The sequence below is a fragment of the Cottoperca gobio genome, chromosome 7 (assembly GCF_900634415.1).
Source record: "Cottoperca gobio chromosome 7, fCotGob3.1, whole genome shotgun sequence".
Lineage (NCBI taxonomy): Eukaryota > Metazoa > Chordata > Actinopteri > Perciformes > Bovichtidae > Cottoperca > Cottoperca gobio.
The window spans coordinates 17912411-18024506 of record NC_041361.1 but is presented as its reverse complement, the minus strand read 5'-3'; the positions used below and the strand labels follow the sequence as shown (position 1 = coordinate 18024506).

The following is a 112096-nucleotide window of genomic DNA, read 5'->3' as shown; positions in this document are numbered from 1 at the left end:
ACATCAACTTGAACTATTTATACATTGGAAATACTTCAATGGAGGTGGTTATTTTGGATTTGTTTCATTCTGGTGTTCACAACATGGTTTGCAACTTTGGCCAAACACTACACAAACAGAGCCATACAGAGGAGCACCTGTTGTAATTTGGTAGTGTCTGACAGGTGATGATGATAGGAGTAATATGAGACGGGGAAACTTGGACCCGCTGCCCCTCTTGCCCATGTTAACCACATGGTCAGCTGCTGATAATCTCTCAGTTTCATGTTGAGGAACAGAAAAGACATTGTCAGCTTTTGCATTTGTTTATAAAATGTCTTATCTAAAAAAAATATATTTCACAAAATGTCCTGTTAAAAATTATCTGGCATTTGTATTTCTAACTGACCATCTGTCAATTCCTCACTTGATCTCTTTCAGTAGAACCCTAGAACCGTTGACATTTAGGATCACATTCCCTAAAAATAGATGGCTTGTTAAGTGTCTTCGAGATGCACAACGTCTTAGATTGAACGGAGAAGCAGAAGTGTGTTACACAAGTGAATGGCAAAGTCTGTGCAATGACGTCGACAAGGATTTTTAGTTCCTAACAACTAAAATTACAAAAGATGTATTGTTCTTCTTACCTTTTCTGGTATCTAGCAATGCAGCAAGTCTTGGTTTTATCTGTGGAGGTTTCTAAATACCTGCCCCGACCCTGATACAATGGAGTTCAATGGGATTTAGTTTGTGGTGCTCAAAGCAGTAAAAAGTACTTATTTTTTTAACAGTAATAGAAATTGAAGAAATGTTTCCTAAACACTGTTCACAGCATGTTGTGTGGATTTGTCAGATTACCAAACACATTGCTTCTGGAGAAAACATCTTGCTGTTGAGCTTTTCAAATATACATGTTCTATGCTTTGAGGAGAACAAATGGAAATCCATTCACCTCCATCCTGGGGAAGTGGATGAGTTTCAGAGATGGTTATTTAAAAACCAGGACAAATTAAGCAAAAACCTTCTATGCAGCCCAACCGATACTGAATATTTGAGGATGTTCTGTTAACTATATACATCAGTCTTGTTATCAGTTGAAAAATATATACGAATTTGATGAATTCCATCCCTTAGCAGTTGCCATGGATAACAGATGGTTATCCAGGGCATCATATTTATGAGGGCATCTCCACCTGCGTACAAGGCCCCTTGGTACATTGGATATTACTGTTCTACTTGTTAGCCGCACTAACAGCATGGGGTGGCAATGTTGGTTGGTCTGCCACTTTTGTTCAGAATGAAATGTCTCAATAACTATTGGATGGATTGCCATGGAATTTGGTGCAGATATTTGTGGTTCCATGAGGATCGATCCTACTGACCCCTGACTAATCTTCTAGCGCCATCAGCTGGTCAAAAATGTTCACTTATCTGAAGAAAACAACTCGATGATGTCCAAATACCTGCAAACATGACATACTGAGTGTTAATTAGCAAATGTTAGCATGCTAACAGGCTAAACTATGACATTTTTACCTGGTTATCACCAGGATGGTAGCATTGTCAAATGTGTAGTTCAAAGCCCTGACGCAACAACAGTATAACACCACTTGGACACCTTTGTAAATCACTTCCAAATTCAAAAATCAAAAATGTTTTACCTGTTACCTATCTTCTTCATGCCTCGCGGCACATAACCTTCACAGGGCATTTCCACCTTTCCCGGTCAACTGCTATGGTCTGCACCTTGTTCCATTATTTCCAGCCCTCTTCTCTTTCTTTCTTAACTGTACACCTACTTGTTTTACTTCTGGCCCAGGTCCAGGTCATTGCTATGTTGCAGTATCTGTCTGATCATCTTCCATCTATGCCGGTTCACTCCTCCCCCAGCGGCTTCATGGCCGCTATTTCCATTAACTCTTCATAACCGACATGATGTTGTCATCAAAGTTGGAGAATTCTTCGTAAATATTTGTTATGGAACACATCAACTGCTTTGTTTTCTCCCTTATTCAGATTCCATGTCTCCCACTCATATAACAAGACCAGCGTTTTATAGAGTCTCAGCTTCTCTTTGAGGTGTGGACCTCCAGGTCATCTTTAGTCTGACGAATGCACCCCTGGCTTTTGAGAGGCTCTTCATTCCACCTCCCTCGTTACAAACTGTGGCTCTTATGTAAGTGAACTCTTCTACGACTTCAATGTCTTGTCATTTAGTCTTCATCACTTTTGTCTATTCTATGTTTATCTTTATCCAGTCTTGAGGTTTTATCTTGAATTGGTAGAAGAGAGTAGCGCTACGTCATCCGCAAAGCTTACACCTAATAACATTCTTGCCCTAGCCAACTGTTCTTCTCATAACCCAATCATAACAATGAAGAACCATGAAGTTCAGGTATAGCGTTGCCTGCCATTCATTGACCTGTACAAGGATTTTCCGCAGTATGAACACCTGCTCTGTTGTCCTTTTTGCAACTTCTTTGACTTTTCCTAGTGTTCGTTCATTGACTGCAATCTCTTTAATCATGTCATCAAACTAGCATTCTTCGTTGTCAGTTATTGGGTTTTCTGGTTCTTCACTATGAAGCACTTCCTTAAAGTGCTTTGCACTTCCTCTCTTCCACTGACAAGGACCTCCTATTCTTGTCTAGTACTCCTTCTCCACATACTTCGCAGCCTGTAGCTGCCTCTTGACTCTTCCCTTTGGTCTACAGGGCCCATGATTCCTTGTTGATCCATGGTTTCTTCTTCATCGTGGTCTGCCCATGATTTCCTCTGCAGATTCTGTGTACGCCATCTCCATCACCTGACAGTCTCCCTGTAATTCCTCATCTTCTTCTACTGCTGTCCCTTCATCTTCCAGCACCTGAGATGTCTTCATTTTTCAGCTTAGGCGTATCATACTTGATTCTAATACTTTTATTTTCCTTTGGCTACTTTCTCATGCTCAGCTTGACTGTTGTGCATACAAGATACTAGTAACTTCTGATGTCTGCAGACCTGTACACTTTTATTATATTTCACTGAAGTCCTGAATAGTTTATTATTATTATTATTATTATTATTATTATTATTATTATTATTATTATTATTATTATTATTATTATTATTATTATTATTATTATTATTATAGTGTATCTGATTCCTGGTTGTCCCATCTGGAGATACCCACTTACAATGTGCATATTCTTATGTGGGAATAGTGTTCCTGTTATGACTAGCTGGTTACATTGCATTACATTACAGTTCATTTAGCTGACGCTTTTGTCCAAAGCGACTTACAATGAGTGCAAACCATCATGAGGATACAACTCTGAACAGCAAGAATCTTACAAGTACATTAGCTAAAAATAGGTGTAATCATTTAGGTGCAGTACAATAGCTTCAAATAAGCCAAACCACATTGTTGTCGCACATTTCATACAGCCTTTTCCCGTTATCATTCTGCTTTCCCAGCCCGCGCCTGTCCAACACCCTCTCATAGCCTGTCATGTCTTCAGTGACAATCAGCATGTCTTGTGCGTTTCTACCATCTAGTATATCTGACAGTCTCATGTAGAACTTGTTCTTCCCTTGTTCGTCTGCATCTTCTGTGTTGGGAATATTACCTGTCTGTTCTCACCCAAACAGCAACTGTAGCAATTGTGTCATTGCATTTGCAGTGGATAGAAAGGTGTGTCGTGATTAACGCATGTGCACCCATCTAAAATCCCACTAAAGCATGTGCAGAGCTACTTGTGCAGCTATCGGGGAGTTATATAATCCAAGTTCCCTCACACAGTCTTTGTCTACACGCTGGGCCTGTCAGGGAGTTCTGTGTGCATATAGACTACTTAAAATAGAGTTGGACACATATGTGTTTCCCCCATTACGTCTAGGCGTGTCTCTTGTGGGCATAGCAGGTTCTGGTTACACGTGAGAGGCAGAAGGAGCCTAATATTGCAAAGACCAGGCACAGGGCTTCACTCCTTCCTACTGCTGTGGCCCAATAGCTGACCAACCTTTCCCGGTCCTCAGAGAGTGTTTCACTGGAAGAGCGTCACCATGCCTAAAGTCTTAATGCCAGGTGAGTATGGGCAGAATGACTCTGGGTTTGAGCGTTCACGCTCATCTATAGAAAGAGTGGATATCATTTTAAAAAGGTTATTTTATATTGACACATGACTATAAAGATGAACCGAGGGAAGCCTTCACCAAAAGTGTATTCACTTTTATTTTTGTCATGCTTTTCAATGCAATGTTTGGGCCAACACATGGAAAACAAATCAAAAACTTGACCTTTTTGTCAAATTCCTCTCTCGTGTCTTCTTGTCGATATGTATGGAAAGAATAGAAGTGAGAATTCCCATAACTTTGCAAATATGCTTTGAATGCATATTACAGGGGTCACACCTCTTGCCATGTGTATATCAACAGCTGTTAAGGTAATAAATTCCCAGGTGTTTGCCTGTGTTACATTGACACTTTAATGGAGTGCACTGACCGCTTTAATGACATATTCATTGAGGTTAAAATGCATATATGAAGTCCATACCGACTAATATGTAGTTATCACAAAGTGTCATTGTCTTCTAAGAATTAATAAATGTTCAATGAAAATGTTATTTACCTTTGTGACTTTTGTGATTCCAATGTCGAAATACCTTCCTTGAGCTCAATTCTCTCATAAAACTCAGTGCAGAATCTAGTGTGTAATTCAGTATCAGCTGTGAAAATGTCAAGAGTGGATGTTTGATGGATGTGATTTAAATGTTCTTTCATTTAGTTTATCCCCAGTATAAAAAGCTCTATCATTATATATATATATATATATATATATATATATATATATATATATATATATATATATACTATTAAAAATGCTGTTGTAATGGTTGCTATTTATAGGCTTACCATACTGCCTACATGATACCGTTAAGAGTTTTTTAAGAGGTAAAAAATAGAAATGCAATGATCTAACCAGCTGCTATCTGAAGAGCTTGGAGGACTAACTAATAGGGAGTGAGAATGTGTTTGAGATAGTTTCCACATGTTGTGATACTATGAAAGATTTCACATCAGTGTTGTCGTGCAGTCAATGCTGACAGGTTTTACAAACTCCCACGCGTGTAGAACGAATAACAAATGTATTAATGATCAATTCAGATGAGTCTTAAATATTATTATTAAAGAGCCAGTTTACCCACATCCATAATTAGCTATGCAGACCGTCTTGATTTCATTTACTTTAATGATTTTTGTGCTGAACCTAGACGTTCCTTAGATAATCAACTTAATTAACTACTTTCTACTAAAGGATTAGTCCCCAAAAATATGCAAAGCCTGTGGACAAGTTTTTTTTTTTTGTAGTTCTCTTAATTCAATATTATTGGTGCTTTGAGACACGGCCACACTTGCTTAATTTCCCTCTAACCTGGACCGTCCTACCCTGACTGGGACTTTTTGCTTCCTCAGCAGAGGGAGGCCCTTTCTGAGTTTGGGGAAGATGTAAAGCATTTCAAACGCATAGTTTACAGTATGGATGTGAGACAGTCACATCACCCAATATTATTTCTCCAAAGAGCATTTGAATGCAACCTGGTTATATAGATCTTGGTAAACGAACTAGACGTTCATACCATACCATATGAAATGGAAAGTAATGGAATATAGTGAAAAAGGACACCATTTATTAATTTACAAACACAGCATCATCAATCAAGACTGAACTGGATGTGAATATTTATGTTAATAAATGACTCTTCCAGCGTAGGAATGCCTATCAGTTAGCAAAGCGGCACACAAACAAGACCTAATTGACCTTCAGACTTGTTCGAACTCATCAAAGGAATGCCAGGGAGACAGAGGAAACGCCTCTTTACATGAGACGTTTCGTAATGGTAGCGGTGCAGTCATGGAATCACATCACTATCCTGCATATTTGATCCAAACGAGTTGCTCCAGTGGAAGCGCTGACATCACAAAATCATGAATGGTTCTTGAAGATGCAATTACCCATTCTTTGTCCAGCTGCTGTTTTTTTTTTTTTTAATTAACTGTGAATTCAATTTAACAAATCATGTGTCCTCCCCATTATTCATCCTCACACTGTGTGTCACCTTAATCCCACTTATCCATTCATCATAAAGTCAGCTCATTTCCTTGCTCATATCCTCTAATCTATATTCTATGTTGTTAATAACTGATAAATATTACAGTGCAGGTACAGTCTCTGTTCCTTAAAATGTGTTTCATAACTACAGCAGTTACATTTTGTTATGCATATACGGTAACACACAGTAAAGGGTTTGGTTTGTATCACCTTTCTAACCAATGCTTTTCTAACACTCTCTTTTTTGGGTTTTATTCCGGGTGGTGCTACTTTCTTGCTTGGCGTAATCAGGTCAACAGAGTAAGTATGGAGGGTGAGACGCAGAACCCCAAATCACTTTAGTCATATGTACCATACTGGAGTTGTTGTCTTAGAGTAGGAAGCCTTGGCTCTTGACTAGTAAGTGCATGTAACAAGTATAGTTTGATCTCCAGAATAAATAGGCATCAAGTACTCAAGCTGCGTATTGTCATTGTGTTTCTTATGAAATGTGAATGCTTGTTGAAGAACTGTTGTTAAAAGCTTGGTTCATAACTCCAGTCCTTTTGGACATTGATCCTCTTTTCCTGTCATTCTTTCAACATATTGATAAATTCCAATCAAAATCATCTCACTTACATCCTGACTGATGAGAATAATAATAACATGGTAAATATACAGTGAGAGACGATAAGAAAACTGTGTCTGGAGTTAAAAACACACGTTTTAAAAGGCTTTACCATCTTATATCCATATGTAGACAGTGTAAACAGGGCCATTGTAGGTGAAAAAATATGTTTTACGTTGCCGGGAGAGAGGGGTAATATTCAAAATAAAATAACTCTTTTTGAGAATAATGTCATACATTTACGAAAACACAAAAAAAAAATGTTTGGGTCAAGGAACCCCATCACTCCAGTCGCCGGGAATTTCACACGATAGTTAAGAAGTGCAACTGTATGGAGCGTGGCGATATCCTTGCATCAGTCGTAAATTTGAAAATATTTTTGTTTTTTTCCTCATAAATGTACCACTTTAATCTGGGAAATTCAGATTCTTTCTCTGAATATTACCCCCTCTACCAACTCTGTCATTTATATTTGACCTACAATGGCCCTAACACGTCGTTGTACATATGAGTTCAGTCGACAATGTGTGTCAGTGCCTCATCACTGTTGTTCCTCTATGTGCATGGGACCAAACTGGAGGTCGAGGTTGCAGAATTGTAGTGGCTGAGTCAATATTTGGTCATATATACAACGCATGTGCTGGACGCTGTACACATCAGCTTAGGTAATGTATGCGCCTTTTTTTTACATCATAGATGTAGGATGTCAAGTGCACCATTCATTTGTCATGAATCTGCATCATTCTGCGGTCATATTCATGCAGCATAGATTAGCGGTCAAGAAGTTCTGTTTGTGCCTCTGAGCCACAGCCTGTTTGGTTTAGCACTGCATGGTGTAATGGGAGCCGAATGCAGTTCTGTTATTACCCGAACAAACTTTAGCTGTGCTTTACAGAGACCGATGATAAGATGCGGGCCTTCGCGGAACAGGTCTTTGCGTCAGAGACCAAAAACGAGGACGTCCGCGATGAGATCTCTATGTTCGATGTGGATGACGACTGTCCCATCATGAACCTTGAGATGGCCCACCATCTGCACACTGAGGATGATGTTGAGAAACGGTGAGACGGGAGATTTTGTATTGTCAGTGCTTGTGGCGCAACAAAATCATCATTACATGGTGAGAAAACAAAACATTTTAAATGGAAACTTTGCCAATTTTAAACCGGCTATGTATCTTTGCAATGTGGGTGGTATGTGAAAATGAACAATGTGCGCATTCCCTCGCCTCACTCACCCACCAGGCAAAAGTCAGCCGGATGACTCAAAATGACACGTTTCACATTGCAACAATACTTATATTTACAATCTTGAGGGCAATTGTTTAGCTTTCACAACAAACATTTCAGAAACTTTGACGATGGATGAAGCCAACACTAAACCTCACCTCTCCTTATCCACAGCAAGAGGCGCCAGCGGTGCCACACCATGTCTGTGCCTGTGGGCGGTACCCATCACGCTGCTTCCTCTGTTGTGTCAGTGGAGGTGGACACGCCCCTCTACCTGGAAGTGCCTGACTTCCAGAGAGTGGCCGTCATCGGAGACTACGCCTCCGGAGTACGCTTCATTCTATTTTTAGAAAATACCACCCACCTTTAGACACCTGGATAAAGCTTTGATGTAAAACCATCATAATAAGTAGCATTAAACTCTTAAAAAAACTAAACGTTTTTTGTTTAGTTTAACTTAAATAAGTTCCTTCATTTTTGAATATTTGTAATTATTATTCTCCTCATTACGTTCCGCAAAAGCGTTCCACACTCCAGCTTTAACGAGTATAAACATGGTTGACATGGTTGCAGACTTTAAATTTCACTGACTAAATGTATCTGTGTGTCAGTGCCCTCGCAGCCTCCCTCTCACTAACAGAGGCCCATGAATGGAGCTCATCTGAGAGCAGGCCGGGGTTTAGGTTTCATGATGGTGGGTTTGACATTTACAGGCAGAGACACACTTTGGAGGAGCTAATTGTCATTTCTGCTTATCCTACTCAAAACTTCACATTTGTTAAGATATGTCAATGACCGTTCATGGAATGCAGCATATCTGCACAACTGTAATATCTGTAACATCTCATATCTATCAGGTGACCACGGATGACTATGAGCTGTCCTGTAAGGGTCTGTACCGGGCCTTGACCATCAGGGAGAAGTACATGAGGCTGGCCCTCCAGCGCTACCCACGGACGGCCTCCGAGTTCCTGTGTGAGATCGAGGGAGAGACCTTCAATATTGAAGATCAGGTGCAGCCAAGTGAGGAGAAAAGGCTCAATAGGGTGGTGGACCTGGGCTTTAAATAAACGAACGAGATGTTTTCTATAGCATTGGGTATCCCTAATGTGATAAATGTCGTGGAGTAAAAAGTACAATATGTCCCTCTGAATTGTAGTAGAGTAGAAGTAGAAGGTGGCATGAAAAGAAAAGACTCAAGCAGGGCTATAGTACTTGAGTCTAGTCTCGCACTCAAGTCTTGGACTTGTGTCTTGTTGGACTCGGAATTGTTTTGGTCTCGGGGAAACGCGTTACATGAATGTGTATTATGGGCCAGTAATCTCCTTTTGATGTCGCTATATCTGGTAATTATACCTTCGTTACAACTAGTCTTTTATCTACTATTTTGCCTGCAGTAACCGAAATGAGCTATTATCCAGGCATGGATGGATGGATGGATGGATGGAGGGAGGGAGGGAGGGATGGGTGGGTGGGTGGTTGGATGGATGGATGGATGGATGGATGGATGGATGGATGGATGGATGGATGGATAGATAGATAGATAGATGGATAGATAGATAGATAGATAGATAGATAGATAGATAGATAGATAGATAGATAGATAGATAGATAGATAGATAGATACTTTATTTAGTACCTCAAAATTGTACTTGTACTTTAGTACTTAGTTACATTCCACCTTTGCATCCATCAGTCTTCATAGCTCCTCCAAAGAAAGGGGAAGACCCCTTCGATACCAAGAGCCTGCCAAAGAATCTTGGATATGTCGCTCGTATGAAGGATGGTGTCATCTTTGTGTACAACGACGCTGCAGCTGCTGACAAGCATCAGCCCAAAGACCTGCCCTGCCCTGACTACGACACCTTCATCGACGACATGAACTTCCTCATTGCTCTCATTGCACTGGGCCCAACGTGAGTCCTTTGAAATGTGTTGGTTGCTCAGTTTAACATCTTTAGAATTGAAATATTTCAGTTATCTCTTTTGACCCGTATCCAATTTCTGTACAACCCAGATATTTTGAAATGATGTCATGTAGATGACCCACAGGCTTGACTGACTGTTAAGTCATTTGCTACAACTACAAGTTCTCAGTGTATGGTCCTGGGGATCCACACAGGGGATCCACACAGGGGATCCACACAGGGGATCCACACAGGGGATCCACACAGGGGATCCACACAGGGGATCCACACAGGGGATCCACACAGGGGAGCAAGAAAGGTCCACAACAAAATGACATACGACAACAGTATTAAAAAAATGGGGGGTGATGTTCCGAGAAGAAACTAGATATTTCCGAGATGGAAATCGAACATTTATGGGAAAGAAACTTGGATTTTCTCTAATAATAATAAAATCCTAAATTTGCAAGAAAAAAACCCTCAAATTCTTTGAGATTACAGTCTCACATTTAAGAGAAAAGAAAATTAGTAAATAGTGTTTTTTGTCAAAGAAACACATCGCTTCACTTTGCAAGGTTGGATTCCTTCTTTTACCTACAGTGGCCCACTAGGCCATCATTATAACACTTACAAATATGTACATTTACTATTTGACAGCCGTACGTGTTAATATGCTTCTCCTTGTTTTTCAGTAAGACTTACACTCACCGCCGTCTGAAGTTCCTCATGTCCAAGTTCAATGTGCATGAGATGCTGAATGAGATGGAGGAGATGAAGGAGCTGAAGCTGAACCCCCACAGGGACTTCTACAACTGCAGGAAGGTAGCCATGAAAAGCATTCAGCATGGACACTGCTTCTAATTTAGCCTTAAAACAAAAAAGCTGCAAAAAACTAACTCTAAGTCAACCTCAAAATTCTTTCAATTTAACGTGGAGGGGTGATGGATACATTTTAAACATTTTAAGTTAGGTCTTGTCATATCTATTTTAAACATATTCACATGTACATAAATGATGAGATTCTTTACTCACTTACAGCTACCATGCACCTGTCGTGTGTCTTTAGCTCCCTCTTGTGACCAAGCCAAGTTATTGCACTACATAAACCTCCAGTGATCCACTCTCCATCATCTCTCTGCCATTCCAGGTGGACACCCACATCCACGCTGCTGCCTGCATGAACCAGAAGCACCTGCTGCGCTTCATCAAGAGGTCTTACCGCGTGGACGCTGATCGCGTCGTGCATAAACTTCAAGGGAAAGAGGTCACCATGAAGGAGCTCTTCGAGTCCCTGCACCTGCATCCTTATGACCTCACTGTGGACTCCCTGGATGTGCACGCTGTACGTTACTCACCTGTTGGAACACAAACTTTAGATGTGAACAGACAGAATAATTTAAATGCATAGCTACTAATTGTTACATGAGACATTGCCATTACATTACTGTTCTCAGCATCCAAGTATTTAATAGTATTGGTTTTCTTATTGTAAGTACACCCAATGGTGGACAGTAACTAAGTACATTTTGCTTAAGTATTGTACTTGAGTACAATTTTGAGGTACTTGTACTTTACTTGAGTATTCCAATTTATGCTACTTTATAATTCTACTCCGCTAAAAATCAGACGCAAATACTATATTATTTACTGCACTACATTTGTTTGATAACTTCAGTTACTTTGAAAATTCAGTTTCAGATTAATAAAACAATATTTATTGTTTTCTATTACAAGTTAAAATAAACTTTATTGATCCACCACTGAGTACACTTAGTCAAAGGTTAAAAAATATTGTATTTTTGTCATTATTTGTTCAAATTGTAGGATTGTATATATACTGGTAGACAATGCAATACATTCCGTATATAACATCAATGGCCACAATTCAAACATCTAAAGCACATGGTTAAAACTTTATTTCTGTTTTTATTCATTTGGATAATCTTTTTTCAAAAACTGCCATTATTACAACGTTTGTATTGAGCATAAATCAATCCTATTGTCCCATCCCCTCAGTCAACATGCTAGGATCTAAATCTCTTTTCTTGTTTCTCTGAAGGGAAGACAAACCTTCCAGCGTTTCGATAAGTTCAACGCCAAGTACAACCCTGTGGGAGCCAGTGAGCTGCGTGACCTGTACATGAAGACAGAGAACCACATCAGTGGAGAATACTTTGCCACCATCATCAAGGTCAGTTTCTACATAAGAATAAGATAAGAAACATTACAGAAACATTACAGAAAAACACTTCTGGAAATAAAGGACAATGAAAGATCTATATGTGTGTAACCCAACTGACATCCAGTTGGCACAAGCGGTATCTGTTTATTCATCTGCCAAAGGTATCTTCTATTATGTGCCAAACTTCATGTGATCTGAGCCCGATTTTACCTTTTTGTAAACCAGGAAGTAGCCAGTGACCTGGAGGATGCCAAGTACCAGTATGCTGAGCCTCGTCTGTCCATCTATGGCTGCAACACCAGCGAGTGGAGCAAGCTGTCCAGCTGGTTCGTCAAGCACAGAGTCTTCTCCCCACACCTCAAGTGGATGATTCAAATACCCAGGATCTAGTAAGTTTCCAATCTCGATTCTTTCTTCATCGACCCAACTGTGAGACAGATGAATTATTTATCCTGTTCAGAAAAATCTATTTTTACTCTCCTGTAAGTTTGAAAGAAAGGCTCAAAAGGTGTGAAAGACGACTAGAATTCATATGTAAATTAATGTTGTTGTCCCTCTTTTATCTTAGTGACATCTTCAGAGGCAAGAACTTTGTGCCCCACTTTGGCAAGATGTTGGAGAACATTTTCCTTCCCGTGTTCCAGGCTACCATCGACCCACACTCCAACCCAGAGCTCAGCATCTTCCTCCAGCACGTGAGTCAGAAACAGTTACAAAAAGCATTCATGAGTACTGATGAGGGATGATCATAACAGCTCGGACGCAGCAACATATCAAATCGTATTTTGATTAAAGGACAGATTTCCCTGCCATGAATTAGGGACTGTATTACAGTTACTTGGATGGGAAGGGGTGCGGAATCTTATATTTTATTTTTCTTAAAAACTAGAGGCCCTCTCCAGGATTATCAAAATGTTATTTGAACCTTTCACTTACAAAAAAAAAGGCTTTACCCCAAAAAAGATGGGGGACCTCATATCTTCACACCACCCCATATGGCACAATGCACCTCAATGACACATGTAAACCATCATTTTGATTTCTCTTTTTTTTTCATAATCCATAAAATATATAAATAAGATTGAAATATGGGGTAAGGAAAAAATATGTGGCCTACCCTCCCTTCAGCAAGAAAAGGAATTACAATCCCCTAACCTTTCTGACCCCACCTTCTCCCCTAAGGGATCTAGTCAAATTTCAATAATGTTTTTTTGAATTACATAAAAATTGTAAAGAATAAATGTGTGTTTACTAAATAAACAACACCCAAAATAAATCTAAATCTAAGAATAGGAACATAACATACGACAATCTAGGATACACTGATTTGAACTTCCTTATTTTCTTAAACCTCATCGAGCTCTGTTTGCCTCCTGGTGTAGGTGACAGGTTTCGACAGTGTGGACGATGAGTCCAAGCACAGCGGTCACATGTTCTGCACTAAGAGCCCCAAACCAGAGGAGTGGGACATCGCCAAGAACCCCTCCTACACCTACTACATCTACTACATGTATGCCAACATCACTGTGCTCAACCAGCTCCGCAGGTCAGTAACTTTGTCTCTGTAAAAACCTTTTCGACTTTTTTGATTATGTAATGTTTTATGAGAGTTTTCAACCATTTTGTGTTAAACAATGGAAGCCCTGAGAGGCATGTGAGAACATTTTCTAAGTCTGATCCAAACTGTTTTCTGTCCTGTGTCTCAAGAACAGGTGAAACAAAAAGGTTTTGCCAGGATAATCTTCCTTAGTAAATACTTACAGTAAGTCGATAGTATAATACTTGTGTATCTTCTGCGTTCCAGGGAGAGGGGGATGAACACATTCACGTTCAGGCCTCACTGCGGGGAGGCCGGGGCCATCACCCATCTGCTGGCTGCCTTCATGACTGCTGACAACATCTCTCACGGCCTCAACCTCAAGAAGGTCTGTCCTCTCTTCACTCACTGTGAAGTAGCACTTTAATTCAGCAGCGCTCATGTCTGATGATACAGCACTAACCAACATACTGTAGCTGCCCTGAGCATCTCATACATACTTCAAACTAAAAACCCAAGTTAAAATGGCAGATGCAGTCAACGTAATATATGCAAGAAAGGGTTTCTTCATTTAGTTAAAAACCTTTGAATGCATCAAGCTAAATTTGGAAAGATTAGCAGGTGATAAATGCACTCTGTGCGGTATTTTAAGTTTTAATGTTTTACTTCGATGACAACTTTTTTGTACTGGTCCAATAATCTTCCTTCACATCTTTCGTAATCTCTGCACAGTTAAATAGTACAAAAGACCTGCTTCTCTTTATTGGAGGAATTAAAAGTAATTAACAAAGACTCTTTTATTCTTGATATAATCTCTTATCTGAGAGTTAGATGGATATATGGTATATTGCTATGCTAATGTGTAAAGTGTATTAATTGCTAATCGGGTTATTGCAACAATCTTCAACTGATTTCTATGTTATGCCAAGTGCTGTTTCAGATCCGAGACTGTCTGTAATGTCATAAATTGACTGAACCTGATCTTGTAAACTGATCATATATCTATCAACCTTCCACCCGCAGAGTCCTGTGCTGCAGTACCTGTACTTCCTGACCCAGATCCCCATCGCCATGTCCCCTCTCAGCAACAACAGCCTGTTCCTGGAATACGCCAAGAACCCGCTGCTGGAGTTCCACAAGAAAGGCCTGATCGTTTCTCTGTCCACCGACGACCCCATGCAGTTCCACTACACCAAGGTCTGAGCACATGGAGAGAGTAGACAATGGTGCATGCTGTGCTGCGTATAATGAGTATTGTATTACATCTACAGATGAATGCATTTTAGTTTTTGTACGTTGTATAGGCAAAGTAATTTACAGCGCACTCAAACGGAAATAGATTGGAATATACATTGAATTAACATGCATAACAATGTACAATATACAAACACAGTTACTGCTGGAAAAAGCTGCCTTCCACAGTTCATGGCAAATGCATGTACTATATCTGGTGGAAGCTGTGTCTACAGGTCTCTTTTGAGCTTCAGGAACTGGAAGTAGGAGTGATCTAAATATCAGAGTGTAAGTGTTGGCCTATCCTATGTCCACAGGAACCCCTGATGGAAGAGTACGCCATTGCAGCCCAGGTCTTCAAGCTCAGTACCTGCGACATGTGTGAGATCTCCAGGAACAGTGTCCTGCAGAGCGCCTTGTCTGATGAGGTAACAGACCTGATGGAGAGCTTTAAAGGAATACTTCACCCCTAAAATGATGTACATCAATTACTCACCCCGTGTTACCTTGAAATGTTAAAGAAATACAAGAAGTAAATGGTGGCCGTGTTTAACATCAGCAAAACTATATCAAAACGTCAAAACTCACACACAACTCGTGTAGTATAATAATAAGTCTCATTTAACGTATGCTCACTGCTTACCAAACACATGTATTTTCGTTAAACCCTTACAAATGATCATTTTGTGGGTGAAGTATTCCTTTAGCTGTGGTGATGATTTGTTGACATTTTAACATATTCGATAAAAAGCCTGTAAGATGTGCCTTTCTTTTTATATCGGTGACATCGTGCAGGCTGCACACCATGCAGGCTGCTCTTAAATCGAAGAGATTACAAACAGAAGGGATTTTATACTCGCACCAAAACACGCTTGTGGTTTTCTTCTGTGTTCCAGGAGAAGAGCCACTTCCTGGGTAACGACTACCTGAAGGAGGGTCCGGAGGGCAACGACATCCGTAAGACCAACGTGGCCCAGATCCGTATGGCATATCGTTATGAGACCCTGTGCTATGAGCTCAACCTCATCAAGGAGGGTGTGAAGTCTGAGTAAACACTCTCAAACTCATTATCTATTGTGATGGAGAAGCGTTTCTATATTTGTTTTTTACAGTAACTCTTAAACAATTGAATCTTAAAGAAACTGACCTTCTAACACACTGATATCTTCCCTTTATATCATCTGCACACACAGTATGTGTATACCATGTGGCGAAACATCATGAATGAAAGAAAATAAAAAGTGTCTTTGTGTGGTAGCTGCCCCATTGCTGCATTTCCCAATTGAATCAGCATTACATTGCAACATTATTTACTTGACAGCAGGATCTTGTCTTGTGTTGATTTTGTGACTTTGCAGAGCTCCTGCTGCCTTCATCAGCTCTAAATGAGACATGTTATTCACTCTTGTTCGGCGCATTGTTTCTTTTGCATTGTGTACCAAAAGTAGTTTTCTAATGGCTGTTGTTCCCTTTAGAAGTTTACCTATATAGACATTTAGCTGTATCACCAGCATGAAGGGGGAAATGTATATTAGTCATGATGTTATTAGTCTGAGTTGTTGCATAATGCATCACTTTTTCAAGCCTCAATGGTATCTGCCATTTTCCATGAAGACACACCCCTCATATTACATCAAAACTGGAACAACTGGAACATCAAAAGTCAACATTTACATATCTTAACTGGATTGAGTTGAGTTAATCTTGTTCCATTGATTTAACTCTGGGATGTCTTTGAAAGTCTAAAGAACAAAATGACAGGTTAGTCATTAGTCACTAATACTACCTTTAGCTCATAGTTATGTGGTCCACGGCATGAAATTACTCTGAAATAACAACTGCCTGCTCCACTTTATAGATTCTTTAAGTGAGTTTGAAAATTGTGGTTATAAATATTATCTGCTGCAAAATAGACATTTACTAGTCTTCGACATTAGTTGGAGTTAGGCAAACTGAATGAACACATCACTTATACAATGTGTTTTCACAGCAGTTCCAACGGCTGTCCATCACATTCCCATACCACAACAACACATCTCGTTACTTTATAAATAAAAGCAAAGTCCCCAGTCATATTTATTATCGTGTGGAGACGTGCAGGTGCAGCTCATAAACACAGTGTCTATATTTCCCAGGACACATGAAGACAACAGTATTTATTCATCGTTGACAGCTGTAGGAGTTGATGTGATGACGTCTTGCCTCTTGTCTTCCAAACTTTCTCACAGTCACAGCTGCGTCAAGCTCGACAGATACACCTAGAGAGAAAACCGGAAGTCAAATGACTTGTCTAGAAAATTAGAGTAGCTAAATTAAAAATAAGACAGCTCTATGCAATTAGTCAACGATTAACTGTATCTAAAAAATAGAATGTACATTCAATTGTAGGAAATAAGTAGGTTTGCAGCCAAATTGGATTTCATACATGTTCTTCTTCTTCTTTTCTTTTTGACTTAACATGGCAATTTTGACGTTTCCAAACTTCACTGACAGTTAATTAGCCAATATATAATAATCACATATTAAGACACTACACCATAATAACATACCATCTGCAGTTTTTAATGAAAACACATTTGCCTTTAAAATCCATAACAAGATAGCACTGAAATTATGTTATCAGAATATATAAATAAACACAAAAATTGAGCTTTTTAACGCGAAGTTACGACATTTATTGTGCAATTTCACATCGGAAGTTAATAAGTTGATTTGATTTGATTTGATTTGAATAAAACATCGGAAAACTTAAAGCATTTTTGCGGTTGTCAATTAAGGATTTTATTTCAGAAGTTGTAACCGGAAGTCACGTATGTTCTGGCTGACTTGACACCAACTGCCTTGAGAGGGAGGGCGAGGAGTGCTTTACTTTTCTCTAGTCTATGGACCCTTTCTTTGTTGTTATGTCTAGTTATTAGTTTAGCAGAGAGAGTTTTGTGCCTCATTAAAGTATATTTTATCATAAGTTAACAGTACCTGGCTGTGGACTCGTACTCCTGGATTTATTGAGACTGCTTACCTCTCCGGTTTGAACGATGCGAGCGAGTGTAACGTTACTCGGATTTTATTTGTGTTTTTCATTTTATCGAAAGGAAGATGAGGAAAGTACATGAGTTTTGCTCATTATTTTAAAGTACAAGAGGTAAGTCACGAGACATGTAGTGTATGCATCTTCCCATGTGGTGTTATGGTGTTAGTATTGATATCTTATCACACAACTCTTCTGACAACGTTAAAGTCTGTCTCTTCTACCGCGAGTTAGCAATACATGAGTTAATGCTGCAATCAGTAATTTAACATTACCAAGTTGCTGTCCATAACAAAGTGTAATTTAGCTCAACTGTTTCCAATACTTGCGCTATTCTCCATATAGTTAAAAGTCGTAGTTATATTTTAGTTTAACTGAGTACAAAGCATATTTTTGTATCAATAATTCCTGTTGGTCAGTTCGGCTTGCCTCCAATAGTTTGAACGGGTCTTTTTACAGCATTACAGAGGTAAGGAAAACCTATATCCTGTATCGCCTGTTCCAACTGAAGAAGTTTAACCTGGTGGTAAGGCTGTGCACGAGTTAATTATTTTTGGCCTTTTGTTAAAGCCGAATTACAGAGTAGGACTAAATGAGTCAGGGGAGTGATTTAATTAAATTTCTATGAACTGAGGAGTTGCAATAAAGAAGAACATATTTCCATTTCAATAGTTTTGAAAGGAGTTTTGCAAGACGTTTTCTTCATAGAACAGAACGTTTTTTTTCTCCTTCTGCATCTAACCTCAAATCATTGATTATCCACACACGTTATACAGCAATACTAGGAATTAAGCAAATAATTCAGTTCTCAGAGTGAGCTAAGGCCATTGAACCTTAATGCAGAGTATAGCAATCTTCTGCCGGTCACATTTATGAAAAGCAGTTGAGTTAATGAATAACTGAAATAATCTGATATGTAAATTCCAATAATCCCCCCCAAAAAAGAGGATAAAATCAACACCAGGAACACCGCTAATGAATTGTTTTGCATTCATTTTGTGCTAAAGATCTTCAGTTGGGTGACACAAAGTTAGTGTAACTTTTTTGATATTATAGTTGTCTTGGTCTGAGTTTATGCACGAATTTGGAGGCATTGTCAGCGCAATGGTATCCACAACAAATGATTGTACTTGTCATGTTAAAGTAGTCTACCACTCTTTCACCAGCTCTGTTGAAATTAAAGGGTGTGTTGCACACAAACTGTTCTGTTGGCTGGTGATGGATCAGTTATTTTCAGGCACTTAATCTTGGTGTGTCCTTTCTCGCAGGCATTTAGCAAACCCACATTTTCTTTTATTATACCTTTAACTGTCACTGTTGACGGTGAACCACAGGCGTACAACACCTCACCTAAAACATGTTGTGTCATGTCGCACATCTTTGGGAGGGCGTTTTGTGGTGGTTTTGAAGGTGCAATTAGGTTAGATTTAGCTGCAATGTGATGACGGGGTACTTCAGCTTCATGGATCCCCTGTCTGGTTTCTACATGGATGAGTCAACGAGTTTCACTTGAAAATACAAGAATACCTTGATGCATAGCTGCCTAATAAACGTCAGTGAAGTTCATTTTGACCCTGTGGCTTTGTCATTTGATAGCACTTCATGGTGTGCCTCACTGCAATAACATATGATTTTACCATGGAAAAGGAGGAGCTGACAGCTTTAGACATGTTTGCCAATGTTACTGTAACCAGCTAGTAGCTGGTCTGGATTTACTGTGTTTCAAAGACTATGTTTGATTACTATCACAGGGTTTGAGTATAGATTATCCAAACAAATCAGCGGTTTCAACTGGGTGCAATCTCCCTGCACCATAATTATGGACAGTCTGCTGATCCTTCTTCCTGCAGCTCAGGAAGTGCAACTCGTGTCTTCCTGTACAACGTACGGCACACAGACAAATAATGCAAGTGGGTCAGTTTGGGAGTCGCATTGTCACTGCGTGGTCTGGCAATGATCGAGCAGCATTCCAATGCATACATACATTTGATTTAGGTCAAACCAAACAAAGGCATCACTTGCAAGACTGACATGACCGACTGTCTCTAGTTAAATTTATTCCCCGAGCCCCCTCTTGTACGGCTCTGCAGGAATGCAGCTCGTAGCGTTATTATGATCATGAGCTGTGCAGTGGAATTTTACCATGTCTCCCCTTCTCCACATTTCTCTCAGCCTCGGTCCTAACGTGCAACGTGTCCAAATGGTTTGGTTCCAGCAAGCCAGGAGCTGCTGAACAAGAGTGTACAGTAACCGCATTGATGTCGACTCAGGGAATTTGAGTCGGGGGTAGATGCCGCTGCAGAACTTTACATGAAGCCTCAGTGTTTGATATTATTTGGTGAGAGGGAGCAAGACCATAGATTATCGCTCTGTACCTAATCTAATCCTAGCACAAAGGCATCATTTAATTAGAGTCTGTTTTTATCTTGCGTCTGATAAGTAGCTACACCATTTGAGGAGCTTTTATTTTACTGCGTAGATAGGTGTGGTTAAAGTGTTCCATCAGTCACCTAATTGTCAGTTGGCTCTTTATGTAGGCCTTGAGAGTCACGTGTTTTCTTGCCTCTAAATCTCTTTGAAATCACCTAAAATGCACATTCTCCCCACTCATCTGAAAGACAGCTTTGCAAGAATACTAAATTAGATTTAATGCTTTGCTGTATCATTGGCATTTCTTATTTGGCCAGCTATGTGGATAAGGACGACAACTACAGAGAATACAGAATTCCCCTGGGGCTAGAGGAGGGTTGGGGAGGCTCAAGACACACAGCAGCGGAAATCTTCAGTAACCTTGTTGTCTGGTCACTGTGCTTATTCTCACTGGATTTATTTTTGGAAACCATCCTTGACAGGAGCCTGTCCTTCCTGATCTTGTCTGTCCCTTCCTACAAGTTTGTAGACTGCTTCAGATGTGTGCTGTTTAAAAAGTAACTGTCCTCCTGTGTTGCCTCTGTATCCCTCTTGACCCTGCGGTGTGCTGTCTGGACTTGTTTTTAAGTGGAGTGATTGAAGAGTAATTTTGTGTCTTCTTGTCTTCTTTTTTAGGTTGTTTACAAAAGGAGACAAGGAGGGAAGTGACACTCTGCTAGCACAAGAAGACGCATAAAGACAAAGGATCCGTTTTAATCTAAACCTTGTGGCGCTCTGGCTTTAATTGATCATTTCTGAATTATTTGACCGTAGATTACGTGGCATTGCCTGTCTGTCTTTGTAAGGAAATCCCTGATGCATTCTTTTGCCCCCTCTCAACATGCTGGCTCTGAGGCTGGAGCAGAGCAGGCGAGGGGGTGGTGAAGTTGATCGCCTGCAGAAAGGGGCCACAGTGGCTTGGCAGGGCCGACAGTCAGGGAGGCCCCCTTCTCACGAGCAGGGCAATATCAGGCAGAAGATCTCCCAGTGGGAAGGTCGCAGTCAGCAGGACAGCAGCCGGGATGCCGAGGTGAAAGCACATCCTCCGACTGTATCCCGAACTCTGTCTGAAGATGTCCTGGGCAACGGATGTCCCAATGTGGGATCAAGAGGTGAGCTTCACGCAAAACCAAGCCTCTCCAAATCTAAGAGTTTGGGCTTAGATTTTCGGGAATCCCCAGCACAAGCTGGACATGCTGTGGTTGGTAGGAAGTCGGAGCCTCTGCAGAAATGTTCAACCACAACCCCAGGAAATAAACCACTTGCAGCACAAATGTTTGTGTCTCCCAAAGTGGAGGCTAACACTACTAACTCTACCGCTAAACGAATCTTCACTGCCAATGGCGACCAAAAAACAGATCGCATCTTGGATGTCGAAGTAGTTTCTAAACTTCTACCTCTTTCAACTGATAACCAAGAAGCCAACATGCCTGCTGGAAACTTCTACACTTCACGGGGTTTCTGGCGTAAGCTCGAGGGGGACAGACTGCTCTGGGAGAAAGGCAGGGCGTCTTCAGGTGAACCTCAACCTCCTCCCAAACCTGTGCGGACATTCCAGTATCGGGGAGGCAACAACAACAACACGGGGAACACAGCGCGATGGGGCAGCAGATCCCCTCATAACAACCACTCCAACGTGAGGAGTAGGAGGGTAGCCCACCCACCTAGCTTTCCGCCTCCTCCATGTCCCGTATCAAAGACCAATGGGCTCTCAAGGCATAAAAAGAACAGGTGAGGCACTAAGAGCAGAGCACAAATAACTCCTCAAAACTTGGGGATGGAATTTCTTGCTGTGCTTTATTTGATCTGAATCATATTTTTTGAAGAAAACTGTTGTTGGAATAAGAAAATGCACGTAAAACATTCTGGCTAAAACAGAGATTTTATTGAATATCAGCAGTGTTTTTAGGGCAGTTTTGTAATTGTTGGCAGGGGTCCAGGTGTGATGTCACATGATATCTGGCAGCATTGTTCTCTATTGTCTGGTTGTGGCCTAGTTCCTCAGCAGCCACGGTCCAGGGTCATCATCTGCAGGCTGCTCGCTCACAAACCCTCGCTCACTCGCGCTCTCTAATTGCCCCCCTTAAGGCCAAGCAAAACAAGAGATGACTTGTAACCCAATTACTTTAGGACTTATTAGGTGACAGGACTTCTAATTATGAAGTTCTCTGTAACTGTGATATGCTGGTGTTGTCTGTCATTACTATTTAAACGCTGTCCAGGATATAATAATAATATCCTCTTCAAATGGGGTGGGCAAAATAATACAACCACATGCCAGTATAATGCTGTACAATTCAAGAGCACCACAAACTACATCCTCCAAAAAGAGCATACAGTTAAATGAACAACTCTATAAAAATGAACAAAACCTTCACAAAGGTGGGGTTTATTTTGGGACTGTTGTATTGGACCGATCTAGTTTTAGCGTAGTGTACCTAATAAACGGGCACTGAGTAAACTGAGTATTTTAATGAGGTCTGCTTCCCAATTAATGAGCCTCATGTTGTGTGTCTGAATATGAGTGCAAGAAGAAAACTGATAAACACACAGTTCTCAAAGTATAATTGGGCAAACCCAAGACTAAAGTTACAATTTCAAAAATGATCTTGTATTTTGGATAATGTTGCATTACACCTCACAAGTCTTCACTTATACGAACAGATGAAAGCATTAATCACAGACTTAAGGCTGAAAAAAAAGACAAGACAAAAATGTAATAAAGTGAAGTGATATTTGTTTTTCGTTGTTCATTAGTTATTGAACTCAGTGCCCAGTCGATCTAAATCATATTACTAATGTAGAGTAGGGGCCACTTTACTGTAACCTTTAATTAAGAAAACTATCACAACATGCCCAAAACAATTTTTACCCACCCATTCTGGCAACACTGCACCTAATGATGGAAACTAAATATACTCCTTATGGGATGAGCCCTCAAACCTTGGGGGGGCCTGCAAACCCTTACAGCTATAAGCCAGAGAAATGGCCAGTGGGACAGCCTCTGGCGAGACAATGGTTGCTTGTGGGTAGTGGCCCAGGACACAAACAGCTGATCCTCTTTCCTGAAACCACTGATTTACTCGCATACACATGCAGCGCCCGCACCGGGCATAATGTGTTAAGCCTCTGTTCCTCAACTGAGGAGAATGGCAGGTGGGTGAAAAGCCGAAAGCTCCACTGTGGGACATCTGTAGGCGAAACAAAAACTAGATTGGGCCGCAGGCAGGCTTTGGTGAGCCCTGGGGCAAACTGCAAGCAGGAAGGGAAGATGGTAAAAGCCTGAAAGTCACTCACACACTTTGCCATGGACAAAGCTAAGAGAAACACTATTTTAAGTGAAATAAACTTCAATCCCCACCGCCTCTATAGGCTTAAATGGGTGATGAGAGAGGTCGCCCAACACAACCGACAGATCCCACAGAGGAACCAGGGGCCTGGAAACAGGGAGTTTGCAGCGTGCATCTCTTATAAAGCGACAAACTAAAGCCGCTAAATATACTTTAATTGTGGAAAAGACCATACCCGTATCTACTAATTCTTGCAGAAAACACAGGAGGTCAACCACCGAACACTGAAAAGAAATGGTGTTCCTCGTGTTGCACCATTCCTCAGAAATATGCCACTTATCACTGTAAAGAGAGCGAGTGGAGGAGGCCATTGCACTCTAAATGATGTCAATGACCTGCGGCAGTAGGCCTGCAGTGTTCAGGTTCCACCTTTCACAGGCTAAACCCAGAGCACTATGTAGTCTGAATGAGGGTGGTAGAGCTCCCCGCTGCCCTGGGACAGAAAATCCCTGCGTATGCCGAGAGGCCATGGCTCCTCCGCTAGAAGCTGTATTATTTCCGCTACCCAATGCTTGGACAATTAGCGACAAGCCCTGATCCCTCACCCGGGCTAGAGTGGGGGAGATCAGGCTCAGGGACTGCATTGAGCAGCACGTTTGGCCATGAGGGTGCCAGAGCATCCACACCCAGAGGTGCATTCATGTCTGACAGCAAAGGGATCTACGGCTGCCCGGCTGTATTTCTGTCAAATTTGCTCCACCACCTGTGGGTGGAGAGTCCACTCTTCTACTTTGGTTTCTACTTGACTCTTGGTCCAGTTTATATTGAACCCAAGATCGCTGAGGTGATTTATTATCGTAGCAGAATCTCTGACTGCCTGCTCCCGCGAGTGGGAGCATATCAGATGGTTGTCTGTGTACGAGAATATTCTGATGCCGCTGTTCCTTAACGGAAACAGAGCCACCTCCACGCACTTGCTGAATAACCTCGGGGCTAATTAACTGTAGCAAAAAAACAAACGAGATAAGCTCAGATGAGGGAGCTTCTAGTTTCTTTAAGGGAAGAAAGCATAAATAGTTTGTGAGGGGTCGGTCGACTGTGGTAATATGAGGGGGCGTGGCCCCAAGCACAGTTAGACCTGTCTGTCACTGACGGACGCGGTGTCATTGGAGCTTCCTTAGTTGGTCACGCCAAACAAAGATCCTAATTGTGGTACATTGTTGCCGTTATACAAATTTGTAATATTTAGCTATCAATAAGTTGTCTCTCACCTACAGTCAGCCTGCCGTGTCTACCCACAGTTAGCATAGTTCTACAGGGCTCCTTGTTTATCTACTGTCATTCCTTCTTGTGCATTGTGAAATTCCTCAGCGGGGCTAGGTATTACATCACACTGAAACATGACTCATGTAATAGTCTCTGTTTCAGCACACTAGAATAAAGTACATGTATAAAGCAAATGTAACCACATAAAACGTGCACTGAACTAGCCAGATCTAGATGATAGTAAATCAGCTCTAACTAAAGGAAGTTGTATCTACATTTTAAAAGGTTTTTTTAGTGGAGGACATTTGCAATGTGACTACAACAGCTGACATTGTCATATTGCCAACTGCTATCTCTGTCTAAATCCTGTCATATTCTTTTTCCTTGTTTTGCTTTTTAAACAACTTTTGTCCCATATGCTCAGTCATTTCCTATCATGACAGTTTATCACACTCTCTCTGTCTTGCTGACATTTGATATGAACATGAGAAATGTTGTGGTGGGACGCTGACTGAACATAACACACAAGAGTGAACAATAGTATGGTGACTATCTTTAGGACAGCAGCCAGACCCCTCTTTTTCACTGCCTTCCCTTCCTTTCCCTCCCTGCCTCAGGAAATCCTTTGAGTACGAGGATGCGGCGCGACTGACGGCGAAGCGAGGCACGCTGGGAGGCGAGGATAGACACTCAAGCATTTACCACGCCTACTCTGACGACAATATTTATGAGGACATCGTTTGTAAGTCAAACTCTTTGATCATATTTTGATCATTACTGTGACTGTCTGGCTGTCATGTATTTAAAACCACTTAACTGGTTTTGTTTAAAAAAAGACAGACAGGAAGTCATAAAGACTGTTTGGTGCCTGTCATTGGTTGAATTCACAGATCAGATACTTAAATGTTCCATTCAGATCTAATTATATTACCATAACAGACCCTGTTAAAGAGTGTTGCTGTACAGGGACAAGTGAAATAAGTGAAATAATCAGGAAAAATGCCTACAAAAGGGGCTTTTTTCCTTACCCTGGTTTCCCACAGATTGATTGTGTATTGGAAGTGTTGTGCCATTTTGAGAGTTGTGTTCAAGATGGAAAAAGACAGCACAACGGTACAATAAAGTGATTTCATTAAATCAGGACAGGTAGTAAAAAAACCCATTGCTTTTTAGACTTCTGCACCTGCATACACCCTTACAGTTAAATAACCTCCAATGGTAGAAATAAGACGCTTGATTGGTACTGCAGTGACATTTAAAAAAATAAAAATAAAATAAAATCTGTAATTAGAGGAGCAACAATTGGCCCCCATAGTTTATTTGATCAAAATATGTTGATAGCAGTTGATTAATTTTCTGTTGATCATTTAATCTATAACTACCAAACTATTATTGTTTTAGTGAAGCAAATAAATCCCCCAAAGTCTGGTTGCACCTTCTCACATGTGCTCCTCTTTATTATATCTGATATTAAACTGAATATCTTTTGGTTGGAATAAAACAAGCAATTTTAATACATCACCATGGTCCAAAAATTGTACACGGTGTCTTTCACATTTTATGGACAAAATGATTAATCAAGAAGATAATTGACAAATGAATTGATAATGAAAATAATCTTTAGTCACAGCCCTTCCTGTATCCATTCATTGATGTTGTCAGGGATATTATTGGGAATATTATTCTTTTGCTTTTATACTAAGTATCCTTTTGAAAGCCAACATTAGGTGTGGTGAAACTTTTCCCTCCATGAAACATCCAGTCAGCCGATCTTATCTTTCCCATGTCTCTGTCTTTCCTTAGGTGAAGTGACCAGAGATGACCCCTATAAGGATGTCAAGCTAGCTCCCATGTGTCTCCCCATTGCAAGGCCTCACGGCCCAAAGGTAATGCAAGATATTACCAAGTATTTTTCATTAGGTTTAATGGGTGTATCAAATGAGCCCAAATGAGATTCCAAGAGAGGAAGGAGGAAGTATTGTCTTTTAATGCCATGTAATTATGATGACTCCACACCTTATGTCTTCCAGCTGCCTCCTAAACCTCAAACGTTGCAAGGTTACACTGGCAAGGTGGAGAGGAAGAGGTTCCAAACGACAACTGCATGCAAATCCTCAACACTTGCAGATACTCCCAAACCAGCTACACCCCGGCGTTCAAGCACTCAAAAAATACACAGGACGCCTCAGGTAATGATACATTATGTCATGAGTTGTTATATTTGGATACAATGGTTGACTGCAGGGTAGAAAATTAAATCTTTTTCACTGGCCAATTTTGCCTGCAATGTTTGAAATGTGGATGCATTCACCTACACAAACACTCCATGTTTGCCCTGTTAATTCTGATTTATGGGGCAAATTTCTTGAATTTGTTGCCCTTCGCCTCACATTATTTCTGACACTGAGATGTGTTGTTTGGTTTTTATAACCCTATGGTAGACTAACAAAGTGGTATGTATCTAATCTGTTGAACACTGAATCATACGTCATGTTGGAAAGAACAGAGAGGGTGTGACTTGTTGAGCAGGAAATAGAGGACGCTGAAAGAAATAGATAATATTAGAGCAACACATATGCATACTTCACGAGAATACAGACAGAGCACATTTGACTCATGGCAGTGGGAAGAGCTTGGACATGGAGGAACTTTAACAATAAGGTACAGTAATATACGGGTCAAATAATGTTTGGGTAGGAGGGATTCCTCGACCCAAAATGAGTTTGTTTAAGGTGCTCTTTGGATAAGGATACATGAAGATACAAGATCACTAGATAACTCCAAGGAATTCATTTAGTAAAAGCCTTTATTGTAATTGCATTACAATAAAGGCATTTTAATTGTTCAAGACAAGAGTGCTTCTGAGTTTTCTTGTGAATAAAACAGAGGTATTGACGTATATCTGTAAAGGTGATGACATCAAAAGGGTTACAGCTTTAAAATCCACATGTCATGTGTGCCGTGTGCACCTGCAGGTTTGACAAACTAAATAACAAACTGTTTAGAATACACTCCCCGAATACTAATAATAAAACTTAGCATTTAGTTATGTTATGCTATGCTGTCTTTTGGATCACATCTTTGACAAAGAAGTTAAAACAAGGAAACAAAAAACTTCTGCTAAATAACGGTAACATTGTTACAAGATAAGTTTCAGCTTCCTGTATGTTTGTGTGTTGAGCCATCTCTGTGTATTAATGCAGGACCAAAACACTCAACGGTGTTCTTTCAGGGCATTAACAGAAGAATGCAGGAATGTAATGTTAAAAAAATGCTAAAAATCTATAATATAATTTTGTACTTACCGGCTGTTGTATCAGGATTCCCTGTAATCATGATTCTATAATGGCAGTGAAATTATGGGGCTGACAAGTAGCTGTGTGTGTTCTACTACGCAGTACGTCAACAAGATTGAGACCATCTTTGACGACAAACGAGGAAGGAAGAGAGTAAAGAACCAGGGAGCCTCAGTGCGAGGTAAAACACACACTCACACACACACACACACACACTCATAGACTGTCACAGATGCCCAAATGTCACTCACATCAACACTTCAATAAGATTAAGTTGAGCCTCTTGGTGGAAATACCCAGCTTTTGATGGTACACACAAAGCCAGCTGCAGCAAGCGAAGCCGCTGATTATGAAACAAAGGCCGACTGTCTGCATCTGATTATGGCTTCGCTTCGCAAGTTTTTTCCATTCCTCTGCTTCTCACTAATCTCTCCCTCTTCTAATTCATATCAACAGAGGAGACCAGTGGGACAGAGAGTGACCCCGAGGACGACACCAAAGGTATCAACAGAGAGTCAATAAGTCTGTAAAGTTCCTCTAAGTACTTCTTCTTGTATGAAGTAAGAAATCTTAGTTTTGTCAGCCATTATTTATTATTGACACTCCCAAGTATAAAAATAGTGCCGCATAAAAAAGAAAGAAAGAAATATTCATAGCATCTCTAAAGAATTGATTAGCTCCAGGAAAGTTATCGCTCTTCAGTGCTAGTTAATGCCGGCCATGTTACATATTTCTGTCCAATCAAGTGACATACAACCACAATGGGCCCATAATGCACCTGATTATACTTGATGGGGACATCGAGGAAAGTGCTGAAACTATTAGACATTTATCAATCAAAAAATGCCAAGAGCTGGCTGGTGTCAGCCTCCAGAATGTGAGGATCTGCTGTTCCTCTGTTTTATAGTGGGAACAGAGGTGCTTTGAGCTTTAGCATGTTGACATGCTCACAATATGATTGCAGCTGCAACGATTAGTCGATTGACAGAAAAATAAAAGCCAATTATTTTGCAGGTATTTGGCCATAACCCAAAGTATTGGACAGAATGAAACTTTGACCGGATGATGACTCTAGATTCTCCAAAGTTATTTTATTACATCCTCTGCGGGACATCTGTCTGTACCAGATGTTATGTAAATCCATTTAATACAATATTTATTTATTTTCAATTTAATAAAACAAAAGCACATCCAGGCAACATCCTCTTTGCAAGAGACAAGTAGGCTTAAAGAGAAGTTGTTTTAACTTTGAGAAAGTCAAGTGATGCCACTGCTGTAGGATATATGACTATTGTTTTGGCCACTGTGTAATCGGGGTTAACTTCACAATCATACCATATATTGATATATAAGATGTCTCATATTGCTCTAGTATGCTTGCTAGGATATGTTTCAGGACAAACATTTAGCATATTAGTGTCACTGTGTGGTGTCCAGCAGGCTCCAGGAGGTCAGTTTACATCCAGTCTACACTGAAACGTCGACCAGGCTACCGCACCCTAGAGAGAGACCTGATCCAGCTGCAGCAGCAGCAGCTTTTCCAGATCTTTGTGGTGGTGTCGCTGAGAAAAGGCTCCCCAGGAAACAGCTACTCTCCTGAAATCACCCAACAGTTCCCCAAACTGGTTAGTAGGAGCTCTGAATATAACCCCAGCCTTATTTTAGGTAAGGACATAACTGTGTATATAGTATATATATATATATATATATATATATATAGATATAGATATAGATATCGAATATATAGATATAGATATTATATAGATATATATATAGTTATAGATATATCTATAGACTATATAGGGAGATGTATAGTATATAAATAGATAGATAGATGTTAGATATTTATATATATATATATATATGAGATATCTATAGATATCTATATATTTATTCTTTCTCTATATCTATTATATAGGTTATTTTTATATTATATTAGTTTTATATATTCTCTATATAGATATGTTTTATATATATATTCGTTTTTTATATTATTATATCTATATATATATATATCTTCTAGATAGATAGATAGATAATCGATGCTAGATAGATAAAGAGTATCTATATAGTGACTTTAAAATATTGTCATGTTAAATGTTTGTCTAAGTGGTTAAGTACTTGAGACAAGTAAACCTTGCATACGTTATTCTTAATATTTCATACTTAATTAAGTTCTATTAAATAATATTGTAATGCAATTAAATTACCTCTGATTTCACCGGGGTCCCCCTGGAACCCTGGAAGTAATTTGGAGAACCGCTGCTGTAACTGGAGTCCCTCTGTTTCAGTTTGAGAAGTCATCCCGGCTCTCCAGAGAGGCGGAGGATCAGCTGAAGGTCATTCCCAAGTTCTGCTTCCCCGACGCACAGGACTGGAAGCCCTCAGCACACACTCCAAGGTCAGCACATGCACTACAGGCTTATTTTAATAGCATGCTGCATGTATACAGAAGTAACTGCCTCCCAAAGGATATGAAAATACCACAATGGTAACAGGACACTGTATGCTGTTTATGCGTTCATCATTTCCTTTATGTCTGTATTTTCTGTTGACACTATACACACACCTTTCATGTGCACTAAATGTTGTCTGACTTTTCTTTCCTGTACACTATTTAGCTGTGCTCTATCACCATAATTATCAGTTGTATTATGTTTAATGCCTCCCTTTCCTCTTATCTTATTTATATCCTCAGCTGTAATCCATAAATTGCTGCTGCAACAACTTAAATTCCCCACAGTGATAATTAACATTTCAACTGATCTAATTAAATCTCTGAGTGCTAAGGGGCATTGGGCATTCTTCCTTTCTTTTATTTTTTTACTGCTGGGTATGGTTCATTGTTGTTCTGTGGGTTATGATATCAACTTACACTGCCTCCCTGTCTTTGAAACACTTATCTGTTGTAGTGCAGACAAACAAAAGACACAACGACCCGTCCATTTACCTAGTTTCGGTATAATTCATGAATAAATGCTGGAAAAAAAGACAGACATTTTTACAATCATGGTTATGTGGGTTTTTTTAGGCAGTAAGAAGTCACATGAAATAATTTAAATACCATCTGTTGTATATTAATGTTGTTGTTTATAATGTTGTTTACAGTGAGACCTTCTCCTTTGTCCTGACCGGAGAGGATGGCAGCCGCTGGTTTTGTTACTGCCGTAAGATCTTGGTAAGTGTGGATGTGTTAACATTTGCATCTGAATCATTGACTGTGTGTGTGTGTGTGTGTGTGTGTGTGTGTGTGTGTGTGTGTGTGTGTGTGTGCTATGATATGGCAGCCTGCCACATGCTTACTCAACATCTCTGAGGACATGTGAATCAGTACATGTGATTCACAGACAATAAACCACTTCTGAGTCAATGACAGAGTACAAGAAGGATTTCATCATTTCCCCTTCCTTCTGCCCCACAGGGAGAGCTGACTTTTTAAGACATTTTTCAAAACCCTTTGTTAGGTTGAGATGAAGTGGTGTCGCTGCCTCTTCTATTTTGTTTCTGTTTATTTATGATTGTCAACATACTGCGGTTGTCTTGTTGAGCGCTCTTTAACTATGTGTTGTGTGCTTATTCTATCTTTAGTGTGTAGACAGACCTAACATGAAATCTTATATTTGTTTTGTTGGTAGATAAGCTCACCACCACTATCATAAACGTTTAGACTTTAGACTGTTGATTTGTTTTTCTAATCTACAAAGTTCTCATTCATCATACTATTAAACTCATTATATGGGGAAATATGCTCTTGATAAGAACCTGATTGTACTTTGTTTATGTAAAAAGCAACATTATGTAGTAATCGCTAGCTTTGTAAGTTCACGTACACACCGCTGATGTGAATATGGACAGCTGTAACGTTACACATGCATTTGTATTGATTACATTTCTGAATGATCAAAACGAGTCGACAACTTTGCTAACGCAGCCAAACATCACGCTAGTGCAGTAAGACAAAGCAAGCTGATACTTAGTCCGGAGAAGTTTGCTGAACCCGGCTCTGTTCTGGCACAACACCGGCATCGCTCCCCGCCAACATCCCCCTCAGCGGTTAACTGAGCCAACAGCTAACTAGCTGAAGGCAGCTACTGTTAGAAGCAGTTAGTATTCATTTAGCAACAAGTAAAGCTTTCTGTCCATCAGGGAATTGTAAAGCAGCCGGACGACAGCAGAGGGAAAACCAGAAAACACTTTCTCTGTAAAATATGATCCAGTTTCAACACAATCAACTTAGTGCCGTAAAGTTTACGCACTTCCCTCGGGAGATTATACGGTCAGCTCACTAAATTATTATATAGTTTTACGGGACGCAAAGTGGGATTGAGAGCCCATTCACCCAGTTACAAGTCAGTGTAGCATCTAAATGACTTTGAGGTAAAATAGTTGCATAATGCTGCTTTAATATTGTATATTATATATTGTAATATATGTTTGGCATAGTTATCTCTGTTGTTACCCGTTTAATGATATATGAACCTGCATTTGTCTTTAAGCCCATTGGAAAAGGAAAGAGGCTTCCTGAGGTGCACTGTATTGTCAGCAAACTGGGCTGTTTCAACCTCTTTGCAAAGGTAAGGCCACGACACAAGAAGCCTTTGTTAGGAGATGAAAGGGAGTTGTCTTGCGTTCAATGGGAGTCCTTTTTAAAGTGTGTGAAAGCTACTGCCTTGAAACTCCTTGTATGTGTGAGGACGGAATGAGGCTACTCTTTATGATAATCCTGAGCAATCCCTGGGTGTGTTTTTCAAAAAAGAAATTGTATGCATATAGCGGTGTCACACCCATGTACCAGTTAGCCTTGTTACGAAAACATCATTCTTTGCGCAGAGCTGCTTATTGTGTCTTTAATCAACACTTCTTTCAGGACACACAGTGAAGTGTCTGTCTCTGTCTGTCCAGATTTTGGAGGAGGTGGAGAAGCGCAGGGAGATTTCCCCAGCGCTGGTTTACCCATTTATGCGTAGCGTGATGGAGGCCCCTTTTCCAGCCCCTGGACGCACAGTCACCATCAAAAGCTTTCTCCCTGGATCAGGGAATGAGGTAACCCTGGAACCAAAAGAGGAAATGTTGATTGGTAGTTTTTGTTCCTCCTAACCACTCCTTTCCGCTGACTGCTCCTTCTGTTTCTCCATACTGGGGTTTTACTGGAGGTAATACAATGAGTATTGATAAGTAGATCATTACAACCCCACTTTAAAACATCCAAACTATCCCTTTATGCCAATTTAATTTTCCACTCCTGTGGTTTTGAACTCAATCCTTCACCTTGATGTATCTAAATAGTCTGTTTTTGTTTAACGCACAGTGTCGGCAGCTAAACGTGATGTCACTGTATTTACACTGTGCTCTTGTTGCTCTGCCAGGTACTGACTTTGTGTCGACCAGTGGACTCCAGACTGGAGCACGTGGACTTCAGCTGCCTGCTGCAGTGTCTCAGTGTCGGGAATCTCCTGCAGGTGTTTGCCTCCCTTCTGCTTGAGAGGAGGGTCATCTTCATCGCGGACAATCTCAGGTACTGCTGTGGTAACACAAAACACTGCAGGACACACACACACACACACACACGATAGACTTTGAGTGTCAATGCTTGATTACATCACACAGGACCAGCGCCCCTGTCATTAATCTGTGTGTACCTTGGCCTCAGTGCTAAGCTATGGCAAAGTCCCAACGGCAAGTCAAGTCAGGTTTATTTGTACAGCCCAATATCACTTGCAGTGTCTCAGCGGGCTGTACAGGGCTACACAATAACAAAGTGCTGACCCATGCTAAGATTATTCAGCAGGACTTTTCTCATTTGAAAAATAAACTTAACTTTATATATTATAAAGATTATATAAATACATGAAATGTGAATTATGTAAACAATTCCTTTTTGCATATCTGCCATCAAATATGGTGATATTGATAACAAGCCAATATCAAGCTGCCAATATCAGCAGTGTAAAACACTGTTTAGATTAAGAATGAAAAGCTTGCGATGGAGTCAGCAGCAGTTTCTGTGCTACAGAGCGGTTTTAGGCTGACGAAAAGTTTAGAAATAGAATTAGCCAGCAATTAATTGGATATTAATTGTTTACGGATTTTGGAGAGGAAATGTAGAGGATAAATAGTTTTAAAGTTATTAGAAATAGCAGGATTAATACATGTGCATGTACACATGGTGCTGTTCGCTTTTACACTCGGTCACTTTGATAGTGTGGTGGAAAAGAATTATAATGGTGTGACGTGCTATTTTCAGGGAGCTATGATTGATATCTTTGGGTCATATGATCTGTGTGAGAACTGAATAGTGTTTTTGTGTTTAATCTGTTCTCTCCTCCCTTGTTCTCTTTAGCGTGTTGTCTCGGTGTAGCCATGCAGTGCTAGCGCTGCTGTACCCCTTCACCTGGCAGCACACATTTGTGCCTGTGCTACCGGCCAGCATGCTGGACATCAGCTGCTCCCCCACCCCATTCCTCATCGGGGTGCTGGCACCCTGCCTGCCAGAGCTGCTGGAGCTGCCCATCGAGGAGGTCAGTTAGAATTCTGTTATAATCATTGTCCAATACAGTTTAAATAGACTGGTCTGCCTATATAGCGGTTGTAGTGCCATCTCTCGGCTGTGTACTTACTGCGTATTGTGAATGAAGCGCCACTGTAGCTTCCACTGTGTGTGAGTAGTAGTGGAAAAACACCCTGAAGACACTGTAGCTCAGACTCACCCCACCTTCTTATAACTCTTGTTGCGAAATAGTGAACTCTCGCAGTCAGTAACTGTCATTCTTTCTTCTCGCTGTCTTTGCAGGTGCTCATTGTGGATCTGTGTGCTGACAAGTTTGTGATTCAGGTGTGTACACATAGCAGTGTATAAAGGGAATGATGGGTGTGGTCCCAGTGGGGAGAGATGGCTTTGCCTGCACTTGTCCCTTGTTTGCATGCCGATTGTTTTGAGGGTGACAGAGAGAAAACGATGTTACAGCCACACAAGCGCTGCAGAGATAAAACTATAAAGGATGTAATCCCAGAACACAATCGGGAAGGCTGTTTAGCAGCAAATTCAGATCTGCGTGGTTGTCAGTCAAACGGAATCAGTCTAGTCAATTAATGACAAACGCGTTTGTTTTGTTTGGTTGTGTTAATATTTGTCTGTCTTAATTTGACATTTAATTTAAATGAATCTTTGTTCAGCCGTTCTTTCTGTATAAACTACGAGCCGATGCGACATGCAGCGATTGACTTGCCACTTGTTATACAGAACTCAAATTTCAATATCGCTGGTAGCTTCCCTCCTCAGCATGCAACATGAGGTACATCATTGTTTGAAAGGTCTGAATAAATAAATATAGATGAATAGCATTAGGATTATTTGACAGTCTGTAGAAATGGTATTTAGACGTTGATACTTTTTTTTTTTCTTTTCTTTTTGCATATTGGATTTTTATGACTCATTGTCCAAATAATTACAGATTGCCTTTTGTGCTTAACAGCATTTGGTCTTTTGTTTTGTTGTACTCCATATTTAAAATCCATCTTTGTGCATCACAAAACATAATTAATAACAAAAATATACAGCTGTCAATTCATCCGAACAGATTGGCTAAACGGGATCAATACATGGGAAATCCCTTCTAGTAAGTCAGAAGTTCATACAGTATTTTCTTTATTATTATTATTATTATTATTATTATTATTATTATTATTATTATTATTATTATTATTATTATTAACCAAAACATGGAATAAGGCACCAAAAAACAATAAACACAAAATGAAATCAAACGCACGCATTCAAACACAAACATCAGCCGTCCTAACAACCTAAATAACAGCTAAACTTAAAAAAATAAATGGAAGAAAAAAGCTTGTAGCTTATTTTTGATTGTATTTTGTGACCGTGTGCGAGTCAGTTTAGATGTATGTTTGTAAAGGGCATTGTGTGACTGCTGTTGACCTCTCCTGTGATGTGTAACAGCTGGGCGATGAAGACTGCATCCTGCCCAGTAAACTGCAGGCAGCGCTGCAGCAGATCCTGGAGGAGAGGGAAGACATCCTGAGACAGGAGGACGGAGAAGGTCGTGGAGGTTGGTATAAACTGATATTACATGTTCAAAAACGGGTCCGTCAGGTATTTCAGTGTGCCGTCAGTAGAGCCCTTACAGTTGCTATATCCACGTCAATTTGTGCACCACCATAAAGACATTTAAATATTAAGACATAACGTGAGCAAAAGCCTTAAACATGTCTCAGAATTTGAAGAAGTTTTTAGTATTTTATGAAACAATCCGTTTTATTGTGAAACTACAGTACAATTCTTCTGTTTGAGTGTTGTTAACCCTTTGGTCTCCATTCAAAATGTGGCCCATCCAGGTAAGCAGGCTGACCTGAGCTCTCTGGTGTCGGAGGGTTTCGTGCGGTTGTTCGTGGAGCTGGTGGGCCACTACCCTCTCCACATGGTCGAGTCCTCCAACGGAAGCAGGGAGGTCCAGCGCGACAGCTTCCGCAAGTCTCACCCTTCCCGTGGAGTCCGCCAGTTCCTGCAGCTCTTCATGGATACGCAGATGTTTGCCGGCTTCATTCAGGACAAAGAGCTGCGCAAGGGAGGAGGAAGAGGTAATTGCGTTGACGTAGCCGTGCCAAAAGCTACAAGGGTTCTTTTAACCCATTTGTATCCAAAGACTATTTAGTATGTGGCGGAGGCTCCACATAGTATAAGGAAAAATGCACATTTCATCTGATTGGTCTAAAGTTTTAGGCAAGTATCTAACAATACAACTTTGATTTTTTTTAGATCGCATGAAAAATCACATCAATAGTCAAATTCAGGATTTTTGAAAACCGCTAACAATGCGTTTTATTAAATGTCATTATAAAATAAAAATGTTACACTACATGTATGTTCATATCTTTGATGTTCAACTTGTTATGAGGTCATAGATACTAAATACTTGATTATGCTCATTGTATTCTGAGATGCAGCAATTTCCTTATCACATTATATTTATCTGTGGAACATGGGACTCCTGTTTATCCTGAAATATATAATTCAATATTTAACAAAGACATTAGTCCCATGTGCCCAAAACTCACTTTCCAGACAAACAGTTTTGAACATTTCTTCAAAAAGTGTTTTTCTACGTGACTTTATGAAACCGCTAATTATATTGTCTCATCGGGACTAGTTTCTCGGTTTCCAATAAGGTGCACTGATATGAGTTCAACAAAAGACAAATAATTCAAAGTTTAGGGTTGGAGGGCTTGTTGTTTGCACCCTCAGAAGGAAATGTCATCCGAAAAAGATTTGACATTAAAGTTGGAGTAAAGAAGTCAGATTCCACATAATAATCTGATGATCTTATTAAATGAATAAATCGTAGTGTTGAATTAAATCGTACTGAACCAGACCTGTGACTTCAATTAAATGAGTCACAGCAGGCACTGACTTTAAAGCAGGGCATTTGAAAAACAGGGTTAAGAGAATTCTGTGTGCAAGCAAATCCCAGAACACTAAACCGTGTTACATTTGAAGAGAATCTAAACGTTGTTCATTTTAAGTTGAATATCTAATCCTGTGCTCGTACCGTCCTGGTGGCTCAACATTTCCAACTTCCTCCCAGGTCTCTTCGAGGTCAGAGTGGCCGAGTATCTGGATTCTAACCCTGAGCCGGAGCCAAGTGGTGTGAACAAATTTCTTAAAGGACTGGGTAAGTGTTGCTCTATCGTCACATGTTCACTTTCAATGGTTTCGACAGCTGACTGTTGTTCCTTCTTTTCTTTTTTTTAGGAAACAAGATGAAGCTCCTACAAATGAAATGATGACACGCCAACAGCCTGGCTTTTGAATGAAAGACTTTGTAATTACAAACAGAACACTTGTTGCTGCTGGACTTACTGAGGAAATGAATGTGGATGAGAGTCTTGTGTCTGGATGTGAATGGGATGGTGAGAGTATGAGAGGTTTATCTTACAGCCATGTAAACATGTCTGAGAGCAGTGCACTTTTTATTGGACGAAAACTGGAAAGGCGATTTCTTATCATTGTTTTATGAAACCTTGAGGACGAGGCACTATGTCTCAGGAAACCTACACAAAACATTCCAGCTACTTAACCTCAGTTATCAACTTGAACATGTGTGGTTGTAACTATGTTCTCTTTAACTGGAAACGTGTTTTCTTGCAATACATTTATCTACCCATAGATTCAACTCTACTGCACAACGTGTGCATTTTACAGTCAATGCAACTTCAATGTGTAAATTGCGATCTTGTAAATTCTTTACAACTGAGAATAATCTGTATGGTTCCAACCTGATGCATGTTTTTATACATTTTAATGTAACATTTCCATCAGCACAAACTGTACACAAACCTTTTGTTTACTTTGTTTCAATTTGTTTGCAATTCAGATCGAGTAGGTTTATTAACTCTGATCAGAACATTTCAAAGTGTTAAGGCTCCAGGTGAAACCTCCTCAATCAAAATATGTATTTACGTCTATACCTTGACTTTCTCCTTGCTAACTGTAGTTGTAAATATTTTTTTACATTTTGCACAATGTTGAGAACCAGTGTACAGCATTTGGAATATTTTTGTATTAAAGCATGATGTGTCCTACTTTAAATAAATGGAATCCCAAGGACAGCGGGCAGAGTGATTTATAATGCAAATGCCTTAAACTTGGTTGTACAGTAATCCAGCTTAACTAAATTAACGCTCATGATTAAGCATAATTGTGGGAAGCCATGTATATGTTGGACCTCACTGCAATTTTAGAAAAAATCATGTATGCTTCAGATCCCTCCTCGCTCCTCGGAGCAGAAATAATAGCGTTGAGACGGTCTTCAAAATGTATGTCATTAAAATGACATTTCCCCAACCTACTATAATAGCACTTTTATACATACTATACTATGACCTTTTTTCAACATGACAATGTTTTCGACATGCTATTCCATGACATGACTTTTACTATTTGTAACTACCATACTTATTTTTTGACATATTATACCTATGACTTTTTCTTCAAGATATCATACCATGACTTATTTATGGCACACTATAAACTATAAACTGTTTTTATGGAATACTAAACCAAATGTTTTATGACTTTTTGGACATATGTTTTGGCACACTAAAGTGACTCTTTCGACAACTATGAACATTTGTGACATTTTTTTAACCTACTAAACTGACTTTTATTTAACTTTTGTTTTTACGACCTACTTTACTATGACTATTTTTCAACGCGCTATCCTAGTTTTTTTTCGGCAAACGATATATGACTGACTTTTCAACATACTATACTATGACTTTTTAATGCCACACTACTATTTTTATAATATATTAAACTGACTTTTTACAACATACTATCCTATAATTTTCTATATATGTTTTTCCAATATACTAATTTAAAATGCTTTGGCATTTTTTGGACTTGACATTTTTATGGCACACTATACTATGACTTATAGTCAGTGTGACTATTCTTTCACAACTACACACATCTTCCTCATCACACAGAGAAATAAATACACATTTTTCTCCTTAGACATTTTCTTTAGTTTGGGATTGTTGTGTTTAATGGAATGCATTTCATAATTCAATTAAAATTCATTTATATAGCACCAAATCATAACAGATGTTATCTCAAGGCACTTTTCATATGGAGCTAGACCGTTCTCTTTATAAGACCAAATAATACCCACCACGAGCAGAAATGTTATAAGAATTTCATAATAACTTACTGACTACCAACTAAGATAGATGACATTATTTATTATGCTATAAAACTTTATTTTAAGTGTTATTCACTAACCCTATGAATAATTTCTTACATTTACCAGCACATTATTAATCATTACCTCATTTATTATGTTCAATTCATACGATACAAAAAAGTAGTCACCATAATTTAGTTAGAAAATATTGTTTGCAGAAAGCAATCAACCCTCATTGTCTGAATGACACAGCCTGCAATAAACAGGGTGAACAGACTCTGGCAGAACAGGTTCATAACCTGAAACCTTTTAGCCCCAATGCTGAGCCTCTCAGGCACAACTTCCCCTCTGGCTGCATACATCTCGCACTTCCTTTAATGAGAACCCAAAACATGGCCTCAACTGCACCAGCTAAAACCAAAATACAAACATGTATGATGGAGCTTGTTTGAATGCATTCAGCACGAGAGGCAGATTGTAAGGTCAATAGAATCAATAATCTTCTGAATGAGCCATTTAATAGCATACACGTGTATCCAAGCAACATCATGCAAGTATGTCACCACCGTGACCACATGGAGGCGCTGTCTCCTTGTGCGTCCACACCTCTCTCCAGTTGAGTTTCCAATCCAGTGCGCTGGAACTTCTCTGCTTCAGTGCATCAACATGAGCATCTCAGATATAATATGTTTGGTATTTACATATCATTACACCTAGATTATGAATATATGTTGTATTTTGTGCAAGTGATGGAAGTTATAGGAAGGGAGGGAAATTATTACTCTTGTGAACTGCTTATCTATTCCATATAGTCTGACTTTAGGTGTTTAACACTATAAACCAGTTCAGTTTTAAATTGTATAGTATGAACTTGAGCTACCACAGGAAACACTGCACAGAATCACAAATCAGTATTATAAACTAAAGCTTGTCAGGCTCAGGAAAAGTCTGGTGAATGTGGATTAATGTGGATTAATATATAAAGATTAAGATTTACAATTTCCAGTAGGAACCGATGGGCTTGGGGCTGCGGGGCTACAGAAAGTCTGGAGATATTGGAAAGTATTGAAAGACACAGCAATAGCAGAGGTGTAATTAATAAAACTACTGTATTCTATTTAGTTGAGCTAGTTTCAGGGCCATGGTATTGTGCATGCTGGCTCACTGGCATGGTTTACAAGGGCACTTGATGGAGCGGAGCCAACTTTAATAAAATATGCTTTACTTGTGCTTTTTCTGCTATGACAATTCAAAATGTCTGCTGTGATTAAAGGCCTATTGTTGGTTTGGGTGGAAAATGTTGTCATAATGCCGACCAAATTAAGAAAATTGAGCTGGAGTACAATTTCAATGTTGATCTTCTAAACTGTCTGCAGTAAATTATTTGTTTTATAGCCTGTTATGTCTCAGATTCTTTGGTGCTCACAGAATGTGAACAGTTCACATTTATGAGGCAGAAAAAGACAAAACTCCCTGTGAACATTTTACTTACACTGTTACATTCAGTAGCCTTGAGAGGATGAAAAGCTGTGACTTGTTCCTTTTCCTAGAAATCCAGAGAATGTCTTTTAGACAAACACAGAGAAACAGACATAAGATAGCTACAGCTGCTACTGTCAAAGCAATAAAGAGACTACACTGCTGACTAGGGTTGTAAAATATTCAATATGGAAACTTTCCATGGGAATTAATGAGAATAAAATTGGAAATACCATGTCTTACGCAGATAGAAACCTTCTATCATACAAGCAGACATAATCCATTAATTTGTCAAATACATAGGCCTACAATGTGAAATGTGCCATGTGGTGAGTTAGCTAGCTAGCTATCAAGTTAACTACTAGGGAAATATACTTTGAAAATAAGCCGACAATGTGGGCAGTGTGCAAACGTAGGGTTTAAAAGGGAACAATTAAAAGAAAATAAATGTTTTCCAATAAAAATAAATGGAAATAGATTAATTAAAACTCTTCCATTAGCATTATCAGTCGAGCTATACAGTAACAGCTAGCTAGCAAAACTAGCAGAAGGTGTTAACACGTTATAAACATCTAGGCTACTATCTGCCGGTTCATTTAAATATCATTTTCTTTAAATACAAAGTATATTCACTCCAGTAATATGAAAAAAAACATACATGAAAGCATGTAGTCCGTTGGCTCAGCCGTGTTTGCTGCACATTTGAAGAGAGAAGGCAGGGTTTTCATTTCACTGAACTGCCTGAATGCTGTGCATTGTTACAATTAATTAAACTGAGTCAACTTCTTCTGGTACTATTAATACTACTACAGTCCCTAAGTAATGTTACTGATACATGTTACACCTTCACACTACTCATTTCAGCATAATGATAAATATTCACAGTGGTGGCCTATTGGTAAGTACATTTAGAATATTTAGCAAGAATATCTATTGTAAGTTACTTTATACTTCGGTACTTTTACTTAAGTAGGATTTTGAATGCAGGACTTTTACTTGTAGTCTAATGGAGCATTTTTACCTAGTTGTAATGGCACTTTTACTCAAGTAAAGAATATGAGTATTTCATCCACCCCTAATATTTAATTTATGTATTTCGTCTCACTTGAGGTGCTGTCAATCCATTTCTACTTTCCTCAGTGACATATCGCTTTATCACCTGCAGATGGTCCACAATGTTGCTGCCAGACCTTTCACCAGCTCCTCTGAAAGGTCTCAAAGCCTCCAAACAAATGCTTGAATGGATTCTGTTTTAAGAACAGTGGACGGCTTAAGAGCCTAATAAAAGAGTTCTTGAGAGGAAAATACAATTCATTGGTCCAGTTTCTGTCTCAATTGAACTCATACATGGTTTCTTTAGTACAATTAAACCAACAAAGAGCCTATCGTTAATAATAACCACTACAATAAGACACACTATCAATGAATAAGATGGAAATGTGATCCGATGTACATCAACACTGCATAATTCAGATTATTTAATGGCAATCCGATAATAAAGAAGAAAAGCTCATGCTGTCAGTGATGCATGGAGGAGCTGCGACTGGAAGCACATGAAGGAGCACATCTGACACACCTGGAGTCACTTGAATCAAATCAGGGGAGTCATGCTGGGAATAAATTGTCTCTTTGCCCTCTGGGGGCAGCGTTCTCTGGGCAGCGCTGAGGGAATTCACAACAGAGCTCTGCATGGAGAGACACCGAGCTTCAGTACAGCACAGTGTATCACTCCTTCCTATAGGGCTCTGATCAGGGCCTGTCACACATTTGTCTGAGAGGGCATTACAATCTGAACAACATACCCTCTATTCTTCAACGCTCAATTTGGATGAGGAAAACCCTAACAATAAAATCATTTGATGGGAGAGAAATGTGAGAAAAATAGGAAACCCAGGATTGCCAGACATGCTATAGTGCAGCAGTAGAATTACAAATGCATCGAAAGAATGCAATACAAATAAAGAACAGAACATATAACGTTGAAAACACATTCATTGTAAGAAGTCCAAGAGTTTCATGCAAAATGTGAAAGTATTTTGCGCCAGGAATGAGGATAAAAAAGATGAAGAGCATTGCGCACAAACCTGCTTCCTCTTCCACAAGTTTAGGTTTTTTATATTTACGCTTGTGCTGTTTTACTGCTTTTCTTTGTATGTACTTTTGCAATATCGGCTCTCAAAAAGTTCTGTAATACACTTAACTTTCTTACTACTTACTTTAAATTTTACTACTAATACTTCCACTACTACACTTCTTACTGTTACTTCTTCTCAGGGAGACTGGAAGTCTGGATTACACTGCTGAGGAGTCTCAGGGCAAAAATGAGCTGTTGGCCACGATTGACCTGCCCACACATTCCTCCTACTGTGTTTGCACTGCATGTTAAGTTAGTCACTGGCTGTACTGCAACCAAGCAATACAACATGTCCTATGGTTAGAGTGCTAACCTTCCTCTGGTTTGCTGTGTTTTTTTGTTGTTGTTGCTTTAGCAATGAAAGATATTAAAACTAAATTTTAAGATAGGGTCTTACAATGCAAGAGCCACCTTAAAGCCTTTATCACATCATTTTAAATTGGGCTTTTGTGGTGCTAATCAAACTAAACAAACTAATTACTGAACCTGGGGCCCCCTGAGGGTTTGGGGCCCTGGGAAATGTAACGTTTATCTCCATGTCTCCTTGCCCAGTTGATCAAAACAAATTGCTTTAAAGTTTAAGTTGACATTTTCTTAAGTCTTCAAACAATACTCACATGTACTTTGGAGCAGCGATTGCTCTCCGTAATCTCTTCTGGATAAAATCCATTCTGAAGTTCAGTCAAAGCTAATATGAAGCTTTTTAAGTGGGTATTTTGTTGTACACTAAAAGAAACACAAAAAAATACAAGCACAGCGCTTTATAATAAAAAGTATAACATTTATTTGAAAAGAAAGCCTAAATCTTACACTTTACGGTGAGCGACTTAGTGTGTGACAACAGGTGGGTTTTTTACGATGTGTCATCTTTTTCCAAGAGTCATTTTGCTTGAATGCAATTATGCATAAAATCGACTCAGCATGAATGTAACCATAAAAGCCTCATGTTGACAGTGAAGGTCAGTGTGCTGGAAAATGACAATCTCAAACCAAACAGAAATATAACATGAGCTGATTTCAAAAGATGGGTGCTTGTATAAAGATATTCATAGATGTGTTATCACGGTTTATAACCTTTCGGAAACCTGTGGAAGAGGATTGTCACCTGCTTTAGGTCATCTTCTCAGAAAGCCATATACTTAGATCGGATTCCTTTCTTGATACATGATAATGCGACTCTGATAAGGAGCCAACCCTGATCATAAATAATACTTCCTTCCTCCTCGATAAATGACTTGGCAAGAAAACACAAAGAGCGCTACAGTCAGAGCCACAGGGCCAAAGATTATTTACAGAAAAACATGACTGTTGTGGTGTGATGTGGTTGTTGGCCATAAAGATAAATAAGGTAATGACCTGAACTTGCTTACAGTAAACTGTAAAATAAACCTTCATAAGATTGTAAACCAATATTTCCTTTGTTTATCTGCTTTGTTTTTGAAGTCTTTTTAACCTCCTCAGTCAGAACTCGATATGACCTCTGTTATCTAAGAAATAGGGGACTGGACCAAAATCTATGGTCTAATGTGTTTGTAGTTTATTAGCGTTATGATTTATTGCAATACATCTTACATAGAGAGGCTGAAATATAAACAACAGATGAGAGATTAAACATATATTTGTGCACAAATGACAGCATCTGCCGTATTAAGAGCAGTGAGCTCTTATATTTTAGTTAAAGAAATATCCCATTTACCCCAAAATAAACTTATTCTGCTAAAATGTATTCCAGCCCACAGCATAGCACTCTTAGCATTTATTGGATGTGGGCTTTTTTTATTTAAGTTCAACAGTGACCTTCTCTCCAAGTGGCGCCTCGCTTGATGACAGTAAAGAGATGATGCAGACAGGAAGTGTATTTTGGGTGCTCGCGACCAGAACCCATTCAAAATTTCAAAATACACATAAAGACTACCTTAGGAAACACTGATGTAATGTTGCTGGTGGTTTCTGAGGTGTAAAGAAGCAGGTGGGAAGTGTCTGGCTTCCACATCACCTCTCCAGAAGCCCTGGATCAGCTGACTTGCTACAGCTAGCTTTAACTTTTAGTGTTAATTAATTATCACTGTGTACCCGCTGTCCAAGCCTTGCATCTTTTTTGCGTGGCGCAAATTTATTTTAGTTCACCCCTCTCCTTTCCTCCACTCTGTCTCTGACTGTAGGTGTGTGTCACCGCCGACCGAAGATTTTATTGTTTTGCACAGTTCTGTAAATCTCGAGTTACCTTCTAGACACGACCGTGTTCAGGCTCCAGGCATGTGAACTCCCAGGAACCTAAAACCGGCCACCCACATGATGATTTATTTTATTTATTTATTTTTGTTGAGGTTCAGGTCATTGTCCTTGCGCCAAGCAGACCGTTTCTGGACCTCTTCACTGTATGCTGTTTTATTATTATTAAATATTAGACTCACTTTGGTTTCTGCAAATTAGATTAAGGTGTTAGGTATTAAGACAGACGTGCTGGAGTTTCTGTTAGTTAGAAAATCCTTAATCCACTGACAGAGAAGGGTTTCTAGACCTAATGTCTGCAGTTTATTGATCAGGCTGATTGTTAGAGAGTGCTGGGCCGCTGCGTCTGCACGCAGCACCATCTTGCTTCAGTTGCCAAAGGAGTCACAAAAAACATTTGTATTCATTATCTGTCAGCCAAGTTTGACCAAAACGTGTCGCTCCAGACCAACTGACACTCCAACTGGAAGGACAAAAATCTGAAAGATTACAATTGTCAACTTTATGTTTTCATTTCTATTGGTTGGAAACTCCTCTGAAAGAATTCGGTCCGTTATGGGACTCTAACCTTCCACTGAAACTTGAGGTAGTAATCATATAGCGAGACTAAGAGTCTACAGCCATGATAGCAGATCTGTGTGACATGTACATGTAGGCCCAGGGGTGCTAAATGCTAGTATAAACTTTGTGCTACTAAAATGCACTCCAGCCCTCCACATCTCAGCCTTGGCATTTATTGAATGCGGGCTTTTATATTTTTATTTCAACAGTGACCTTCTATCCGCTATGGCACTTTGCGTGTTGACAGTAAATAGAGGACTAAGACACGAAGTGTATGATGTATACTCTCTACCAGAACCATTTCTTCACATTTCACATAAAGACTATCTTGCCAGAGTTTGTCACAGTGGAAAACCTGACTGATTGTTGCTGAGATGTAGAGAAGAAGGTGGGTGTTGGAAGGTGGAAAAGAAGCACCTTGAAGTATCTGGTTCCACTTCCCCAGAAGCCCTGGATCAGGCAAGATGTGCAACAACAGCTTTAGTGTTTCATGTATCATCACTGTGTACCCACTCTCTTAGCATTGCATCCTGTTCTCTTTTTATATTATTGTATCATGTCACATGTTCAGTATGTAGTCGTATCTAAAAATATATTTATAATATATTAGTAAATACTAATGAGAATTTAAATATGTCATCTAATGAAAAGGACATAGAAATGTATAAACCAGTGTGTAGTATTTAAGGGGATCTATAAGCAAAAATGGAATATAATATTCATTACAATGTTTTAATTAGTGTATAATGACCTGACACTAAGAATGGTTGTGTTTTCGTTACCTTAGAGCCCTTCATATCTACATAGGAAGCGGGTCCTCTTCCACGGAGTCCGCTATGTTGCATCGCTATGTAGGATCTCAGAACGGACCAACCAAACACTGGCTCTAGAGAGGGCCTTTTACGTTTTTCGCATTACAGACATGCTTGTAAAAGTGCAGTATTGCTCCTAAAGTAGTGTTATGGTAAGGAAGGCCTCTAAGCGAGGCAAAGGATCTTAAAGATAACACGTTGTTAAAGGGAGGGGTATTCTGGTGGTTGCAATCTGCTACATGTCACCAAATCCTACACACTATCTCTTGAAAATTGTAGCAAATTACAATTGTCACTATAATGTGTTTTTGATTGATTTAAAAAAAAAAAAGTGAGTAAAAGCACAAGGATGAATATTCAGTGTGAGAGTCATAAGAAGATGACTAATACATTTGAACTTATTTTTGAAAAAAGTTGACACCTTTACCAATAGATGGATAACTGAACGCGTCCACCGGGCACAGGCCCAGGGGCCCGATGTGTCAGGGGCCCCCTGGCTAAAGACTTTTCTTTTTGATAAAGCTTATAGTTAGGGCTGGATCAGGCTTGCCTTGGATCAGCCCCTAGTTATGCTGCTATAGGCTTAGACTGCCGGGGACACCTGCCTGCTCTCCTCCTTCTCTTCTTCTCTCCTCCCCTCCCTCTCTTCTTCTCCCTCTCTATCTGTATGCATTTATGTAAATATATGTTACTAACTCATCATCCAGGGCATCATCCCCGGAGTTTCTGTGTCTCATGTGGCAGGTTGCCACTGATAAAGTTTACGTCAGGATCATGAATCGTGACAGCGCCTGCTGACCTGGTCCTGCTGGACACCGTGAAGCCTTATTGACATTTTCCTGGATTCATCCAAACTTTCTCTTTTCCAACACAACATAATTTCTGTCAAATGTTGTATTTGTACGATGTTGTTTATCCTGTACATACGACATCTATTGTACGTCTGTCCGTCCTGGGAGAGGGATCCCTCCTCAGTTGCTCTCCCTGAGGTTTCTAACCTTTAATTATGGGGTTTCTTTTGGGAAGTTTTTCCTTGTGCGATGCGAGGGTCTAAGGACAGAGGGTGTCGTATCCTGTATAGTCTGTAAAGCCCACTGAGACAAATGTATAATTTGTGATATTGGGCTATATAAATACATTTGATTTTATTTTGAACTTTATATGTCACTTAACGAGACACATACCAACCAGGAACAGACTTAAAATGGCCACAAAGATTTCAAAAAGACTACAAAGATATGCAAAATCATCTGCAACGAGACACAAAGCAACTGCAAAAAGATGTGAGAATGGTTCTGAGCCTGCCTGAGGGTGGGTTGTAAACGGGGTGTGAGGGGTCTCTCATGATCTAAGAGGGCCGTTTGTAGAGAGACCACTCAAGTGGATGTCTCTCAGGTTTGGGAGTGGGAAGCAAACGATCCACTGAGCCGTTTAAACTATTCGCTGCAGGTCCTTGCTGTCTGCAGCAGTGCAACTAGAGAACCACACTGTACCGCAGTACTTTAACATACTATAGTGCAGCAGGATAGACAGGATCAGAGGTCATGTCTAGATCATTTCCCAAAGATTTGCAAAACTCTTGCGAAATGGTCTGTTCTTTGGTGAACATGAATGTCTGTACAAAATAAAATGCAAATCCATCCATTTGTTGAGGCATATCAGCCTGGACAGAAAATGGATGGACCTACAATCCTTAAAACCTGTGGCTCCTGTGGCTAAAAAAGCTCTAAAACGTGTCCCGATTACTTAAGATTATTGCCATCCCATAGACAGCTGTGAATGGTACTGATCAGTTTTGAATAAATGTGACCAATCAACAAACATCCTATCATAGGTGAACAATACTGACCAAACCCTAATACATATTACAGTAAACACAAGGTCAATATCAACAACCCCCTACTGCTTATTCCTAGCAGTTGCTCCAGATGTAACATTGTATGTTTTACCCTGACAGAAATACAGGGTAGAGCACAGGTTTTGCCCTTGAAAATGTCATCTTTGCTTGTCAGGCAGAGTGGCGAGACAGTCAATATTGTGTCATTTTATAGCCTGCCTGCACACATATCTTCCCTGCTCACGTGTATCCCTCCCCAACCTCAGCCAATCCTTCACCCAACCCTCCATCCCACAAGATAACTTACCGTAGCTTATTACTTTCACCCAGCCAGCTACTAAATCTTTGACATCTTTATTATAAAGCCAAGTTCATGGATTCCAGGAAGGGGAATAAAAGCGCTTTGGATTGTATACCTTCTTCTTCCTCAAAGCACCCACAACTCAATGCCTAATAAATTACTTTCCTGATACGCAGTACTTGGGTTTGGGTTACTAAATAACCAAGTCAGTTAGGCAGCTGTTATTGCAGAGACATGCTAATGGCCCAGAGCCATTAGTCATTACCATAAAATAAAATGAGTAGTCAAATAAAAAGTCTAACACACATCCCTGAAGTGAGTTAAATAAGCAGGAGCATCTTCCTGGTGGATGTTCATTTGTTATTGTTTACATTTATCTCCTGAATTATATATAAATGAAGGTTTTTAAAAGTCTTTGAAATGCAGTTTTGAAGAAGTTTTTCCAGCTTGATGGAGCAAACATAGCATAGTTTTAACAGAACAGATAGTGTTGATGTGTCATGCTGACCAGCAACACTGTAAGGAACAATAAGCTTTTCAGAGTGGTGCTCCGCTGGGAAGACAGTCCTGTATCGCCACCTGGTACCTTATTACTCACTAAATGGAAATTGATCCTGTATATGTATTGTGCAGCTTTAGCATAGAGGCTGATGCAAAACCTGTGTAGTCTGTGTGTGTTTTGTGCTAAGTGTCCAGTGCAGTGGCTATAACCACATCAGCTGTCTCGTTCAGTTTGCATTTTGTCATTCTGGGGGGGGAAAAAGTGCAGTTAGGAGATATTAGTGAACAGAAAGTAAAAGGCTCTATTACCCTGCATGTGTTTGTACATAGGGCTGGAGGTGAGGGGTATTTGCTGTATGGGTGTGTGTGCGTGTTTGTAATGGTGGGGGGACGGGAGAAAAGAGAAAGATATCAACATAGAAAGAGACAGGGAGGGGTGGTGAGAGGGTAAGAATGTGTATTCTCCTTGATAATCAACCCCCCCCCCCCACACACACACCTTCTTCCCCACCTTCATCAAGGCAGAGACACTGTCTGATGTAATTTACATAAAGTGCTAAAAGGGGAGCTGACAGAGCAGTCCAAGTGATACTAGCCAACGGACGCTCAGGAAGGAGGACCCAGAGCTGACACTGAACACAGCAAGCTATTTCACAGCCTCTCAGCACACACCCACTTACACACACCTGTGACTCTAGCAGAGTATTTAGTCAGAGGAGGACCTCGACCTGGGCAGAGGCACAATTAAAATATAATAAATAACTCCCTGCTGGCATCTCAGTAGTCAGTTGACTTTGACTGCAGAAAAATGCATTTTCGAGTGCAAAGGGAGTGAGCTGAGAGAACAAGAGAGGATCATCTGACATCTTCTTCACTTAACAGGTAAACTGAACCTTTTCTCTAATTGTTGCCTCGAGCCTTTGTGCTTTTTACACCAGTTTGTGGCTTACTGTTGTTGTAATAGAAGTCTTTAAAACGGTTTCACTACAACTAATGTTTTCGTTTAAGCAGTTTCTTTTAAACTGAACACCATAAATGACCTTTAAATAACTGAGTGAAGATTTTTTTCAGAAAACCAAATACCAAGAAAACATTTCCTTTACCTTTTTTTTCTTTTATTTAATTCAGTTAAAAATAAATGTGATAGTGAAGATGGATCACTTGATAGTACATGATGGTTAACAGAACCACAGTAGCAGCTGCACCATTCAGTAGTCACATTTAATACATAGTTATATTCAGTTAGGATTATCAAGTATCTGTATGCCGATTCCTGCATTGTTGGTTGTGTTTACACATGTGCTGTGTGTACATGCTGTAGGTCTGTTTTTGCCTCACGTTCAGTTTAACTGTCTGCCGTAGTGCACCAACTCCACCCCTCAGATCAAACGGCAGGTAGATCAAGTTTCATTACTTTTCAAACTGAGAACAGGTAGGGCAGCATTGTGGATGACTGTTGAGCTGAAGATACACACCTTCGGCTGAGGCCGACACAAAGGGGCTTGAAAACAGGAAACAATAGAATTTTACATTAGTTTGAAAAGGACGCTTCAGTTTGAATTAGGTGTCGTCATCGACACACTGCGATGTGTATACTGATGTGTCAGTGAGACAGGAGAAAACATGTGCTACTGATCAGTACACAGCACAATACAGAACAAAGAGTTCCTCTCCCAGGCCTGAGGTGGGTTTATTTGGGTTAAGTAAAGACATAAGTCTGAGTTAATATTTGACTTTTGCTGTTGGCTACACTGCACAAGCCTTCAGTATGACCCCACATCGCTACGGATTACCTTCTTCCATTCGAACTCTGGACAGTTTAAAATAAAAGATCACAGCAAGGCTTTAATGCGCTTTCCACACTTTATTCATTTTAAAACAGTTTGTTGTTATATAAGTAGGCTACATAGGCAATTAGACTTTCTCCAACTTAAAGTCAGACTATATGTAACTTTAGTTAAACAGTGTCCAATGTGGCTACATATGATTATTACTGGATAATTATAAATTCTGTAACTTACCGCGTCAGGGAACTGAATCAAGCTAAAGTTGGCTAGCATGAGCTAACGTTAGCCACCAGCTACTGGTCATACCATAAAGCTGTAGCAGCCACAACAACACAAAGTGTATTGATTTGACCGTTTGTGGATATCAGCTAGGCTAAAAACTAGCTTTACGTAATCTGTTGCAGCCCACATGTTGACCTTTGTCCTGGCTCAAAAAAACTAACATCCATAAAAAGGTTACGTTTTATTTGAACCGGAGCTTCTGCAGATGAATTCCAATACCCAATATGTTATGACCCACTGTTCCACAAGTTAGGAACGATACAAGATGAATAACCTTGACTGTTGTCGTTGTCCAGAGGGGAGAGGGAGACACATCTGGCAGATCTGCACTCTGCTGAGTGCACTTCTCTAGTTGCTCATTAATTCAAACTTTTCATTTGTAAAATAATTCTAAATGATTTCTTCTTTCCAAACTTACATAGTCTCACTTGAAGAGTCTTTATCTGCATCTGTTTACTCTTCTGTCTCTCTTCACTACCACTAGAAGTCTCCGATTAAGATGATCCATTCCTTGATTTTCTGAAATACTAAGGGACATTTTTCACTAATGCAGGGACACAATGTAATTACCTGTTTCCAGTGCAGTGTCACACACGTGTGAAAGATTGTCAGGCGGCCAGATCATGACATAAACAGCATCTTTTTACATTTGTAAATAAGAGTGGTAGAAATGTCGATAGAGAGCTGTGGAATGTAGTTCTGAGCAGCTGATTGAACACTGAACTATTAGCTAAGATAGAAGTTAAATGTGTTACCAAATCACTAGAAAAGGAAAACCTCACTCAGGAGAGTTTACATCAAACACACACAGCTATGCAGAACGTGGGGATTTGTTAGAGCCTACACATTTGAATTTAATCTCATTGATTGCATCTTTCCAATGTAAAGAAAAGGTTAAACAAAGCTGTAAATATATATATGTTTAACTATGTTAGTTTAGGTGAGTGTTTGTGGAATCATTAGTAGCACAACGAGGCACAGTCTGAGGTCGTTGTTACAATTGGTTTCACCTTATTGGCTTTTAACAATGTGAGGCTGTGTTGTTGTTGTTGGTTGCTATTTATTCAGTGCTCATTGTACAGGTAACATGGCCTGGGACTTTGTGAAATCATCTCTCCTTTTAAAGACTTTGAGCTTGATCTCTATGATGTGTGAATGATGTGAAACATACACTCATTAACCTAATGTCCACTTGTATGGGTGTGAATTGACCCTTTGTATAAATACTAGCGATGACTAAACTATGAAAATGCCAATAGTCAAACTGTTAACGTCATAGCTTTAGCGAGCCAAAGGTGGGTCAATCATTCCATAGCAAAGTAGCAACTGACACAAATTGTGACAGTAGAGCTCCTTTTGATGGTCACTATTTAAGATATTTATTGATTTTGCTTCAATTTGACTGTTTCAAGGACCTCCTTGTGTTTTTTCGTTAGCTGCGCTCTCACTGAAAATACCCCAAGGTGGTGCGTTAAATTGTATCTGGATACACTTTTGTACAGGACGCTCCAGCAAGTGACCACAACCGATTACAGAATTTCAGTTTGAGCAATAGGGAAATTTAGTCTTGATCAGTGATTAAAGGAGGCTTTAAACGGATAAGACAGGTGTAATTATACAGACACATCTCTCCTCATCCCACTAAAGCATGTTGAAGAGACGAAGAGTTGACGGAGCAGGAATTTCAAGGGTAGATGGTGCGATTAGACGCAGAACAAGCAGGGACTTTGTGTAGATGGGAGTACTGACGCAGGACTAGCCCCGAGGGCACAGGGAGGAGAACACCTGTGCTCTGAGTGACTATCCATCAACCCTAACACACAGTCTACTTCCCATTAGGGGCCTTTAATACCTACCACACCAGCAGGCAGGTTATTACAATAATATTCTTAATGCAAATGTAAAAATAAGTAGACAGGGAGACCAGACTCAGCAATGTGGTCTTCAAAGCCCTGAGTTCTGTACTCTGGCCCAGGTGACCTACAGTGACCCAAAACCGGGTCCATTATTTTCTGTAAAGTTCCTGTGCTGTGCTGTCTGATATACAGATTTGGACACACATGCTCAAAAGTCACATTAACAAAGCAGCCTGTGTTTATGCCTCATTATATTCCAGGTAGGGCCACATACTGTAACTCACAACCAAAACCATCTTTCATCAGCTGCTCGAAGGGCGCAAGGATTCCCTGTATCAGCTGGAGTACTTTGCACACTGACGACCATTATATGCAAACTGGGGGAGGTAGTAAGATGTCTCCTGCGGGGTGTTCATGGGTTCAAAGCTAACAGGAGCAATGGATGTCAATAGCTTAAAATAGCTAGCAAAATAGCACTTAGGCTATCTTTATGGGCTTTATCCGCCCCAAGCAACAGCCTACATTGCACAGACTGCATCCTTTGTCATCAGTTACATAATGGTACTATGTACCCTGAAACTGTGGGCACCGTCAGATCGAGTCTACGCTCAGGACATGCAAAAAGCAGCCAGTGTCACCATGTTTACAATGACCTGCTCATTATTGCTCATCAGCTGTGTGACATGACACAGAACAAATGACGAGATAAGGCATTGGTCAAACATTACAACACTAAACTACCAACAGGGGCTCAGTAGAGGTTTACATTTTTAATAATTTATTGTGGAATCAAGGGTCTCAAATATGTGACTTGTTCGGGGTCTGTGTCGTGAGTAAAATGTTATCATGATTGGAAAATCTTTTATTGCTGTTCCTTAATAATTAAGCGTTATCTAAACAATAACACTCGGTGTGTGCAGAACATTAGTGTTGCCCACGCTACATTAGGGGATGGACATTGTCCCTTCCGTCACTGTCACTGACTAATTTGCTCGTGGTGGTAAATCCACAATATCGCTTAACCCATTTGTCCCATTTTGCATCACCCCTGTGAGTGAATTACTCATTAACAGACCAAAATCCTGTCAGCTTAATGCAATACTATGTGTTTCCTACGTGAGGGTGAAAATAGTTCAACATTCAACTGGGCTCTATAAAATGTGCAGCAATTGACTGAAATCTCATTAACTTGTTGGGATTATGGTTGTACATGACTTTAAAAAAATGGTTTGTACTTGCTTGCACAGTTTTTATGACACAGGCAGCAAGATACCATCAATATGAAAACTAATCTGTATTTGTCATCTGTTCTCTTTTCAGATAATTCAGGAGTTAAAGACAGACGGAGAAGAGGAAAGTAAAGGAGGCTCGACAAAGCAGGGCAGGCTTTAATAATCCTGAAGATGGGACAGTCTCCGCAGATTTGGCAAATGCCAAATCCCCCACAGATCACTGCTGGAGAGCTGAAAAAGAAGGTGTCAATCATGAGCCAGCCAGAGTGCTCCATCTGCTACAACACCTACGACAATGTCTTCAAAACACCCAAGCTGCTGGACTGCACTCACACCTTCTGCCTGGAGTGCCTCTCCCGCCTCATGGCAGTCTCGCTGGCTGACCAGGATGGTAACGGCGACAGCCCTCAACTCTCTTGCCCCTTCTGCCGTCACCCCACCAAGCTACCCGAGGAGGGACCCCCGGCCCTCGCAACCAGCCGCGAGGTCCTCCGCAAGCTGCCCGGGCACCAGCAGCAGGAGGAGCCAGTGTGGCTGGAGGGGGAGAAGCTGTGCTATAAAAGCTCCAGGCAACACACCAGCTTGGACGCCCCTGAAAGCCCCACAGCCTTCTGCATCTGCATCGACATTGGGGCAAGCAAGACATTGGATGCTCCGATTCAGACGGTGCCCAGCAGGACTCTGGGCCGGCTGACAAGCTGGAAGAGGATGGTGCTCTTCATGGTGCTCATCGTGCTGCTTATTGTAGTTGTGTTGTGGCCACTGCAGTGTGTATTCAGCACTGGGAACATGCGCTGTACGCGAGATCAGTTTCCGGCCGACCCCACTACCACAACAACCACTAGCCCGTTCACCAGAGCACCGGGTCTGACAGAGTGAACTTATAGACGGAGTGGACTTCAATGTAACTGTACATAATATTGTATATGACGCATTTCACATTGTACATTATTTTGTGCATAATTGCTCTTTTGCTAAGTGCACATTATTATTACCACACATAATTGTCAACACCTCAGATTTTTAACCTGCACATAGTGTTTTTAATTAAAACCACTATGTGCAGGCTTTTTAGATGCCTGACGCTCCCTAGTCTTCGGTTTTAAAAAAAGACACTGTGGCAGACCCCCCCAGGGGAGAGGGTCGAACGCAACATGGACCAAACCTTACTGGAAGTTTTACCAATTTTGTGCCATCAAAACAATTTGAATTAAAACATCTGTACCCTTATCGGCTTTAACCCTACGAAGATGGAAGTTATCTTTGTCTGCAGTTATACATTATATACTAAACTGTTAATAAAAGCTTGTAAAGACACAAGTGACACCAAGAGTGGTGGGAGATGAACTCGTTCCCCTTCACAGAATCCACATTTACAGAGCAAACAGAGCATCAGATAACAGAACACAAGTGGGTTGATTTGTGGTCGATGTAGTGAAGGCATACAAAACTTGTCGTTGTATCCAAGCCAAACAGGGACATTTTTAACTCATATTTTGTTGGCTAGACAACAAATAGTCAAGTTTAAACAAAAGAGGTGTGTCACAAAAGAAAAAAATGATGTAAACCCATAATGCAAACTATGAACTCAAACTTTATATATTGTGCCTTTTGATATGTCCTTGTTTACAGAATTCTAATAAAAAGTGAGACATCAGCTCAGATCATGTTTGTGGGAAATAACAAATCATTTGTGCACGACAGCCTCGTCATTTAGATTGGAATCATTTTACTGTGATTTGTCTTGTTCATGCATTTTCTCTGTCTTATAAACTCAAATGTACAGAAGCATCAGTTAGTGGTTAAATCTGTGTGAACAGCAGGTGTAGTAAATCCACTCAAATACGGGACATGACAAAGAAGTGTTAGTTATTGGGTCAAGTCAACGAGAAGTTTACCGACCGCTGTTTATTATTTCCTCAATATCTGAACCTTAAACACAAGACCATAAAAGACCAGTACTCCTTCGGCTTGGCAGGAAGTTGCTTTATTTATTCCTGGATTAGGTGCGTTAGATCAAGGAAAGGTTTGGATGTGGGGTTTTTCCAAGTAGTTCACTTGTGACACGTGGTTGATAAGACAATTATGTTAAATTCTCACAGTCATTTAGGAGCGGGCATAATGACAGTGCTACTTCCCTGAAGCCTTGCCAGTAAACACGGTTAATAAACAGATGCAGATAAAATAAAGGCTCAGTCATGGCTTCAAAATGGGTTGTGGATATTCTTCCCTAAATTAATAAAGATTAAAAAAACAAGACAATAAGAAATATTTATGTAAAAAGAATGAATAAAAGCTTCTTGTAAATTTCCCCGTTTTGGAATTATAAAGGATAAAGGATTTCTGATTCTTGTTACGTGGCATTATTTTTCTCTAGGGCATTTACACATTTTCAAAAAAGACTCAAATTATGAAGTTCTCTGAAGTTTTTCCTGCTCTCCAATAAAGCAGAATAATCAGCCTGTTTCCTTGAGGATAGCAGTCAAATAAAGCAGTTTTATTCAACACTTAATGCGGCTCATGTGTTAAAATGCTGGAAATAACAGCAGCACTAACTTCAAACTCATTCTTGTGTTTTCCTCTCATTTTATCGTGAGTTATAAAGCACCACTTCTACAGGCTTCTTCACCCATGAGGTCATTACCGTTTAAATTGCTGTTTTTCTGGAGTGTATTTCCTGCTTTGCTTTTCAATATTAATATTAGTTAACTCGTGTTCATTGAGCAATGCTGTCAGCCCATGCAGTAGAGCTCTTCTCCACGTGAAGAGGCAACAGAGCAGCACAGGAACCCTTTTCCCCAAAATTGTATTTGTCATCTCCTTCCCCGAGGTAGAAAATGAAAAGCAAACAGAAACTAAGCAGAATCCACGTGTAACGTAATATAGTGCCATCATAGATTTTTATTAAAACTATATGACAATAAGCCATTTTGATGCCATTTCTGGCCGCTCATTGCATCAGCATGTTGTAGCCTATACAGCAAAAAGGCGTCTGGGCAGAGCCAGTGCAAGAAGAGGGGAAAAGGGGGAAGAGCCTCCACTGAACAACACGGGAGCACTCCGTACACCACCACTCACTTCAGGCATACTGCCGCCGACAGGAACGAGGAATCAAACAAAAAGACATCATGTTCAAGTAAATGTAAGAGGACAAGCAGAAAGAAAATACCGTGTTACTACTGCATACCTGCATGTATGCTAGTTCAACCCAAAATGTACTTATCAATGGTGAAATTACACCAATAATAATAATAATAATAATAATAATAGTAATAATAACAATTCAGACACAATACAAAATGCAAGAGTGGATAAAACAGTCAATTAGAAATACAATTTGAAATGAAACAAGAAAAACAAACAAAAAAACACTGAAAAGTCTAGTGCACTACCAACAATACTTCCACAGCCAATAGACATCCACACACAGCCGGAGGCCAAAGATTCAGCAGTTTCACACTTTCAAGTATTGATGTTTCACCATATCATAAAAAGAAAAAAAGTTTGACCCATAGAGGCAAAGTGAAATACAACAAAAATTTAAATGATCCACAGCGCAAGATGGTTCAGAGACACAGAAACAAAACCCACAAGAGTACTCTGTCATTCGTCAGACAAAGATCACAGTTCAGAAGGGAAAAGGGAGAAAAGGGAGAAAGAAACAGAAGAATTCAAACGTCTTCATCGTCCAAATTCAACTGAAGTACATGAAGTGGTGCAGTATATTTCTAGACACAGGCCTTCACTGACACAGGGCATCAATGCCACACAGTTCATAACACATAGCTTTTATTCACTAAAGAAATCACCCATTAAAATACATTCGCAGCAATTTATATGGGAAGAACAGTAGACGGACAAAGGTTTCAGCTGAGACCTTATTAAAACGACTCTTTGCTATTTCAAGCCTTTAGAAGTCAGAAGTCACACAGGACGATGTGGCTGCTGCAGGTTATACTATTACTGTATTTTAATAACCCGCACAAGGTCGACAGTATCAAATGACAGTTTATTACAGTGCAACGACGGAGTACTTTTACTCCAGTTCATTTTCATTACATACTGTATTTTAAATGAAAAAAAAAATAAGAATCACGAGCTGCAGCAGCAGAAACTGGCCAATTTATGAGTGAAGAAGACAAATCATGCTGCGAGTGTCCTCGACCTGCTGAGTGGAACATTTCTGCTGGTGCAGAAAGAGGAATGGTCTGAGCACAAACACCAACAGGTGCCGCTCGTTCATGGTTTATTTTAATACTTTAAATTAAAAGAAAAGGCTGAACACACGTTATCTTCCTATTGTGAGTTTTTTAAGGACTTCAGGATGATTAAGTCGTTACGTTTTAAACAAGCTAGGTCAGATCTGCACTCGTATTTGAGGGGCATACTTTGGTGCTGATCCTGGAGGCTAAAAATAGCAAACAATCTGCCAGACAGTGCAGAGGGCTCAGTGCTCCACGGCACCACCGTCTTCGTTATCGCATCAATGACGTCGGCTTACTCGCAGCACTATCATCAAGCCTGGATTACGTCCATCTTCTAAATTACTTTTCGGAGACAAATCTATTCTTCAATCTCAGGCAGATGGCCATCTGGCCCGCACTGTAATCGTCCCCTTTCCCTCGTCTCCTTGTGACCATCTCCTCCCACAGATGTTGAACGGCATCAGACCTGCTGATTAACGAGGACAGACAGTCAAACCAAAGCTGAGAGACGGCGGTCAGCCAAGCTCAACTCCAAACAGCCATTCAGGAATCCTCCCCACCTGTTTCCTGTCAGATGTGGACTACTGTTACACTCTAACAGTAAATCAAACTTAGCACTGGGGATGCTGCTGGGACAAGTGTGCTTAGACATGATCTCTTCCACTGTAATGCTCCTTTATACATTTATACTTTTTAAATCTCATACGTTATACAACCATGATAGCCACAGTATCAACACAAACACCAAAGAATCATGAAAACAGGCTGATGAATAATGAAAGGACAGAAAAAAACATTTTGATGAAATGAGTTTGAACTCAAAGTGGGACCAGCTGGAGGCCATGAGGTGACGGGTAAAGTACAAAACAGCTGATTTGCAGGAGATACATGTACACATGTACACACTGTACAACTCTTTAACACTTTGACAATCCGTCACATCTTTTAATTATTATTTACACCTGAAATTATTATGTCAAAACGTTTTGGAGGAGAGGGCTTGCTTGCCCTTTACCTGCGTCTCAGGGGCCTGTAGCAGGTTACGTAACGGTCCCTGCTATCACTCAGCGGCCACATTAAACACCACTACAGCTGGAGAGACAGAATGCCGCAGAAAGAGTCTTACGTTGGAGTTCAAATGAAAGGCAGCACAGCTGGAGAAAGAGGGATAGCGAAACAGTGATTTCTGGCAACGAGCAGACAAACGGCTTAGCTTTGACCTCTTCTCGGGTCCCGTACAGTTCTGGACAGTTCTGGACAGTTCAGGCTGGGGCACACTCCATGTTTAATGTCAGTCATCCCAGGGAAAAACTTTCACACGTCAACTTGGATTTCCAGAATATGGAGAAGTAGTAAAAGTAGAGATGTAACAGCAGGTTTTGGGGAGGTTAGATTACAGACACATCCTGTGTCAAGGCACTTGCGCTGGTTAAGAGAGGAAGAGGCTGGAGGGGTGGAGGGAGAAAGACAGGGTAGAGGGACAAGGGCCCTGAGCGAGAGCATTATGCTGTGGAGTCATCCTCTCTATGGAGGGTAAGGTTTGACTCGGTCCAGCAGGAGAGAGGGGGTCAGCTCGCCACCTGCAGCCCAGGCAGGGTCCACTGATGTGGGGTTAGTCAGAGCAACACTCTCCCTCCACCCCAAGAGGGGTTTTCAGGCGCTGATGAAGCGACACCTCCGCTGAAACTGAAGCAAACACAAACAGACAGGCAGACAAGTGGAGTTAATGGCTGGTGTCACTTTGAATCATGAGCAGCAGGACCTGATGTAATTCATGATATGCAGCTCAAAGCAGCATTAACTCAGCATTTACTCATTATAGTGGGTCCGTGTGGGTTTGGATTTTTAATTGTTTTAGTGCAATGATTGGAAATGCTTTCAATCAGTCAGAAACTCAACAACCTTGATTGCCTTTATAATATCTTTTACAGAGAACAGTAACGGCAGATGTTTAAGTTAATTTTTCTGGAACACAAATATTTATAATTGTTGGGCTGGATGATTTATCTGTCTCTACAACAGAGAGCTAACGGCCAGAGAAATGTTCCACGCTGAGAAGATTTGCCTTAAACAAAAGCAAACGTCTTTTTCAGAGGCTCAGAGATCTAATGGGCTAAAGGCTGAATAATAACAACCAAGCGAAATGAAAGTTACTTTGACCTTTGACCACCAAATTCTAATCAGATCATCCTCGAGGCCAAGTGGATGTTTGTGCCGAATGTACAGTATATCTCAAAAGTGAGTACACCCTTTAGATTTTTGCAAATATTCTGTTATATCCTTTCAGGGGATAACATTATCCTACTGAAACTTTGATATAACTTAAAGTAGTCAGTGTGCTGCTTGAATAACAGTATAGATTTATTGTCCTTTGAAAATTACTCAGTACACAGCTGTTAATGTCTAAACAGCTGGCAACAAAAGTGAGTACACCCCATAGTGAACATGTCCTAATTGTGCCCAATGATGTTGTTTTCCCGCCCTGGTGTCATGTGACTCGTTAGTGTTACAAGGATTCAGGTGTAAATGATAAGCAGGGCTGTTAAATTTGGTGTTTTGGGCACAATTCTCTCTGAATGCTGGACAACATGGCACCTCATGGCAAGGAACTCTCTGAGCGGCTGAAAAAAAGGATTATTGCGCTTCACAAAGATGGCCTTGGCTATAAGAAGATTGCCAACACCATGAAAATGAGTTGCAGCACAGTGGCTAAGATCATACAGCGGTTTTCCAGGACAGGTTCCACTCGGAACAGGCCTCGCCAGGGTCGACCAAAGAAGTTGAGTCCACGTGCTCAGCGTCATATCCAGAGGTTGGTTTCCAAAAATAGACGTGCGAGTGCTTCCAGCATTGCTGCAGAGGTTGCAGAAGTGGGATGTCAGCCTGTCAGTGCCCAGACCATACGCCGCACACTGCATCAAATCGGTTTGTATGGCCGTCGCCCCAGACAGAAGCCCCTTCTGAAACCGATGCATAAGAAAGCCCGCAAACAGTTTGCTGAAGACAATGAATCCAAGAACATGAGTTACTGGAACCATGTCCTGTGGTCTGATGAGACCAAAATAAACCTGTTTGGGTCAGATGGTGTCCGGCGTGTGTGGCGGCACCCTGGTGAGGAGTACCAAGACAAATGTGTTTTGCCTACAGTCAAGCATGGTGGTGGCAGCATCATGGTCTGGGGCTGCATGAGTGCTGCCGGCACTGGGGAGCTGCATTTCATTGAGGGACACATGAATTCCAATATATACTGTGACATCCTGCAGCAGAGCATGATCCCCTCTCTTCGGAAACTGGGCCGTAGGGCAGTTTTCCAACATGATAATGACCCTAAACACACCTCCAAGATGACAACGGCCTTGCTGAAGAAGCTGAAGGTTAAGGTGATGGACTGGCCAAGTATGTCTCCAGACCTAAACCCAATTGAGCACATGTGGGGCATCCTCAAGAGGAAGGTGGAGGAGTGCAAGGTATCCAACATCCGTGCGCTCCGTGATGTCGTCGTGGAGGAGTGGAAGAAGATTCCAGAAGCAACCTGTGCAGCTCTGGTGAATTCCATGCCCAGGAGGGTTAAAGCAGTGCTAGATAACAATGGTGGTCACACAAAATATTGACACTTTGGGCACAATTTAGACATGTTCACTATGGGGTGTACTCACTTTTGTTGCCAGCTGTTTAGACATTAACAGCTGTGTACTGAGTAATTTTCAAAGGACAATAAATCTATACTGTTATTCAAGCAGCACACTGACTACTTTAAGTTATATCAAAGTTTCAGTAGGATAATGTTATCCCCTGAAAGGATATAACAGAATATTTGCAAAAATCTAAAGGGTGTACTCACTTTTGAGATATACTGTATTTTAGACATTCCCTCAAGGCGTCCTGAGAAATCGCGTTCATGGGAATGTGACGGACAGAAGAGGAACGGATAAATCTGATATATATGGTGAGGAAATTTGAGTATTTTAGCACATAAATGGGCTGAATACAATATGCAAAATTGATTTAATATGTGTTATACACTGGTGATTATCAGTATATGTTTTGTGCTGATGACCCCAAACCGAAGCCATGACTCACTCACTTTACTCTGCTCCCCGTCTGCTTTATTACTTACTATGAGAGAGCAAACAATGAGTCTGGGAGAATTCAGGGTGATTATAATGTGAACCTAAATGGCTTCTTGTGTTCCTTTAAGGGGGGCTCAGGTTTTTCTTTTCAGGGAGCTCAGCCGCTCCTGGCCGCTCTATAATTTGAACCATAAAAATAAACCATTCAAAAGAAGAAACTGAACTCTTCCTTTTGAATCAACCAGTCAAAGCTTTAACAGCACCTTCTGCTGTGGAGCTTTTAAACAAAAAAAAGAAAAGAATCGCCTCACCAGCACGTGCTGGTGCATCCACAAGATAAACTAAATGGGAACCCACTCATATAAAACAGCACCATAGCACTAAAGGTCTAATACTTCAGAGGGAACCCTTAAGTGATCTAAATCATTGCTGAATCATCATCCAACAAAAGATACATCCAAAGAACACACCAACAACACGACACTGCACAGTGCTGCAGTAAAAACATTTCTCCAGCACGCGGGACGATGCTCGGACAGATTTTTTCACTTTGTTGTTCACAAAACAATTGTTTTAAACACAAGAGGCTGGAAGTATTTTAATACAGCACACAGTGGGAAGCCAACAAAGTGTAATTCCTGAAGTACTCACAGGGAGGCAGAGCGATGTGGAGGTCGACGATGCTTTTACCTCCTGGTGTTACTGCTGAAAGACGTCTGAGGGCTTTTAAAGTTGATGTTCTCGTACACACTCGACGAATCATCGTTTGTCATCCTACAAATAACACAGAGCAGAAATATTCACAAATCAACTACTTTTAACACATTTTCTGCTTCATGTTCTGCGAACTGACGTTTAACAATCATGCACATTTCCACTTTGCCAGCATGTGTGATGCGTTACACTTACACAGAAGAAGAGCGCGAAGATGCCATGTTGGGTTTGGACCTTGAGTTGGTCATCTGGGGATATTTGATATTGGAATATTCCCTCTCCTTCAGCTTATTCCTCTGAAAAGTGACAACATGACAAGAGGACATTCAGAGGATTCAGTTCACAGGACAACGCTCTCACAAACTGACCTGAATAAAACTTGACATCGTCCCAGATGTAAATTAAATAAACTCTGAATTTCTGAGATTTACTTTGGTCTTGCAAAGCGAAGAGATGTGGTTCTTAAGAAAAGAAAACATCACCATTTTCTATTTTTTTATAGCTACAATGGCCCTGATACGCCGCCGTACAGATGGCATCCACATTCTGCAGTGGAACAGCTCTTCTGAAAGTTGCTGAGGGAGCGCTGCACCATACTGATGTTTACTTCAGTGCTCGAGCTGTCAACACAACACCCGGCACTGGCCTTGGGAACTCAAACACATCTTACATAATATTTCAAAGCCTTCTTCACTGTGTCAAAAAAAGTGTCATTTGATGTATTTGTGTCCGCTGTAAGTTTGACTTCTTGTGTAGTGGAGTACCTGCTCCTCCTCCAGTCTCTTCTGAGCCGTGTCTATGTACTGCTGCACGGCCATGTAGATGAACTTATACTGGGCTTCAGTCTGCACCATGCCCGACCTCTGCTGCCGAACCCTCTGGATGGTCTTCGGGATGTCGATGTCACAATCTAGACCTAAAACATGCAAACGTGTGCGAACACATCCAGTAGTGAGCAGAGTATAAAGATTTGAATTAAAAAGTGCAGTGTGTCAACGTCATATGAGATCTTCCCACCTTGGCGGTTGATAACGTCAATAAGGATGTCGACAACGATGATGGTGCCCGTCCTGCCGATGCCTGCACTGCGGGGACAACAGAGTGAAATCACAGTGGAGTTACACTTGAAGGGAACAAGCGTCAATGTCAAGGTGAAAAATAGATGTACTTACATCTGAGAGCATATTTGATTTTATGCAGACAGTTGTGAAAAGTGTTACATAAGCATCAAACGTGTTCTCAACCCATACATGACAACAGAAGATGAAAGTCCAAGGTTCTAAATGATAGGTTTTCATTTAGCAACAGCGATACACTGGAATGTGTTGTTGTGTCACATATACAATGCTGTTAGATCTCCTGGAGAACTCAGAACAACTCAGTGTTGTCCTCCTCACAAGAACAACATTTATCAGCAAAGTTCATAAGTCAGATTTGTTTTCTGTCAATGTGTCATCATGTTTGTTGTTCATGTTGGGTGGGGGGGGGGGGTTAGTATGGTGAAATACACAAAAGCGTACTGCATGGACACATCTATTGCAACATTCATTTGCTAACATGTTTGAGAGTGGTAGTCAGCTTGTCTGCTGTAAAATACATATCAACACAAATACAAAGAATCCTAAAATATCCATCCAGTAATTAAAATAAAAACATTCTGCCACAGTTTTGTACAAAATGTGGTTTCACAGATGTATCTACTCTACTACGAATAATAATCCCCCCTCTATGTGCTTAAAACAGAATTTCCCGCATTGGTCAATTATACGTTGGTGAGGGTTTGGAAGTTCCAGGGATGTATTTGAGAGATAGAACACGGCTCAACCCCAATCTTCCCCCCTGAACACAACACCATTGTCGTCTTTTAGAAACCAGCTCTAATTAGAGTCAATAAAAGCTCCTTTAACCGCACTACTCCTGCATTTTAAACATTTATTTTGGATCTACTCCTTGAGATGTTAATACCGTAAGGCGCTATTTGACATTTGAGGAAGTCTAAATGGAGTATTAATATGTTCCTTGTGTTTTGAGAATAAACTAAATACACAAAAAAGCTGAACAGATTTGTGCTATGCCAAAACGTTTCTGCAGTTTATTTAGTATTCGTGTCACGCTGGCATCCTTCGTAACTAAAACAGATCAATGGAAAAAAGAAAGCATATGGAGTAATAGTATAGTGGAAGAAGCAGAGCTTTATCTAACAGTTACTTGGTGTCGCCACTTGATACTGCATTTACTTTTAGTAACTGTTAGATAAAGCTCTGCTTTTGCCAATATACTATTACTTAAGTAAAAGTAAGAGTTTGTTTGTACCATTGATAACATGCCTTTATAATTACTTCTGATGGTGCTAGTTAGGTGAAGACTTACTGCCAATAAGAATGGAAAACCCTAATTATAGCGCGCCCAAGTGGCCAATTGAAACAATATTTCATGAAATCCTAATTTCCACACATCTGTTTATATCGGCTGTTGGCAGATCACCTCTATCTCTACCTGACCCAACACACGTGTCCTTATGGCCCGACCACCCCAAACTCTTTGTACCTGCAGTGGACGACAATGGGTCCAGTGTCTGGAATGGTACTCTGGGTGCGGTTGACCTCCTCGAGGAACCAGAGGACACCGCAGGGCTCATTGGGCACCCCGTGGTCCGGCCAGCTCAGGTACTGGTAGTGCCAGATGTACCTCAGAGGCTCCTTCTACATTAAAACGAGATGATGAGACGAAGTGATCAAAACATTTCTCATCACGGTTGCAGTATTAAGTTGACTTTGGTCATGTAACATGTCTTCCTCCTCCTTCCTCGCCACACTCTGCAGTGTTCATTCTAAAGCTGACTGTAAGAAACAGTGGTCAAAATGAAAAAATACTCATTTCCAAGCATGGTTTCCAAAGTTCATCCGAAGCTAATATGATGCTTCAGCAGTTCCATTCAGCCAATTCAAGTCACAGTCAGGAACCAAGACGAAGACGGAGTTTTGCCGTCTTCGTCTTGCCTCTGACTTGCTGAACTGTAACGGAGGGATCCTCTCTGAAGTCACATGCAGGTTTTGTTGCTGTGACTGTTGTTGAAGTAACATTGCAATTACACCAGTACTAACAAGTAGCCGTGACTGCTGGAATGTGCTTCATGAGAAATGAGAATTGTGTCTAATTCCTTACAGTGAACTCATGCCGAGGAACTGATGCTTCAGACCAGTGTAAAGGGTTACAGCAACCAGAGACTTCTACTATCTGAGCCATGCAGTCGATCCTCCTGTAAGCGTGCTGTAGGATTGTGTGTGTGTGTGTGTGGTAAAATAATCTGACCCCAGGTCAGTGGGTCAACTCTGATTGAGTACACAGTTTTCCCTACCCGGTCCAGACGGGTCACCTCCAGCTTCCTCAGGATGTAGTCTTGTGCTGGCCGCTCGTCCACGTTCCTCACCAGCACCTTCCCAAACTCCTTAGTGCAGAGGAGGTCGGGCCAGTAACGCACACATTTGTTCTAAATCAGAGAGAGGAAGAAGGAGAGGGGAGAGGGAGGGTGGCGGGTATTAGACAATCGAAAGAACCAGCTGATCTCAAGCAGCTTTTCAATCAGCTTAACTGTCATACTATCCTTGTCAGCCGTTTCCCTCCCCACCCCCACACTTTATACACACACACGCACACACACACACTTTCACCCCGCTCTCTGAGAATCAGCTAATGCCATCAAGTGCTGTCTTTCAAATGAGAATACAGGATCAAAATGGTTGACAAGCATTTAGAGTAATGCAGATTTGTAAAGGTCGACAGCAGAACCTGATACTGCGTCTTTAAATGAAAAGAATTGGGACTTTTTGTGTCCGAGTACGAATTATAACCTCTTGTTCTTGTAGGATTTGTACCGTTAGCCAATCTGGTTGTTAAGGAAACTTCTAGATTATTTACACTTGACTAGTGAAGTGGATTTTTAACATTACGTGTTGTAGATGTGGAGTGTTTCGCTCATGCTCTCATTACAAAACCTAAAGCCTCCCCTCACAGAGTTCATAGATCTCCATCACTAAAAGCAAATCAACAGCAATCAGCTGAAAGGAGAGAAACAAAAAACAGCCTCTCTAGTACAACATTAAGGTATATTTAATCATAGTATTTCACAGGCCAGAACTCTACTGCTGTGTGTTTGCAGTACGTTTAGTGCCCTTCGCTCACCCGCCCTCGCTCCACCTCCTTGGTGGTCATGACGATGACGTGCGTATTCTCCTGATACACCATCTTCCAGAAGTCAACGACCGTATTCTGTAGGCACCCTTGGGTGGCGATGAAGACTTTGCCCTCATCCACGTGGCGCCCCTCTTCATGCATACTCTGTACAGCACGGACAATTACACAGAGACAGAGACAAGAGATTCATGTTCACACAGAAAATGTAAGAACACAATGTGAACTGATAATGAAGTTTAAAATATACTGAGTTTCTAATAGTTTCACTTCTTGATGAACATATTCACCAATTAAAATAAAAAAATTAAAAAAAGGTTTGTTTAACAGTAGGATATATAAATAAACATTGGTATTAAACCATCCACAATTATTTTATGTTAAGGGGAACTATGCTGTGTTTGCTGAACATTTTGCATCACTGCTGTCTTTCTATAATCTGCAGTTAAATAGATAACTGGCCTATTCCACTGCTGAGCAGACTCACTCTGATGTAGTTGGCATTGATGTAGTCTGAAACAGGAACATCTGGATCTGCTTCCCTGAGTTCTACTCGAGTCGTGTCGACTGAAAGAAAACAAAAAGTCAAACTGTTGTTATTGCACAACAGAGCGTCTACGTGTCCTGAGATCACACAGTGTCAAAACTAATGTCGATTGATAGGCTGAGAGCTATCAAAGCGACATCTTCACACACTGCTGAGGCCTCTACGTTGTCTGTTGCATCTTTGTGTCATTCTTTCCACAGGAAGTTGGAGAGACAGGAAATGGCAGGTTACTCACAGGGGAGGATATTCTTGTATCTGTTTTTACTCTTGTTTTCTGGCTTCTGGCCTTCTTTCCGGGGATACAGCAGTTTGCACTCCTGCTGCTGAAGTACCTGGCGGTGGACGACAGAAGGAGAAAGTGAGAAGATTTCATAAGACAAGAGTTCCAAACAAAAGAATGTCCACTATAACGCAATACTACTAATTCTGAGGTCATTCATTCATATCAGTCATACTTAGATTCAAACTTCTGGATAATACTTAAAGCTTCCCTGTTTTAGACCTCTGGCAGCACGATGGAGTACACATTCCTGCCAATGGTTGAGCAACAGGTGGCTAAGATATACAGCGATGCACAAAGACAGAGAAGAAGTGACACGCTGGATTTTAACATAACTTTTGCTTGTTTTCAAGAACAACTTATTCTAATGCTCTGTGTTTGAACAGTGTAATGGGCCTTTAATACAGCAGGGGTCACTCCTGCGAGAGCAGAACGATAGCATGTGTCAGTGTTGTAGACTTAGGAGGAAGCATTTCAAATCTCAAATGGGCTCAAAAGCTCTTCTTTCATACTTAATAATGAATTCATTCATTCATTAGCATATGTACTCTTGAAAGGTAGAATATGTCAAGCAAGCCCATCTACAGTTCTTTAGCTGTAATAACACAAAGCTGTAATATGCCATCAATACAAAGCCAAATAATAGTGTGTATGCTGTGCATATTATGTCACCCACACGCACACTTCCTCGCAGTAATTTAAATTCATTTGAAAAACGATTATCATCTTTATAAAGATTGTAGCCTAAAAGCAGGAAACCCAAAAATCCACACATTGATCAGTAACAATGATTTGTAGACAACCACGCACTGTAAAAACCTGGTAATAATAATCATAATAATTCATAGCCTAATATGCACAATGCAAATGATTCACATTATTGACCTGCCAATTGCACGGAAATGACAAATACAGGAACATAAGAGCATGCCACGAGATAAGCTTCCACATCATTACTCAAAAGGTTAAGACGGCATAAACACATTTGAATTCCGTTAAAAAGACAAGAAGACAAATAAGTCACTGGGAATAAAAACTGATGTAAGCCTACACAAATAGACGCAAGACGGCTGAATAAATAAGTCATGGAACAACACAGTATATGATGACATTTTGCATGACATTTAAATGACAAATGACTGGTACACTGTGTATACTCTGTGCTACTACATAAAGCCAGAAAACCATCAACGTTGGATTTCAAAAGTGAAATAAAAAAATCTGCTTTACATGGGGTGTGTTGTGCAAGAACACCTCATCCTCAAAACACTTCACAACAGCCAACACTGTTCGCAGGGCACATGGCACTCAAAAGAGTCATTTACATGGCTCACTTTTCCCAATTATTTCTCGTACATTTGACTGGAGTCATCCGGAGCCTCATCGAACACCACAGAGCCTTTAAAGTGACTGGAGCTACCAAATGATCAGTAATATCAACTCCGATGTATTTTTCTATTATTCTGTTCAGTTTTGAGGCTACGCACCTCAAATTCCTCCCAGAATCCTTGTTTGGGTTTCTCAGAGTTGTCTGCTACTTTGTTGAGCTCTCGTACCCGGTTCTCAATGTTGGCTGCATTTATCCTCGTGGCGTTAAAGGGCTGTTAAGTTGGGACACGGAAATTGAAATAGTCAACAGGGCAAAACAAGATGTGAACAGATTTGTGAAAACAGCATTTTTATGTGGTTTGATTCAATCACCAACAACACTATCCATGAAGAGGGCTGGATGCCTTTGGTAGTTTCTCTTCCATACCTGTTTCAGGTGCACCACGATGCCACTTTTCTCCACCATGGGGTTCTTCTTGTAGTGATCCACCAGGTCAGCCAGGGTGTCGAACCTCTCGCCGCCGCCCACGTCGTATTTTCCGTCCTGCTGGAGGCAAACATCAGCAGTTCAACAACAGTGAAGGCTCAGACACACCGAACAGACCGCTAAGAACTAGAGAAGACTGTTGCGTCGGCTCACGTTGCCTCCGTCTTGGTCAAAAAGTGGCATTTGAACACACCGCAGAGACTACAGCCAACGGCAAACTAGCAAGTACTTTCTGTATTAGTCGTTAGATAATCTGCTTGGCGTGTCGCAGCCTTAACAGCTGGTCTGAGGAGTTCCTACAGTGCAAAAATAAATCATGACCTGCCTAAAAATACATGACTCAAAACACCAACAGTATGCTGCTGAGGTGGTCTGAGTTACCTCACCTGGAAGCGTATCATAACGTGGGTGACCTTTGTCTTGCGGTCCACGTTCTCGTGCTTCTCCTCATTGGTGAGAACTGAGAGGACGAAGTCGCCCGGTTTACTTTGGCTCTCCCGTACCAGGAAGCTACCAGCTTTGCCTTTGTCTGTGAGCAGCTTCTCTGCGTCTCGCCCAGAGAGGTGCCCATGGTACCACCTGCACAGAACAGACGGTGATGTATCAACACATGAATCCAGAATCCATATCACATGCAAACCAACAATTTAAAGATTGATATGAAATGATTGAAGCAATTCCTCTGTAAAAATTAAACTGTAGATCTGACCTTTTTATATTACTATATTCCCATTATTATTGATATCACCTAATAATTAATACATTTGTAATTGTATTTACGCTGTGATATGAAAAAGTTTCCACATTTAACAACAATAAATACCTTTATTTATTACATTATGTAATAAAACATTTAAAAAAACAACAGGGCTGCTTTTCATGAAACAGATATGAACTTGTTTTTTAAACGCTCTGAGTAATAAAGGAAATGGGAGAAAGTGAGAGGGGTGTGACATTATGCTGGAATAATAGCCGGGACGTTGTGGTATTGTGCCATACAGTGTAACCACCCAATAAATACTTTCTCGAGTCAGTTTGTATCCCTGTGTACCTGAATTCTCTCTAAATATTAGTTTTAAACCTGCAATAAAACATTTTTTGGAGCACTTGTGGCTACCGGTTACAAGTTATGAGTACAACACTTACGTATAATCACTTTTTAAATTAGAATAGCAAACCTATTCACTTATAAACAGACAATTATTTACACATCCAGCAGAGCAACATTAGCATTTTGTTGGAGTCATGTTGCCGCCGTATGAATGTAAATGTTCCTTTTGGTGCTGCCAACTCTGAGAGAAGTTTCCAGCTCTTTAGCTGCTAAATGCTCCATGTTTCCCTCATCTAGACTCCAGCTGTGTCTGTCTGCAGGTGGTGTACATTGGGTTTTTAGAGCTTATTCACAAAAAAAAAAAAAAGAACCTTGAGAAGCTCAGCCTTAAACCAAAAGTTGAGACAGAAACTTGACCGACTGAGGGGGAGGGGGTTCCTGCATTGTAAGCGTAGACTCCTACTTGAGAAGGAAAGTGTCTCTCACATCGCTGCAGCCTCACTCAGTGGCTGATGTTAAGATGAAAAACCTGCATGTGTGCGCTGTGTGGTGAGCACGAACGAGTAGGAGGCTCGAACAGGAGACGTATGTAGAGTGGAAAAAACACATAAACCAGAAGCATAGATCACAAGTTGTTCTTAGACCTAAATAGAAACTGAGATATATCGTACACACTGCAATGTGCAGAAGAAGAAAATGTACACAACCTGCTCAGCATGAGATGATACCATACACAACCAATGATGATATAACTATGATCATGTAGCTATCTAAATGCTTCCTGTATGCATTTATCCACCAGCTGCCTTAGTCTCACATTTAATTGAAGGTGTGTAGGGGTGTGATAAAGTGTCTAGCTGTGTCCAACCTTTGTATACTCTCTGGAAGGATGTTAGCGTGTGGATAGTTGGTAAGCATAAACACAAACAGCAGCACCACCCACTTAGTTTGTTTGAAGATGCGTTTGGGAATAAGCCACTATTTCTGCATGTGGTTGTAAAGTGCATCTGAGTTTCATATGTGGGAATGCGTGTGTACAGAGTAACGCATCCTCCCTACAAACACTTTGTGTAAACACATGTGTGTATTGGTGCACAGTCAGTGATCTAATGGCTGATTGTTCCCCATTTCCCTTCTGTTGAAATGTGAACGTGCTGGTGATGTAGGCCTGGAACAAAAAAAATGAATAAAGTTGCACTAATCAATATTTTTATATCAACAATGTATCATGTGACGATGTGTAATGTTACAAGTGTTGCCTCAGCTTCGTGTGTTTTAACTTCAGTTCATTGTTTTACTTTCTGCAGCTCTGATAAATCCCCTGTAAGCTACTTATCAATCCTAACAGCAGACAGAGGAAGTAACGAGCATGTTTGTGAACACAGTGAGCAGCTAAAGAACCGAGAGATGAGAACAATAAGTGGATCAATAATACATACAACTTTTTACAATACAATTTGAACCACGGCTTGACCAACGTCATGGCTCAAAGAAAGTTCCATTCCTCGGATGTCACTTGTTGCAATAATAATTTACCTTCTAAATATTTAATTGTTAGCTTGTTAAAATAAGTTTGTTTACTTTATTTTCCCAACTGTACATACGTGTTGTGGCCTTAGTGGCTTCCCTGCAGTACGCTGGAAATGCATCATGAGGACGACAAACTTTAAAAGCATAATATTAAAAGTAACAATTTTCATGGCTCAAAACAAATTCAAGAAATTCAATAATTTGTCAAGGGTTGTGTTCTCTGCCGGGTGAAACTGCCTCACAAACAGCATGTTGGCCATAACAGGATACTGTGACTGCACTGGAAGCTAGACTAACAACATTTCTCAGGTGGTTTAGCTTCTCATGGCAGGATGAGGCTTTACAGCCCGACAACCCTGAAGCTGTGAGGAATAAAAATAACTGTCTGCCGTCAGGGAGAAATGTCCATGCAGTTTTAATGAGTTTAGCTAAAAGAGAAACATATCCAGCTGACCTTAGACAAGTGTGTGTGTGTGTGTGTGTGTGTGTGTGTGTGTGTGTGTGTGTGTGTGTGTGTGTGTGTGTGTGTGTGAGTGTGTGTGTGTGTGTGTGTGTGTATGTGCCTGCGTTTATCCACAGAGGGCTTAGCTGTGTGTAAACGTCAGCTTATTTGCATGTGTGGGTGTCGGTGTACGTCGGCACCTCTCAGATGTGGGGTCCTTGCAGTTGAGAGGGTACTTGAGCTCGATGACATGGCCGTTCCTCTCGCGCAGGAGGTCCTGTTGTTCGGTGTAATACTGCACCAGCTCGGCCAGCGTGGCAAACTTCTCGCCTCCGTACAGGTCGTAGTAGTCACCCTGGTTCTGGATCTTAATGTGGGTCACCTCATCGTTGCGCCTGAGCGGGGGGGGGGAAAAACACTCAGTCAGTTGACATGCATGTGTAAAGAAAGAATTTTTATCTTTGCGTCTTTTCTCTTCACGTGCACTCTGCAGATATTTAAACACTTAACACACACACAGACACACACACAACCACCCACACACATGGTCAGAAAGCAAGACCATACACACTTTGTCGCCCACACTCACTCAGAGCAAAAATGCATATACACTATACAAATGTCCAGCTTATCAACCCATCTGCTCCCATTTCAACACTTTAAACCTAAGTTTCTTAACACACGTTAAAGAATCTGAAGATGTGGTGACATTATTTTACTTGTCTCATGTTCAGGGTTATTCTCTTATACTAATTTATTGTTCTGCAATCATATTATATATATATATATATAGAACAAAAGGTGCCTTTGAAATGGCGGCTGCGACACTGAGGAATGCTCTTTCTATAGACACACAAAGAGTTTGTAATTCTGTGTGTTTTGAAGTCCCGTTATCTTCAACCCTTCTCTCCGTGACATTTCTCTACAATGCTGGAGCTTTTCTTGCAAAGCTGAACATATTGGTATACTGTCTACAATAAAGTACAGTAAGTGTATATCTGTTAAATATTACAAAGTAACTGTGCCAACACTAGAATGATTAAATAAGCCACAAGCTACTAATGGAAAGAAAATGCAAGAAAAAGCTACGAAGCTGCAGCGATTTAAAAAATACTGATCCATTTATCACACTCCAACACTGATAAGCCAGGAAACATTTGGTTCCACTTTGCATATTCAAAGACCTCTGAATGCTTTGAATAGGTGCACACACACACACACACACACACACACACACACACACTCTCTCACACACACACACACACACACACACACTCTCACGCACACACACACACACACACACACACACACACACACACACACACACACACACACACACTAAAGATATTTGCCTGGAAGCAAGTAAAGAACGAGATGCGGCTCGAGCTCGATTGCTAAATGTACTTGTTTTTCCATTTTCCATCTCCAGTGACTTCGTACGATAGGTTTCTTCAGTAGAGGTAAACTAAACATCCTATAAACATATTATGAATGATGACACACATGCAACAGAGGGGGCTAAACCAGGCAGTCAGTACCATCTGATCTGCAATGTATATGACTTACAATAGTCTCTCTCTCTGCACACTGATTATCAGCTAATGGTCCTATCATATGGTACAAATCCTGTTTCCCTCCATCACTTTTCTTGTTGTCCTCGTGAATTTCGCATTCCTTCTTTCCATCCTCCCACTCAACAATCTTTTCCCTCCTTCGTTCTGTCCCATAATCCATCTCTCTCTCTTTGTCTCCCTCCATCCCTCTCTCCCACTATTTCCTGGTAATTGCTTTATGGCTGTATTAGTGGCTGTTGGCAGGGTGCCACAGGTCTATGGCCCTGTTAAAGGCCCCTCCTCAGCTCTCGGGCCAAAGCCCCCTTTTCTCTCTCAGAGTTTAACACCATTAACTCTGGAATGAGCCAAACATGTCCTATTAGATTTTCATCCCTGCTCTGCCTCTTTCAGACATTAATAACATTTATGGATTTATTATCATATGTCTTCTTTACAGAGAGAATACGGCGAGCCACAGTCAGCACCGTGTCTGCGCGGCTCCGGCTCACATTTCATCCATTTTAAATACTTAGCGCGATTTTCTGTCTTTTGCTCCATGTTTTTGTGAAAAAGAGATGTAACTTTGATTAGATGTTGTTCGCCATCAGAACACAATCTGCTGCTCCTTTAGTGATAACTGAGCTCGCTCCTCTTTAGATGTACAGCATAAATACCACGGGTCTATTTCCTATTAGCTAATTTACCAACTATAAGACTTATAGGTCTGCTTTGTGCCTTATTAAGATACAACTAAAAACCAACCAAAGCTTCAACTTTAGTTTTCAATCAACAGTGACAGACTGGACGCACGTATGAAACTGCTGGAATAAAGACAATATGACTGATTTGAACTGGTAGTTTATTTAGATCATTTAGTGAATTATAATTCACAAAAAGGTTATTTTTTTCTATTTTGCACTGCCTAAGTGTGTGGAGTAACATTAATAGTGTGTGAGAAATAAGAAAAAGATGTGGAGGATTCACAGTGAATCAAATTAAAAGAATGACAGTTCGCCGTGGTAGTAAATTAAAATGAAATCATCACCAAACAACAAAAACCTGCTACAAAAATAACCAATTCAGCAGCGAAACAACCCCGATAACAGCTGCTTTATGTAGGATTCTCACACACTGTCCACAAAGAGTCCACACATGTGCATTAATTCATGCAATTCATAATATTTAAAAACACCACAAAGAAAGTTTGTTTTGGGGTCTTTTGAAAGTTGTATTTGTGGTCAGATTCAAGCAGCCGTTCTGTTAAGGCACTATAATCCTTTCTGTTGATTCCTCTTGTGTCTGTAGCCCCATATTCCAATCCAGGCTCTCTCTCTTTCAGCAACGTTTACACATCAATATTGCACATTTAATTAAAACGAGACATGTTTTCCCTTCATTTAGATGCCAACTAATCCCATTCATGACACAACATTCAACCTTCAAAGATGGGCAGTAATGTCATTCATGTTTGAGATTTACTGGTTGAAGATACAAGAAAAACAGTTATGACAAAGTTCTCTTCGTAGGACCAAAAACCTTTGACTATGAAAAACAAAGAAACAAACACTATGAAAAGCACAAGGTTGTTCCTCCTTACTGACTGAAACATTAAAAACATCAGTGAAAGCAACATCCTGTATGATTATTCAGCTGAATAAAGGAGTGTCTGGAATAACACCGCTTTATTATTCTGAAGATGGGTTCAAAATGTGTTGGATCCACTGATCACAAGCTAGATTAATCGCAGATAAACTGCTTTGTAAAACATTTGTTTTATCTAAGTGCTAAACATACAAAATTATATTTCACAAAGTACACAAATCAAACTGTAAATAAGACTTACTTTCAGCTAAACAAGAAGAAAACCATAGTATACGCACAGTTAGTCCTGAGAATATGCAGTGGTAGGCAAGTCACTGTTTACTATGTCTTTAACTTGATGATACGATGTATCCTGCTTTATTGGGGGGGAAACGAATGCAGTAGATACAAGATAAGTTCGTCCTTGAGCATCCTATGAACTGATTTGCATTGATAGGAATGACTGAGCAGTAACACAAACGTACATGATTTCACATAGTCCTTCTCATGTCAGATAGTCCATCACAGCGTGAACATAGCATTGTTGTCCTGCTGCAGCTCAACAGACCACGTCTGTGTGCAGGATTACAGGGTAAACACTTCTGCACATTCTAGCCAGAACATTGAAGCCTGTAAAATAGTGAGTTTCAGTAATAAACTGCATTTAGACCAGTATAACTAAACTAATAGATTGATAAGAAGTACACACACACACACACACACACACGAGATATGCACATAAATATGTACGTACAAAGAACAAAAGCTATACAGTAAATTATTGCTTGCTTTGCCCTGAAGCTATTCCAAGCACTATTTTTCATTCAATAAAGCCTGAAACCACTGAGAAATTCCCTTTTCCATATCCAGTCCACTTATCAAATTGAAGGATGATAAAGTGTTGGCCTCTTATTCAATTCCCCTTTTGCATCTCGACAGACTACTGCGCTGCTTTAACCTAAATCCTAAAGGAGGCATGATCAAATCTGATATAACATTTTTAGAAATGTACGTCAAGTGTGGTCTCAAGAGCTTTGCCCCGATACAACCAGAGCATCATCTGCTGAAGACAAACTAAGACCTTTTTGAACCACGTACTTCTTCTACTTCCTCAGTTTACTAGGCTCACTTCTGAAGGTTGGGCAATTTCAGCCAATGGGTGCCCGCGAATTCTGACGACCAGGAAATCCTTTAATCATCTAAATGATCAGCATCTTGTACAATGGACGACATACATCACAGGGCTGGGCTCCTAAACAACAGCTACTTATTGTACCGACGGGAAGGTTCAGCGTAAACAACAAACATCCCCAGATTAGCTACTTAACTACTATTAGCAGATAATCATATAACAGTTGTTGGCTATATAGAAACACTTATATTGTGGGCGTGCGTAGTAACGAGGAGACGATAGACAAGTTGCCAAGTCGAACGTTTACTTCCCAACATGAACAGCGATACAGCGGCAGTAGTCAAGCCTCCAACCACAACAGTCACGACAGGTAAAACAATAACAACACCCCCATTTCTCACTTCCGTTAACTCTTAACCTTTCCCAGCAAGCTCCTGGGTTATCCGTCTTAAAGGAGACGTATCTCCTCTCATAGTGTTCAGTGAATGTCTATGTTCCCAGTGGGTCACCACAATGTTGCTATTATCAAAAAAGATAGGTGGGGGTTGAGACACTGAGATCAATGAACATAAAACATAGTCTGCACCAATTTTGTATATAATAATACAAAGACATTTGTTGAAGCTTGCCTGCTAACAGTAGCTAGCCGTTAGCATTGTTAAGTCTAGCATAAATGGATACGTTTAATTTGCTTGTTTTGAAATGTTTACGGTACATGCAATAGGCTGACTGTGCTGGCACCTGGCAGGAAAGTAGAAACGCTGGCGTAAACATATATAGCCATGGCTGTTGTGTCCTCGTTGACCTGCAGATCTACGGGTAGGTGCATCTAATGCCACTATTAGCTGAGGGTAACAGACTCGGCCGGGTCACGATGTCAGAATGCAACATTCACATTCAACATAGGAATTTAGAAACCGTTGAAACATTTTAGAAAGAAGAATGTTGTTTAAATACATTCATAGATTGACAATTCACAATAATTATGGTGAAATGTTTTTTACTCGACTGTGTCAACCTATAAATAGCCTGGCTGAAACATATCTAAGTAAACCCAGGCTAGCATTATATAATACAGAGGCTCGGAGAAAATCCATTTGCTCTCTGTGGTAACTTGCCCTACAAAATTCTCTCTTAAGATTGCCCTTAAATTCCTCCTCGGGGTCTTTAGAGGGAATAAAGAGCATGAGAAATGAGAAAACTTCACCAGACTGCTCTGCTTACAAAGTTGGACTAAATTATGGCAAAACTTATTTCTGCTTAAAACTTTCTCTTTTTCCCTCTTTGAGTTTTAGGAAACTCTGAATTAATGACATTTTCAAAACCCTCAAAAAGCTCTCATTAGCTTCTCAGTCTTCAGACACTTTTCAGAAGCCGCTGTTCACCTCGTGGACCAAAGAGAGAAGAGAGGTGGTGGAGATAAGAAAAGGAGAGGCAGAGAGAGGAAGATAAGACAGAGAGAGAGAGAGAGAGAGAGAGAGAGAGAGAGAGAGAGAGAGAGAGAGAGAGAGAGAGAGACAGAGACAACATACTCCCTCAGCATCCATTACAATCTGAACATTCACAGTGACTATCACGCTCAGAATGGCCTTGGTAAGATGAAACATGGCTAGTGACTGGCTAATTAGCCTCTCCTCTGCTCTGATAAGACACTGTGTGTCTGTGTGTGTGTGTGTGTGTGTGTGTGTGTGTGTGTGTGTGTGTGTGTGTGTGTGTGCATGTGCGTGTGCTTCAAACGAAGATTGAGTTAGGTAGCATGATATGCTAGCTAAGAATAGCTTCTGCAGATACAGGATAATTAAGTAATTATCTTCAGTATATCCTTTATTTCCTACATTTTACAGACTTTATTTGCGGCAGTACAACCAGCAAAAAAAATGCAAAAAGCGAAAGCCTTTGAACATTAGATTAAAAAGATAATAGAATCTTGTGACCTATATTTTTACACTTGAACACTTTTTATTGCACTGATGGAGGCGTACTGGAGGTGTAAAAAGTCATTTATAACTACAGGTTGAGTTGTGCCTCTACTGAATGTTCTGAGAAACAGAATATATGCATGTCCTGCCACAATATCCTGTGTTGCCCCTCTGTGACTTTTAAAGTTTTAAGTGGCAGGTTTCTTTTGTGGCCGTTTGTTCAAATATCCCAGATAACCTTTTGTGCTGAAACCTTTTTAGGAACCAATCACTAAAAAAGGCAAGAGAAATTCAGTTAAAGACAAACACAATAATGTTTCTTGTGTAGGTTTTGTTATCAACATCTAAAAAGACCTTTGTAACAGTTTTTCAACAAGATTACCTGTTGTTTTTCCTCCAATACATTTTGCACAGCATCACCACAATAAGAGCGATACAAACATTACCAGTCAATGTACGTAATCTTGTAATCTCAAATTCAGTTTTAAATCTATGTCTTTCTAATTCAAAAGTTACAAATCAATGCTGTGTGTGTGTGTGTGTGTGTATATGGATTAGGTCTTGTGTAGGTATGTACAGATGAACGTCTGTATCTGCTTGTGCATGTATATGGATATGATATGGAAATGTATGTACATACACAATATAATTAATGGTTAGTGTGTATGTATATGTATACATGTTCATTTATGTCAACATAATAAGTAATAAATATTCACAAAAAAAAGGTTCACAGTCTCGGTTTAAAATGACGTCCACTTTCCTCCTCCCTCCTCTTAGTTCAATGTGACCTGGCTTCTCTAGCAGGTGGTGTCCTCTGTGTGTGTGTGTGGGGGTAGTTATGTCTGTCAAGACCACAAACTGTGGCTACAACTCACCCCACCAACCTTCCTGTGGTGTGTGTGTGTGATTTACACAGACGCACACACACCACAGGCAGTGAAGGTCACAGCCTTAACAGGTCCCTCACTCTTTAACATTATTTAAAAGCCAGCAGCTGCCTGTCCAACTTCATTGTTTCCTTTTCCTATTTCGCAACACACACACACACACACACACACACACACACACACACACACACACACGCGCACACATGCACACACACACGCACGCACACACACACACACACACACACACACGCCACACACGCACACACGCTTGGGCTTTCTTCCAGGCACTTGGCCGAACTGATGCATCTCTTAAAAGCTTCCGTTGCCAAGGAAGAGCCACTCTTCAAACTCTCTCTTCTTCCATCTGCGTTTGTTTCCTGCTGTCTGTAATCACCACAGCATGGAGTGCTGAGTTCTACTTACCAGAAATTTCACATTCTCTGCAACACACCAGGGATTGCTATTTAGGAGATGCAAATGTTTTATGGCATGAACGACAGGTTACACAACACTCGGCTGTGCTTTGCAGACTCACCCAAATGTAGTTTTCTGGACAATTTCACCCGGCCATAATATTACCAAATCGCACATTACAAATATGTTATCCAACATGTCCCTAGAAACACTCACATAAAACAACTTCTATTCAAACACCATCTATTTCCCAGCAGACAAGACTTTACATCACTTGCTGAGCCACGGTATGAATATCAACGACCCACTTCATTCAGACAAGCACCGTCGCTCCGCATTCTCAAATCCACGGTCCCATGATTATTTTTAAAGGTATTGGGTTTTGTATATGTGACATGTTTTGGTCATCCAAGCATTTAGGCTTATTCACTTCCACTCACTTTGAATCAACACTAGCAAAGCGCCACGATGATTATTTTCCAGAGAGAACCTCTTGCCTCTCTAATCGCCCGTGCAGACTCTCAAAACGACTTTGTTTGTTCTCCGGGCTGAACTTTGAACCGGTGAGAACAGATTAATAAAAAGAGTGAGGCTGGTGGTGAACAACAAAAACAATATGAAAAGAAAGCGAGGGAGTGTAGGTGAGGCCATACCTGACAGAGAGGGTAAAATCCCCCGGATTGCTCTTGCTGGGCCGGGCCAGGAAACTGCCGTGGACGCCCCGGGTCAACAGGAGCTGCTCTGCTTCGATTCCGGTGATGTTGGGGTGGAACCACCTGAACAGCAGACAGGAGACAAAAGAGAGGACTGCTTAACAGAGACATGATCCACGTGTCCATGTGAAGAACGTATGCAATGTGTGTCTGTATCACCCACCAGCTTCCTGTTCTATGGAGACAAAACAGGCCCAATATATCTCCAGGGTTCAAAATCCTTTATTTATTTTACAAATCTTGTACACAAAACCATCAGAAAAGGCAGTTCTTCAGTCTGGCGGCCTGTAGGGCCCTGCAGTGTTTGTGGCTCTACACTTCAGAGTGCCATTTATGTTCAGGCCTGTAGGAGTGTTTTGACATATTTCATAAGCAGCGGTCATGATGAACGTCATGTTTCATGTGTATAGTCTAAATCTGGCTTTAATTCAGTGTAGGTGTAAATATTAGATAAAGTGACAACAGCTATTACAACATAAAATAATGCAGCCAAAAGTATTTGGACAGAGACGCTTTCCCTATTTGTTTGGCTTTGGACTCCAGTGCATTGCATTTGAAATTAGACTATAAAAATAAGGTGTAAGTGCCGACTTTCAGACTCTTGGACATTTGCAAGAACAGACATTGTACAGCTGTAGGATTGTTGAAAGTTGCTCAAAAAACCAGACTCCTGCTGAGAAACTCCAAAGAAGGATTAAGGTGGCCATTGCACGTTCAGTTCAATAAGTGCAGCCTAATGAGCTAGTAATGAGACTTGCGCTATTTTTTCAATATGGAGAGTACAAAGAACAAACAACTAAGATGACTTAGTGATATCTCAGCACTTTGTATTATGGTAGTTTAATCATATCAGCTCATAAATCCTGGATTTTAGGAGGAGGAGGAACAATTGTCTGGCAGATCTAGGGATAAAAAGGAAGCAATAGTAACTGCTGAAAGTTATAAGATTTATTCACAGACAGTCCAAAACAATATCTGGAATCATGATTCTGGCGGTGCATTAGTACATGGTGCACTTCTTTCCTTTGAATTAAAGCAGACATTTGTCTCAACACATATACGAACGTCCTGTCCTGGTTTGAAAGGGAAGAGCACTCAGGTTTACAGTACCGCGAAGCCAAAGCTAATGATTACATGTTACTTCCTCTGGTGCAAAAACACTGCAAGAAAATATTTACACAATCCACTTCTCAGGTATGTTGAGAGATTATCTTGTGCACTCTTGACTATCCAAACCAAAAGATATGATCACAAACAGTTGTAAACCCGGCACGTCTACACACTGGTACTAGCACTAGCATGCTGGAGGGTTGAGTAAAAACTGTGTTTAATGAGTGAAGGACTACATTTATCTGGAAGAAGCAGTGAGTGGGCACAGCAGCAATGTCCCAGTGAATGGCTGCATATCAGCTGTGTGGATTTAAAGCTCATGTTTAAGTAGGGATCATTGGGTTAAACCTCCCCAACTACTGTGCGCCATGGCTGGCTAATCCAACGTACCATTAGCCATACAGGGCACCATTTGTGTGTGAAGGAAGGAAAACTGACACGTATGGAAATGGGGGATTTTTTTAATCCTCTTTTTATCGTCACACATGTACACAGCACACAAAGGGAAATCTACACGCTGCATTTAACCCATCCTAAAGTTAGGAGCAGCTTACAGTAAGGTCAGGGGTGACAACACTGGGATTTCATAATTGTAATGCATCAACACATTTGAGTCTTTGATTTGTTATTTTATACAGTATTTCTGAGGAGTAATCAGGCAACTATTTAAGCTTACAGTAGCGAGTGGAGTGTGCGATTAAACAGTTCCAGTCATTTACAAATCTATTAGTCAATTGAGAGAAATTGTAGTTTGTAAATGGTATTATGGTTTTTGGATCGTTAGTCAGGAGAAAGAAGTCATTTGAAAACATCCTTTTGGGCTCATATGAATCTATTCTATAGACTAAATCACTCATTGATTAATACAAAGAATAGCCTAATAGATAGATGAACAAAAACATGAAACTGAACCCATGCAAAACAGTAGTCCAAGAGTTTTACACTGCAACTTTTACAACAGAGCATTTCATATAAACCCAGAGATCAACTAAAAAGGCTTTTCACAGAAGCATCACACATTTTAAAGACAACTCTCTGGATCTACACCCGCTGGGAGCTGGAGAGGATTCTTGCTACTTGGACATCAGTGATGACGAAGCTGCACGACGAAGACAATTAATAAATAGGAGGACACCTACCTGCATAAAGAGAATCTGTCATTCACCTAAAGTAAATATATATTAAACTGTTGTTCTAACACTTTATGTGTTTAATCAAAAATAAATAAATAAAAAGTGTTAGATAAGTTGAAAAATGAATCCACAGATGATTAACAAATATCAAAATAACCTTTAGTTGCAGCTCTTGCTTGGTAAATGTCAACGATTTACCAAGAATGGGAAAACAGGGCATATAGACCAGTTGAGTCATGGAAATCATGCATTTCACATCCTAAATTGTAGCCTTTCACCCCCACCCCCGACACATTACAAAGGCTTATTATTGATTAATATAACTCAGCGGAGATTGGGCAGATGGTGACACAAGAGCGCCTTCATGAAGCTTATTCTGAGGAGATAATATCTGAAAGCTTCAACAGTAGGCCAGCATTTAGGAGTTTCTGTTTTTGTACACTGTATGACACAAACCCATGACAGTGAGATAAAAATAAGACTCATGTGTCAGCTCAGCAGATCTTGTGTCACTTCAGAGCAGCCAATACAAACCAGAATACTGTTGTGGTCACCGCCGGCGCAAAGGTCTGAATCTCAGCTCATATTATGTGACACCATGCTTTCTATTTTGGTTCTTCAATAACTCATAACCACAGAAACACAAATATAATCACTTTGTAACAAGGATATCGAAGCCTGACATTCTCATTGTCGACTGTTTCTGTCAGAACGACTTAACAAGTCACATCAAATGAACTGCGAGTGACATTTACTGAAACCGAACTGAAACGGATTGAAAGTCCCTTTTTGTGAGCTGAATGTAAATGTCAGACTTGTACGTTTTTGGACCTGAAGCAACTGTCATCCTTTTGCATTCAATAGATAAATCAAAGTGACACTGACTGCTGGTTGACCTGTTGTGACTATGACATGAGAGGAAACACGGGAAGAGTGACAGGAGAGACAAGAGAATCATAATGAGGCTAAATGTGTGATAGGGTTTGTACAGGAGGGCATGATAAGTGAGATATACACATATACACACACATATATATATATATATATATATATATATATATATATATATATATATATCAGAACTACACCTCTCCATTGACCTCCATTGTGGTCATCGAGAAGCCTCTTTTGTTGAGGTTCTCCGCAGGTCTAGTCCAGTGTTCAATAAAATGCTAAAAGTCTGCTCAATCTAGACCAGCTTGTGACAGACCAGACATCTGACCCAGACTGCACCTGACCCCCTTATCCTCACCGGGGGGGCAAACCGATCTGCCGTGCTTTCCCCCTTTCCACAAGCCCACGGTGCAGGGAGGAACTTTACAAATAATAAATACTCACCGATTACAAGGGGATTAGTGCGAAAAACATGTAAGAGCGGAGGGTGAATAGGACAAGGCGCTCCCTGTGACGTTAGAAATATCTGTGGAAGTCTGAAGTTGAGCTGAGTACGGACCGTTTATAGACAGCAAATGATTCAACAGAACGGAAGAAAGTGTTACATGCATTATCCACATTACTCAGAGTGAATCCAAAGGACATTTATTCTCATTGATATGCAATTAGACTGGGAAATGTGTAAAGTGCATTCTGAGGAATACATTGCAATTGCTTAGTGTTCTTCATTTTTTGTTTATCATGTATTTTGTCCATACTGTTTTTTTTATTATTGTTTAATAATAATTTGAGGACAATACCAGTAACAATCATTTTGGCGTTTATAAAAATGTAATAATAATGACACATAACATAAACAAACAGTTTCGATAAGGATCCCTTAAATGACTGTTTTTTAGAATTGTGACAACAATGATTTTACAGTTGAAAACAAACCTCTCAGCGGTCTTTGGTACGGACTATGTGATGGTGTCACAGGCTCCGAGTCGTGTTGCTCACCGGTTGATATGCAGCGCTTGTCACAGCCATTTTATTACAATACAACATTTAGGTTACTGTGCTGAGAAGCCATTGAGAAGTCATGTGTGTCAGCTGGTGGACAGATTACTCATGGTATTGTATTTAATCCTACAGAGATTCATACGGAAAAATAATAACAGTGGGGCAAAAATGCCTTATGTCACTAATCCATATCTAATCCCTCATCACGGTGCTGTCTCTCTGTCAAATGTTCAAAACAATGGAGACGGGCTGGAACTAGCCGCAAACACTGGACCAGTGCTTCAAACACACAACAGCAGCAACAACTGTTCACCTTGTCAGGTTTACAGACAGCTGAAGGCGGGGGGGGCAGCTTCCCCTGAGTGTCTTCGCTCACAAATATTATATTTATGAGAAGAGGAGGAGTTAAAAGAAGTGTAAGAGTTGCCTAAAAGCAGACAATATGCTTAAAGTGAAGGGAATGGTTTCTGCCCTACCTCACCATTGTGGTCGAAGCCTGCAGCCCCTTGCTTCAGCAGCCTCACAGTTTAGTAATCCAGCACTGGACACAAGAGAGGGCGGGAGGGAGCGAGGGAGATAGAGATGGCGGAGGGCGCTTGTAAAAGGGTTACTTGGTAAGATAGAGTGAGATAGAGACAGTGAAGCGAAAGAGAAGAGGGGGAGGGGGGGTGCTTTGTAAGAGTGTTAAAGAGAGAAAGAGTGCAGGAGGGAGAGCGGGGGGGCGGGTGGGGCCTTTTAATCTGGGATTTGGGGTGAGCGTGAGCAGGCCTGATACCAGCACCCGCCAGTGCTATCAGTAGTCCCCTGCATCCCCTCATTTCCCGCTTCAGACGAATGTGACAGGCGCTGGCAGACTGGTCCAACCACCTTCTGTTCTCCTCCCTCAGCCTTCACCTTCGCTCCCCATCGTACCCTGAACGCTAAGCGGCTGTCCGATGGCTCCGCTCCAGAGCCAGCACTAGAGCCTTCTCTGGCTGTAACACAGACCAGACCAGGCCAGCTACAAGGTCCGGCTGGTATCTTGTCGGAGGCTAAATGCAACAGCTGTGTTGCCCGTGCCTGGAGATTACACCTAATCGTACGTGGTGTAGTTACACCGGATCATAGTTAGCCCTCGCCAAGCTAAATCCCCCAATCCAGCCAATTCAGCAGCATGCCATTAGGCTATTCATTTTGCAGCTTCAGATACATTAGAAAACAAATGCAGAGAACAAAAGCATGGCAGTATTAGACAGCAGTGTGATGATAAAAACGAAATGTCAAGAGGCTCAAGAGGAAAAGTCAGGAGGGCACGAGAACGCAAATGTTCATCACCAGACATGCATGACTTGTGCTGAATGAAGCTAGAAGAAAGCCGGTTTACATTTCGGTGAAATAAGTCCTGGGTGAAGAACACAAACTCTTTAGTTGCACAGTTAGATTTTGGGTCCGATTCCAGCACCGTCCTGCTTGTACAAAGCAGATCAAACAAGATATTTTATTTTCAATTATAAAACTCATTGCCTAAAATGTCACTTGTGTAATCCTGGCTGCAAGGCTCTTAATGGATTTCTTGGAAGCCTTTTTGAGATTTGCAGTGAAACTATTATCTTGTGATCTGGGTGTCTGTGTTGTCACAGTGCAGGACAACATGTATTTGCCCTTTCTCTTTGAGCGTGTGTTGCTGAGGTTAATGATTAACTTTCAGGCCATCACTCACCAAGAAATGCTCATAGGAACAAGGCTGGTTATTGGGAACCGGTGATAAAAAAGTATTGAACTTCTTATTTGATTGCAAATGTTCAGGCGCATATTAACAAACTGCAGTAAATATATAGCTTACAGCCAGTGCTGTTGATGTACTTTCAATCAACTCGTAGTTGGGTACATCGTAAAAATACTCGTTCATTTTGTCCAATGAAATTAACTGTTGTTTTAATAAAGTTATTGTAAGCTGCCATGTGCTATAAAACTAACTTCTTTAAGTGTACGATTACCACCTGAGGGTGCAGCATCGCACTGGCAAACTATTCATTTTCACTGTCCGGTAAAAGATTATTGCTGCTCTCACTTTTTGGGGATGGTTAGTGCAATATGAATTAAATATCCTGGCAGGATGTTTAATTCATATTACACTAACCGTGAAGCTGCCAGGCGTGTTTAAAAGACCATCTGATAATCTGCCACAGCATTACAATAACACAGATACACAGATCCAAACTCTCAAGGCAACATGGCTGATGTCCCTGAGTTTAAGTGTAACCTTGTAATTTAACTGACAGTATTTCTGTGTAGTACTGTAGATTTGCATCACTGTCAATTTTTAGAAGTCTTTAACAGCATGCCTTCCCTATAAACCCCGTCCATACTCTCCCCCTCCCTCCCCTCCTCAGATCATGACTGCAGGAGCAGGAGTGATTCAGGGCTTTCCAAGAATAGGATTCCCTTTGACAACCACCAGGCGCCCTTATTTCCCTGCATCTGGCCTTGGGCAGTGAGCGAGAGGCGAGAGAGACAGAGACAAGACAAAGAGAAGGAGATTTCAAATAGCCTGGCTTTATCTGACGAGATGTCGACAGGAAAGGAGACAAGACACTGGATGTACTGTGGGAGAGACGGAGGCAGCTGGGAGCTGCAGGTTAGGCCTCGGGCTGGTTGAGGGGAAACGATCACAGTGTGCATCCAGCCACCGCTCTATCCTCTTACATAATGTCTCAAGTTCAATATAGCCCTGGCTGGCTATTTAAAGCACGCCTGTCTAGGCCCGCTGACAAAAAGGTGATATACTTAGTAGCCGCAGCGCAGCATGAAAGCCTCTGCTCGGGCTAAATTGGTCACAGACAAGCCCAGGGTGTGGATTTTGGTAATGTCGCAGATATTTTTAGCCCAGCTGGTGATCCGGGGTATTTACATGAGGTGCAAACCCCCCCCCCCCCCTCCCAGTTGCTGGATTCTTCATTCTCTGTGTAGCAGCAGGCAGGCCGCTTAGTAGAATTGGCTGAATGACTAATTTAGGCAATCCCTGCACATGTGCATGCAGTTTGTTTTCAACACTTGCATACATGTAACCCAGCAGGAGCTGACTAAATGACTAAATGATTAACAAGAACGCTTGTGGTGATATGACAAATGGTGAAAAGCTTTAAGGGTAGGCAGTTCTTTAATCATGGAAAGACGACTAGCACAGGGTATCCATAGTTTGTGGCTTCTGGTATTTACATGGAGTAAACAATACTTGTCAAACACAAAGTAAAAGTGGCTCCAGGCATTAATGGTTAATAAATAACTACTTTGTCTTTTTTCAACAGAGAAAATGGAAATCAAACTTTTTTGAAAGCATAATCGAGTGAATACACACCAGAAACAAACTGAGGATACAGAGTAATCGGTCAAAGCGTCTCCATCATTTCCCCTCTCTAACACAGCTCTTTGCAATTTTCCTGACTGCAAAATGTATGAGGGAGCAAGAGATAAAAATAATGGAATAATCCCCTTTTCAATTTGGATTAATAATGAATAGGCAGAAATACAGTATGTTTAACATTAAACTAATGTTTCTCACTCAGGTGTCATATTTGCATTTTTTTTTAATTAGGTCTTATGTTTTATATGCTTTCTTTCTTACACTCAAAAAGCATTTCAAACAAGCGTCTTCAACACAACTGCTTCTAAGGGACAGCACATTATAGATGTGCTTCAGTTATGCGTACATTTCCCATGCATCACAGGAAAATGATCTGCTGATATTTAATAATAATATAACGATCACAATCTTGTATCATACATTTGCAAGATTTGCCACATTATTATCATTATTATTATTATTACTATGCAAAACTAAGGACATACTAGTTTGAATGTGTTTAAGGCCGACATACTGGAAATATCTTCTGCATTTTATTCCCTTCAGAAATTGAAGATAGTGTTTCGGCAGTTAAGACTATATAAACTAATTTAAGATAAGTTTTGTGTCTTTTAATCCATCCAGACTTTGTGTCTTTTAATCGCTATTATTTTCTGTATCTGACTTCGGGATAACCTTTTTTTGTTTTTTTACAATTGCAGTTAAAGCGTACACATTTGGAGCATTGAGCGTAATGTAGAGAAATACACAACAGATACCATTTTAGGATAGAGTAGCTCTTTCTGTGACCTGTCAATTATGAGGAGTTCAATGGTTCAATATTAGGTAGTGGGCATTCACGTCGTTCCTCTTTCCCAGCCTACTCTTCTCACAGGCCAAAGCTAGCGAGAGAATTGCACTCCTCCCTGAAGTGAAATGATTGTGATTTTAATATTCAAAGAGAAGACCCAGAACAGTATGTGTGACACTGTGTGACTGACTGGTGGTGTACTTCTGATGTGTTAAACATCAGCTATTTGACCTTTCTACCTTTTAAAACACTTTACCTTAGCTACATGAGCAGTAAGTTATATAGCGGGATCACAAGCATGTGTAGCTGACACAGCTTGAATGTTTTGTCTCCTACACGCTATGTGCATTGTCTCATGTCTGAATAAAATGCAAAAAATGTATTTGGAAAAAACTACCAGTTGGTTTCCGAGCACTCCTGGAAACGTTGGCAGCCCTATCTTATTCCTACACATGGGCTGTTGTTTTCCTGTCGGCTTATCGACAAAACTGACTCACTGTTCTCAGCTGGTCAAATGAGTTTCAGTGACAGACGAGGGCTCCTCTTTAAACAAAGGGAGGCGGAGGTCAATTCCAATAGTGGAAAGTTTGTAATACTACACAGAATCAAATGGCAAAATAAAAGTGAAACAGCCAAGTGATTCTGCAACAACACAGCGGCACCCTGAACTCATCACACTGCTTAATCTTTGTGACGTGATGGTACAATCGCAATAAGGGGCATAAAGACAATAATGTCTAATAGTATGATGATCTAAAAAAATCCTTCCTCAAATGGCGAGTCTGAGTGATACTATCATCAACTGGAGAGCAGGTCTGTCTGATCAAGATGGCCCGCAATGTGGAATTGTTCCCCTGTGGTATTTCAGCTCAGGAAGTAGAGAACGAGCCACAGAGCAACAGTCATTCGTGTCTCAGCTGGCGACAAACCATGGAAACAGGCGAAGATGAAAACAACTTTAAACTCTGTCTCAGTGTTTTCCCTCTATCTCTGATCTCAGCCTGCTGGTGGCTTCGGGCCCTGGGGCAACTGAACACTTGGCCCTCTGTCAACCCACAAGTGTTTATTAGAAATGTCTGAGAAATAAAGCTACAATTCCTTGAAATAGATTTGATAAGGCGAGAAATGACGGCACAAATAGTTCTTATTTTCATTGTTTTTTTTGTCAGTTCTGATAACGTTTTACTCGCTGGTCTTAAGACCCTTTCACACGAACATCCATTAACATCTGGCTTTTGTCTTTAGTGGGAAAGGTTACAATCGGCATTCATTCCTGGGACAAATGACTCCGCAGTGGTCACGGGCACTTATTGGCTGCAGGCCCGATCGATCGCGATAATGCCTGTTTAAGTAAATATATAATAAACAAAAATCAACAGGGATTTTGACAATTACTATAATATATTAACGTTCAAAACATACAACTTCTATGCTCTCCTCAAAGCCACCAGACAGAAAACAGAGCTGTACACAGATACTTGTCTACTAGCAATGGGAAAGGATTCTATCACCTATTTTAGCGAGTTTTCCCACATAATTATTTTTTTAAAGAATATATGTGCTAATTTGTGGAAAAAGGGTATATTATTGAGATTTTGGATAAAAGAAAACTACTTTTACCTAAATCCAGAATCTAGTAATCTGAACCACATGCAGTAATCGGAAGTGAAAATAAAAGTGAATTTAAAGTTTAAGGTAGTTACCCAAAATGTCTATTGCATTAGTCAACTGGATGCTGGTTTGACGTGCATAGCAGCCTACTGTACATACATGTGCACACACACAGTTTGGCTAAGCTCTACATCTGTTTATGTATTCAGGTGCAAGTAAATATGGGGACCGTCAAACTGAAAGGACTCACCAACATCCTTGCAATAGTCGGATGAATATTTTACAAGGATTTGGATTTAACTTGATAGCTTATGCAAAGCTGAGCCACACAGGATACCGCTATACACAAAACTGTGTACAGTATGTAGGTACATCCTTGTGAGATGTACCAGGAAGCAGCTAAGCAATGCAATGGCATGTTTATGCAAAGGCTGTGTGTTGTAAAGAAAAAGGTTGTAATTTGAATGTTCCTTTAATGCACCAGCCAGCCTGGCAGCTTTACTGTTTCCAAACTCCCTTTGATGCACCGAGGCCTAAGCCATATCCAGCTAGCTTCTATTGTGAAGAAATCCACTATTTTGCAAAATAACACTCAAGAATTAGGCACTCTTTGTTCTGTCAGAGGATAAATAAATGCCTTTGTGTTTTGTGAAGATTATGTTCCAATTTGTAGACTGGCCTTTTAACCTTGATGTCATTATTTCACCATTGCAACTTTAAAGGCATACGGGACACAACAGTCACATGTCAAACACCCTGCGACACGACTCATCTGCTATCTTTTCCACCCATATAGTGCCATTTGTATCAACTATAAACTCCCCAATTGCCAACATTGCATTTTCTTGAGTCCACAACAGACATCATTTTTCAAGAAACAAGCCGATTGCTGCGGTTAACATTTCAGAGTCACCTTGTATAGAAATGTGTACCAGCACAAATTGTTGGTACACATGTGAGAACCATTAGTTATAATGAGGGCTAAAAAACAAGTGCCAAAGTATAAATGAGTGCATTTCACTGCAACATTTCACATAACACGACCAAATAACCCCAACAAAACACATTTTGAATATTACATTTTTTACTTAAACATCCCGGCAGGTAATGTCAGCTTACTAACCGTGTACTGCAAACTACCTAGAAAGGGCTACCTCGGAGGAAATCTGACATTATATGAACCAATAATGCAAAAATCTAAATAACTACTACATGCAGTACATGTATCCACTCATGTTTACGCTGTACAGCACAGTTCTTAATTCCTCACAAACTAAGCTGGTCAATGTTTCAGGGAGATCTACAAATCATTACTAGTCCACAGATGAGCATGTGGTTAATAATGTGTAGGCAGAGGACAGAGTTATTGTTAGGAGGAAAATACACACTGTACACAATAACTACCAAAGCTGTCAGACTGAAGCAGGCCACTGTCCTTGATTTAAAAAAATCTTCATTATAGATTTTATTACTATAAATGAAGGGACTAAAAGTATACTTATGGTGTAGGTAATAATTTGTAATTTTATATTGGTATTAAATAGTTTATAGGTGTTGTTTTTAAGCTCCAGTAACTCATTTCATGTGCACTTAAATTGCTTTTGTGGTTCTTGACAATAAATGGAGTGGAAACCTGAAATCGATGTTGCTATAATATTCCTGGATAAACTTCTGGAGTTTTTAGTAAAGTGCTCTTTTAAATGTGTTATAGGTTTACTATAATACTCTCTGTGCAGGGTATGGATTCACAGGAAGCTATAAGCCAATTTCCTGCACTGTGCACGCACAGAAACAAAGAGAGAGGGCACAGACAGAAAGAGCCCATAACAATAGATTAGAAAAGTGAGGATACAAACTTTAGTGATGTATGAAAATAAGCGTAAGGACTTCATTTTAACTTTAGGGTTTGACTTAGCTGCAGCTCATAAATAAATAGCACCACTCACAAACACATGCGCAGAAAATGCAAGTTGATGTAAAACATGAAAACAGAGCAACCTGACGCAGTTTTAATTCCACTGTTAATTCACTTAAATAAGCACAAAATTAAAAGCTAATTTAACGTTATTTAATAAAGCTTTCAACGCCGCCGCTGTGAACTGCCACAACACTTTTAGCAAAGACAGTTATATAACTCTAAGCCAACTTATAATTAAACAAGGCAAACATATATAGGAGTTCGTGAAATGTAAAATATGAGGCGTCAAGTGCGTGTGTTACAGGGGTCTGACTGTGGCACGGGGGAAAGTTGAGGCGCCCCTGTTTTTTCTTGCTGGTAGACTCACTTTAATCTCGCCCGTGAAATCTCTGGCCGCTCGTGCAGCTGTTAAATATTACCGCGCGAATAATGACAGTTTAGAAAACTAACTCGACTTTACCTGCGAGATGTCATAGCAGTCTCTGAAAGCTGTCAAGTGTCCACAAACGTTCCCCTTTTGCCTCTGCTGAGTCGCTGTGAAGAGTGAGATCTGTTGAACCTGCGTGTCGAGCTACACATAACTACTGACATGACTTCCGGTTATTGCCTTCAAAACAAAAGCCTCGTTTGTAGGCTCATTTTAAAGAGGTGTATTTTTGTCAGATTTTAAACTACCCATTTAAAATATGTCTGTTCATATCTTCTTTTAATATTATGTTCTGTTTATAGTCCAACTTCTGCACAGGAATCGTTATTCAGACTACATTTTTCTAGTTAAGAAAATAAGTAAAAAGTGATGAGGAAATACAATTGTGCACACAGTATTACAGACCTACGCTCAGCTATTAACTTCAAACTGACTTTAACAATTCTGCAGTGTTTTGATAGCACAAAATATTGCTGTTATACCCAACTATCAATGCTATTGAGTTTACTCCTATGACTTCTTTTGTCAAATGACAGTTTTACGCTTTTATTTTGAACGACAAGCTTCTTTTCCTGTTCTGACTAAACCTAGCTGCCTTGATGCATCTACAGAGAACATTGTTAAAGTTCTCTGACATATTCAGATTAATATCAGAGGCTTTTATAAAAACATACAATTAAAGAAATATGCATACATACATCGTTAACTCCTCACTTCTAATTGTCATTATCGAAGCTGACAGCAGGAGCACACCGACAACCGCACACTTGTGACTGTAAAGGATAACTGTTAATTAATTAATGAGCCAAAACAAACCACAGCCATGTTGTTTAGATGCTGTCCATGCTGTAACGTGGAACAATGAAATTTAATTAGGCTGAAGGTTAACTATCATTACATTACAAAAATGAAAGACCTACATGTTAGTAGCATTTACTATGACAATGATGTTAACCCTATGACAAAGCAGCAGGACAGTGTAGGCCGATAGTTTATATAGTCAAATCAAATAAAGTGAAATTAAAGAAGCTGCCTTTAGTAGATTAAATTAGATTAGATTTTATTTTGAACATATATGCATATATGTGTACAAAGAATATATAAGAGAGGAAACAAAACAAGAATACCCAGCAAACATATACAGCAAACTCAATAAAGAAATTCAAGTATTTCATGTGAATACTTACAGTATCAAGTCATACCCCCTTTAATTTTTTTAAATCAATACACTTAATGTTATTCAGAAATATTCAAATTTTCCGCCTCAGTGTTCACCAAACACACATCTAGATCAACAACTTTTACACGTATGTACTTGCAGTATAGGGTACTGGAAAATAAAGACTGGCTTTCAGTATTTAATTCAACAATTATTTTCCATTTAGTTATTTTATTTTCACCAATGATGCAATAGTAATGTTGCTCTGTATACTCAATTGTAGATCAAAAGTCAGAAAAACATGATAAACAGGAAGGCAATCCAGGCACTCCAAAATATAAGAACATGTACCAACGAGGAAGGAAATATTAGAAAGTCTTTATTGTAGTGGCATTAAAATGATTCAAAAGTGATTGACTTGTGCAGTGTTTAGCTATTGTAAAGCTCTGCTATTGTCTTGTGAGAGATAAGGCATGTCTATATATATATGCACCTCCTCTTCTGTTGTATCCTCATGATGGGACAGCCTTCCAGCTCTGGAGCTGGTGGTGGGGGAGAGGAGGAAGAGAGGCAGCGCAGTATTGACGTCACCAGCCTGTGGTTATCAGTGGAGGTTAATCTACTGGGGGATGGCTGGGCTTATGCAATTGTCTGTGAGCTCACAGGCTTCACATCTATGGATTTGTTTTTCCACTGTTTGACCCAGTGTGCTGCTGCAGCCTACAGATTAACACTGAGATGATGGAGAGGGAATTTCTTCTCTCTGTGGCATTTCTGTTTCCAGAGTCGATGTGTTTTTTTTTCTGCCAAATGCAATGTGCTTCAGGCAGGATACATGGGTTTGAACATAGGATGCATTGTTTGGGTCTGGTGAGCAGTTTAAACGATCCTGTCGCACAATGGGAGGGCTTTAGTCTCTGATCGATACATAGTGGGAATGGATGAGGAGGGTGAGAAATAGCTGAATATTGGAATAACACTGAGTGCACATTTAGTGTTTAACAGCGTACTAAATGTGATTGATACAAGACTGAGGGACTCGAAAAACAAAGTCATTACCATTTATTAGTAGATATTCTCTTTGTATATCTTGTGTTGGTTTTAGGGATTATGGGGAACTATTTTTGTGCTGCACCTCCAGGCACATATTTTAGGAGACAAATGGGGGAATTTAGCTCATTTTGACTTCTGCACGTGTCTGAGAAAAAGGTCAATCATGCTGTATTTTAATGTTTGTGTGTGTTGGGAGGAGGATTACAAGTAGTCTTGACCTTAAACATTGTAACTATAGCCATTAAAAATGGTCCCTTGACTATGATGGAAAAACAATCTGGGTGTTATAACTTCAACCTCAAAGCTGGTGAAGTTTTTGTATTGGAGAATGTTGCCCTGGCAACCAGAATGTAAGTTGCTCTATTGTGATGCAATGATTAGCATGATAGACATTAATGATACAATATGGAGAAAAATGAAATGATCTTAAGGAATGCTTTAAAGGACCATGCCAATGCAAATTAGCACTTATTGACAAATCGTTTTTGATGGCTGTTTCAAATGCCTGCTGTGCATGTCCTGATGGACATCAATTCTTAAAAAATTAAAGTCTATTCTTTTTGTTGTGGGGAAGGCAGTTTATGTGCACATTCATTTGGAAAGACTACACTGCATCACAACAATAATGAAACTAATTTTCACACCATAGAGCAAGGGATGCCTGGAAGAATAGAAAAGATACATGCACATTTCTAAAACAAATAGTGGGGTTTGCTAATTGATTTACTGATGTAAAGAATACATTATTTGTAAAACTAGAGCAGTGGTAAAGTTAGATATGGAAAGGTGTGACGAGGTTCCTGCACTGAAACATTCACTTTTTATCACCATGCAGAATGATGTCCTGTTGAGTCTACGAGGGACAAAAAGACTCAAGAACACAAAGCCTCGTTTCCCACCCATGGGAATGGAAACCAGGATGTTCCCTCTACCCTGAGGTGGCTGCTTCTATAGGCTCGTGGCCTTTGACCCATTTTTGCCTTGAGACTTGCAAATCTGCCTGTCCAAAGATTGAAAAAAATCTGGAAAGGGAAACAAAGAAGACTTATACTGCGAGTGACGCAGCCGGACAGCTGGAGCCTCGTCAGTGAGAAAGAACTTTTATTACCATGTGGACATAAAAAGCTTTGAGAGAGGAACTTTATTTCACAAAAGGGGGTGAAATGTAGTTTGGTACGGGCGAGGTCTTTTATTTTAAAGGGAGTAACTGTCCAACCATTTTAGAAAACATTCTCAGAAGATCATTCAGAGATTTTCTAAGAACAGTTTCGCAGATGATGTCGTGGCCTCTGGGGCCTGTGTTTGGCTCAGGTTGGAAGGTCTGATGAAATTTCATCCAGAGAGGGCCTGACTTTGTTGCATAATTCATAACTCCACTTTGACCTTTGAACAAATCGCATTCCCCAACATGTGTTAAAACGACACATCTGAAAGCGCTCTGGCTGCCTCCGAGCTTCTTGCTTCTGCAGCTTTTCTCAAAGCCAGTAAGTTGCTCAACACACAAATCAAAATTAGCTTTCTGTGAATCCTGTGCCCTCCGAAACACATATTTCCCTCTCAGCCCTCTTAGCTCCCCTGGGTGTCACCCAAGCAGTGATCCTCTATTTAATTATTTGGTTCCATATATGGATGTCCTGTTTTGTTTTGATTTTTATTCCTGCAAAACCCTTTAATCAAATTACTTACGCTTATTAGCTTGAAAATGATCTTTCCCCAGAAGGATCCCTGACAGAGCGAAACTATTTCATCTACACCATTTCATAGTTTTAATTAACACAACACGAGATGCAGTGTCCTTCTCTGTCATTAGCAAGGCATAAATGAAACTCATTAAATCTGCAGGCTTAATGGAAACGCTCAAGACAGATTTGGGATGTACTGAATGATGTATGAAGCTGTGTGTAGCTTTTTTCTCTTGAATTCCAGCCTTTCAATTAGCAGTGGGGCGATAGAGATTGCTGTAGGTGATATGAATTATGAGTAAATATCAATGTAGCCAGAAAGGCTGTTTATTGATGTGCATGTGAGCGAGGTGACTTAAATTGCTTTTGATTTGGAAAAACAGCGTTTGCCTTCCATCAAAATGTGAGCAGAAACCTCTCATTAAGACGGAACACAGATTGAAGTCTACACTTGTGATTGCTTCTATAAATGCAGGTTCCTGGAAACTAACAATGAATAGAAGACTGGCACTGTGAATTCATAAGATACTTGAGCTTTCCCACCAAATTGTTCATAAATTATTGCAATTTCAACTGATCTAAACCTGGAAATTTATAGAGAATACCCCTGGGTCGACTCTCTTCCCTTCAATAAGCTCTTTCATTACATACAGAAGTTATACAAGAGTGAACCGGCGCTGACTTGTATAAAATCGTATTCCTTTATTGGTATTGAACAGGCCCGGGGTAAATGAAAAAGATAGAAGAACAATAAGTCCAAGTTCTGGCCTGTAATCAAGAATCTCTAGTCCACTAAGTTCCACTTGCTAGCTTTTTCAAGAGGTTTTAACCACATCTAATGGCCTTCATCATAGTTTGCTTATGATGTCATGAGATGGTTCTATTGTCATCATGTGATCTAAGCATGCATCTTTTGTTGCGTGATAGCGAGTGGTCATGTGTGGAGAGGAAGATCAGGGGGCATATTTCTTCCATGAAATCCAGCATTGAATTGACCCGACTGACAAGTATCGCCTGTGCATCCAAAGCCTGATGTGCACATTCACCCTCAGCCGGTTGAAAGCTCTGGAAAAGCTAGTAAGTGGACATTGAGCTAAGAATTTCCAACATCAAGAATTCAATTCTATGTTCAACATGGCCACTGTAGTTTATTTTGAGTCACTACCACATACACCATCCTTGTGTATTAGTCCACAGCTGAAAATAGTCCCCAAAAAACACACTTTTTACTCCTGTTTGAGTAACGTTTAAGTGCCCAGCTGCTTTAGAAAGTTACTGAGCCCATTTCTTTTTTTAAAGATTTACATCTTCAGCAGGAGCATTGAGCTTGGAAAGGGAAGGGAAGGTAGACAAACTAACTCATGGTTTGTTTTCTGTTGAACATTCTGAAAATAGAGCACCAGCCTTCACGTTTAAAGCAAACTCCAGGTGACGAGGAAATGAAAGACGGCTGACAAGGATGGGCTCCATTTGGTTGACATTTTATTTCATGGTGGTAGGAACACAAGACAAAGGTCATAAAGTTAGTAATGTTCAGGTCATGCCACTCTTACTCGGTGCACTGCCCTTTGAGGAGGTTTGCGCAGTCAGACAGTAGTTTACAGAGGCCAGACATGGAGGGTCATCCACATGTAGACATAAATAAGGAACAGAAAATAGATTCAAAAAACAGCAAATAGAAGATTTTTTGTAAAAAGCCAGAGGGGACATTTGCAGAGGCCCCCTGGGAATTTCTTTTTTTGTGTATGAGCATTATTACTAATATAATTATCATCATTATTATTATTATGTATTACTCCTTTACATTATGGGGATGAGGCTAATACACTGGCTAAAATAAGGAAACAGTTATATGGATGACGTCTTTGTCACCTGCTCAGAGTCGAGGTGACCGGTTTTTAAGGCAAATAGTTTCCACCCAAACCATAGACTGCAATTGTCTTTATTGTTCTCGAGTCCATCCAAATACACAGGGATCTCTCCTTTATTAATGTTGCCACCTGAATGGATCAAATTCAAAGAACAGTGTGGTAAAATAAGACCAGTCCAAGGTTAATAGAGTGAGTGCTGGAATTTAAACGAGTCTTGACACCAGCAGAGGGTTTCCTGGTCCGGTGTGGACACTCAACAACACAGTAATAGCTCCAGGGCTATCCCTCCCCCATGTACATAAGCATATCATCGTGTGGGCGGACAGACAAGTCAGACATGGTTCCAGTGTATATTACTAAAAACATAAACCTCCACAGATAACACATTTGCTAAATTCACACTTAAAAATTGCAGGGCTGTACAAAAACAAGTCCTTTGATGATTTAAGAAGAAAAACATAATTAAGAACTTAGGAAAGAAAACAAAAATAGCACAAGACCATTTGATACTCAACCACAAACAGGCATGATTTTGTCTCAGAGTATTGCCAAAGTTCTCATATCAAAACATGTGTCCTTAAGTCAGTCATCGCAGCGTATTGTGGTTGAGCATAGACGAGTCCACCACGTTGCATCAGTTCACTGAATGTTACAGAATTCGCACTAGTAATACAAACCCATGCGTCACTATGTTAATTTGCAAGTACTGTAGGATTATGTATCTTCTCCCATTTTTGCGGATGTTATGGCTTCAAAAGGTCACAACTACATCACAGTCTCAGCTGAAAAAAAAGACTCCTCCAGGAATGCATCTAGATCAAATACGAAAAGAAATGAAGTCTCAGGCAGAGTTTTTGAAGCTTTTTTTGTTCGTGGTGACGACTGTTTGACGGGACATTCCCAAGAGTGGTAGCTCTCCCCATGATAAGATCTCTGCTCGCCTCCTTTCAGTCTTTGCATTCAGCACCTCCTTAAGGTCAGATATGGTAACAACTCTTCCCCTTATGCACCGTTCAAGGTCCTGCAAAACTAACTGCTCCCAAGTAAAATAAAAAAATAAAACCCAAAGAGATGCAGGGAATGAACAAATATAAAACATTATTCCGAGCTCAGTGGAAATAAGAGAAAGAAAGGAACCTTTTTATAGTCATTGCAAACAAACAAACCCCCAAACAGTGATATTTTCCAAATTAGAAAAGTTTTCTTTTTTTTCTTTAAACCAAACGTAAATAAAACAAAACAAAAACCAGATTCAAACCCACACTGCAGAATGCATGCATTTATAGTGGTCATCATTAGTTCATCTGTGGATTGTAAAACAGAACGCACAATAGTACATGAGAAGCACAATTCTCCCAAGAGAACCCATCTTACATATTCACAGTCTCAGGTATTATTTATATACTCTATATTTATAACATTTATTCACGTCTTGATATATGACTAATGATATGCGAGTCATTGTGGAACGCAGCGCTCTCTCCGTCATGTCGGCTTGCAGTGTTAGTGAGTCATATTTCAAAACTAAAGGCTCTGATGGGATTCAGATTGAGTGGAGAGTTTTTTCTTTCATTTTTATTTTTTGGGGCGCTGTGAGATGGGGGTTGATGGAGTGGTTTCGACTGTGTACTTTCTCACTGTAGCAGCTTGACTGATATCTGAAAAGTCCCATTAGGAAAATACAGTGGGCTACCGGGGCTGATTACAGAGTTTCTTGTCTGGAGTTGCCAGCTGGCTGCAGCATCAAAGAGCCACAGCGTACACTGCGTCCAGCTCTCACGGGGGGAATGTATGTCTATCGTGGATGTACAGTATAGGCCATGCTTGGGGAATGTGGACGATAGATATGGCACCAAGACAAGGCAGTAACCAGAGATCATCGGCGAGGTCCACCAGTGTTCAAGTAATGAGCGAGGAGAGGGAGCAGGCTTTTTTCTTTTCTTTTTTTTTTGTTGGCGTTTGTTTTAAAACAACAAAACTGACAAGAATAAAAGATCTCTTTCTCACAGAGACACCTGCTTTTAAAAAACAAAAAAACAAAATGAAGGGGCCAGGGCAGTAAAGAAAAACAAAGTGTGTTCTGTTTATGGAGGTGCAGATAAAAAAAGAAAAAGAAAAAATATATAAAACAAAAATTAAAACAACATATTTATTTTCTTTCCATATAAAAAGCGATGAAAAGTATACAAAAATAGAAAATAATTACAGCAGGAGACATGGGCGCTATGGAGGGAGCGAGTGGGAGGGTTTCTTTTTTTTCTCCGTTTTTCTCATTATTTTGTCTCTGCTGGGTTATTTGGCGGCGGAACAGTGTAATATTTTGGGGCTGTTTAAGGCGTCTTCCACGAGGTGGAGCTCCACGCCGTCCACCACTACGTCCTTGATGCAGCCGACAAAGCCAGTGCTGTAGGCTTTGGGCAACCGACGGGCCACCGCCAGCTCCTCCAGGCCACCTGAGGGGAGACGGAGGCACAGTTAATACAGCATGAATCCGCTAATGTACAAAGGGAACAACGGAGACACATATCAAAGAATAATTACTCCAAAACTACCATTCTGCAACTATTTTATTTTATGGTTTTTTTCATGCACTGGTCAATTTGAAGAGTTTGGGCATTTGCTTCCATAACATGTCTTTTTTCAGACTCGTGGAAAGAAAACATCCAAAATACACATTTAGGTGTTTATTTGACTAACGTTGTGTAGACGCGTCTGTAGATTTCTCCTAAATGTACCAACAGTTAGCATTTGATAATGCCTCATTTGCATATTCAAACATTGAATTTCAGAAAACTTGTAATATGTTTTGTCTTAATGTTCGTAATCAAGTAAGTTTGATGGTGGTCTATTAGTCCATCCTTTCTTATCCTAGTCACCTGTAGCGCCTCCCCTTAAAGGGCGTCTGCAGTCATTGAGCATCGGTCAAGCACCCACAACTCTAGTCTCAAATCTTTAATTTCCCATAATACATCAGTAGGCCCTCCCTGACACATCCTTCCCACTCCATGATAAATGCTGCAGGATATAATCATCAGGGTGAAGACTCACAGTATCCAACACCAGGATAAAGGTTTGGATCTAAGAACATAACTAGACCTTGTAAATGCCATCAAAAGTCTGTACCGGAAATATATTTTGGTAGAAAAATGTATTTCTGGTACCAAAGTAGTTACTTATCTTTGTCAGGCTTTGTATTTAATTTTTTTTGCACGATGGCACCAGTGGATGTACATGACAGGCTGACACTTTATTTTTCAAACCACCTTGATCAAAGGGAGCAAGGCAGAAAGCCTGCACGCCAGCCAGAGCAAGTTAAGATAGACGAGAGTGAAGGTTCTTTTAATTTGACACGGTGCATGAAGTGCTCAGAATGTGCTACAAATGAAAGGTGATGACACAGTGTAAAATTATATACACCTAACGTCCTCATTATTTCTAATTTGTTTCTATCTTTAGTGCAAAGCGCTCATTGCTGTGCTGTGAACTCCCCAGATATAAGCTGTCCATCAAGTAGTGCATTCAGGATGGTTTACGGCTTTTTCTTAAAGTGTGAGTTCTTATGGGTGCTGCACTTTTCTTTGCTAACCACCCACTTCTTCCTCTATTTATTCCAAACAAACCAAGAACATGAAACAAACCATTTTCTGTGCGTCTGATAGTTTTTCCCAGGGAAAGACAGGTTGCAAGTCAAATAACAAATGGAAAAGGGCCAAATTACCTCACTTGAAACTACTTTCTATCAAAAAAGTAGACATTGTTTCTGAAATGATATGTTGATTTTAAATATTATTTAAATCAAATCTTTCAGTTCTGTGAAATACCAAATATCATTCAGTTCCATGGCCAACTGCATGGCTAGATACTTCACGACAAGATATTAATAATGAATGTTTGGCCAGCCCAGCCCAGCTCCATCGGCAAAACAATAATGGCTAACTCTTGTGATAATGAAGTCATCGTTAAAGTCATTTTTTAATGCATCAATGACAGAAGAGTTTTCAGCCTCTCAAATGTGGAGACTTCCTGCTTTTCTCTGCTTTATATCATATTAAAGTGAATATCTATCTTTAAAGACATCACCTCGGACATTTATTACTATTTTCTGACATTTTATACACCAAACGATGAATCTAGGTAACAATCAGAAGTTAGTTAGTTATTTGAAGCTCGACATGAAATAAGTGGAAAAACTTTTATTATTTTTCAAAATGAGCCTTTGATCCACTTGTGAATTGGATGTAAATTGACTCACTAAAGCGTTTTATCTATCAGTCATAGGAAGTTTAAAAATGGAAATCTCTTAATATGAAAATATCATGGATTTGTACTTCAAAGCAAATGTTTCAGCCCCTTGTACTTTCCATTTCGCTTTAACTTTACTGCACTTTTCCTGCTTTTTCAAATCATCCAAAGCTTCTATTTTTTTTAAACAAAGTCTCATAGCGTCCTTTTGTGGAGACTTGATGACCTAATTGCAGGGTGTGTGGCTGCCTACGTTCTCCTTTTGATGATGTTTTGAGCTTCTCTTTTGAGCCAGCACACCCAAAGTAGTCATTAGTGTCTTTCTCAATAAATCAGCGTGAAGCGTCTTTATTCAGAATTTCACTGAGATCTGTTCTTACTGGGAGAGCGGCTGACCTTAGCTTTTGATGTTTTACCTGGCTGCCATCCCTGCTCTCTGTCTCACTCTCTGTTATCTACACTGTCAGAATCCTCCTGCATCCTCCTTCCCTCTTCGCTTCATGTTAGTCCAACTCCATTTCCCCCCTCTCTCCTTCTCGTCCCTGTTTTCTCTTTTTTTTTTATCTGTCTGAGAGTTCACATCCCCGTCGAGCTCTTTACATCCCCTGTCCCGGCCCCCTTTAATCGGATTGCGGCGCCTCAGAATCGGGGATCGACAGGGCTAATTTCATGCAAGTTACAGATGAATTAATGACGAACAGTCAAAAGGGGATTTAAAAAGGAGAAGGGCTCTCGACGGGAGAGCTGTGTGAGGATTATGCATTCTTGCTGCAGGGCTTGCTCAGCACCTGTTCCACCGCTCTGCCTCCCTGTGTGTGTTTGTATACGTGTACCTGAGTGCACCTCTACATGCAGCGTGTCTCCTAAAAGTCACTCAGGCTGCTTCTCCACTCAAAGAAAAAAGTCGGACTTCATTTCAATGTTATTTCCTCCGAATGTTCAATCCCGCCGTGCCGTGTGTGTTCTTTCAAAACACCATTTCTCTGAGCCAAGTTCGGACCGAATTGAAGCGGTAGATAACAAGGCCGGCTTTGGTCATTTTCAATTCAGGAGAGCAGACAACTTTTCAGTCAGATAGCCTTTCATTTCTCAACTCAATACCTGAATAGGATTGGAATTATTTCTTTTTTTTGCCCAAACCACAATCTTTTCCCCTGTCAGAGACTTTGCTTATCCTCTGCAATGCCAATGAGTTCATTGCTCATTTTTTTGTTGTTGCAGCTTTCTACCAGTGGCTAGGATAAAAGAGTCCTATAGAATTACAAGTGTTCCCTTGATTTCATGTATGGCATTTTTTACATGTGTGGGCACCTACCCAGCCACAGCGCTCCGTCTGTGTCCAGCTGTGTTGCTGCCAAAGGCGATGATCCTGTTACCGCTGCCTCATTGCCGACCTGTAGAGAGCCGTCTCTGAGTGCTCTGAGGAGGAAAAGAAGAAGAAAGAGATGCAGTGAGAAGTCACCTCTGATGCATGCATGTCATAGTGAATAGCTGTAAATTGCATTTAATCTCAAGCATCAAGACTCCATTGCTCCACTGCCAGCACACTAAGCACTCCCATAACTGCCTTTGCCAAGCAGCGTTCTAAATGTGCCTGTCCACCAGCTAACAGATGCCGTGAGAGCACCATTCATTTTAGGTGGCTCGGCGTTACGCATTAGCACACACTTAAGAATTGTGACGACGGGGCTAATTTGAACGCATTAAAGTGGGTTTCCAACAGAGCGAGAGTGTCATTAAAGGCAAGCTGCAAACACAGATATCTATGTAACTACGCGAGCTGCGTGCCACATGCTGCGATCTACGCCATCATCAACATCCAAATGATGTCATCTCCCAGCATCTCATGTGGTCTCCCTGTAAAGCCTGGGATGTTTGAAAACGGATGCAGCGGCTTTTTCGAGGATCGATTAGTCTTGCCTTACATGGTGAAGCCAATGTAATTATCCCCCGTACTTCCATTCACAGCCACGCTGAAAGCAAATGTTCAGCGGCGATAAAGCAGAGATCCCGTGGAAGGTGTTAAGTGGGTCGCTTCAAAGTTCAGGCAGTTAATTTGTTTCTAATGAAGGAATCCATTAATGTGATGTCATCACTGTGTGGCAAAAACTATTTGCTTTTTCTCTACATCTGGAATGAGTATCCATGTACTAAACTAAGACCTGTGCTATTGTTGCTCATTAATGCTATAGGTAGAGATGTATACATTGTTTACAAAACGGAATTAACATCAACCAATGGTCATTTGATAAATTGTCATTTTGATGGGAATATACACTAATAAAGCGCATTGTTAAATCACACGGTAAGAGCATGATATTGAGGAACTGTCTTGAAAAAAGAAGAGGAAATGTAGTTTTTAAGACCTTCATTATTTCAGCTGATTCTGTGCTTGCATATTGCATATATTAAGTCTTCCAAAAGGATCAATGTATGTAATGAGTATACTGTAAGTATACAGTGTATGCGGTACTATAAATACTGTTGTACATATTTTATTCATTTATTTCCTGGATACATTTCCGATAATGTGCCAAAATGTGTTGGGATGTTGCCGCATGTTCTTCCATTTGAACATTCATTAATGTGTCTAAGCAATTTGATGCTCAATGCGTCATACTCATGCATGACCGGGCATGAAAATAACCCTAATGTGAAACTAATCAGAGGCATCTCAGTGCAGGGGATCACTGTGTAGCATAGAAATCATGCACGACATCACACAGTCTGCAGCAACACAGATACAATATGGATTAGGCTTTTACTGATCCCCGGCTACCTGCCATCTCCCGTCTTACCTGCTGGCCTTGATGCGTATCCAGCGGTTGGTGTCGACGCGCACCGAGGAGCGTAGCACCACAGGCTTGGAGCCCAAGTCGTATGTCATCTGGACGTGTCCGTCCACGATGGCCAGGGCGATGTAGTCAGAGCGCTCCACGCCCTTCCCGCTCCACAGCACCAGGCCCTGGGTCGACTCCGTCCGGATGCTCAGCTCAAATTTGTTCACCAGCAGAGCCTTCTCGCTAGGAGAACAGAAAAAACATCAGTTAGCTTTTTGGTCCGATTCATCAAAAAGAGGCCTAATCTTTGGTGTGCCTGACACAGCTCGCTTGGTGCTCGTGTCATGTGTAGTTGCATATGTGAAGCAAGGGATCTCTGATGTTATCTTGAGGCTACATTACCCATCATTCAATGACATATGGTTCTGTGAGCTTAGCAGCTCTTTCTCTGCAGCCTAACAGAGCTGCCGTGATTTTTAAGGATGCAGACTGAGTTTAGGAGTAGCAGGGGGCTGTTTTGCTATTAGCTTTCCTACTGAGCCCGTACTGCATTGCTGCTCAGTGCTTCCTGTGTTGCTCTGTGTGTATGCGTGTGAATGTTCTGTGCTGTTAAGGCAGCTGTTTGATCTCCAGTCCCTCGACTGCTACGAGCTGCGGGGGTGATTTGGAGGCAGAGACTTGGCGACTTCCACATATCCGTAAGAGACACTGTACGTCACTGTCACCGGTGTGTGAGGAAAACACACACGCCGATATGCCTCTACGGTATGTGTGCGCACGCCCTCACACATCCATTCCTGCATACAAACACACTTACAAAGTCCCTCTGGTCTCGGTGAGTCCTGCAGAGATATCTAGTCGACATCCAGAGAATCATACCTTCAATTTGTGTGTCTGTGTGCAATTGTGTGTGTGCATGTCTTCAATCAACAAGTGTGCAATTGTCTGCACATCTGCCAAATGGATCTACATCCACCTTTTTCAAAGGGTATTCAAACACAAAGACAAAGACAAGGTGAGGACACGTACGACAAAGAACCAATGACACGTGGATTTAAAAAAAAAAAACAAGAGCGGCACAGAGCTGGAGACAAGGATCAGACAAGACAGACAACAAGACAAAGGAGCAAGCATAGCAAACAAAGAGGCTCATGGGAGTACAAACAGGACAGGAAATGGGAGGGGATAAAGAGAAACTGAGTATGGCAACTTCTCCTTACACTGTAGGAGTATTCCCTCATTTTCTTTTCATTAGTGAGCAAAAATATAAAGAGTGTTGGGGATGATATGTGACTTTGGAGTTTATTAACTGCTGGCCTAAGGTAAGGCGACTCAGACAGCTGCAGTAATGCTGCTTCACCTCAGCAGCAGCAGCGGGGAACGAATCAATGCTTAGGTTGGAAACTTTGACCCCCTTGATTAACCAAAACCGCTGAGGTAAACAGGAACAAAAACAGTATGATTCAAGAGAATCTTTTTCTTTTCTCCAGAGAGAGAAAAGAAAAAACACAAATACAGCTCAGTGAACCCTCTCCTGGCAAACCCTCAAAGAGCTTACAGGGCCCAATAAATCTCCATCGGAGCAGCGTGTCAGTGATAAGGTCAAGGTTATTAAAAGTGCTGAATATATCATGAATAAAAAACAACGCCGCCGCGCAGTATTCTAAATCTCATATACACCACTGACTTCACAGATTGCTGCTGTGTTGCTGCTTCTTTTTGTAAATAGAGAGATTTTTATCTACCTCTTATATATATTCAAATTCTCAGAAAGGCTTTCCAGAGTGCTGTCCTGCATTTCAACTCTAGGTGGCAGTAGTGGTTAGAATAATAAATAGCCATCTGGGAGGACAGCTACTGCGAAGGGGCTGGCTGGTTTTGTGCCCCTTATCAGAGCTCTGAACTTCAGAATTAATTGAGGCTCTTTGTGATTCGTATTGGTAACTCTATCTCAATAATGGGAACAATGCTGTCTCTGCGGAGGAGGGTTTAGCCCTGTGAGAGGTCAGGGAGGGGTTGTCTGTAGAGGAGGAGAGGATGAGGAGGCGAGAGGCGAGTGGACAAAGTCTAAAAGCTTTTTGAGAGACTCACCTCTGGTCAGATGGGTTCTCCAGAGACTCGGGACTTAAGGGAGCAGGGGAGAAAGTCAACGGCATGCAGTGTAAGCGCAAGAGGCCAGAAGGAAAGAAGGAAGGAAGGAAGGAAGGAAGGAAGGAAGGAAGGAAGCATGTTGTGAGCCCACTGGGTGACTCACATAGGTCTAATTTAGACCTGGAGCTGCAAAAAAGCATAACTTATTCGCTCTACTACAGTATCGACCAAGTCAACAGTCGATAACAACTGTTGTGTGATCATTTGAAGGGTGCAGCTTAGCCCTGATCACTACACAACCGTAAAAGGATGTTCTCAAGGGAACTAGTCGGATCAAGATGGAGAACTAATGCACCAAAATGCCCTGGGATGAAGCATTTTTTAAAGGTTACATATGCTCATCTTCAGGTACACACTTGTAGATACTAAAACATAGGTACATGCTTTAATGTTGAAAAAACATTTTCACACTGTCTGTCTGAATATACTTGTATTCACCCTCTGTCTGAAATGCTCCATTTGTTTTTTAGCTCTGAATAATTGCAACGGTAGTTCCAAGCCGTTGGTGGGTTGCTAGGCACTCCAGATACCCAAACGATGTGCACAAGTACTGAAAAAGGGAGATTTTAATCATATGTCCCCTTTAAGTACACTCTTATGGTCAGTGTTCACACAGGTATAAAGGCTACTTAAAGTCAGCGTCAAATTATTGAGCAACTTCTTTATATTTATGGCGCAGCGGCAATTACCTTCTGTCTCGAGATGGAAGCCGTGAATGAGAAAAATTGGGCAATTGTCAAAAAATGGGGTCAAGCGCCATATCAGTTGAGAGTCATGGCCAGGTATGATTTGTCCGGAAAAATAATGGGGCTTGAGAAAATCGACCTGAGCTTTCAGATATGGGCTGAGAGGTGAAGGAGGAGCGTTCAAAGGCTGCTGTAAATAGTAACAGCAGTATTAACCCGAGGTGAGCGTTTGACATTTTGGCCTCACGCAGCTCTTAATGGCCCCTCGAGAAATGTTTTCATTTCCTTTACAAAAGTAAAATCATGAATTGATCGGCACGCGTTGAGAGTGCTTGCGTCAGGCCCCTGGTTTGCTTAGGTTCACCCTCATTGTGGCTCTTAGTAAATGTGACATCCATTAAACTTTTGACAGTCTGGCTCCAAGGACCACTGTCCCCTCCTGCTAAGTGAGATGGATGCCCGTGGCTACACAGTGAACAAAGATCTCAATTGGAGGTCTTAATTTACAAGGGAGACAAATCTGTGATTAACATGTCACTGCCTCGCTGTACGGCCTGACTCGTAATTATTCACAATTGCAGTTAGAGATCTGGCAAAAAAACGAGTTGACAGAAGCCTTGGCATGGGTTGGGACTCTGAGCTGAATCCAGTCGGCTTAATTTGAGCTGAATTCTGCCTCGTCGCTTTGTGGGATTTTTTAAAAAGGAGATTACTTACCGAGCTAATGAGCTGTAAGAAAAACCCTTAATAACGAAGTCATGACCGAGGGCTTTCCCAAGCAGAAACTCTACAGGCACCAGAAACTAGGTTAAGGAGTGTTAAGTATATCCTCCACCTGCAGTTTTCAAGGGGCCTCGTTCATTTCCCACACATCAGATTCAGCATAAAGGCAATTCATTTTGTTTAGGGACGAGTTACAACCATGCATACAATATTGCACATTCTTAGTACAGCAATTCATTTTCTCTGAAGGGTTGAGCACAATGCTTATCATGCACACATTCATGCTTCCTTTTGCACTGGGAAAAGAAGACGCTAATGACGCTGCAGAATGTATTTAAAATAAAGGAATCTGTCAAATTAAATCATGGATATGGAGCTTGAATGTGAAATCTGACTAACGGTGAAGATGATTTCTGTGTGGGAAATTATGACTGGAAACGGAATGTGCTTTAATCTCTTCAAGTGGGTTAACTATCAAAAAATGTCTTTTTCTTTTTTGGGTTGTTGTTAGTTGGGCTTGATTTGAAGCTGGGCAAATACCCAGTCATAAAGTCTACTTACTCTGGGATCTCATTGGTCAGTTGGCTTGAGTGAAACAGGGGAGACAGTGAAGGACATTTATATGAGACAACACGTGTGTGTGGACAAGGACAAGTGAGGTCAGACTGAAGGACAGGACAAAGGTCACACAACCGGAACGCTGAGATTGAGGACAAACAGCAAAGATACAAATAAGGACACACACACACATATATCCCACAGAGTTCTCCAGCCAGGTGTTTGATGTTTGAGAGTGGGCGTGAGTCATGCGTCTCCATGGGAGAGTGATGATCTGCAGGCTGTGGCGCGGTTTTCACACCTGAGTGTTTGTGTGAAGAGCTGTGAGACGTAGATACAGAGCCGTATGCTTGATGTCTTCACATAAACATTTTTGTTTATGCAAACCTGGAGGCGAACTCTTGCCAACCTTGTTTTTTTTTTTTTACACCTGCTCCAAAAACAGTTTTACAGTTACGTCGTCAGCTTATTCCCTTTACAAGGTGTTCAAAATTGCAGGCGAAATGTCTTTGGATGATAGTTTCACGGAGAAAAACTTATACACACATTGGAAACAGAATAAAAGGTTTAATCATGCATGTGTGCTTGTTGTCCAGGAGACAGCGGGAGACCACAGAGCGCGCTCAGGGCATCACTGTGATTGTTAACCGTCTCGCTAATTAGTGAAATCCTGTCATAAGCGGAGCAAGACTGCCATGGACGGGGGGGGATGAGCTATTAGCCAAGCGCCTAGTTCACCCTGAAGCCTTTTTATTGCAGATGATATCAGCAACGCTGTCGTCGCAGCTTACCAAGGGAGGAGATGGATAGATACAGGGGTTATTTGGCTAATAGCTATTACAGTGGAGATGTTGGAGGAAGCTGGATAGATGAGGATGTTCCCCTTGCCCTCTCCCTTACCTCTTCGTAACAGCGTTGTGGTACTCGATGAACGTCCGTCCGTCAAAGGCAATGGCCTCGGTCTCTCCGGCAGACTTCTCGTAGATGGCTGTGAAGTGGGAGGGGGCGGGGGTGGAAGAGAATTGTTCAGAGGATGAGATCACATCAATCAATAACACCGAGGGTTCAGTTATTAGAGACGAAGGCAATGGAGTGTGAGGAAATGAGAAGGGGGGGGGGGGGGGGGTTTAGCTTTAATTAACGTGAAA

At 40.6% G+C, this 112096-nt stretch overlaps 5 protein-coding genes and 1 long non-coding RNA gene across 17 annotated transcripts in view; 3 read left to right on the top strand and 3 right to left on the bottom strand.

Moving 5' to 3' along the window:
- The first annotated feature begins 3893 nt into the window (after positions 1 to 3893).
- Positions 3894 to 16028, top strand: ampd1 (adenosine monophosphate deaminase 1 (isoform M)). The gene is made up of 16 exons (XM_029434960.1): positions 3894 to 4045; positions 6362 to 6370; positions 7573 to 7738; positions 8081 to 8234; positions 8764 to 8929; positions 9603 to 9822; positions 10506 to 10635; positions 10961 to 11155; positions 11873 to 12004; positions 12221 to 12384; positions 12564 to 12690; positions 13378 to 13541; positions 13800 to 13920; positions 14556 to 14729; positions 15083 to 15193; positions 15662 to 16028. The coding sequence occupies exons 1-16, from the start codon at positions 4024 to 4026 to the stop codon at positions 15815 to 15817; spliced, it is 2211 nt and encodes a 736-aa protein (XP_029290820.1). The 5' UTR covers positions 3894 to 4023; the 3' UTR covers positions 15818 to 16028.
- A 168-nt stretch (positions 16029 to 16196) lies between these two features.
- dennd2c (DENN/MADD domain containing 2C) lies at positions 16197 to 38677 on the top strand. Of its 2 annotated transcripts, none has more exons than XM_029434959.1 (19): positions 16197 to 17907; positions 20839 to 21933; positions 25376 to 25500; positions 26562 to 26644; positions 26789 to 26947; positions 28157 to 28235; positions 28511 to 28555; positions 29495 to 29679; positions 30346 to 30455; positions 31163 to 31232; positions 32551 to 32628; positions 32957 to 33097; positions 33421 to 33569; positions 34395 to 34572; positions 34845 to 34886; positions 36012 to 36120; positions 36407 to 36649; positions 37654 to 37740; positions 37821 to 38677. In XM_029434959.1, exons 2-19 carry the CDS (start codon positions 21044 to 21046, stop codon positions 37850 to 37852), a joined length of 2805 nt encoding a protein of 934 aa, XP_029290819.1. In that variant the 5' UTR covers positions 16197 to 17907; positions 20839 to 21043; the 3' UTR covers positions 37853 to 38677. The 2 variants fall into 2 exon arrangements, with proteins under 2 accessions (XP_029290819.1, XP_029290818.1); XM_029434958.1 differs by having other exon boundaries at positions 29492 to 29679.
- On the bottom strand, positions 30420 to 36562 carry LOC115010431 (uncharacterized). 2 transcript variants are annotated; one of them, XR_003832472.1, is made up of 3 exons: positions 36421 to 36562; positions 33429 to 36068; positions 30420 to 33103 (listed from the first exon to the last, which is right to left on the bottom strand). It is a non-coding gene; the product is annotated as an uncharacterized LOC115010431 (long non-coding RNA). The 2 variants fall into 2 exon arrangements; XR_003832473.1 differs by lacking the exon at positions 30420 to 33103 and adding an exon at positions 33144 to 33201.
- A 5306-nt stretch (positions 38678 to 43983) lies between the features above and the next one.
- ptpn11b (protein tyrosine phosphatase non-receptor type 11b) lies at positions 43984 to 94187 on the bottom strand. 4 transcript variants are annotated; one of them, XR_003832517.1, is made up of 17 exons: positions 94077 to 94187; positions 81756 to 81878; positions 73814 to 74008; positions 70977 to 71169; positions 70531 to 70650; positions 70262 to 70375; positions 68730 to 68826; positions 68435 to 68514; positions 67939 to 68094; positions 67115 to 67246; positions 66304 to 66458; positions 64774 to 64841; positions 64521 to 64672; positions 63952 to 64052; positions 63694 to 63816; positions 62814 to 62911; positions 56631 to 60658 (listed from the first exon to the last, which is right to left on the bottom strand). XR_003832517.1 is itself a non-coding variant. In XM_029435489.1 (16 exons), the coding sequence occupies exons 1-15, from the start codon at positions 94088 to 94090 to the stop codon at positions 63729 to 63731; spliced, it is 1788 nt and encodes a 595-aa protein (XP_029291349.1). In that variant the 5' UTR covers positions 94091 to 94187; the 3' UTR covers positions 43984 to 44092; positions 63694 to 63728. The 4 variants fall into 4 exon arrangements, 3 of the variants coding, with proteins under 3 accessions (XP_029291349.1, XP_029291348.1, XP_029291350.1); XM_029435489.1 differs by lacking the exons at positions 56631 to 60658; positions 62814 to 62911 and adding an exon at positions 43984 to 44092; XM_029435488.1 differs by lacking the exon at positions 62814 to 62911.
- On the top strand, positions 54939 to 55646 carry rnf223 (ring finger protein 223). The gene has a single exon (XM_029435950.1). The coding sequence runs from the start codon at positions 54939 to 54941 to the stop codon at positions 55644 to 55646; it is 708 nt and encodes a 235-aa protein (XP_029291810.1).
- A 5214-nt stretch (positions 94188 to 99401) lies between the features above and the next one.
- Positions 99402 to 112096, bottom strand: part of agrn (agrin) — a 233864-nt gene continuing 221169 nt past the window's right edge. For 4 of the 7 annotated variants that reach the window (XM_029435257.1, XM_029435258.1, XM_029435262.1 and 1 more), the window contains 5 exons: positions 111849 to 111936; positions 108922 to 108954; positions 106849 to 107073; positions 105366 to 105469; positions 99402 to 102261 (listed from right to left, as the gene is read on the bottom strand). In XM_029435257.1, coding sequence (XP_029291117.1) covers positions 102101 to 102261; positions 105366 to 105469; positions 106849 to 107073; positions 108922 to 108954; positions 111849 to 111936 — 611 coding nt within the window. In that variant the 3' untranslated portion in view covers positions 99402 to 102100. The remainder of the gene's footprint in view (positions 102262 to 105365; positions 105470 to 106848; positions 107074 to 108921; positions 108955 to 111848; positions 111937 to 112096) is intronic. The other 3 variants (XM_029435259.1, XM_029435260.1, XM_029435263.1) reach the window with 1 other exon arrangement.

Coding starts and splice junctions, on each gene's coding strand:
- rnf223 (XM_029435950.1), top strand. CDS start 54,939: ATGGGACAGTCTCCGCAGATTTGGCAAATGCCAAATCCCCCACAGATC.
- ptpn11b (XM_029435489.1), bottom strand. Junction 74,009..81,755: donor GATTTTACCCTCTCTGTCAG/GTATGGCCTCAC, acceptor CCCCCCGCTCAG/GCGCAACGATGAGGTGACCC. Junction 64,842..66,303: donor CCCATTGTCGTCCACTGCAG/GTACAAAGAGTT, acceptor TTGTCCCCGCAG/TGCAGGCATCGGCAGGACGG.
- ampd1 (XM_029434960.1), top strand. CDS start 4,024: ATGCCTAAAGTCTTAATGCCAG. Junction 9,823..10,505: donor CTCATTGCACTGGGCCCAAC/GTGAGTCCTTTG, acceptor CTTGTTTTTCAG/TAAGACTTACACTCACCGCC. Junction 12,691..13,377: donor TCAGCATCTTCCTCCAGCAC/GTGAGTCAGAAA, acceptor CTCCTGGTGTAG/GTGACAGGTTTCGACAGTGT.
- dennd2c (XM_029434958.1), top strand. CDS start 21,044: ATGCTGGCTCTGAGGCTGGAGCAGAGCAGGCGAGGGGGTGGTGAAGTT. Junction 29,680..30,345: donor CCCAACAGTTCCCCAAACTG/GTTAGTAGGAGC, acceptor CCTCTGTTTCAG/TTTGAGAAGTCATCCCGGCT. Junction 37,741..37,820: donor CAAATTTCTTAAAGGACTGG/GTAAGTGTTGCT, acceptor TCTTTTTTTTAG/GAAACAAGATGAAGCTCCTA.